This window comes from Chiloscyllium plagiosum, unplaced genomic scaffold (assembly GCF_037043375.1).
Source record: "Chiloscyllium plagiosum isolate Xiang-an unplaced genomic scaffold, Cpla_swu_hap1 HiC_scaffold_44, whole genome shotgun sequence".
Taxonomy (NCBI): domain Eukaryota; kingdom Metazoa; phylum Chordata; class Chondrichthyes; order Orectolobiformes; family Hemiscylliidae; genus Chiloscyllium; species Chiloscyllium plagiosum.
The window spans coordinates 19,700,705-19,844,883 of record NW_028270182.1 but is presented as its reverse complement, the minus strand read 5'-3'; the positions used below and the strand labels follow the sequence as shown (position 1 = coordinate 19,844,883).

Genomic DNA, 144,179 nt, shown 5'->3' with positions numbered 1-144,179 from the left:
CCTACACCCGCTCCCTATCTCTGTAACCCCCTGCAGCCCTTACACCCCCCTACCTATCTCTGTAACTTCCTCCAGCCCCTACACCCCCTCCCTATCTCTGTAACCCCCTGCAGCCCTTACACCCCCCTCCCTCCCTGCAGCCCCATAAACCCCTCCTTATCCCTGTAACCTCCTCCATCCCCATAAACCCCTCCCTATCTCTGTAACCCCCTCCAGCCCCTACATCCGCTCCCTATCTCTGTAATCCCCTTCAGCCCCTACACCCCCTCCCTATCTCTGTAACCCCCTCCAGCCCCTACACCCCTCCCCAGCTCTGTAACTCCCTCCAGGCCCTAAACACCTCCCTATCTCTGTTACCCCTCCCTATCTCTGTAACCCCCTCCCTATCTCTGTAACCTTCTCCAGCCCCTACACCCCTCCCTATCTCTGTAACCTCCTCCAGCCCCTACATCCCTCCCTATCTGTGTAACCCCCTCCAACCCCTACACCCCCTCCCTATTTCTGTAACCTCCTCCAGCCCCTACACCCCTCCCTATCTCTGTAACACCCTGCAGCCCCTACACCCCCTCCATATCTCTGTAACTCCCTCCAGGCCCTAAACACCTCCCTATCTCTGTTACCCCTCCCTATCTCTGTAACCCCCTCCCTATCTCTGTAACCTTCTCCAGCCCCTACACCCCTCCCTATCTCTGTAACCTCCTCCAGCCCCTACATTCCTCCCTATCTGTGTAACCCCCTCCAACCCCTACACCCCTCCCTATCTCTGTAACACCCTGCAGCCCCTACACCGTCTCCCTATCTCTGTAACCTCCTCCATCCCCAACACCCCTCCACTGTCAGAGTGTCAGTGCTGAGGAAGTGGACACTGTCGGAGGGTCAGTGCTGAGGGAGTGCCGCACTGTTGGAGGGTCAGTGCTGAGTGAGTGCCGCACTGTCAGAGGGCCAGTGCTGAGGGAGTGCCGCACTGTCGGAGGGTCAGTGCTGAGGGAGTGCCGCACTGTCAGAGGGTCAGTGCTGCGGGAGTGCCGCACTGTCAGAGGGTCATTGCTGAGGTAGTGGGCACTGTCGGAGGGTCAGTGCTGAGGGAGTGGGCACTGTCAGAGGGTCAGTGCTGAGGGAGTGGGCACTGTCAGAGGGTCAGTGCTGAGGGAGTACCGCACTGTCAGAGGGTCAGTGCTGAGGGAGTGCCGCACTGTCAGAGGGTCAGTGCTGAGGGAGTGCCGCACTGTCAGAGGGTCAGTGCTGAGGGAGTGCCGCACTGTCAGAGGGTCAGTGCTGAGGGAGTGCCGCACTGTCGGAGGGTCAGCGCTGAGGGAGTGCCGCACTGTCAGAGAGTCAGTGCTGAGGGAGTGGGCACTGTCAGAGGGTCAGTGCTGAGAGAGTGGGCACTGTCAGAGGGTCAGTGCTGAGGGAGTGGGCACTGTCAGAGGGTCAGTGCTGAGGGAGTGGGCACTGTCGGAGGGTCAGTGCTGAGGGAGTGGGCACTGTCAGAGGGTCAGTGCTGAGGGAGTGGGCACTCTCGGAGGGTCAGTGCTGAGGGAGCGGGCACTGTCAGAGGGTCAGTGCTGAGGGAGTGGGCACTGTCAGAGGGTCAGTGCTGAGGGAGTGGGCACTCTCGGAGGGTCAGCGCTGGGGTGAGGGGAGAGAAACGTAAACGTGAACCTGCAATTGCTGTGAACCTTCTCTCGAGCAGTGAGTGGCCCAGAGTGTGCCGTGATGGGCAGAGTGGCTGAGATGATCTCTGGCTTTGTTGAACCTTGGCACGGATGGAAATGTTTGGGAATTGGTGACATCGTGGGTGAGGAATCCCAAGCTGAGATCCCACAAACTGTGTGTGCCAGGTTCGGACAACCACTCAGGGAGATGTGGTGTTTTGTGTTTCAGTTTGTTGCAGGGCATGGCTGGAAGTGTTCACACTGCAAGGTAATCTGGACTGGGGTAACACTGCACTGGGAGGGGCAGCCTGCTCTGGGGAGGGGGGAGGGGGGCAGGCCATACTGGAGGCAGTCGACGTTGGGACAGACTGCACTCACGTAGAATGCACTGGTTTTTTAGGGTGCAGCGACCCCACCTGGTCATCAGGGCCAATGACGCCACATAACCCAAGGAACAGAGAATCCTTCACGACAGTGTGGAAACAGACCCTTCGGCCCAACAAGCCCATACTGACCCCTTCCAAAGGGTAACCCACCCAGACCCATTCCCCGACCCGATTATCCTATATTTACCCTTGACCTACGCATCCCTGAGCACTATGGGGTAAATTAGCACAGCCTATCCACCCTAACCTGCACATCCCTGAACACTATGGGGTAATTTAGCATGGCCAATCAACCCTAACCCACACATCCCGGAACACTATGGGGTAATTTAGCACGGCCAATCCACCCTAACCTACACATCCCTGAACACTATGGGTAATTTAGCACGGCCAATCCACCCTAACCTACACATCCCTGAACACTATGGGTAATTTAGCACGGCCAATCCACCCTAACCTACACATCCCTGAACACTATGGAGTAATTTAGCATGGCCAATCCACCCTAACCTACACATCCGTGAACACTATGGGGTAATTTAGCATGGCCAATCCACCCTAACCTACACATCCCTGAACACTATGGGTAATTTAGCATGGCCAATCCACCCTAACCTGCACATCCCTGAACACTATGGGTAATTTAGCATGGCCAATCCACCCTAACCTACACATCCCTGAACACTATGGGTAATTTAGCATGGCCAATCCACCCTAACCTGCACATCCCTGAACACTATGGGGTAATTTAGCATGGCCAATCCACCCTAACCCACACATCTGTGAACACTATGGGGTAATTTAGCATGGCCAATCCACCCTAACCTACACATCCCTGAACACCAAGGGGTAATTTAGCATGGCCAATCCACCCTAACCTACACATCCCTGAACACCAAGGGGTAATTTAGCACGGCCAATCCACCCTAACCTACACATCCCTGAACACTATGGGGTAATTTAGCATGGCCAATCCACCCTAACCCACACATCCGTGAACACTATGGGGTAATTTAGCATGGCCAATCCACCCTAACCTACACATCCCTGAACACCAAGGGGTAATTTAGCATGGCCAATCCACCCTAACCTACACATCCCTGAACACCAAGGGGTAATTTAGCACGGCCAATCCACCCTAACCTACACATCCCTGGACACTATGCGTAATTTAGCATGGCCAATCCACCCTAACCTGCACATCCCTGAACACTATGGGGTAATTTAGCATGGCCAATCCACCCTAACCCACACATCCGTGAACACTATGGGGTAATTTAGCATGGCCAATCCACCCTAACCTACACATCCCTGAACACCAAGGGGTAATTTAGCACGGCCAATCCACCCTAACCTACACATCCCTGAACACTATGGGTAATTTAGCATGGCCAATCCACCCTAACCTACACATCCCTGAACACTATGGGTAATTTAGCATGGCCAATCCACCCTAACCTACACATCCCTGAACACTATGGGGCAATTTAGCATTGCCAATCCACCCTAACCTACACATCCCTGAGCACTATGGGGCAATTTAGCATTGCCAATCCACCCTAACCTACACATCCCTGAACACTATGGGGCAATTTAGCATTGCCAATCCACCCTAACCTACACATCCCTGAGCACTATGGGGCAATTTAGCATTGCCAATCCACCCTAACCTACACATCCTTGAACACTGTGGGACAATTTATCATGGCCAACCCACCCTAACCTACACATCCTCAGGAGGAAACCGGAGCACCCGGAGGAAACTCACGCAAACACGGGGAGAATGTGCAAACTCCAGACAGACAGTTGCCCGAGGCTGGAATCGAACCCGGGTACCTGACGCTGTGAGGCAGCAGTGCTAACCACTGAGCCACCGTGCCCTTGAATGCCCCTCAGGGCTGCTGTGTTTCTGCAGTGGATGTGCTGTGGGAGTAACTGTGAGCCAGGTCCATTGGAGGGAGGCCATTCAGTCGGTCAAGATACAGTGTTCAGTTAGATGAACACTGTTTATAGCATTCAAACACTCCCAGGACAGGGACAGCACGGGGTTAGATACAGAGTAAAGCTCCCTCTACACTGTCCCCATCAAACACTCCAAGGACAGGGACAGCACAGGGTTAGATACAGAGTAAAGCTCCCTCTACACTGTCCCCAACAAACACACCCAGGACAGGGACAGCACGGGGTTCGATACAGAGTAAAGCTCCCTCTACACTGTCCCCATCAAACACTCCAAGGACAGGGACAGCACAGGGTTAGATACAGAGTAAAGCTCCCTCTACACTGTCCCCATCAAACACTCCCAGGGCAGGGACAGCACAGGGTTAAATACAGAGTAAAGCTCTCTCTACACTGTCCCCATCAAACACTCCCAGGACAGGGACAGCACGGGGTTCGATACAGGGTCAAGCTCCCTCTACACTGTCCGCATCAAACACTCCCAGGACAGGGACAGCACGGGGTTCGATACAGGGTAAAGCTCCCTCTACACTGTCCGCATCAAACACTCCCAGGACAGGGACAGCACAGGGTTAAATACAGAGTAAAGCTCCCTCTACACTGTCCCCATCAAACACTCCCAGGACAGGGACAGCACGGGGTTCGATACAGGGTAAAGCTTCCTCTACACTGTCCGCATCAAACACTCCCAGGACAGGGACAGCACAGGGTTAGATACAGGGTAAAGCTCCCTCTACACTGTCCGCATCAAACACTCCCAGGACATGGACAGCAGGGGGCTAGATACAGAGTAAAGCTCCCTCTACACTGTCCCCATCAGGAAGTGTCCCCCAGCCTTTCGGCCCCCTGACAGCAAATAACAACCGAACCACTGTACCTCACCTTTCCACAGAGAGGATTACACTGGGCTGCGAAGCCCCTCCAGGTCGAATATCTCGCAGGCAGCTCCAGCAGCAAGTGCGGGAAGCTGTCCCGCTGACTTGCCAGTTAGGTTGGATTAGATTTCCTACAGTGTGGAAACTGGCCCTTCGGCCCAACAAATCCACACCGACCCTGCAAAGAGTGACCCATCCAGACCCATTCCCCTACTGTTGATGTATATTTTGTTCCTCAAATCTGGACGACACATGTTTCAGTCCAATGGCAGATGCATTATTATCGGATAGCCCGTGAGAGATTCTCAATGTCCCCAAAGTGGCCGTGTGACTCTTGTGTCATAGAGTCAGAGAGATGTACAGCACGGAAACAGACCCTTCGGTCCAACCCATCCATGCCGACCAGATATCCCAACCCAATCTAACCCCACCTGCCAGCACTTGGCCCATATCCCTCCAAACCCTTCCTATTCATATACCCATCCAAATGCCTCTTAAATGTTGCAATTGTACCAGCCTCCACCACTTCCTCTGGCAACTCATTCCATACACGTCCCACCCTCTGTGTGAAAAAGTTGCCCCTCAGGTCCCTTTTAAATCTTTCCCCTCTCACTCTAAACCTACGCCCTCTAGTTCTGGATTCCCCGACCCCAGGGAAAAGACTTTGCCGATTTACCCTATTCATGCCCCTCATGATTTTATAAATCTCTATAAGGTCACCCCTCAGCCTCCGATGCTGCAGGGTCTGTTTCCACACTGTAGGGAATCTAATCCAACCTAACTGGCAAGTCAGCGGGACAGCTTCCCGCACTTGCTGCTGGAGCTGCCGGCGAGATATTCGACCTGGAGGGGCTTCGCAGCCCAGTGTAATCCTCTCTATGGAAAGGTGAGGTACAGTGGTTCGGTTGTTATTTGCTCAGCCTCTCCCTATAGCTCAAACCCTCCAACCTTGGCAACATCCTTGTAAATCTTTTCTGAACCCTTTCAAGTTTCACAACATCTTCCCGATAGGAAGGAGACCAGAATTGCACGCAATGTGCCAACAGTGGCCTAACCAATGTCCTGTACAGCCGCAACATGACCTCCCAACTCCTGTACTCAATACTCTGACCAATAAAGGAACACCAGCAGGTTACATGAGAACCAGCCTCCAGTTGTAAATCAGCAGAAAACAGAAATACGGGATTCGGGAGAGGATCAGGGTCGAGATGAGAGTGAATTGGGATTCAACCCGACAGCTGGCAGTTGGCAGTGAGCACCTGCAATCTATCCTGGGAATTTCCGTCCGGAATTGGTGCCCTATTGCTCACGGGTTTTGAAGAGAAAGATGAGTTTCAGGTCACAAATCTGAGGAGTTAAAGACTGAAGAATATCGCTGAATGAAGCTTCGTAGGTTGGTGAGGAGAATGTGAGTTTGATGCAGGTAGTTGTGATCGGGAAACAGGGGAATGATGGAAACATTTGAAGGGACTAATTAGTAAGGCACTGAGCAATTACAGCAATTCAATGGGATGGCAGCTACACAGGTCTCCATCTGGACAGAATCATTCCTTGACAGAGGACTAAGGTTTAAATTTATAACGTTTAGCTACTGAAGACAGAGACAGCACAATCTCGACTCTCTGCATCCCAGTTCCAAACACATTCTCATCTAAAAATATTCATACCCGTCCTCATGGTGACCCAGAACAGAGCAGTTCATTAAAGTGCAGTTTGGCGTTATCACATATTGGTCTGTCACTCGCTGTCCCCATCAAACACTCCCAGGACAGGGACAGCACAGGGTTAGATACAGAGTAAAGCTCCCTCTACACTGTCCCCATCAAACACTCCCAGGACAGGGACAGCATGGGGTTAGATACAGAGTAAAGCTCCCTCTACACTGTCCCCATCAAACACTCCCAGGGCAGGGACAGCACGGGGTTAGATACAGAGTAAAGCTTCCTCTACACTGTCCCCATCAAACACTCCCAGGACAGGGACAGCACGGGGTTAGATACAGAGTAAAGCTCCCTCTACGCTGTCCCCATCAAACACTCCCAGGACAGGGACAGCACGGGGTTAGATACAGAGTAAAGCTCCCTCTACACTGTCCCATCAAACACTCCCAGGACAGGGACAGCACGGGGTTAGATACAGAGTAAAGCTCCCTGTGCACTGACTGTCTCTCGCAGGGCCTTGGGCTGTACCGTATTTCGTGGCTACATGTGCAGTTGGATCACGGCCTTCATCCCACACCCCCGTTTCATGGGAAGCCTTCAGGATGTCTGCATTGTTCGCACTCTGGCCTTGCCAGGACATCCCCGATTGCAATTCCGCCATCAGCAGTAGTCAGGCCTGGAGTGGGCCTCTCGGGCAATCTCTCCATCACTACAACATTCCTGAAACCATGCCTCACTGGTACATCCCCTCAGCCACTTCTTGTCCGTCTGTCCTGAAGGCGATCAGTTTTCCATTTCTGCGTCCCGGTAATTTCTCCTGGGAAGTGTTCCTGCTATTTTACAAACGAATGTCATTACATCAGTTAATATGAACAGCCAGGGGTGAAGGTAAAAAGGAGAGCCCGAAGGCTAATCAGTTCCAGGTCACTACATGAGCCAGGAGCTAATTTACAAAGAGTCACCCAGAATAAAAAGGTAAATTAAAGATTACTGTGGGAGAAACAGGCCTGAATTCAGAGGACATAGGCAGCATGGTGGATCAGTGGGTAGCACTGCTGCCTCACAACACCAGGGAACACCATCCCAATGGACCCGAACCCCTTCCCATTCATTCCCATTGTACACCATCCCAATGGACCCAAACCCCTTCCCATTCACTCCCATTGTACACCATCCCAATGGACACAAACCCCTTCCCATTCATTCCCATTGTACACCATCCCAATGGACCCAAACCCCTTCCCATTCACTCCCATTGTACACCATCCCAATGGACACAAACCCCTTCCCATTCATTCCCATTGTACACCATCCCAATGGACACAAACCCCTTCCCATTCATTCCCATTGTACACCATTCCAATGGACCCAGATTCCTTCCCACTCATTCCCATTGTACACCATCCCAATGGACCCAGATCCCTTCCCACTCATTCCCATTATACACCATCCCAATAGACGAAAACCCATTCCCATTCACTCCCACTGTACACCATCGCAATGGACCCAAACCCCTTCCCATTCACTCCCATTGGACACCATCCCAATGGACCTAAACCCCTTCCCATTCACTCCCATTATACACCATCCCAATGGACCCAAACCCCTTCCCATTCACTCCCATTGTACATCATCCAAATGGACCCAAACCCCTTCCCATTCACTCCCATTGTACACCATCCCAATGGACCCAGATCCCTTCCCACTCATTCCCATTGTACACCATCCCAATAGACCCAAACCCCTTCTCAATCACTCCCATTGTACATCATCCCAATGGAACCAAATCCGTTTGCATTCACTCCCATTGTACTCCATCTCAATGGACGAAAACCCCTTCCCATTCACTCCCATTGTACACCATCCCAATGGACCCAAACCCCTTCCCATTCACTCCCATGGTACACCATTGGGTGGCACGGTGGCTCAGTGGCTAGCACTGCTGTCTCACAGCACCAGCGACCCGGGTTCGATTCTCATCTTGGTGACTGTATGGAGTTTGCACATCCTCCCATCTCTGTGTGGGTTCCCTTCGGGCTCCAGTTTCCTCCCACAACCCAAAGATGTGCAGCTTAGGGTGGATTGGCTGTGCTAAATTGCCCCAGTGTTTGGTGCATCAGTCAGGGGTAAATATAGGGTGGGGGAATGGGTTTGGGTGAGTTACTCTTCGGAGGGTCGGTGTGGACTGGCTGGGCCGAAGGACCTGTTTCCACACTGCAGAGAATCTTATCTAATCTAACCATGATATTGGCACCAGGCAATGGGGAAAGTGGGAGCTGTTCTGACGGACAATGTAACTAGAGGTGAGAACTGGGTTTTGAACTGAGGAGCGGAGGTGTGGGTTCGGCTGCAGGGAAAAATATGGAAAAACTTGAAGGGGGTGGCCATTTCTTTGGGGAGGGGTGCTCACCGGATCATAGTAAAGTTTCCAGAACAAGGACAGAGAACATGGAAAGGCTCAGGAATCTAACTTCCGGCACTGCAGATAGAACATAGAACAATACAGCACAGAACAGGCCCTTCGGCCCTCGATGTTGTGCTGACCTGTGAACTATTCTCAGCTCGTCCCCCTACACTATCCCAAAATCATCTATGTGCTTATCTAAGGATTGTTTAAATCTCCATAATGTGGCTGAGTTGACTACATTAGCAGGCAGGGCGTTCCACACCCTTACCACTCTCTGAGTAAAGAACTTACCTCTGACATCTGTCTTAAATCTATCACCCCTCAGTTTTATAGTTATGCCCCCTCGTACAAGCTAACGTCATCATCCAAGGAAAAAGACTTTCACTGTCTACCCTCTCTAATCCTCTGATCATCTTGTATGTCTCTATCAAATCCCCCCTTAGACTCTTCTTTCCAATGAGAACAGACCCAAGTCCCTCAGCCTTTCCTCATAAGACCTTCCCTCCAGACCAGGCAACATCCTGGCAAATCTCCTCTGCACCTTTTCCAATGCTTCCACATCCTTCCCGAAATATGGGGACAGGAACTGTACACAATATTCCCAAGTGCGGCCGCACCAGCGATTTGTATAGTTGCAGCATGATATTGCCCAACATTTCAACTCCCCCTCCCACTCTGCCGAGGACATGGAGGTCCTGGGCCTCCTTCACCGCCGCTCCCTCACCACCAGGGGCCTGGAGGAAGAATGCCTCATCTTCCGCCTCGGAACACTTCAACCCCAGGGCATCAATGTGGACTTCAACAGTTTCCTCATTTCCCCTTCCCCCACCTCACCCTAGTTCCAAACTTCCAGCTCAGCACTGTCCCCATGACCTGCCCGACCTGTCAATCTTCCTTCCCACCTATCCACTCCACCCTTTTCTCTAACCTATCACCTTCATCCCCTCCCCCACTCACCTATTGTATTCTTTGCTACTTTCTCCCCACCACCACCCTCCTCTCATTTATCTCTCCACCCTTCAGTCTCTCTGCCTGTATTCCTGATAAAGGACTTTTGCCGAAAACGTCGTAAAAGATTTTACTGTTCATCGGATGCTGCCTGAACTGCTGTGCTCTTCCAGCAACACTAATCCAGAATCTGGTTTCCAGCATCTGCAATCAGTTTTAACCATGCTAAATTACCCCATAGTGTTCAGGGATATATAGGTTAGGGTGGATTGGCCATGCTAAATTACGCCATAGTGTTCAGGGATGTGTAGGTTAGGGTGGATTGGCCGTGGTAAATTACTCCAAAGTGTTCAGGGATGTGTAGGTTAGGGTGGATTGGCCATGCTAAATTACCCCATTGTGTTCAGGGATGTGTAGGTTAGGGTGAATTGGCCATGCTAAATTGCCCCATAGTGTTCAGGGATGTGGAGGTTAGGGTGGATTGGCCATGCTGAATTACCCATAGTGTTCAGGGATGTGTAGGTTAGGGTGGATTGGCCATGCTAAATTGCCCCATAGTGTTCAGGGAGGTGCAGGTTAGGGTGGATTGGCCATGCTAAATTATCCCATAGTGTTCAGGGATGTGTAGGTTAGGGTGGATTGGCCATGCTAAATTACCCCATAGTGTTCAGGGATGTGTAGGTTAGGGTGGATTGGCCATGCTAAATTGCCCCATAGTGTTCAGGGATGTGTAGGTTAGGGTAGATTGGCCAAGCTAAATTACCATAGTGTTCAGAGATGTGTAGGTTATGGTGGATTGGCCATGCTAAATTACCCCATAGTGTTCAGGGATGTGTAGGTTATGGTGGATTGGCCATGCTAAATTACCCCATAGTGTTCAGGGATGTGTAGGTTAGGGTGGATTGGCCATTCTAAATTGCCCCATAGTGTTCAGGGATGTATAGGTAGGGTGGATTGGTCATGCTAAATTACCCATAGTGTCCAGGGATGTATAGGTTAGGGTGGATTGGCCATGCTAAATTGTCCCATAGTGTTCAGGGATGTGTTGGTTAGGGTGGATTGGCCATGCTAAATTGCCCCATAGTCTTCAGAGACGTGTAGGTTAGGGCGGATTGGCCATGCTAAATTGCCCCATAGTCTTCAGAGACGTGTAGGTTAGGGTGGATTGGCCATGCTAAATTGCCCCATAGTGTTCAGAGACGTGTAGGTTAGGGTGGATTGGCCATGCTAAATTGCCCCATAGTCTTCAGAGACGTGTAGGTTAGGGTGGATTGGCCATGCTAAATTGCCCCATAGTCTTCAGAGACGTGTAGGTTAGGGCGGATTGGCCATGCTAAATTACCCCATAGTGTTCAGGGATGTGTAGGTTAGGATGGATTGGCTGTGCGAAAATGTCCCATAGTGTTCAGGGATGTGTTGGTTAGGGTGGATTGGCCATGCTAAATTACCCCATAGTGCTCTGGGATGTGTAGGTTAGGGTGAATTGGCCATGCTAAATAGCCCCATAGTCTTCAGAGACGTGTAGGTTAGGGTGGATTGGCCATGCTAAGTTACCATAGTGTTCAGGGATGTGTAGGTTAGGGTGGATTGGCCATGCTAAATTGCCCCATAGTGTTCAGGGATGTGTAGGTAAGGGTGGATTGGCCATGCTAAATTGCCCCATAGTGTTCAGGGATGTGTAGGTTAGGGTAGATTGGCCATGCTAAATTACCATAGTGTTCAGAGATGTGTAGGTTAGGGTGGATTGGCCATGCGAAATTACCCCATAGTGTTCAGGGATGTGTAGGTTAGGGTGGATTGGCCATGCTAAATTACCATAGTGTTCAGAGATGTGTAGGTTAGGGTGGATTGGCCATGCGAAATTGCCCCATAGTGTTCACGGATGTGTAGGTTAGGATGGATTGGCTGTGCTATATTGTCCCATAGACTTCAGGGATGTGTAGGTTAGGGTGAATTGGCCATGATAAATTGCCCCATAATGTTCAGGGATGTGTAGGTTATGTTGGATTGGCCATGCTAAATTGCCCCATAGTGTTCAGGGATGTGTAGGTTAGGGTGGATTGGCCATGCTAAATTACCCATAGTGTTCAGGGATGTGTAGGTTAGGGTGGATTAGCCATGCTAAAATACCCCATAGTGTTCAGGGATTTGTCGATTAGGGTGGATTGGCCATGCTAAATTACCCATAGTGTCCAGAGATGTGTAGGTTAGGGTGAATTGGCCATGGTAAATTGTCCCATAGTGTTCAGGGATGTGTAGTTTAGGGTGGATTGGCCATGCTAAATTACCCATAGTGTACAGGGATGTGCAGGTTAGGGTGGATTGGCCATGTTAAATTACCCATAGTGCTCAGGGATGTGTAGGTTATGGTGGATTGGCCATGCTAAATTGCCCCATAATGTTCAGGGATGTGTAGGTTAGGGTGGATTGGCCATGCTAAATTGCCCCATAGTGTTCAGGGATGTGTAGGTTCGGGTGGATTGACCGTGCTAAATTGCCCCATAATGTTCAGGGATGTGTAGGTTAGGGTGGATTGGCCATGCTAAATTGCCCCATAGTGTTCAGGGATGTGTAGGTTAGGGTGGATTGGCCATTCTAAATTGTCCCATCATATTCAGGGATGTGTATGTTAGGGTGGATTGGCCATGCTAAATTACCCATAGTGTTCAGGGATGTGTAGGTTAGGGTGGATTGGTTATGCTAAATTGCCCCATAGTGTTCAGGGATGTGTAGGTTAGGGTGGATTGGCCATGCTAAATTACCCCATAGTGTTCAGGGATGTGTAGGTTAGGGTGGATTGGCCATGCTAAATTACCCCACAGTGTTCAGGGATTTGTCGGTTAGGGTGGGTTGGCCATGCTAAATTGACCCATAGTGTTCAGGGATGTGCAGGTTAGGGTGGATTGGCCGTGCTAAATTGCCCCATAATGTTCAGGGATGTGTAGGTTAGGGTGGATTGGCCATGCTAAATTACCCCACAGTGTTCAGGGATGTGTAGGTTAGGGTGGATTGGCCATGCTAAATTGTCCCATCATATTCAGGGATGTGTATGTTAGGGTGGATTGGCCGTGCTAAATTGTCCCATAGTCTTCAGGGATGTGTAGGTTAGGTTGGACTGGCCATGCTAAATTGCCCCATAGTTCTCAGGGATGTGTAGGTTCGGAAGGATTGGCTGTGCTAAATTGTCCCATAGTCTTCAGGGATGTGTAGGTTAGGGTGAATTGGCCATGATAAATTGCCCCATAGTGTTCAGGGATGTGTAGGTTATGGTGGATTGGCCATGCTAAATTGCCCCATAATGTTCAGGGATGTGTAGGTTAGGGTGGATTGGCCATGCTAAATTGCCCCATAGTGTTCAGGGATGTGTAGGTTAGGGTAGATTAGCCGTGCTAAATTACCCCATAGTGTTCAGGGATTTGTCGATTAGGGTGGATTGGCCATGCTAAATTACCCATAGTGTACAGGGATGTGTAGGTTAGTGTGGATTGGCCATGCTAAATTACCCATAGTGTCCAGAGATGTGTAGGTTAGGGTGAATTGGCCATGCTAAATTGCCCCATCGTGTTCAGAGACGTGTAGGTTAGGGTGAATTGGCCATGGTAAATTGTCCCATAGTGTTCAGCGATGTGCAGGTTAGGATGGATTGGCTGTGCTAAATTGTCCCATAGTCTTCAGGGATGTGTAGGTTTGGGTGAATTGGCCATGATAAATTGCCCCATAATGTTCAGGGATGTGTAGGTTAGGGAGGATTGGCCATGCTAAATTGCCCCATAGTGTTCAGGGATGTGTAGGTTAGGGTGGTTTGGCCGTGCAAAATTGCCCCATAATGTTCAGGGATGTGTAGGTTAGGGTGGATTGGCCATGCTAAATTGCCCCATAGTGTTCAGGGATGTGTAGGTTAAGGTGGATTGGCCATGCTAAATTGTCCCATCGTCTTCAGGGATGTGTATGTTAGCGTGGATTGGCCATGCTAAATTACCCCATTGTGTTCAGGGATGTGTAGGTTAGGGTGGATTGGCCATGCTAAATTGCTCCATAGTGTTCAGGGATGTCCAGGTTAGGGTGGATTGGCCATGCTAAATTACCCATAGTGTTCAGGGATGTGTAGGTTAGGGTGGATTGGTCATGCTAAATTGCCCCATAGCGTTCAGGGATGTGCAGGTTAGGGTGGATTGGCCATGCTAAATTGCCCCATAGTGTTCAGGGATGTGTAGGTTAGGGTGGATTGGCCATGCTAAATTGTCCCATCATATTCAGGGATGTGTATGTTAGGGTGGATTGGCCATGCTAAATTACCCATAGTGTTCAGGGATGTGTAGGTTAGGGTGGATTGGTTATGCTAAATTGCCCCATAGTGTTCAGGGATGTGTAGGTTAGGGTGGATTGGCCATGCTAAATTACCCCATAGTGTTCAGGGATGTGTAGGTTAGGGTGGATTGGCCATGCTAAATTGCCCCATAGTGTCCAGGGATGTGTAGGTTAGGGTGGATTAGCCATGCTAAATTACCCCACAGTGTTCAGGGATTTGTCGGTTAGGGTGGGTTGGCCATGCTAAATTGACCCATAGTGTTCAGGGATGTGCAGGTTAGGGTGGATTGGCCGTGCTAAACTGCCCCATAATGTTCAGGGATGTGTAGGTTAGGGTGGATTGGCCATGCTAAATTACCCATAGTGTTCAGGGATGTGTAGGTTAGGGTGGATTGGCCATGCTAAATTACCCCACAGTGTTCAGGGATTTGTCGGTTAGGGTGGGTTGGCCATGCTAAATTGACCCATAGTGTTCAGGGATGTGTAGGTTAGGGTGGATTAGCCATGCTAAATTACCCCACAGTGTTCAGGGATTTGTCGGTTAGGGTGGATTGGCCATGCTAAATTGCCCCATAGTGTCCAGGGATGTGTAGGTTAGGGTGGATTAGCCATGCTAAATTACCCCACAGTGTTCAGGGATTTGTCGGTTAGGGTGGGTTGGCCATGCTAAATTGTCCCATCATATTCAGGGATGTGTATGTTAGGGTGGATTGGCCGTGCTAAATTGTCCCATAGTCTTCAGGGATGTGTAGGTTAGGTTGGATTGGCCATGCTAAATTGCCCCATAGTTCTCAGGGATGTGTAGGTTAGGAAGGATTGGCTGTGCTAAATTGTCCCATAGTCTTCAGGGATGTGTAGGTTAGGGTGAATTGGCCATGATAAATTGCCCCATAGTGTTCAGGGATGTGTAGGTTAAAGTGGATTGGCCATGCTAAATTGCCCCATAATGTTCAGGGATGTGTAGGTTAGGGTGGATTGGCCATGCTAAATTGCCCCATAGTGTTCAGGGATGTGTAGGTTAGGGTAGATTAGCCGTGCTAAATTACCCCATAGTGTTCAGGGATTTGTCGATTAGGGTGGATTGGCCATGCTAAATTACCCATAGTGTACAGGGATGTGTAGGTTAGTGTGGATTGGCCATGCTAAATTACCCATAGTGTCCAGAGATGTGTAGGTTAGGGTGAATTGGCCATGCTAAATTGCCCCATAGTGTTCAGAGACGTGTAGGTTAGGGTGAATTGGCCATGGTAAATTGTCCCATAGTGTTCAGCGATGTGCAGGTTAGGATGGATTGGCTGTGCTAAATTGTCCCATAGTCTTCAGGGATGTGTAGGTTTGGGTGAATTGGCCATGATAAATTGCCCCATAATGTTCAGGGATGTGTAGGTTAGGGAGGATTGGCCATGCTAAATTGCCCCATAGTGTTCAGGGATGTGTAGGTTAGGGTGGTTTGGCCGTGCAAAATTGCCCCATAATGTTCAGGGATGTGTAGGTTAGGGTGGATTGGCCATGCTAAATTGCCCCATAGTGTTCAGGGATGTGTAGGTTAAGGTGGATTGGCCATGCTAAATTGTCCCATCGTCTTCAGGGATGTGTATGTTAGGGTGGATTGGCCATGCTAAATTACCCCATTGTGTTCAGGGATGTGTAGGTTAGGGTGGATTGGCCATGCTAAATTGCTCCATAGTGTTCAGGGATGTGTAGTTTAGGGTGGATTGGCCATGCTAAATTACCCATAGTGTTCAGGGATGTGTAGGTTAGGGTGGATTGGTCATGCTAAATTGCCCCATAGCGTTCAGGGATGTGCAGGTTAGGGTGGATTGGCCATGTTAAATTACCCATAGTGCTCCGGGATGTGTAGGTTAGGGTGGATTGCCATGCTAAATTGCTCCATAGTGTTCAGGGATGAGTAGTTTAGGGTGGATTGGCCATGTTAAATTACCCATAGTGTTCAGGGATGTGTAGGTTAGGGTGGATTGGTCATGCTAAATTGCCCCATAGTGTTCAGGGATGTGCAGGTTAGGGTGGATTGGCTATGTTAAATTACCCATTGTGCTCAGGGATGTGTAGGTTAGGGTGGATTGGCCATGCTAAATTACACATAGTGTCCAGGGATGTGTAGGTTATGGTGGATTAGCCATTCTAAATTACCCCATAGTGTTCAGGGATTTGTCGGTTAGGGTGGATTGGTCATGCTAAATTGCCACATAGTGTTCAGGGATGTCCAGGTTAGGGTGGATTGGCCATGTTAAATTACCCATAGTGTTCAGGGATGTGTAGTTTAGGGTGGATTGGCCATGCTAAATTACCCATAGTGTTCAGGGATGTGTAGGTTAGGGTGGATTGGTCATGCTAAATTGCCCCATAGCGTTCAGGGATGTGCAGGTTAGGGTGGATTGGCCATGTTAAATTACCCGTAGTGTTCAGGGATGTGTAGGTTAGGTTGGATTGGTCATGCTAAATTGCCCCATAGTGTTCAGTGATGTGCAGGTTAGGGTGGATTGGCTATGTTAAATTACCCATTGTGCTCAGGGATGTGTAGGTTAGGGTGGATTGGCCATGCTAAATTACACATAGTGTCCAGGGATGTGTAGGTTATGGTGGATTAGCCATGCTAAATTGCCCCATAGTGTTCAGGGATTTGTCGGTTAGGGTGGATTGGTCATGCTAAATTGACACATAGTGTTCAGGGATGTCCAGGTTAGGGTGGATTGGCCATGTTAAATTACCCATAGTGCTCAGGGATGTGTAGGTTAGGGTGGATTGGCCATGCTAGATTACCCATCGTGTCCAGGGATGTGTAGGTTAGGTTGGATTGGCCATGCTAAATTGCCCCATAGTGCTCAGGGATGTGTAGGTTAGGATGGATTGGCTGTGCTAAATTGTCCCATAGTCTTCAGGGATGTGTAGGTTAGGGTCAATTGGCCATGATAAATTGCCCCATAGTGTTCAGGGATGTGTAGGTTAGGGTGGATTGGCCATGCTAAATTGTCCCATAGTGTTCAGGGATGTGGAGGTTAGGGTGGATTGGCCATGCTAAATTGCCCCATAGTGTTCAGGGATATGTAGGTTAGGGTGGATTGGCCATGCTAAATTGTCCCATAGTGTTCAGGGATGTGGAGGTTAGGGTGGATTGGCCATGCTAAATTACCCCATAGTGTTCAGGGATGTGTAGGTTAGGGTAGATTGGCTGTGCTAAATTACCCCGTAGTGCTCAGGGATGTATAGGTTAGTGTGGATTGGCCGTGCTAAATTGCCCCATTGTGTTCAGGGATGTGTAGGTTAGGGTGGATTGGCCATGCTAAATTACCCATTGTGCTCAGGGATGTGTAGGTTAGGGTGGATTGGCCATGTTAAATTACCCATAGTGTTCAGGGATGTGTAGGTTAGGGTGGATTGGCCATGCAAAATTGCCCCATAGTGTTCAGGGATGTGTAGGTTAGGGTGGATTGGCCATGCTAAATTGTCCCATAGTGTTCAGGGATGTGGAGTTTAGAGTGGATTGGCCATGCTAAATTACCCCATAGTGTTCAGGGATGTGTAGGTTAGGGTGGATTGGTCATGCTAAATTGCCCCATAGTGTTCAGGGATGTGTAGGTTCGGGTAGATTGGCCATGCTAAATTACCCATAATGCTCAAGGATGTGTAGGTTAGGGTGGATTGGCCATGTTAAATTACCCATAGTGCTGAGGGATGTTTAGGGTAGGGTGGATTGTCCATGCTAAATTACCTTTGAGGAGCCAGGAGGACCAGTTCCACCATAGAACACACCAGATGGCCTCCTTCTTTAGAGACCGCAATTTCCCTTTCGACGTGGTTAAAGATCCCCTCCAACGTATCTCGTCCATATCCCGCACCTCCGCCCTCAGACCCCACCCCTCCAACCGTAACAAGGACAGAACGCCCCTGTTGCTCACCTTCCCCCCTACCAACCTTTGCATAAACCAAATCATCAGCCAACATTTCCACCACCTGCAAACGGACCCCACCACCAGGGATATATTTCCCTCCCCACCCTTTTCCGCCTTATGCAAAGACCGTTCCCTCCGTGACTACCTGGTCAGGTCCACACCCCCCCCCCCCACAACCCACCCTCCCATCCTGGCACTTTCCCCTGCCACCGCAGGAACTGTAAAACCTATGCCCACACCTCCTCCCTCACCTCCATCCAAGGCCCTAAAGGAGCCTTCCACATCCATCAAAGTTTTACCTGCACATCCACTAATATCATCTATTGTATCCGTTGCTCCCGATGCGGTCTCCTCTACATCAGGGAGACTGGGCGCCTCCTAGCAGAGCGCTTTAGGGAACATCTCCGGGACACCCGCACCAATCAACCACACCGCCCTGTGGCCCAACATTTCAACTCCCCCTCCCAGTCTGCCGAGGACATGGAGGTCCTGGGCCTCCTTCACCGCCGCTCCCTCACCACCAGACGCCTGGAGGAAGAACGCCTCATTTCCGCCTCGGAACACTTCAACCCCAGGGCATCAATGTGGACTTCACCAGTTTCCTTATTTCCCCTTCCCCCACCTCACCCCAGTTCCAAACTTCCAGCTCAGCACTGTCCCCATGACCTGTCCGGACTTGTCCTACCTGCCTATCTCCTTTTCCACCTATCCACTCCACCCTCTCCTCCCTGACCTATCACCTTCATCCCCTCCCCCACTCACCTATTGTAGTCAATATTACTTTCTCCCCACCCCCACCCTCCTCTCATTTATCTCTCCACGCTTCAGGCTCACTGCCTTTATTCCTGATGAAGGGCTTTTGCCCGAAATGTCGATTTTCCTCCTCCTCGGATGCTGCCTGACCTGCTGTGCTTTTCCAGCACCACTCTACTCCATGCTCATAAGGAAAGGGTAATGTCGGCTTCTTCCATGATGCAGGCAGCTTGTGGTTTGCTAATATTCTCCTCACAGGGAGGTGAACCGTCTTGGAGGTGTTATTTCCCCCTCAACCATCAACCTTTCAACTGGCCATTCTAACGTGTCTGGTTCAAGCAATGGGATGGGGGAAATGCTCTGGTTTCCTGGAAGTCCAGATCAGGGGTGGGTGGAGGGGTCACGCGAGAGGAGATTGCCTGTTCGACCGCGCACACTATTGTCAAGTGACCAGGCCGAGGAAGGTTCCCCATTACATCAAGTGACTCACCGGTTCCAGTGTTGGAGACATCTGTGACGGGCCTAGATAAAAGGTTGATAGTAAAATGACCAAAAATCCAATAAAGAACAAAGAAAATTTCGGCCCTCCAAGCCTGAGCCGATCCAAATCCACTGTCTAAACCTGTCGCCCAATTCCTAAGCATCTGTATCCCTCTGCTCCCCACCTACTCATGCATCTGTCCAGACATATCTTAAATAAATCTACTGTGCCTGCCTCTACCACCTCTGCTGGCACAGACACCTACCACCCTTTGTGTGAAGCACTTGCCACGTATATCCCTCTTAAACTTTTCACCTCTCACCTTGAACACGTGACCTCTTGTTATTGAATCCTTCACCCTGGGAAAAAGCTTGTCTCTATCCCCCCTGTCTATACCCTTCATGATTTTGTAAACCTCTATCAGGTCCCCCCTCAATCTCCTTTTTTCTAATGAAAACAAATCTAACCTACTCAACCTCTCTTCATAGCCAGCACCTTCCATACCAGGCAACAGCTGAACTTCAAGATAGTCAAGGGGTAGAGGGTGAGTGCAGTAAGGAGGTGGTGCTGGGGGGAAAGTTGAATGATCTGAAGGTAGGTAAGTGACTCAGACCAGACAGACTACCCCCCAGAGGGGGGTAACTGAGGTGATCGTAGAGACATCGATGGTGATCTTTCAGGAATCCATGGAGTCAAGAGGGTCCCAGAAGCACTGGAAAATAGTTATCGGAACATCCCTGTTTTAGAAGTGAAGGAGGCAGAAGACAGGAAATGATGGGTTGGTTAGCCTGAACTTGGCCATTGGTGGGATTTTAGAATCCATTATTAAAGATGGAACTGCGGAGGACTCAGACATGTAGGGCTGAGTCAGCACGACGTCATCAAGAGGACGATGACGTCTTGCCTGACAAATCCGTTAGAATTCTTTGAGGCGATAACGAGCAAATTAGACAAAGGAGATCCAGTGGATGTGATCTATTGGATTTCCAGAAGGCCTTTGACAAGGTGCCACATGGGAGGCTGCTAAAGAAGATAAGAGCCCATGGTGTTAGGGGCAAGGTACTGGCAAGGGTAGAGGATTGGCCGACTTAGGGAAGGCAGAGAGTGAAAGGGGTCTTTTTCAGGATGGCAGCTATTGACGAATGGAGTCCCGCAGGGGTCAGTGTTGGGACCAACATCTTCCTGTTATACATTAACAATCTTTACAAAGGGTCTGAGGGCACTGTTTGGTGGAGGGGCAAGTAACAACGAGGCTGCAGAATGAGCTGTTCAGGCTACAAAAGTGGGCAAAGAAGTGGAACACAATATGGGAAAGTGTAAACCTTGGCGGGAAAAAGAGAATTGGGCTATTTTCTAATCGGGGGAAAGACTTGGGAAATCTGAAGCACAAAGGGACTTGCGAGTCCTAGTTCAGGATTCTCTGAAGATTAACATGCAGGTTCAGTTGGCAGTTAGGAAGGCAATTTTAGCTTTCATTTCAAGAGGGCTAGAGTACAAGAGCTAAGATGTAGTACTGAGGCTGTGGTCAGACAGCATTGGAATATCGCAAGGCTTTGGGCCCTACTTATATAAGAAAGGATCTGCTGGTGTTGGAACATGTCCAGAGGAATTTAGCAGGAATACTTCCAGGGATTAGATCCCCTACAGTATGGAAACAGGCCCTTCGGCCCAACAAGTCCACAACGACTCGCCGAAGAGTAACCCACCCAGACCCAGACTTTTACATTTAACCCTGACTAAGCCACCTAAAACAATGGGCAATTTAGCACAGCCAATTCACCCTGACCTGCACATCTTTGGACTGTGGGAGGAAACCCACGCAGACACAGGGGAGAATGTGCAAACTCCACACAGTCAGTCACCCAAGGCAGGAATCGAACTTGGATCCCTGGCGTGATGAGGCAGCAGCGCTAACCACTGAACCACCGTGCCACTCATAATGAAGGGCTGTCATATGAGGAGTGGTTGAGGACTCTGGGTCTGTATTCAAAGGAGGTTAGAGGATTAAGGGGGATCTCATTGAAATTTATAGAATAACAAAAGACCAGAATAGTGTAGATATAGCGGTGTTTTCACTCGTAGGAGACCTGAGGGCACAGCCTCAGAACAGGAAATGACATCACCACAGGAAATGACACCACCACAGGAAATGACATCATCAACCCAAGGAAACTTAAACACGCGAATAGAAAGCAGGTCACTAACACCAGTGCTTCGCCGGAGTCTCACTGAAGATGTTACCTAGTACGGTGACGAAACGTCTGAAAATGAACCTTCCAGCTCAGCGAGCAAATCTACATCCAGTATCTCAACCTGAGCTACAAATCTTCTCAAAACTCTCTAACAACCTCTGACTGAAGGGACTGAGATGAGGAGGAAGAGGGTGGTGAATCTGTGGGACTCATTGTGCAGAAGGATGCAGAGGCCAAGTCACTGAGTGTATTTAAGTGTATAAAGACAAAGATAGATAAGGTCTTGATGAGTAAGGGGATCAAGGGTTGCAGGGAGAAGGCAAGAGAATGGTGTTGTGAAACATATCTGTGGAGTGGACTCGATGGGCTGAATGGCCCAAATCAGCTCCTATATCTTAAGGTTTTATAAATGTGAGTTGTTGCCGAGATCGGTAATCCTTTGCCTGTGGGCCATTCCTTCATGTCTGTTGGGGGTGGGTCAGGTATGAACGTCAGCTGAGATTGCAGAGTTTGAAAGGTCATCTTTTGGTCTCTTAAGCCCCCAATCCTGGCCTTGTTCTCCCTAAAACTAGTCCAGGACTCAGGTTGACATCTCCCATGTTTGATTTTGTCAAAATAGTGGCTCAGAACCCGCTGTTGCCAAGGTGAAGCCCATAATTGGAAACCTTGCCATCCTTCTCTGACCACTACCCCACTCTCCCTCGGCCCCTACCCTCCCCAGCCTGAAACTGGTCTCGTACAGGCGGCAAAAACAGCAAACGACAAAGGAGTAGGGGGAAACGATTTGCGAAAACACCGACCTCACGCGCACAGGATGTGGAGATGGCTGGGGCTTGTGTGAACGTGTGTTCAGGCCTATCATCCAGGCACAGGCAGCCACAGTCTCAAATACCCACCTGCGGTCACGTATATTCTTGGAGCTTCCATCATGGGATTGTCAATTCCTGGAAACAAAGAGCAGGAGTAGGCCATTCGGCCTATCAAGGCCTGCTCCACCATTCAATGGATCATGGCCCATCCTCTATCTCACGCCATGTTCCAGCCTTCTCTGTGCATCCCTCGCTGCCTTCAAAATCTAAGCTTTCTTGAATGTTGCATAGAATTCCTAGAGTGTGGAAGCAGGCCATTCAGCCCATTGAAGAACATCCCAACCCCCCCCCTACTTTTACATTTCCCATGGCTAACTCACCTAGCCTACACATCCCTGGACAATCCAACCTAACCCTCACATCTTTGGACTGCGGGGAGAAACCGGAGGAAACCCACGCAGACAAGAATGTGCAAATGCCATGCAGTCGGTTGAGGGCGGAATCGAACCTAGGTCCTTGATGCTGTGAGGCAGCAATGCTAACCACTGAGCCACCCCAGTGATTTGGCCTTTAAAGGTACAGAAATGTACAGCTTGACCACCATCTGCCTGAAGAAATGTTTCCTCACCTCAAACTTAAATGGTTTACCCTATATCAGGAGACTGGTTCTAGACCCTCCACCCAGGGGAAGCATCTGTCTCTCTAACCATGTAAGAATTTTATATGTTTCAATCAGATCCCCTCTCATCCTTCTAAACGCTAATGACTACAGGCCGGATCAAACCAATCTCTCTGTACAGGGCTCTCCTACCATACCCCATATTAGCTTTGACTCATTCGCCCTGTCATTGATCAACCAGCCCCAACATTCCCCTGCCAATGAAAGCCAACTTGCCTCTTCCTGACATGTCTAGCCAAACCTCTTGTCTCCCTCCAATACTTCCCAAACATTGCACCCCTACTCATGGCTGACTGATATATAAAAAAATCCCATGAGCTGGTCCAAACCCAGTCATCTCAATTTCCCGCACCCTTTACCTTTGCACTCCTCCCCCTCCCCCCTACATATGGAATAACTCTCCCTGAGCTAGATTTCTCAGGCTACGTTAGATTAGATTCCTCCACAGTGTGGAAACAGGGCCATCGGCCCAACAAGTCCACACCGACCCTCTGAAGAATAACCCACCCAGACCCATTTCCCTTTGGCTAATGCACCGAACGCTACGGGCAATTTAGCATGGCCAATGCACATCTTTGGATTGTGGGAGGAAACTGAAGCAAACCAACGCAGACATGGGGAGAATGTGCAAACTCCACATAGACTCCACTCCAGTCACCTGAGGCTGGAACTTTAAGTACATTTAAGTCGTCATTGGACAAGCATATGGACATACGTGGAATAGTGTAGGTTAGATGGGCTTCAGATTGGTATGACTGGTCGGCGCAACATCGATGGCCGAAGGGCCTGTACAGCGCTGTAATGTTCTATGTACCTGGGATCCTGGTGCTGTGAGGCAGCAGTGCTGACCACTGAGCTACCGTGCCGCCCAATAATACCGCTCGGCCATCACTTTGCCTGCTCTTTGTATCCATCGTTCTTTGTATTCATTGCATTATGGAGTGGGGAATACAGGAAGTGCGACAATCCCTTATTTGTCAAATGGCAGGCTTCAAAGGGCCATGATGAGAGCAGTCCTTCCTCAACGGGGTCAGGACAGACCAGGGTATTTGCACAGCCTACCCCCACAACTGGGACCTCACTATAAACCCCTAATACATTTCACAGAATTGCTATGGTGCAACTGGAGGTCATTCGGTGCATTGTACCCGCACTGGCGGTTCAAGCGAGCAGTATTACCTCGTGGAGAGAGAAAGTGAGGACTGGAGGTCAGAGTCAAAAAGTTATGGTGCTGGAAAAGCGCAGCAGGTCAGGCAGCATCCGAGGAGCAGGAGAGTCGACGTTTCGGGCTGGAGCCCTTCATCAGGAATGTCTCCAGTGCTTTCCCCATATCCCTGCACACCAACTAATCCTCCGATGCCCTCTTGAATGCCTCAGTTGAACCAGCCTCCATCACATTTCCAGGCACTACTCGGTGCACGAGAAGAGATTTTCCTCACCTCATTTGCACATCACTTTAAATCTACGCCTCTCTAATTCTTTTACAAACGAGAACAGCTTCTCCCAATCTCCATTATCCAGCCCACTCGTGACCCTCTCAGCCTTCTTCTTGCCAAGAACAGCCCCAACCTCTTCACTGAAGTTTCTTATTCCTGTGAATCGCTTCTCCATTCTCTCCAATGCATTCACACCCTTCCTCTAAGGTGGCACATGTAACTGTACAAAACATTCCAGCTGGGGTGTCACATGTTTCTTCAACAGCACCTCCTTGCTCTTGTACTATATATGCTCCTATTAATAAAGCTGAGGATACTATACGCTTTATTAACTCCACCCTCCATCGACCATCTCACCACCTTTCATGATTTGAGCACATATACACCCAGGTCCCTCTGTTCCTACACCCGTTTAGAATTGCAACTCCTATTTTATATTTTCTTTTAATGTTCCTCAGCCCTTGCTGCATTGAATGTCATCGACCACCTATCCACCCACTCCATCAACTTGCCCTTCCTTGTGAAGTTTTATATTGTGACCCTCACAGATTACAATTCTTCCAAACTTAGTGTCATCTGCAAACTTGGAAATGCACACCAAGATCCAGATCATTCATATATATCAGGACAAGCACGGATTCCAATACTGAACCGCAGGGAACTCCACTACAAAGCATCCACCCCTTGCAGTGAGACACAAACTACGCTGCACATTACCAAGGAGTACTCGCCACCTCTCACCCGCGACCAGAAACGTGTCAAATGCGGAGGTGATCACTTGGCTCCCGGAATTTCACATCCACAAAATAATGGTAACTTTTTTTAAAACACGAAAAATGAATTTTAAAATGTACTCCAGCCAGTTTAATTGCTGTTCTTAAGATCAACTATTTGATTCCTGGAGCCTCCAGTCCAATTTGTATGACAACCCCTTTTTGAAAAGTGTGAGGTGATTCACTTTGGAAGGAGGAACAGGAATGCAGAGTACTGGGCCAATGGTAAGATTCTTGGTAGTGTGGATGAGCAGGGAGATCTCGGTATCCATGTACATAGATCCCTGAAAGTTGCCACCCAGGTTGACAGGGTTGTTAAGGAGGCATACGGTGTGTTCGCTTTTATTGGGAGAGGGATTAAGTTTCGGAATCATGAGATTCATGCTGCAGCTGTACAAAACTCTGGTGCGGCCGCACTTGGAGTATTGCATGCAGTTCTGGTCACCACATTATAGGAAGGATGTGGAAGCTTTGGAAAGGGTTCAGAGGAGATTTACTAGGATGTTGCCTGGTATGGAGGAAAGGCTGAGGGACTTGAAGCAGTTTTCGTTAGAGAGAAGAAGGTTGAGAGGTGACTCAATAGAGACATATAAGATAATCAGAGGGTTAGATAGGGTGGACAGTGAGAGCCCTTTTCCTTGGATGGTGATGGCTAGCATGAGGGGACATAGCTTTAAATTGAGGGGTGATAGATATAGCACAGATGTCAGAGGTAGTCTCTTTACTCAGTAATAGGGGCATGGAAAACACTGCCTGCAACAGTAGGAGACTCCCCAATTTTAAAGAGACACAGGCTAGGGACATGAACAAGAATGGAATAGTATATGTTAGATGGCTTCGGACTGGTTACACAGGGCTGAATGGCCTGTACTGCGCTGAAATGTTCTATAAAAGGGGTCTGTAATGACCCTAATGTCACAGGGATTCTCTCTTTTTGTTCGTAGGATGCAGCATCACTACCAAGGGCTGGTGTTTTTACTGCCTGTCCCTTACTGCCCTTCAACTGAGGGGCTTGCTCAGCAGTTAAGAGTCAACCACATTGTTGTGGGTCTGGAGTCACATGTAGGCCCTGACCACGTAAGGATGACATTTCCTCCCTTGAAGGTCATTAGTGAACCAGATGGAGTTTTTTAAAAAAATAGCAATTGACAGCAGCTTCATAAGTTAGCGTTAGAATATATTTTTTAAATTCCAGAATGTATTAAATTCACATTGCAGTAGTGGGTTTTAAACCAATGTTCCCTGTACATTGGTCTGGCCTCTGGGCACACTTTCAGTACAAGGACTCTCTATGAGGTCTGAATGGAAAGGAGAGCAATTTATTGAATTTACTTAAGGTGGGGTCTGACTGACTCTCGATCGATGAGGGAACAGCAAGGAAGTGGAATTGAGGCCATAACCAGACTAGTTAGTTAGTAAGACAAACTGGGACAGGACTTACACAGATAAAGGTAGGGCTGTGGAACAGAGAGACCTAGGAGTGCAGACATATAGTTCCTTGAAAGTGGTATCACAAGTAGAAAGTTTGGTGGAAATGGTATTTGGCACAGTTGCCTTCACTGGTCAGAGCTTCAGGATCAGGAGTTCATAGAGATGACGATCCAACCTGTCCATGCCGACCAGATATCCCAACCCCTTAGTTAGTACTTAACGTCACAGCTCTACAAGACATTGGTAAGGCCACATTTGGAGCACTGCATACAATTCTGGTCACCCTGCTGTAGGAAGGGTGTTACTAAAATGGAAAGGATATAAAGAAAAATTACAAGGATATTACTAGGACTAGAGGGTTTGCGTTATAAGAAGCTGGAAACCCTTTTTCACGGGAGCATAGAAGGCTGATGGGTGACCTTAGAGGTTTATAAATCAAGAGGGGCATAAATAAGGTGAATAACCAAGGTTCTTTTCAGTAGTGGAAAGGGAGATTTCAAAACTTAAAGGTTAAAAGTGCAAGATTTAAAAGGGACCCAAGGAGCCACATTTTCAGTGTATATGCGGAACATGCCGCCAGAGCAAGTAGTAGAGTAAGATTACAACATTTATGACATTTGGGAAGATATTCTGAAATGAGTGAAAAGGAGGGGACACAAAGAGTAGGGAAGAAATGTTTTATGGAGTGACTTGCACAGCTTGAGGCCCAGGCAGTTGATAAGAGGCCGGAATTGGAAGAGCACAGACACCCTCAGAGGGCTGAGATAGGGAAAGGTGTAGGGGTTGAAGATGGTTACAAAGAGGTGAGTGTTGGGGTTGAATGTGGCTAGATTTGGGATGGTCATATCAACTACGTATGTGTGTGGGGAGGGGGGAAATTACTGAGATACAGGATTGCAAGTACTGGGGGAGGGCACAGAGATAAAGAATCATGGAGTGTGACAAGACTTTTAGAGATAATGAGGTTGTAGATGCTACGGGAGGTTACACAGAGTTGTAGAGAATTAGAATTGAATTGGAATCCCTACAGTGTGGAAACAGGCCCTTCGGCCCAACAAGTCCACACTGACTTTCCAAAGAGTATCCCAACCAAACCCATTCCTCATTACTCTATATTTACCCCACTTAATGCACCTAACCTACACATCGTTTGGATGGTGGGAAGAAACTGGAGCACCCAGAGGAAACCCACATGATGTGACTGGCTTCTCCAGCAGGTGAGACCCTACCCACGGCTGGATCAAGCCTCGATACGGAAACTGAATACTAATTTAAAGCGCCAAAAGCAGAACATTCCTGCCTTGGATTTAGTCAGGGCAGAGGTTGGCAAGGCATTAAAATGCACCTTGCAGCTAAGGCAGCAATCTCTTGTTTGCTTCAGGAAAGTCTGATCCACATCATCTTCAGTGATAATGGTTAACAAATAATCTGCAACTGGGGCTTATTGTGCATGGTCTATTGAAGAGTGAAAATATAATTGGTTCCTGACAAGGCTTTAGAGATGCAAGGTTGTAGATGCTAGAGGAAGTTACAGAGGAGAGTTGTAGAGGCTGGACATTACTGACATAGGAAGGGGTACAGTGTTCTGAGCTTCCCAGATTTTGAAAGTTAAACCGGTTAGGTAGAACTGATGACATCTAAGAACCATGCAGCTTTGACATTAGTCACCACGACAGCTTGCAATAGCAGTTCAAAGGAGGACTTAATCCCCAACAAGACAAACAACAGTTGTACTTGGAAGTACTGAGTGTGTTCATGTTGAGGCCCTAATTTGAGGTATACGAAGACTAGATGTCCCATTCACAAATGCTACCGTTACTTCTTTCTGGTTGTCAAGCCTCCCAGCAGGAATTCCACTGCTTCCTCATTGACCAAATCAAACAGTAAGATGAGCTTTAATCTGCTGTTTTAATATTTGGTGCAAAATTGACTGAAAGTCTCACTTTGCCTCCAGAGAGGAGGTTGGATCTCTGGCTTGCAAAGTGGGATGTGATTTGGGCTTAATGTTTAAAACCTTTTGTAAGATGCATGTTTCCTATCCTCAAGTGCATTCTTAAGTTTTGTTTGGATTGTGGCTTTGAGTCAACACTTCCCATCTGAATGCATCATGCTGCTAAGTCTTGAATGCAGGACTTGTGTAGTTTGGACCCAGGCAGGTGTTGATCTCTAGTCCTCCCTTGTTGAATAATCCCTCCCAACCACTCCCCATTACCGTGGCTTCCCCTCTGATTAGACATTGTAACTGATAAAATCAGGCCCATGACATACTGAAGGCCAGGAAACACACATACAAGCACAAACTACACAGGCTTAATGAAGGAATCAATGAACCTTGCTCCATTTATATGAGAATAAATTAAAAATAAATAATTGGAATGACTGTATAAGTTTGTCACATACAATTTTCGTTTTGCAACCACAATCATTAAAACTCTACTCAAAAGTTCATCGGCTACATGATTTTTTCTTGTTGAGGTTTTGTGATACAGCTTGACAGATTTTTAAAAATTCTTGCAATTTAGTTCAGATAGGGTTGCTTAGCAACAGAACCAAGACCAAACCTGTTGGCCAACTAAAGTATTTTTCTCTGGGTGAACAATGTAAAAGATCTATTCACAGGCTGGAGAAGGCCAAGGCGAGGGGTGCTCCAGGTACAGGGATCTTACTTTCTTCCCACTTGACACCAGATTTGTAGCCCCCTCCCCCCACCAGATGGAGATGAAAGGTAATGATATACTTCAGATAAAATGCATCCATTCCCCTTCGGTCACATTTATTCATCTGTCGTGATTGAGTAGATCTAGATGACTACCACTGTATTTGCACCCCACTGGGTTTTCTCATTCTCTTTGCCCTCAATCTCAACCACCCCCAATTAGTTTCCTATTTTTTCCCCATGAATCCCAAGTATTAGCCAACTGCTTGTGGCAGGGAAATACGAACAGCTAGAGTTGATAAATACCACAATTCATAATCCATAGATTTACCAACTAGACCCAATGGGGAACACAATTAATGATTCCTGATGACTTCCAAACACAGGATTCAAGTTTGGATTATTAAAAAGTGAAGGGGTGGTGGCAGGAGAACTCCAACCCTTGATGAGGAAAGAGTTGATGTGGACGTAAAGTGATCAGAAGAATGCTCTGTTTGTTGCCAGAGACCCTGGCTCTCGATAAGTATTCACATGTAAATACATTTTGTATATACAGATATATATATATATATTTAAATAATGCAATTGTCTTTGGTTGGTGCAGGCGTGAGATATTGGAAAATTGGAACCTGTTATAAAAGAGATCTCAACCTCTCCCTATTACCTAATACTAGCGAGTTACCCATCATTTTTTTATCACATCTCACTGATTATAGTCTCCCCCAGGCCAGGGTTCTCATTGACATTTCAAATACTGATAATTAACCTTCATAACTAGACCTGAAGATTGTGTCATCCTGGTCTGAGAGAGAAACAGAGAGAAGGGGAGGGAGGAGACACTTAAGAAGTCTCAGGAATTTTAGAGGGACAGGAGAGCTGTGAAACGTAAGGCTTGAACCCTGAAAGGCCTCGGTCAGGACCAAGCTCAATTGGGGCTTAAAGAACCAGCTTGGCAACAGTGTAGAGTTAGAGCTGAAAATGTGTTGCTGGAAAAGCGCAGCAGGTCAGGCAGCATCAAAGGAGCAGGAGAATCGACGTTTTGGGCATAAGTCCTTCTTCAGGAATGAGGAAGGTCAGCAGGAGAAGGGCTTATGCCCGAAACGTCGATTCTCCTGCTCCTTGGATGCTGCCCGACCTGCTGCGCTTTTCCAGCAACACATTTTCAGCTCTGATCTCCAGCATCTGCAATCCTCACTTTCTCCAACAATGTAGAGTTAGCCAATACCTTCAATGCTGCAGAATACAGGCATCACTGATAAAGGCCAACACTTCATGTCCTAAATCCTATACACAATTGAGAAGGTTCCCTAATTGAATGGCACTTTAGATGTTAAGTGTCAGTCAAATTGTTATGGGGCTGGAGTCCCACTTCAGTTAGACTAGGTAAAGGCAGATTTCCCTGCAGGTGAAGGAGATTAACAGACATTCAGATTTTTTTGGACAATCTGGTAGTTTCATGGTCACTGAGCCTTAGCTATTTATGCTGGATATTTATTTAATTAATCAAATTTAAATCAGCCCCATCTAGTAGCCATGTCAGTATTAGAACATCTGTCTGCCAAACATTTGTACCTATTATAACCGCTCTGCTAGTTTTCACTATCCCACCAGGAATTAACCTGTGGGGTTACAGTTGGCCTGCAAGGGGAGATAACCAGTTTAGAGACCAACCATTGGAAATGAATGCACTGCTCATTCTGGATCTCAAGATGGAGGTATACAAGGCAAGTGTGGACCAGCACCAGCAAATGAGAGAGATTTAGGATTAGGGCTGTAGCAGAATAAGCCTGTGGGTTTGTTGTTGCTAATGAATGCAAAGCATAGATGACCAGATGGGACTAGTTGCACCATCTCATGTAGAATAGCTGGCATAGATAAAGACGGGTTGAATAAGTGCACCAGTTCAGGGCAGCAAGTAATGATGGGAAGCACTAAGGTAGGACCTACAGAAAGGGGGAGCTCAAAAATTCACTGTAATTTAATAAAATGTCCAGTCAAATGTCAGATGGAATTCATCAACCAGGGCTTGGGGTAAACACAGCAGTAAATTACTGGGCAATGAATAGGTTGGTTGATTCTGTTTTATTTGAAAAGTCACAGATCAGCAGCGTAGTGATGTCCTAATGTACTAGAGGCGATGAAGCGAGGGCAAAGTTCACTCAGCCTGGGACCAGCCCAGTTCATGTCTCATATCATGAGACACGCCCAAGATAGGTGGGCTTTTTATCTGGGGTCATGCTTCTCCAGCACGTTGATGCACATGTATTCATCATCTGATAATACAATGTGTAACTAATGTCCTAACTCCTTGATGGGATGTGGATGTTGCTGGGCACTGCCAGCATTCGTTGCCCTTCCCTAACTGCCTTGCTCAGCCAGTTCAGAGGGCATCGAGAGCCAACCTCATTGCGGTGGAGTTACATATAGGCCTGACCAGGTAAGGACAGCAGATTTCCCACTCTAAAGAGCAGTTAGTGAACCAAATGGATTTTAGAGCAGTTGGCAATCACTGTTATGGTCACTAATTAAATGGAGAGAAGCATGCAGGTACATAATTGGACAGACTGAAAAAGACACACAGATACAAAGAGTGATGGGCAGAGATAGACAGGTGCACATAGACGACCAGAGTCAAACAAACTCATAGATGTATGCTTCATACAGTCAGACATCAACAACCACATATTGACACAGACAGCTGCATACATAGGGGAAAAAAAAGGAGATTCTAATGGTAAGACAGATAAACACGTGGCAGATTAGACAAACCCTTGACAGGCCTACAGCAAGAAACAAAACCTGACATTTACACCAAAGAAGCTTTGACCAATCCCTGAAGATTGGGCTACGAGGTAGGATGGATTCCCAAATGTCCTGGCCACAGTGCAGTGTCAATCTTGCCTTGGCTAAAGCAGCTCTCACACACAACAGTGGAGCAAGTGATCAGGGTTCACAGGATAGTATAACAGACTGGACACCCAGGTGGATTTTATTCATTATTGCCTTGATTACCAAGGCCAACTGTTTCACAACTCTGTCCCCCATGACAGCAAAAGCTGCCTTGCTGACTGAGGACAAGAACACATGCTTCCTCACAGAATTTGTGAATACTCCCATCAAACACTCCCAAGACATGAATAGCACAGAGTTAGTTAAAGATTCCTTTTTTTTTTTGAAAGCTTCTTTGATAGTATCCTCAAACATTCCCAGGACAAGTACAGCATGGGTTAAATAGAATAAAATTTCCTCTATGCTTAAACTAAAACTCCCTCTACACCGTCCCACTCCCAGGACATTGTCTACTGTGGCATTATTTCTCCACTTCATCTTCCAAAACCTTTTATTTCCCTGAGGGAGGTGAATTTTGGATAGAACATTCTCTATCAGTGACTGTTTCCCATGATCACCAGTACAACACTGGCTGAAGCGGTTATTGATTGGAGGGAGTCACTCTTCTTTCTTTCTCTCTCTCATTCCCTGACTAGGTGGTGGCACCCCATGTCCTCCTCCTGTTGGCACCCTAAAATCTGATCTTACCCCCTTGTATACACTGCTCTCACTCTATTACTTGATGCCCAGTTCTCATGCACACCTCACATTTGATACCACTTCAGCTGCCAACTTGCCCAAGTCAGTGACAGGCCTGAGTCACGACAGACACTGGGGTAATATGGGATGCAGGGGTAAGGGTTTAGACCATTCTGGATTTTCAATTGGCAGGGTGGTTGTGGGGTGGGGGAGGAAGGAGATAGGGATGGCGAGATCATTGGAGTGTTTTTTCCTGTGTGGGTTGGGCCAGAGTCAGCGACATGTTGTCCCTAACAGAGGAGCTGGCCTTGCTATCTTCTGTAGCTCTCCAGTTCTTCGGTCATCAATGAACAACCAAGGCTCTTGCGCTTATTGTTTGACTCAGTAGCAAAACGTGTCAAACACTGAGCACCAGCGAAGGCCGATCTTCATCCTCTATGGGTGACCATGAACTGGCTGGTCAATGGACATGCTTTCCACCATTTGCTTGCACTGTTTTGTCCATCATTGATTGGTTAGTTCAGCGTGACATGATGCAGAGATCATTTGTCAGGCCTCTGTTAGCCTGGGCTTTATACTTGCTGACTGATGAATGTTTTCTGAAGGCTTATTCTGTTTCAGAGTATAGGAAACAATGAAGGGCTCAATGGAGGGAACAGGGGCAAGGAAGTTAGAATTGATGAAGCAAGGGGTGGGAGTGATTGAATTTTGGGGGTGGGTTTGTCGTCAGGGGGTTTCCCCAAGTGTTTTACAATCAAGGCTACTTCAGGTCCCGTGCAGAGACCTGATGTCCTACAAGCCCAAAGATTGAGTCTCTGGAGTTCAAAGGTCACAAGCGAACAGGCTTGTCCTTTGCTCCTGGGTTTGGGGTGGGGGTAAGGGCAGAAGGAAGAAACGGGCACTGTCAAATCGCTGTGTCCCAGAGGACAGTGTGTTGTCGTTGGCACGGAGGAGTCCCAGTTTTCCGAGAATCTGAGCCTTTCTTCCAGCTTGGGAGGATAGGCATACTGTCCTGTTTGCATAGACTCCTTTCCGGTCTTCGTCGTGCTTTGATCTCCTTGCACAGGCACCGTTTATGCTCGATTACCTCCAGGAGCTTCCCATCCTTCTCGCGTAGTGCCTGCTGCTGAAGACCCTGTCAAAGTAGAAAGGAACATGTCAAAGCTTTTCATTATAACTCTGTTCAAAACTCAACTGACAGAACAAAACATTTAAAACAAAAAGTTGTATTAAGCACCAATTAGCCTCTCTGGAACACTGCTTCCTTAAAACTTTCTGGAACGAACTGCCCTGTGTAACTCTCAGGCCACGCACAAACATCTCCGTTACTAAGCTGCATAGCCATCTTAAAGGGCCAGCACACTGCACTTAAACAGCATCATTACAGTAAGGAAATATTGTTCAGTTTAGCTTGGGGGTCTACTTCTCAGGGGGAGGTATCGGCCTTTGAGAGGGAACAGTGCAGATTCACCAGAATGATGTGGGAATTCAAAGAATTAAATTGAGAGGTTAGGTTGCACAGATTCTGCTTGTATTACCAGTTTAGATTATTAAGGAATGATTGTGAAGGGTTGGAGATGATTTAAAAATTTTTTTAAAAGGCTTGAAGAAGGGAAACTATTTCTTCAAGTTGGGTGTCAGCAGAACCTCAAAGCCTCAGTTGAGGCTGTTGAAGTGGGAGTCAGTTGTAGATTGATCTATTGCTTTTAGGCACAAGGGATTCAGGATTCTGGGATCAAGGCAGGGAGTCAATTCCAAACGAGAAAGCACAAGCTTCTTCAGACAATTAGCAAGAATGAAAGACTTGCGTTTATTTTACAATCACAAGACATCTCAAAACCCAATGCACTCCTTTCATTGAAATGCAGTCATAGTTGTAATGTAGGAAAAAGGGACAACCAATGTAGGTACAGCGAGAACCAAACCAACTTGAGCATGATCAGCAGATAAATACCTTCCTTAATTTTAACCACTTGAACTGGTATTTATTTCCAACATCACATGTCCCTCAGGAGCTTTCACAAACCGCTACAACTCTTGGGGCATTCGGCCAGCCAAAATAGTTGGTATGGGGGAGTTCCAGGATCTCGACAGAAGGAATGGTGATATATTTCCAAGTCAGGATGGTGTGAGGCTTGGACAGAAACTTGCAGGTGATGGTGGCTCCATGTATTGCCACCCTTGTCCTTCGCGATAGTAGAGGTCGTGGGTCGGGAAGTGTCTGTTGAAGGAGCCTTGGTGAGTTCTTGCTTGTAGATGGTACATAATGCAGCTGAGCACTGGTGGTGAAGGGAGTGGATATTTGTGGATCTGTTGCCAATCACGTGGGCTGCTTTGTCCAGGATGGTGTCAAGCTTCCCAAGTATTGTTGCAGCTGCACTCATCCAGGCTAGCAGAGAGTACTGGACATAGGTTTGCTCACTGAGATGGAAGGTTCATTTTCAGACGTTTTGTCACCATACTAGTTAACATCTTCAGTGAGCCTCCGGACAAAGCACTGATGTTTCCTGCTTTCTATTTATATGTTTGCATTTCTTTGTTGTGGTGATGGCATTTCCTGTTCTTTTTCTCAGGGGGTGGTAAATGGGATCCAAGTCAATGTGTTTGTTGATAAGAGTTCCAGTTGGAATGCCATGCTTCTAGGAATTCTTGTGCGTGTCTTTGTTTGGCTTGTCCTAGGATGGGTGTGTGGTCCCAGTTGAAGTGGTGTCCTTCCTTATCTGTATGTAAGGATATTAGTGAGAGGGAGTCATGTCGTTTTGTAGCTAGTTGATGTTCATGTATCCTGTTGGCTATCCTGGTGGCTAGTTTTCTGCCTGTTTGCCCAATGTAGTGTTTGTTATAGTCCTTGCTATGTATTTTGTAAATGACATTAGTTTTGCTTGTTGTCAATATGGGGTCTTTCAAGTTCATTAGCTGCTGTTTTGGCGTGTTGGGTTTGTGGGCTACCATGATGCCAAGTGGTCGGAGTATTCTAGCAGTCATTTCAGTTGTCTTTGATGTAGGGGAGAGTATCTAGGGTTTCTGGACACGTTTTGTTTGCTTGTTTGGGTTTGTTGCTGAGAAAAATCGGCAGACTAATGTTCATTGGGTACCCATTGTTTTTGAAGACACTATGGGTGATTTTTCTCTGCTCTGCGCAATTCCTCTGTGCTGCAGTTTGTGGTGGTTGCTCGTTGAAATTGTGTTCATATGCAGCTTTGTTTGTGGATGTTGGGATGATTGCTTCTCGCTAGCAGAGTAGTCCAATGTACTGACTTGGACCTTATGGATGATGAACAGGCTATCAGGAGGCAAGTTACTCGCTGATTCCCAGCCTCTGACCTTTGGCAGCCATTTTATTCATATGGCTGATCCAATTCAGTTTCTGGCCCATGGTAACTCCCAGTATGTTGACAGTGGGATGATTCAATGATGGCAATGCCAAAGAACCTAACCAACATTCATTCTTGTTGGGGTAGTCATTGACAGGCATTTGTGCAGAGTGGATATTACTTGCCTCCCCAAAGAGAAGGCCTAACAATGCAGTCTGCCTTCAGTTATACATGAGGCTTATCAGCCTGGACGTCGTATTTCAATCTATTGGATAGGACTTTATACAGAATAAATCACTTTTAGGACGGGTATTCTTCAGTTCCTGAAGGCGGTTGGAGAAGGTCACAAGGTCACATATTTGGGCAGTTGCTTTACCTGAAACAGTACATGGATAGTGTCTCCCACCAATCATCCTTCTCTAACCAAAAAAAGGTTCTGTAGATCAGTTGGGAAGATGACAATCATTCGAGAGGCGGAGGGGATTATAGAGAGGCAGTTACTCCACAGCCACATGAAGAAGGTAGATGGGTTATAGTGAGGGGTAGGAAAGGCAATGCAAGGATCTCCTGTGGTGGTTCCCCTCAACAAGTACACCATTTTGGATACTGTTGGGGGGACAAGCAATGGGCTACAGGTCACTGGGGCAGAGTCTGTCCCTGTTTCTCAAAGGGGAAGGGGGAAGAGGAGCAGAGCTCTAGTCATTGGGGATTCCATAGCTAGGGGGACAGATAGGAGGTTCTGTGGGAATGAGCGAGACTCATGGTTGGTGTGATGCCTCCCAGGTGCCAGGATTTGTGATGTCTCTGATTAGGGATAGTCAACACGGTTTTGTGAAGGATAGATCATGTCTCACTAACCTTAGTGAGTTCTTTGAGAAGGTGACAAAGCAGGTGGATGTAGGTAAAGCGGTTGATGCGTATATTGATATCAGTAAGGTTCCACACCGTAGGCTACTGCGCAATATACAAAGTTTTGGAGGTGAAGGTGACTTCATGGTTTAGATCAGAAATTGGCTCGCTGAAAGAAGACGGAGGGTGGTGGTTGACAGGATACGTCCATCGTGGAACTCAGTTACCAGTGGTGTGCCGCAAGGATCCATTTTTGGGCCACTGCTGTTTGTCATTTTTATAAATGATCTGGATGTGGGCATACAAGTTTGGGCTAGCAAATTTGCAGATGACACTAAGGTAGGCAGAGTTGTGGATAGTGGCGAAGGATGTTGTAGCTCACAGAGGGACATAGATAGGATGCAGAGCTGGGCTGAGAAGTGGCAAATGGAGTTTAATGCAGAAACATGAGAGGTAGTTCACTTCTGAAGTAATAACAGGAATGCAGAGTACTGGGTTAATGGTAAAATTCTTGGCAGTGTTAATGAACAGAGAGATCTAGGTATCAATGTGCATGAATTCCTGAAAGTTACCACCCAGGTTGATAGGATTGTTAAGGCAGTATATGGTGTATTGGTGTTCATTTGTAGGGGGTTTGAGGTTTTGAGCCACAAGGTCATGCTTCAGCTGTACATTGCACTGGTAAGGCTGCACCTGGAATATTGCGTACAGTTCTGGTCACTGCAACATAGCAGGGATGTGGAACCTTTGCAAAGGGTTCAGAGGAGATTTACCAGGATGTTGCCTGGGATGGAAGGAAGGACTTAGGAGGAAAGGCTGAGGGAACGGAGGCTATTTCCATTAGAAAAGAAGACGACTTAATTGTGATGTAGAAGAGAGTTAGATAGGGTGGACAGTGAGAGTCAGAGATGTGCAGAATGGAAACAGACCCTTCGGTCCAACCCGTCCATGCCGACCAGATATCCCAACCCAATCTAGTCCCACCTGCCAGCACCCGGCCCATATCCCTCCAAACCCTTCCTATTCATATACCCATCCAAATGCCTCTTAAATGTTGCAATTGTACCAGTCTCCACCACATCCTCTGGCAGTTCATTCCAGACACATACCACCCAATGCGTGAAAAAGTTGCCCCTTAGGTCTCTCATATCTTTCACCCTCACCCTAAACCTATGCCCTCTAGTTCTGGACTCCCCAACCCCAGAGAAAAGACTTTGCCTATTTATCCTGTCCATATCCCTCATAATTTTGTAAACCTCTATAAGGTCACCCCTCAGCCTCCGATGCTCCAGGGAAAACAACCCCAGCCTGTTCAGCCTCTCCCTGTCGCTCAAATCCTCCAATCTTGGCAACATCCTTGTACATCTTTTCTGAACCCTTTCAAGTTTCACAACATCTTTCCGATAGGAAGGAGACCAGAATTGCACGCAATGTGCCAACAGTGGGCTAACCAATGTCCTGTACAGATGCAACATGACCTCCCAACTCCTGTACTCAATAACTCTGACCAATAAAGGAAAGCATACCAAATGCCTTCTTCACTATCCTATCGACCTGCGACTCCATTTTGAAGGAACTAAGAACCTGCACTCCAAGCTCTCTTTGTTCAGCAACACTCTCTAGGACCTCACCATTAAGTGTATAAGTCCTGCTAAGATTTGTTTTCCCCAAAATGCAGCACCTCACATTTATCTGAATTAAACTCCATCTGTCACTTCTCAGCCCATTGGCCCATCTGGTCCAGATCCTGTTGTAATCTGAGGTAACCCTCTTCGCTGTCCACGACACCTCCAATTTTGGTGTCATCAGCAAACTTACTGACTGTACCTCTTATGCTCGCATCCAAATCATTTATGTAAATGACAAAAAGTAAATGGGCCCAGCACCGATCCTTGTGGCACTCCACTGGTCACAGGCCTCCAGTCTGACAAACAACCCTCCACCACCCACCCTCTGTGTTCTATCTTTGAGCCAGTTCTGTATCCAAATGGCTAGTTCTCCCTGTATTCCATGAGCTCTAACCTTGCTAATCAGTCTCCCATGGGGAACCTTGTCGAACACCTTACTGAAGTCCATAAAGAGCCTTTTACTTCAGATGGTGAAGGCTAACACAAGGCTTTAAATTGAGGGTCGATAGATTTAGGACAGATCTCGGGGTTAGTTTCTTTACTCAGTAGTAGGGGCGTGGAATGCACTGCCTGCAACAGTAGTAGACTCGCCGATGTTAAGGGCATTTAAATGGGCATTGGACATACGTATGGATAATAATGGAATGGTGTAGGTTAGATCGGCATCAGATTAATTTCACAGGTCGGCGCAATACGGAGGGGTGAAGGGCCTGTACTGCGCTGTAATGTTCTATGTTCTGACCATCTGGTGAAACCCTAACTTCTCATTCATTTCATGTGCTGTTTGTCATTCTGCCTCACCACAGCGACTATTCTTCAGAAACAGTACTTCGACCTTTCAGAGTCATCTCTCCCTCTGATAACTATTATCTTTCTCTTACTTGTCCCAAAAGGCTAGATTGATTGTTCGCCCTTTAATTTATCTCTGAATCTCTATCTCAAATTCTTTCTTACCTCTTTTTTGTTCACACTCCCTGTCTCACATGTGCTTCATGCTCTCTCTCATGTGCATCTGTTTCACCTAATTTTCATGCACTGCATTTTTTTCCCCTCTCTCCACCCCTCTGTCTCGCTCACTTCACGTTTGTCTCTACTTCTCTCTCTTGCTGGTCAGTCCCACTGTTACTGCTGGGGAGTCAATCATCATTCCTACCTGGCTTGGGGAGTCTCGGGATTGACTGCACTGTCGCTGCAGATGAGCAAGAGGGTAACGTACACCTGAGGTGGAGGCTGAACGACCAAGGCGATGGCTGAGTGCGGAGTCTAGAAAGGAAGAAAGAGGGAGAGAGGGTCAAGCAGAGATTTGAAAAAGGAGCATCGTGGAAAACTCAACACTTCATCAGTAACTTGCATGAATTAGACAAACTCCACCTGACCAAAGGGAATATGGAGCCCATATCCTGATTAAATCATTGTGATATATTTTCAGATGTGACCATGACTGACAAGATCATAGTTTATTGTTCATACAATACACAGTAGATGGATGTAGGCTTGCTCGCTGAGCTGGAAGGTTTCAGATGTTTTGTCACCATTCCAAGGAAACCCAAACATATAAGTAGAAAGCAGGAAACATCAGCAGTGCCTCGTCCAGAGGCTCACTGAAGAGGTTACCTAGTATGGTGATGAAATGTCTGAAAGTGAACCTTCCAGCTCTGCGAACAAACCTACATCCAGAACCTCAACCTGAGCTACAAATCTTCTCAAAACGTGCTGACACAGTAGCTGTCCTACTGTGATGATCTAACAGCTTACATTGCCTGGCAGCTCTGAGAGAGTAAATGAGACATTACGAAGCAAAATTTGACAATAGGCCACAAGAGATATTAAGGACAGATGACCAGAGTGAAAGGAAGAGCATGTGTTTTGATGTTTTTTGGGGGGGGGGGGGGGGGGAGAAAAAAAAGAGGTGAGGAAAGAAGATAGTGCATGGTGGTGGTGGGGGGTAGTGGAGAAAATAAGGCAGAGTGCAAGCTAGAGGGACTGGAGAGGTGAGGGTGTGCACAGGGAGTGTGGACAGGTGAGGACAGAAGAATGTATATGGGGGAGGAGAAGAGGGCAGGAGGGAACAGCACTTGATGGGGGTGGGGGGAGTGTAGTAGACAAGAGCATTTGTGAGTAGGAAAAAAGAGGAAGGGGAAAACAGGAAGGATGCACATAGTAGGCGAGGGGAGGACACATACGAGACAGCAAATGGAACAAGATATAACCTCATGGAGAAATACTGCAGAATACCAATGATTCCATTCAGCAATGGAGGTGCTGAATGGCCACTTGTCTAAAAAAATGCACTTTGATTTATCATCTTAATTAAGTGTTACTTTAGGCATTACAGTGCTGGTTGGAGACTAATTTCAGGGTGACATGTTTCCATAGAACTTTATAATAGGGAAACAAATGGAGACATAGGAGTGATTGAAAAAAGATGGGAGGTTGTACAGACAGAATGGGCATTCAAGTTTTACCCATCCTTCACAGAGGGTAGACTATAATGTCCCACACGTTACACAGTGAGACTGTCTGGGTATATGTATGGCAGATTAATAACTAAATGTATCTTCCAGGAGGGATAAAGACCAACAAAGCATGGGTGGGAATGGATGGAAATGGTGATTGTCAGTCAGGCCATTCTTTATAAAAGGTTGGCCAAGCACTAGCCAATCACGTTGAGCCAGCCAACCTACCTACACTCCGTTGGCAAGTCATCGGGCAGGGTTGGGGCAGCCCTGATCGTGAGGGCCCCTTGATTGTACAGCCCTCTGCGCCCTGAGTTTTCAGTGGTATTGCCGAAGCAATTTCCTCCTTGTCCATGGATTCGTTGGTTCCACTCCTGCCAGGGGCACCTCCTAGTGGCGAAATGGAGGCACGGTCAGCTCGTTCAACAAGCAACAGGTGCGACAAACCTAACTTGCAGTTATGAAATGCCTTTGACATAATTATGGGGAAAAAGGAGAGTGGGGCTAATTGGTCTCTTTGCATGCTGTCACATTCTAGCTGGGCTAATAGAGACTCACTCTGGCTGTGGGAAGATTGGCTACGTACTGGCAGAGGGAGGGGCTTGGGAGGGAAGATCTCAAACCCACTCTGGGGTGAGCCTTTGAAGAAAGCACCATCCCACAGGAGATTTCCTGGTAAATAGCTCTGGCTCCAATACTGCAATGCCAGAGTAACACCTATATCCCAAGATCAGTCTGGCTGCCTGCCAATACTCTGGGAAGGGTTAGACTGGGATATGCCATTTGCAAGACAGGAACAAGTTTTGCAATGTTGAATTTAACTGAAAACCAGTCAGTCAATCAATATTGTGGTTTTGTCTAGGGAGCTCAAAGTCAGTATCCAATTGAAGCATAGCCATAGGGGTGGGGCTGAGAGATTGCTCAACAATCTGATGCTACCCCAGTCTTTTACCTGATCACACTAATACATGGAGGAATATGCGTGCAGATAGACAGAAAAACCTGAAGAATAACCACCGAAAGGAGGACCCTGTCCAAATGATCCCTTTACCCGCAGATTATAGGGCCCTATTGTGATTGTCAACCCATGACCTCCTCCCAGCAACTAACGAAGTCGTATCACGACATCGGCCAAATTGTGGCCACTCGATCAGTCAATGACTGATTCCTAGTTATCCCTTAGAATCAAATCAGAAGACACTGACTCAACCTGTCCCCAGAGGGCTAAGATAAGGAGGGGTGGACATACAGTTGTGTGTCAACTTAGACTTGAATTCTACTTAGATAGTATTCCGTCTGCACATCAGAACAAACGCAATAACGCCAAATTATGGCAACAATTTGGGTAGAAAAATGCGTCGCTGGAAAAGCGCAGCAGGTCAGACAGCATGCAAGGAGCAGGAGAATCGACGTTTCAGGCATAACCCCTTCTTCAGGAATCGGTGGGAGGATTGGAAAGAGAAGTTGTTCAGAGTGAGGACCAGTTCAGTCAGTCGAAGGAGGGTGTCAGTGGAAGGGTACTGGTTGGCTCGGCTGGAAAGGAAGCAGAGGGCTTTGAGGCCTTTGTGATGGGGGATGGAGGTGATTAGGGATTGGATGCCTATGGTGAAGATAAGGCGTTGGGGCCAGGGAAACGAAAATCATGGAGGAGGTGGAGGGCGTGGGTGGTGTCCTGAACATAGGTGCGGAGTTCTTGGATTAAGGGGGACAGGAGCAGGCTGAGGTATGCAGAGATGCGTTCGGTGGGGCAGGAGCAGGCTGAGACAATGGGTCAGCCGAGGCAGTCAGGTTTGTGGATTTTGGGCGGTGTGGGGTTGTGGGACTATGAGGTTGGAGGCAGTGGATGGGAGATCCCCTGAGGAAGTGAAGTTATGGATGGTCTGGGAGATGATGGTTTGGTGGTGGGAGGTGGGGTCAAGGGGGCAGTAGGAGTTGGTGTCCGCGAGCTGGCGTTTAGCCTCAGCGGTTAAAGGTCGGTGCTCCAAACTACCACCGCGCCTCCCTTGTCTGCCGGTTTGATAGTGAAGTTGGGGTTGGAACGGAGGTAGTGGAGGGCTGCACGTTCAGAGGGTGAGAGGTTGGAATGGGTGAGAGGGGTGGACAGGTTGAGACAGTTAATGTCGCGGCGGCAGTTGGCTATGAAGAGATCGAGGGCGGGTAAGAGGCCAGCACGGGGTGTCCAGGTGGATGGGGTGTGTTGGAGGCGGGAGAAGAGGTAGTCAGAGGTTGGGCGAGAATCCTGGTTGAAGTAATAGGTGCGGAGGCGAAGGCAGCGGAAGAATTGTTCGATGTCTTGCCGCGTGTTGAACTCGTTAATTCGGGAGCGTAGGGGGATGAAGGTGAGGCCTCTGCTGAGGACTGATCTTTCATCCTCAGAGAGGGGGAGGTCTGGAGGGATGGTGAAAATATGGCCGGGCTGGGAGCTAGGACCTGGTGTGGGGCTGGTGCTCGGTGCGGGGGTGGGGACGCATGCGGCGTGGTTGTTGTGCAGGTGAGTGACATCATTAGGGGCGGAGGTAGATGTGGCGATGGCAGAAACGGTGTTGTTCCTGGTGGCTGTGGACCCTGCGGAGGCTGCAAATCTCTCAGCAATGGCCTTCCTGGCGATCGTGGAGGCGGTTGTCTGGGCGGCGATTGTGGAGGCTGCATGGTCGGTGGGGGCGGAAGTGACGTCACGATTCGCGGCGGCAGTTGCTGCAGTGGCCGCGTGGGTCATGGCGCCCGAGCGGTTCCGGAGGCCAATGGAAGATACTGGAACGGTCGAGGAATCCAGAGTGTGGGGGTAAGTACATGAAAGGTTTTGGTACGTACTGTCTTTAATTTCCGATATGGCTAGGAAGAACTATTTGTTTGGTGTATGGATTCTTCTGAGGATGAAGAGTAGTAGAGGTCCTTTACAAGTCTGTGAGAGCTGGGGTAGTGCTGACTGCAGGGAATGTAGGTAGCGGCACATGGCTGCAAGCGTGGAGCGGAGGATCCGGAGGGAGGTCTGTTGCTGGAGGCTACGGATTTGTTGTAGGTACTGGTTGTCCTGGTTGGGTCCAAATTTTATTGGTCGGAACATAGTCCGGAGTCCGTGCGGGATCAGTCGGTTCCGTAGGCAGGTGCTGAGGAAGGAGATGTGGCTGCGGTAGCGAGTCTGTTTGATAACGTGACTGAAGAGCTTCTGGGCAGAGGAGATGACCTTGGGGTGCAGTGAGAAAAGGGACTCACTGAAATCCTTGTAGAGGGAGGAAGAGAGCTTCTTCAAGGAAGACATTCTGGCAAGAGGATTCACAGTAGGTTAAAATCAACTAGGAGCAAGTGAGGACTGCAGATGCTGGAGATCAGAGCTGAAAAATGTGTTGCTGGAAAAGCGCAGCAGGTCAGGCAGCATCCAAGGAGCAGGAGAATCGATGTTTCGGGCATAAGCCCTTCTTCAGGTAGCCTGGTGGCTTGGGGGTTAGCACTGCTGCCTCTCAGCACCAGGGACTAAGGTTTGGGTTGGTGGATCTTGCACATTGTTTCCAGTTTCCTCCAGTCCAAAGATGTGCAGGTTAGGTGGATTGGCCATGCTAAATTGCCCATGATGTGCAAAGTTACAGGGATAGGGTAGGGGGATGGGATGCTGCTGAATGACCTGTTTCCACACTGTTGGAATTCTAGGATCTCAATTTGAGAGACAAGGCAAAAAAGATAAGACCATAACATACAGAAGGTAAAAACAGGGACTGCAGATGCTGGAAACCAGAGTCTAGATTAGTGTGGTGCTGGAAAAGCACAGATCAGGCAGCATGCGAGGAGCAGGAAAATCGACGTTTCGGGCAAAAGCCCTTCATCAGGAATAGAGGTAGGGTGGCTGCAGAGTAGAGAGATAAATGAGAGGGGGGTGGGGGTGGGGAGAAAGTAGCATAGAGTAAATGACCTGGGGGTTGCAGCTAGAGAGCGACTCAGATTCTTGTAGAGAGGAGGAAAACGTCTTCAAGATAAGCATTTGATTTTAACCCGACTGCGAATCCTCTTGCAAGGATGCCTGCCTTGAAGACATTTTCCTCCTCTCTACAAGAATCTGAGTGAGTCTCTCTCTCACTGCAACTCCCAGGTCATCTACTTGATGCTACTTTCTCCCCACCCCCCTCTCATTTATCTCTCCATTCTGCAGGCACCCTGCCTCTAGTCCTGATGAAGGGCTTTTGCCTGAAACATCGATTTTCCTGCTCCTCGGATGCTCCAGTCTGCTTCGCCATTTGATAAGGGTTGACATGTTTCTCAACCTCATTTGCTTGCATTCTCACCGTAACCTTTGATCTTCTTGCTGATCAGAAAGTCAATTTTAAGAACAATCAATGACTTGGCCTCCATGGCCTTCTGCAGCAAAGAGTTCCACAGATTAGCCATCTTTTGATGTAGGAATGCCTCACCTCAGTTCAAAAGGTCACCCCTGCACCCTGAGGCCATGCCCCAAATTCTAGTCTCTCTTACTATTGGAAAGATCTTCTCTCAGTATTCCGTAACTTTCAATCATTTCACCACTCATCCTAAATTCCATATTTTCATTGGTGCTCCATGCCGCTCCGACTAACTACTCAAAATACCCAGTAAATTAACTGAGTTACAGCAGAAGGATGAAAACTTAAAACAATTATATCAAAAGGCACGCACAGAAAAAGAATCTGAATGTATCCCTGAATGTTACTATCTTAAAAATGACGCCTTAATGAGGAAATGGAGAGCATCACATATTCAGGCAGATGAGAAATGGGCAGAAGTTCATCAAATCTTATTGCCAGTAGGGTATAGAAAGGAGGTGTTGTGAGTGGTGCATGAGCTACCATTTGGGGGTCATTTAGGAGTGAGGAAAACACAGGCTAGAATACAAAGCCATTTGTATTGGCCTGGTTTGCACAAGGACGTAGGTGAATTTTGCCAGACATGTCATACATGACAGGTAATTGGAAAACCACAGACTGTAATAAAACCCACACCTTTATTACCTGGGCGGCACGGTGGCTCAGTGGTTAGCACTGCTGCCTCACAGCACCAGGGACCCAGGTTCAGTTCCAGCCTCAGGCAACTGACTGTGTGGAGTTTGCACATTTTCCCCGTGTTTGTGTGGGTTTCCTCTGGGTGCTCCGGTTTCCTTCCTCAGTGCAAAGATGTGCAGGTTAGGTGAATTGACCATAGTGTTAGGTGGAATAGTCAGGGATAAATATAGGGGAGTGAGTCGGGTGGGTTACTCTTCGGAGGGTCGGTGTGGACTTGGGCCGAAGGGCCTGTTTCCACACTGTAGTGAATCTAATCTATAGAGTGCAAACCCAGTGTCCTCAATTGCTCCTCATATGACATGCCCTTTATTCCTGACATCATTCCTGTAAACCTCCTCTGGACACCCTCCAAGGCCAGCGCATCATTCCTTAGATATGGGGACCAAAACTGCTCCCAATATTTCAAATGCTGTCTGACCAGAGCATTGTATTGCTGGGGCTACATATCAGCTCTTGTATCGTAGTCTTCTTGAAATGAATGCCAACTTTGCATTTGTCTTTGTAACTACCAACTGAACCTACATGTTAACCTTCAGGGAGTCCTTGTTCAGGATTCTCAAGCCCCTTTGTGCTTCAAATTTCCAAAGGCTTTCACTGTTTAGAAAACAACCCTCACCTCTACTCTCCCTATCAAAACGTATAATCTCAGACTTGCCACACTGCATTCCATCTACCACTTCTTTGTCCCTCCACTTATCTAAGTCTTCTGCAAACTTTGCGAAATGCCTTCAGTCCCTTCATAAAAGATTGCTAATGTAGAACATGAATACTTGTTGTCCTAACACTGATGTCTGCAGAACTCCACTAGTCACTGGCTGCTATTTTGAAAACAAAACAGATTATACACACTCTCTCCCTTCTGCCAGTCAGCCAATCCTCTATCCAGGGACTGTTTCATAACCAAGACAAACTGCGCAATGCCAAGTATATTAGCCAGATAACCCAGTGACTAGCTGATCAAATCTGACCCACATATCATACTGTTGCCCAGCAGCTCCCACATACTACAGCTGCAACACATTAAATGGAATAGAGCTGACTGGATAGGCAATGATTTAATTTGGGTATTAAATTGGCAAGTATAATGTCTAACTGTAATAATGTCTCCTGATTTAAGCCAATTGGCTCAACAAAAGAAGTGGATGAAATATCCACCAATCGGGCGTTTTTTGTCATGTCATATTAGTTCCCATCAGAAGGAACAAGTTGAAAGACCACTCTTTGCCATCGTTCTATGGCTCACTGTTACTGCCCTTCCCACAGGTCTACTCTTCTCTTTATGAAACAGTTAATTCTGCTCTATTTCCTGCTCCTTACAAAACTCCTCTCATCCACTCCTTATGAAGCTATTCTCTCCACACACTTGTACCGCTTTAAAAGCGCAGATTCCTCTTTTCTGTTGCTCATTGTTTTGAGTGATGCTGACTTGCTGCACACACTTCACAGTCTGTCAGAGTCCAGACTCTACTCAACCAGCCCAGGGTGGCAAATCCCGAAACAAAATTCTACATTTGGACAGCATTTGCTGAACAATCCCAAGCACGCTTGCAACAGCATTAACCACCAATTTAAGAGAAACAGTTGAGCTCTCTCAGCCACACATTTACACTCACTAGGGGTGATGCACACTCAGATGCCAGGCCCCATTCTCTATAATGGAAAGAATAGATGAGAGCCCTATGCCTCTTTAGAATTAACTATGAATTTTGGGAACAGTTTCTTCATGGCAATGCTTCAACCAATAAATCAAGTTGCCAAATAACCCCCTTTTTCTCCAGTCAACTAAATTCTAAAGAAATATTTCTGTACTCAAAACATTAGCTTTTCCTTCACAGATGCTTCCAAACCTGTTAAGTTTCTTGAACAAGTTGTTTTTTGTTTCAGATTTCCAGCCTTTGCAGTTTTTTTATTTCAGTATAAACAGCTGTGATTGTTTGAAATTTGGCATTCTTGTGTTCGCCCTGATAAGTGCAAGATAGAAAACTTTGACAACATGTCTCTCTCTTCAGCAGTGTAAAGGAAAAGTATTCCAGAATGTCCCAGATCATTGGAATCATAGTTGATTGACATAGTGGGGAAAGAATTCAGACTCAAAATCCTCCATTGTACATTACCTTAATGCATTCAATGGCCACTTTAAACAGAAGGGCAGTAAAACTATATCACTTGTCCCATCAGGCTTGGATGCAACACTACATCCTCAGTCACCAGTGCAGATGTTAGATTGGCCTTCTTAAGGGTGAATTATTAAAAATAACTGGCCTGGATGGAGGCCCCAGTCGCGCATTCAAATCCTGTGCAGACGAGCTGGAAAAAGCACTCTCAGACATCTGCAACCCTCCCGTACTACGATCTAAAGTCCCCACCTGCTTCAAGACGACCACAATCCAGTAGTGCAAAAGAAAAAACATGCAGCATCGTCCAGTGGCTCTGACATCCATAATTATGAAGATTGGTCACAGCTCACATCAACTCCAGCCTCCCAGACTACCTTGACCCCTTGCAATTTGCCTGCCACGTGACAGGTCCTCGACAGACCCCCACCTCCCTGACCCTTTACCCATCTCTGCAATATCTGGACATGGATACCTAATTATTTACCAAATCTCTGCAATCAACACCATAGTTCCAAATAAACTCATCTCCCAAGTCTGGGATGTAGGCCTCCGCCTACACAGACCAGTGCATCACTCCTCCTGTCCAATGACTTAATCTTTACATCCAGTTGCATCAGGAAAGCGACCAACACAATCAAAGACCCCTCCTAACCCAGTTATACTATCTTCCACCTGCTTCCATCTAACAGAACAAACGTACAAACAGATTCAAGAATAGCTTCTTCCCTGCGGTTAGCAGACTTTTGAACGGACCTCTTTAATGTTAATTCCGTTCTGCACCTCCTTGGCAACATCGTATCCTATACTGTGTTCTGTTACCCTGATGCACTTGCATAGAACAATCTGCCTGTAAAGCACATAAACACTTTTCACTGTACCCTCAGCACTCGTGACATTAATATATCTAATCAAATCAATCCAATCAACCTTTGGAGCATGCCACTCAACCCCCAGAGATCTGTCTGCACACCTTTCCCAGGTCAGCTTACCTTCTGGGTCCTGTGCCTTCCTGCTGCAAGGCAGATTTCGCTGCCAACCGTGCCCGGAACTAGCCTTCCCAGGGGGGCTCCGTGCCTCTGGGTTGGTGACTGAACGTGGACAACAGATGTTGGTGAAGGCTGGTGCTCTGTCTTGTCCTTGGGTCTTCACCGTTGCATGGTAGACAGCGGGGCAGACCCTCTGGGCTGAGCCAGGTTTGAGACTGTCATAGGCCGGAGGGCGTTTGCAAGCCAGTGGGAGGTAAGGCCACACTAGGGAGCCTGGGCCAGGCAGGCTAGGGTGCTCCAGTAGCCCATGCGCCACTGGCATCTTGTAGAGGCTGGACAGAGGCCGGGAAGGGGTGCTGGCTTTACTAATGGAGCAGAACACACTTTGTACACTTGAGAGTTCTTTGTCCACCTTCTGGTCACCAGAGGCCTGGGTGACCAGTGAGTGGGTGGTGACTTTCACAGAGGAGCAGATGACACTGAGTGATGGGGGCTTGTCCCTCTCAGCCTTCTGATAAACATGGGTCTGACGGCCTGCTAACGCTGACTGGGCCAAAGCCTTCATGGTATGGGATGTGGGCAGTTCCTTCTCAGGACGGTGCTGACCAGATGTCTGTGGGGGAAGGGGCGTTGAGTGGCTTCTCGCCCTCCCTGAGGGCACCATGACACCCTGATGCAGCCCATCCTCCTTCTGCACTCTGGGAATCGGCTGCCCAGCAGACTGGGCATCTCCTGGGGTGGGGGCTGAGTCGCCATGTTGCAGGACAGGGAGCTTGGAGCCAGGCTGGCTGGCGACAGTGAGGGCAAGGGGAGTCTTGTAGGCCTTCTGGGAGGCGGACTGAGGGAAGGCCAAGAGAGGCGGACGATGCAGGAGAAGGTTTGGAAAAGGGGGAGGAATGTCATGGGGTGAGCCTCTGGAGTCAGCCTGGTAAGGAGCCTTGGGACCCGCTTGGCTCAAACCTCTGCTTGTACTGGATTTCGGGAAGACAAACTTGCTCCACTTTGCTTCCCGTGTGGCATCTTCGGGTAGAGGGTACTTCATTTCCTCGTAGATGGCCTCACTGTGGTCTGAATCTTCATCAGCTGCACTCTGCTCTTTGAAAACATCTCCGACCATCTCAATGTAGACTGGCTCCTCCTCCTCGCCTGCCACCTCTTCCTCCGAGCCGCAGGGAGGCTCAGCGGGTGGAGTGTACCTGGGCCCAGATGTCACAGGGAGGGAGGCCCTGCCAGCAGAGGCTTCGTCGAAGGACACGGAGAGCTGGGTGTTGGGGCTCCGCTTCGGCTTCAGGGGTGGGATCCTCCGCCCGCTGTCTCCTGCCTCGAGGCCTGGCCTCTGCATTACTGGAAGGAGAAGAGAGAAACAGGTGATTGCTGCTTCCTGGGCACAGACCATGGCTGCCATGTTGAGGAGACCTAGAGGAAACACTTACCAATCTCTAGTGCCTCTCTCCACCCTTTATCCTCCCCTGAGCACCTTTCAACCAAAATTAGTCATTCCGAAGTGTCGCTGGGAAACATGACAAAATCCCACAAACTTCAATGGCAAGGACATCTTGGTTTTTAATATGGCGGCAGCTGAGGAATGAACATTACCCACAGAGCACTGGTGTGAACTCCACTCTCATACTCTTCCTACAACAGTGGGCATGGGATCTGCAGTTATCAATTGTGCTGTGTCTGATTAGCTGAGTCTGTTTACTATTGCTGCTCACTGTATTTGATTAGTTAAGCCTAGCGTGGACCCAGAGAACAGTAAACAATGCTGTAAGGAGGGCTGGAAGCTAGAAGCATGAAGACTCCGTTTGAAAGCAGTGTGAACAAAGTTCTGACACACCTGGCTGGTACATGACCCAATATTGCTCACCTTTCTCGCCCTTTGATCCGAGTCCTTCATCCCCGCTGCTGCTCCTGCCCTCAGGGCACAGGCTGAGTTTGGTGCTGGGATGACGCCTGGGCTTGCTTGGAGGTTTTCTGGTACAGGAGTGTTCGCCGTTCTCCACACTGCCCACTGAGTGAAGTGACAGAGAGCGGGTGGTCATTCCACTGGCACATGGGTGTGGCCCATGCTCCTGGGAGGCTGGCATGGTCATGAAACCCATTCGGAAGTGCTTGCGGAAGGAGGCGAGATCCCGCACCCTTCCCAGTCCCCCATCCTTGCAGACACTTGGTCGGGAAGAGGAGAAAACGAAGAGGGGGTGGGGGATGGGGCAAAGCAAAGAGAGACACAGACAGACCAGGAGGGGGGTGTGGAGGTAGCAAGGAAAGAGGGACATGGAGAGAAAGGGAAGAGATGGAAAGAATGACGGAGGAGAAAGAGAGAGGAAAGAGAGTAGGGAGGAGGTTAGGAGCAAGAAAATAGAGAAATGAAAGGAGAGAAAGACAGGGAAGGAAGCGGAAAGAGGGAGAGGGGAAAGACATTGAGAGAATCATAAGTAGGTTAAACAAAGGAAAGCAAAGCTTTTTCCTGAACTGTTTACAGAACAGGAGTCAGTGAAGATCATCAAGCACAGGGGCTGAGGTACATGGTAGTATGAAGGTTACTGTTCTGCATGAGTTGAAGTTTGCAAAGCAGTAAAGCCAGGAGAATGCTGGATTAATGCAAGCCAGATAGCACAAACAACAACATGCTTATGACTCTGCTTTGGTAAGTGCAGTTTGTTGAGGAATGAATATTGACTAAGCTATAAAGGAGATTGTGGGCCTTTTGTTCAACCAGGAGACCTGATTGGACGCAACATTACACTCTAAAAAATGATGCCTTTGACAGTGCAGTAACTCCTCAGTCCTGATTCTGGAGTGTTAGCCTATATAGGTCTCAAAACCTCAAAAAGGAGTGCTCTAAATTGCACACCCACAACTCAAGGTTGGAATTGTATATGTCAATGAACAGTGGCCTGAGGCTAATCTCACTGTGCTAGTGCAATGTTCAAGACCTGAGTTTTTGACTGGTTGGAGGTCATCTGAAGTGGAGTTCTTTGGAGAGGTGAAATGTCCTTCGGAATCGTAAAGAAACAGACATGAGTTTGTTCAAAATGCATATAAACCTATTGGAACTATCAAGGCAGTTGTTAACAGAACTGCTAGGAAACTGTCAAATTAAAGGCATTTGAATTTCTTACCATTTAGAAATTTGCAAATATTGTCTGCAATGTTTAAATAAAATACTCAGCACTATTTCGTTCTACCTGCTAACATAAGCCTGATGGATACCACTACTCAATCAGTGCCGCATGACTGATTTTACAAGCTTTTGTGATTACAATGTAGTATCCATAAGTTCACCCTTCATTGGAAACTCCAGGCTACCACCTCTTTGAGGTGAAGAGGGTGATTGAGGAGTACTGCAATGGATGAATTTATATGGATTTTACCAAAGCTTTCAACAAGGTCCCTCATGGTAGGTTCACCCGGAAGATTAAGATGTATGGGATCCACAGTCACTTGGCCATTTCAGATCAGCTTTGGCTTGTTCACAGAAGTGTGCGCGTAGTGGGGGAAAAGGGTGTTCTTCTGGCTGAAGGGCTGTGACTAGTAGTGTTCTGCTCCATACTGGGACCTCTTGTCTGTGATCTACACAAATCACTTGGATGAAAATGTAGATGGACGGGTTAGTAAGTTTGCCGATAGCACAAACATCAGGGGAGCTGTGGATAGCGTAGAAGGTTCTCAAAGGATACAGTAGGATATAGATCAGTTTCAGACATGGGAGGAGAAATGACAGATGGAGTTTAATTTTGGCAAATGTAAGGTGTTGCACTTTGGGAGATCAAATGTTAAAGGAAAATATACAGTTGATGGCAGGATGCTGAACTTCATTGACATAGAGGGATCTTGAGATCCTAGTCCACTGTCCCTGAAAGTAGGTAGGGTGGTAAAGAAATCGTATGACATGCTTTCTTTGTTGGTCACGGCATGCAGTACACAAGTGAGGAAAGTGATGATGCAACTTTATAAAACTTTGGTTAGGCCACACTTGAGTACTGTGCTCAAATCTGGTTGCCAGGAAGGATGTGGAGGCTTTGCTGAGGATACAGAAGAGGTTTACCAGGATGCTGCCTGGATTAGACAGTATGAGCCATAAGGAGAGGCTAGACAAACTAGAGTTGTTTTCTCTGGAGGAGACCTCATAGAAGTTTATAAAACTATGGGATGTGTAGATAGGACGAACAATCAGAATCTCTCCCTATGAGGTTAGATTAGATTAGATTACAGTGTGGAAACAGGCCCTTCAGCCCAACAAGTCCACATCGACCCGCCGAAGCGCGACCCACCCATACCCCTACATTTACCCCTATACCTAACACTACGGGCAATTTAGCATGGCCAATTCACCTGACCTGCACATCTTTGGACTGTGGGAGGAAACCGGAGCACCCGGAGGAAACCCACGCAGACACGGGGAGAATGTGCAAACTCCACACAATCAATCAGTCGCCTGAGGCGGGAATTGAACCCGGGTCTCTGGCGCTGTGAGGCAACAGTGCTAACCACTGTGCCACCATGCCGCCCAAACTGTATAATAATAGAAGGTATGCATGCAAGGCAAGAGGGGAAGTTCAAAGGAGTTGTAAGGAACAAGTTTTGATTGCCCAAAGTGCAACAGCTTACACTTACCAGAATTAAACTCCATCTGCCATTTCTCCTCCCATGTCTGCATTGGGTTAATTAATGATCTTTTGGATAGGCACATGAAAAAGCAAGGAATAGAGGGATATGGACCATGGGCTCACAGAAGAGATTAACAATTTGGCATCACATTCAGAACAGAATCGTGGGCCAAAGGCCTGTTCCTGTACTGTACTGTTCTATGTTCTAAGTGCTTGTTCTTTGGGAGTTTTTTTAAAAAAAAAAATCGAAGGTAGACTTTCTTTTGTATTGCCAAGTTCATCAATAGACTTTGAATTAAATTCTTAATCTCAATGTGTCCTGTGGTCTGCCTACATGGGTTCTGAGTTGATAAGGATGACAGAAGTGAAAAACATGATGATTGGGGACAAGGGTTAGCATAACTTAGCACTCAATAAAACACCATTAATTGGTATAATATAGTCCATGTCTTCCCAAGTTAGCCCTCAGATCATAAAACATAATTCCTGTTGACTCAGATGTCTTGAAGTCTTTAACAACATAACTAGCCAGACTGCTGTAAGACCCTGACTTGCAGAGTCTGAATTCTGTGCTTAAGCCTATATGGAGTAAATATACAGTAACAGCAAACAGACTACTATTACCACCCCACTAAAGGGAAGTGGGTATCATTTTACCAGAACATCTCGTTGTAATGGCCCTTAACCATCTTAAAGGTAGCATAGCATATAGTTATAGCATGGAACCAGACCCTTTAGTCCAACTCCTCCATGCCAACCAAGCTTCCAAACTACACTAGCCCCACTTGCCTGCGTTTGCCCCATATCCTTCTAAACATTTCCTATTCATATACCTCTCCAAATGTATTTAAAAAGGGGTAACTGTGCCTGTATCTATGCTTTCCTCAGTTCATTTCACATATGAATCACCTTCTGCGAGTAAACGTTGCCCCTCCTCTTTTTAAATCTCTCCTCTTATCTTAAAGATATGCCCTTGAATTCACTTATTCTGGGGAAAAGGCTTGGTTATTCACCTTATTTATGCCTCTTATGATTTTATAAACTTTTATAAAAGTCAGCCTCAACCTCCTATGCTCTAGTGAAGAAAATTCAAGCCTTTCCTTTTAACTCAAACCTTCCAGTCTTAGTAACATAATTGTAAATCTTTTCTGCACCCTTCCAATTTGACAATATCGTTCATATCACAGAGCGGCCGGAATTGTACAAAGCACTCCAAAAGTGTCCTCACCAACATCCTGTAAAATCGCAACATGACACCTGAACTCCTATGCTGAACGGTCTGAACAATGAAGGAAAGTATACCAAACACCTTATTTACCACCTCTGTCTGGGATCAATGTAATAATAAAACAGGCAAAGGGGCATGGGTAGCAGAAAAAGGGGCATGGTGGGCAAAGGTTGACATGGACAGTAATGAGGGGGAAATGCACTGTGGATAGAGCAGTTTTTGGTATTATCATAGCTTTGACCAAGTATTGGCACAACAAGACTATGGTCTTTTGCCCAGCAACCCTCTACATATCAGACAGCCATCCTCATGTCTACGGATGGTGGCCATGACTCCCATGTTTACTGATCCAGGCATGAAATTCAAGCCACAATATCTGCTCCTTTCCACTTCTTTTTTTAAAAAGCTAAGACAAAAGTACAATTCGAGCAAAATCAACATTCCACCCCACCCCTCTAAGTTTTCATTCTACCATTACCCAGCCTATATGGCCTCAGCCACTCCTGAAGCCTGATGCAGGAGCGGTGGCTAGGATGGAAACAGTGAGATGAGGCGATGAGATAAATGAGTATAAACAACTTAACTTTCAAAGATTTGTGGTAGTCAAAGTATGGCCCAAGACCTAGCAATCGTGCCTGACGATCTAAGTTTCTGGGAATGGAAAGGGCAAGTTTTTTTGGGGGTAAAGAGAAGGAGGACCAGATGGTAGAAGGTGGGTGAGGAAGAGGACAAACAAACATACAAAGCCAGGGCAAGGGACAGATGTATATGAAAAAAATGGGTGAGGAAGGAAAAATAGAATGGCAGAAGGAAGACGAGCATTGGTCAATGGAATACCTTTTGAAGTGTGGGCATGGCTGCCATGCCAGTGAACCTTGGTACAGCAAGATCCCACAAACTGCAATGACAGAGTAAGATCAGGTGATTAACCTGACGATATGCTCAAAGGTAGGAGAACTTAAACAGGTGGTGACAAGAGTTGGAGATTGCGCTCGAAGAATCTCAGCTATTGAGTAGAAAGACAGCAAGACAGAAACGGTTAAGTGACTGATAGAGAGACAAAGGTAGAGAACTAGAAAGTAGGAGAGAGCTAGAGACAGTGATATACAGAGAGATTGAGGTCAAAAGATGGACAGAATGATAGAAAGGGTCACAAAAGAAATCAGAGGCACAGAGAGAGACGCAGACAGATTAAGATTTGTGAACATGGAAGAATGAGTGAAAATATGGTCCCTGTCTGAAACACACCAACTGCTGTCCAGAGGCAGTGAAATCACAATAAGTGGTTACAAAGCCCAAAACATGCATGACATCCTTCTGAGGTCAATACTAGCCCCTGTGGAGCATAGCTCGGGAATGAACAGTTACTCCAAGCTGGCAATGGAGCCAGACTACAGTTTATATACAACCTCTTTTGGATGACTTACTTTTTCTTTGATTCATCTTCACGATGTTTCCATTCCATCTTGGTTTTCCGGTACAGGAGATTCATCTCGTCTCGGAGACACCTTGGCACCTTGCCTGTGTCACAGCTTTGTTTTGTCAGTGATGTATATACTTTGAACCCCTTGTCTTCAATGAACTGGAGGAAGCTGGTGATGGCTGCATCCTGCAGGCCACTTGACATCTTCTAGAGCTGAACCAATGGGAGGAAAGCAGTCTGCAGCAGGCCCTGCCAGTCAGGAAGTATTTTAGAATTAGTACAAAGTAAAACTTTGTCTACACTGTTCCCAAATACCCCCAGGACAGAAACAGAGCAAAGCAAAACACTCACTACACTTTCAAAGTCGAAAGTCAACTTCTGTTGAGAATCAGAGTTGCTACAGTGTGGAAGCAGGCCATTTGGCCCATTTCGTGCACACCTCCCTTCTGAAGAGTGCTGCAGTGAGACCCCCCCCCCACCCAACCTCCACCTTGGCCCAGCCTATTGCGGTGACCCCACATTTTCAATAGCCAATCCACCTAGCCTACACAGTTTTGGACTGTGGGAGGAAAATCAGAGCACCCGGAGGAAACCCGGAGACACAGAGTGTGCAAACTTCACAGAGAGGTTGGAATCAAACCACGGTCCCTGGGCAGTGTCAGGCAGCAATGCGAACCACTGAGCCACACCCCTACTCTCTTTAACAAAAAGAGGCGGCCCTCTACTCTCAAACTGACAAAGCACCATAGACACTCTCCTTACTAAGCATTTGTAGGACAGGGACAACACAAGCTTAGATAGAGTAAAACTCCCCTACACTTTCCCCAAACACTCCATGGATAATGGGGACAATATGGGGTTACATAAAAGGTGAAGCTTCCTCTATTTCAAACAATGCTCCATGTACTTTTTTAAACTGAAAGCAAAGCTGCCTCTATCTTTTAAACTGAAAGTAATGCTCCTTTACACTGCTCCCATTAAACAGACCAGAGATAAGTGTAGTATGAGGTTACGTACAGAGTAAAAGCTCTTGCTATTTTAAATTGAAAGCAAAGTTCCCTCAATAACGTACCCATCCAAAGATCGAGACAGGAGATGGTGCATAAAATCTCCCTCTACTCTTCCGAACTGAAATCAAACCCTCTATGCTCTTTAAAACAAGAACTAAAAGATCCTTTAACACGGATGCCATCACAGGGTTAGATACAGAATAAAACTTTCTCAACTCTTTTCTACCTTTACACTTTTGTTGCTTAAACACACACATCCACATCCTGATTCACATGCTACTGCAACTTAGTTGAGCTACACACAGAATCAGCGCTGTGACACTCAATACCAGTAGATACACACACACACACACACACTCAACCCTGGCACACTCATTCCTCCTGGACACGTACTCACACACATAGCATTGGTGCTGGGACATGAAGTCCTACTAGACACAGAAACACACACAGAGTCACAGAGATGTACAGCACGGAAACAGACCCTTCGGTCCAACCTGTCCATGCTGACCAAATTTTCCAAACCAATCTAGTCCCACCTGCCAGCACCCGGCCCTCCAAACCCTTCCTATTCATATAGGTATCCAAATACCTCTTAAATGTTGCAATTGTACCAGCCTCCACCACTTCCTTTGGCAGCTCATTCCATACACGTATCACCCTGTGTAAAAAACATTGCCCCGTAGGTCTCGTTGACCAGACCAAACTTCCTCAAATATATTATGATAGCATAGACTCCAACTTTTACTTGTTTTAAGGCATTCCAGATGCAATTCGATTGTTTGAACTACCGTCCTTGAAGTAAAACGCACTTTAATCTTACAGTTCAAACAAAAATAAAGAAAAATTAGAATAGCTTAACTCTATTGGAAAACTTAGAAGAATAATAATTATTTAAACACTAAATATCAACTGCTCCAACTTACAAGATGGCAGCGCCTGCAAGATAGGCAGTGTTCAGCCTCCTCTGCCTGTCCAGTCCAGGCGGCCACTTCCTCCCTTCTTTCTTCACCCTTTTTGGCTTTTACCTCCATCTTCCTCCTGTTGGCAGAAGGAAAGGTGGCCAACACAGGACTTTTGGTGAGGTGGAATTCTCAGCAAAGCCAAGGACTCTTGGTTGTGGCGAGCCCGGAGCAGGGGCTCCAGGAATTGGTGAGGTTATGGTGGCAGTAGAGCCAGAGTCTCCTGCTTGCGGTGGGCCTGAAGTAGCGACTCCTGGTTATCAGTGTGGCGATGGCAACACGGAGCATGCATTATGCCGATAGCTGGCGAGGCAGCTGCAGTGCAGCCATAGGACCTGGTATCGGCAGGCCTTCAGAGGGCTGGGCCCAGCAATGAAGAGGTGGTGCCTGAAGAGTGATGACTTTAACACTGGTGGGTCCTGCACGGGTATCGTTAATTGACCGGCTCAGATTTGGGGACTCATGGCGGAGGAACAAAGCCTTATTTCTTTAATCTTGAAGTATTTGAATGGCACTGGATTGTGGTGTCAGTTGAAACTATTCACTGTATTTTACCATGCAGCTCATTATACAGTATAAGTGACAATAAATCATTCCTACAGTAAAATTGCAAAAACACCCATGGAAAAGGCAAATTCAGTAAAACTTCCGGTCACACATGTAATTCTCCAGTCCAGGAGGTACAAATATCAAGAGATGGACACAGAGAGGCAGTGAACAAAGACTCACGCGTTTTGCTGTAGCAGGGACAAATGTCCTACGATTCCAACTAAAACACCCCCAAGATCTTAGAAGCTATTTACTTTATTGTCTTGGAACAGCCCGTTTATCATCTCTACCTAAACCTCTCTTCATAAAAAATCCATGATAAAATACACTACTTAAAGCCATATATCAACACACACAGACACAGTGTCAGCCCTGGGACACTCAGCCCTGTTATACAGACATACAGATACCCAATGCTGTGTCATTCAGTTCTGTAACACATGAACAGTTATGCTGGGTCACTCATCCCGGTCATGTTAAATGCACACACACACAAAACCCCCTTCCCACTGAGTCAGCACCAGGAGACAGTCCCCTATCAAGTGTATACTGATTCAACTGCATCCGGTCAGAGAGTCCTGTTTCAGACAGCACCACTACTGAGTCATTCAGTCCTATGAGAGAGAAACATACACATACAGAGCACTATGATACTCTCAGAACAAAGCAGTACAGCACTGTAACCTTGCCAATTCCTGGATTCTCTGCTCCGGGCCCACCCCAACCAAGAACTGTATATTGGCCTACCATGTCCGCACCAACCATGATACTATTTTAAATTAATTCCCTCTGCCTGCACACAACCCAAATTCCAGTATTCTCAGCCCGTTCACTTGCCTGTCCAAATGCATCTTAAACTTTGCTACTATAGCCGCTTCAACATCCTGACCTGCAGCACATTCCAAGCACCTGCTATCGTCGCACATCTCCTTTAAACATTTCCCCTCTCTCATTAAACCTCTGCCCTCTAGTAATTCCATCCTGGGAAAAGAGACCCTGACTGCCATAATTTAATATACATCTATCAGGACCCCACTTAGCCTCCACCACTTTAGCCAAAATAATCTAAGTGTGTTCAATCTCTCCTTAAAGCCTATGCACTCCAAAACTGGGCATCCTGGTAAACCTCTTCTTTACCCAGTGAGTCCAGATTGATACAGTGACAGACAGACACACCCAGTCAGTGCTGAGAGCCTCAGTCTTCTGTTGCTTGCACACAGACTCAGTGCAGGCACTCTAGTTCATTGTTGCTCACACATGCACACAGTCACAGCTGGATGACTCAGTCCTGTTACACACACGCACAGCGCATTGAGACGAGGGACTGTTACACACCTGCACATTGTCCCTGCAGCGAGTCTCTGAGGGGAAACTCAGCCCTATTATCCTACAGTCACTGATCTCACAGCATCCACACCCAGGGGATCATTAGCTGCCATCTCTACCACCTTCAGATGGATGCCACCAGACACCTATTATTCTCCCCTTCCTGGTTAGCCTTCCGCAAGGACCTTTCCCTCTGGGATACCCCGGTCTACTCCTCCTTCACTCCTAACATGACTCTCCGCAGCCCCATGGCACTTTCCCCTGCAACCGCAGGTGTAACATCAGCCTGTTTATTATCTCCTTCTTCAATATCCAAGGGCCCAAATGAACATTGCAGGTGAGACAAACACACAGACAAACACACAGACAAACACACAGACAAACACACAGACAAACACACAGACAAACACACAGACAAACACACAGACAAACACACAGACAAACACACAGACAAACACACAGACAAACACACAGACAAACACACAGACAAACACACAGACAAACACACAGACAAACACACAGACAAACACACAGACAAACACACAGACAAACACACAGACAAACACACAGACAAACACACAGACAAACACACAGACAAACACACAGACAAACACACAGACAAACACACAGACAAACACACAGACAAACACACAGACAAACACACAGACAAACACACAGACAAACACACAGACAAACACACAGACAAACACACAGACAAACACACAGACAAACACACAGACAAACACACAGACAAACACACAGACAAACACACAGACAAACACACAGACAAACACACAGACAAACACACAGACAAACACACAGACAAACACACAGACAAACACACAGACAAACACACAGACAAACACACAGACAAACACACAGACAAACACACAGACTTTGTGGGGTGAGTTTGTACTTGCAGGGTTACATTGTACTCTGCTCAAAAACTGCATGAATTCATGTAAAACTCCGTTATCTCACTTTTTAGATTAGAATCAATCTAAACATCATGGCATAGACAGAGAACACAGGAGGCTAACACCTTCAACATATTGTCTAGCTATCACCATTGTTAACAACTAACCTGAGAATGCAACTTTTTTAAAAAAAGGTTTTGTGATTTACACATGAAAGAAGTGAAACTGTCATGGTATTCTAAAAGATGAAAGGCTTAACAGACAATCAATTTTTCAATGTATAATTTCAGTTACATTGCACTGTAAATTTTTGCTATAAATTCTGTTAGGATTGAGCCCTCCACTACCACCTGATGAAGGAGCGACGCTCCGAAAGCTAGTGTGCTTCCAATTAAACCTGTTGGACTATAACCTGGTGTTGTGTGATTTTTAACTTTGTACACTCCAGTCCAACACCAGCATCTCCAAACCAGAGGACCCCAGTTGCTTCAAACAGATCACCATCATTCCAATACCAAAGAAAGCACATGCAACGTGCCTTAATGACTTCCACCCAGGGGCTCTAACCTCCATCAACATGAAGTGCTTCGAGAGGCTGGTCATGGCCCACATCAATTCTAGCCTCCCAGCCTGCCTTGATCACTTGCATTTTTGCCTGCTAACACAACAGGTCCACAGTAGATCCCATTTCCCCAGCCCTGCACTCACCCCAGAACATATGGATGACGAGGACATCTACTTCAGACTCAGACTCATCGACTACAGCTCTGTCATCAACAACGTAATCTCCTCCAGACTAATCTCAAAACTTCAAGACACAGGTTTCAACTCCGCCCTCTGAATCTGGATCATCAGCTTCCTGACCCACAGGCCACAATCAGTGAAGATAGGCAACTGCACCTTGTAGATGCAACAGTCAAGACGGCATAACAATGCCTCTTCTTCCTCAGACAGCTTAGGAAATTCAGCCTGTACAGAAGGACTCTCCACAACATTTACAGATGCACCATACAAACCATACTATCCTGCTGCATAATGGCTTGATATGGCAACTGCTCTCCCCATTACCAAAAGAAACTACCAGTACTTCTGTACACAATCAGGACCATCACAGAAGCCAAACACACATTCATTGCCTCAATTTACACTTCTTGCTGCTGGGGAAAGATTGCCAACATTATCAAAGACCTTAACACAACAATCTTGGCAACAGATGCAAACTCTACTTGTAGAATTTTAATTTAAGAATAAATATGGAAAATAATGATATGTATAAGTAACGATTACTATCGGTAAAGTTAATCTTAAATCACTGTGCCAAGTACCAGAGAAAGTGCGGAAACCTTGAAGTTGAGTTTTAAAAAACTGTGAGAAGTTGATATTCAGTTGAACATTAATTGACGGGGGCGCGCGCCAAAGGGGGGTGGGGGTGGGGGGGAACGCGCGCCAAAGGGGGGTTGGGGGGGGGGGGGGAGCGCACGCCAAAGGGGGGTGGGGGGGGGGGGGGCACGCGCCAAAGGGGGGGGGGGCGGGGCACGCGCCAAAGGGGCTGGGGGGGGGGGCACGCGCCAAAGGGGCTGGGGGGGGGGGCACGCGCCAAAGGGGCTGGGGGGGACGGGGAGGAGAGCGCGAAAGGGGGGGGACGGGGAGGAGAGCGCGAAAGGGGGGGGACGGGGAGGAGAGCGCGAAAGGGGGGGGACGGGGAGGAGAGCGCGAAAGGGGGGGGACGGGGAGGAGAGCGCGAAAGGGGGGGGACGGGGAGGAGAGCGCGAAAGGGGGGGGACGGGGAGGAGAGCGCGAAAGGGGGGGGACGGGGAGGAGAGCGCGAAAGGGGGGGGACGGGGAGGAGAGCGCGAAAGGGGGGGGACGGGGAGGAGAGCGCGAAAGGGGGGGGACGGGGAGGAGAGCGCGAAAGGGGGGGGACGGGGAGGAGAGCGCGAAAGGGGGGGGACGGGGAGGAGAGCGCGAAAGGGGGGGGACGGGGAGGAGAGCGCGAAAGGGGGGGGACGGGGAGGAGAGCGCGAAAGGGGGGGGGACGGGGAGGAGAGCGCGAAAGGGGGGGGACGGGGAGGAGAGCGCGAAAGGGGGGGACGGGGAGGAGAGCGCGAAAGGGGGGGGACGGGGAGGAGAGCGCGAAAGGGGGGGGACGGGGAGGAGAGCGCGAAAGGGGGGGGACGGGGAGGAGAGCGCGAAAGGGGGGGGACGGGGAGGAGAGCGCGAAAGGGGGGGGACGGGGAGGAGAGCGCGAAAGGGGGGGGACGGGGAGGAGAGCGCGAAAGGGGGGGGACGGGGAGGAGAGCGCGAAAGGGGGGGGACGGGGAGGAGAGCGCGAAAGGGGGGGGACGGGGAGGAGAGCGCGAAAGGGGGGGGACGGGGAGGAGAGCGCGAAAGGGGGGGGACGGGGAGGAGAGCGCGAAAGGGGGGGGACGGGGAGGAGAGCGCGAAAGGGGGGGGACGGGGAGGAGAGCGCGAAAGGGGGGGGACGGGGAGGAGAGCGCGAAAGGGGGGGGACGGGGAGGAGAGCGCGAAAGGGGGGGGACGGGGAGGAGAGCGCGAAAGGGGGGGGACGGGGAGGAGAGCGCGAAAGGGGGGGGACGGGGAGGAGAGCGCGAAAGGGGGGGGGACGGGGAGGAGAGCGCGAAAGGGGGGGGACGGGGAGGAGAGCGCGAAAGGGGGGGGACGGGGAGGAGAGCGCGAAAGGGGGGGGACGGGGAGGAGAGCGCGAAAGGGGGGGGACGGGGAGGAGAGCGCGAAAGGGGGGGGACGGGGAGGAGAGCGCGAAAGGGGGGGGACGGGGAGGAGAGCGCGAAAGGGGGGGGACGGGGAGGAGAGCGCGAAAGGGGGGGGACGGGGAGGAGAGCGCGAAAGGGGGGGGACGGGGAGGAGAGCGCGAAAGGGGGGGGACGGGGAGGAGAGCGCGAAAGGGGGGGGACGGGGAGGAGAGCGCGAAAGGGGGGGGACGGGGAGGAGAGCGCGAAAGGGGGGGGACGGGGAGGAGAGCGCGAAAGGGGGGGGACGGGGAGGAGAGCGCGAAAGGGGGGGGACGGGGAGGAGAGCGCGAAAGGGGGGGGACGGGGAGGAGAGCGCGAAAGGGGGGGGACGGGGAGGAGAGCGCGAAAGGGGGGGGACGGGGAGGAGAGCGCGAAAGGGGGGGGACGGGGAGGAGAGCGCGAAAGGGGGGGGACGGGGAGGAGAGCGCGAAAGGGGGGGGACGGGGAGGAGAGCGCGAAAGGGGGGGGACGGGGAGGAGAGCGCGAAAGGGGGGGGACGGGGAGGAGAGCGCGAAAGGGGGGGGACGGGGAGGAGAGCGCGAAAGGGGGGGGACGGGGAGGAGAGCGCGAAAGGGGGGGGACGGGGAGGAGAGCGCGAAAGGGGGGGGACGGGGAGGAGAGCGCGAAAGGGGGGGGGACGGGGAGGAGAGCGCGAAAGGGGGGGGACGGGGAGGAGAGCGCGAAAGGGGGGGGACGGGGAGGAGAGCGCGAAAGGGGGGGGACGGGGAGGAGAGCGCGAAAGGGGGGGGACGGGGAGGAGAGCGCGAAAGGGGGGGGACGGGGAGGAGAGCGCGAAAGGGGGGGGACGGGGAGGAGAGCGCGAAAGGGGGGGGACGGGGAGGAGAGCGCGAAAGGGGGGGGACGGGGAGGAGAGCGCGAAAGGGGGGGGACGGGGAGGAGAGCGCGAAAGGGGGGGGACGGGGAGGAGAGCGCGAAAGGGGGGGGACGGGGAGGAGAGCGCGAAAGGGGGGGGACGGGGAGGAGAGCGCGAAAGGGGGGGGACGGGGAGGAGAGCGCGAAAGGGGGGGGACGGGGAGGAGAGCGCGAAAGGGGGGGGACGGGGAGGAGAGCGCGAAAGGGGGGGGACGGGGAGGAGAGCGCGAAAGGGGGGGGACGGGGAGGAGAGCGCGAAAGGGGGGGGACGGGGAGGAGAGCGCGAAAGGGGGGGGACGGGGAGGAGAGCGCGAAAGGGGGGGGACGGGGAGGAGAGCGCGAAAGGGGGGGGACGGGGAGGAGAGCGCGAAAGGGGGGGGACGGGGAGGAGAGCGCGAAAGGGGGGGGGCGGGGAGGAGAGCGCGAAAGGGGGGGGACGGGGAGGAGAGCGCGAAAGGGGGGGGACGGGGAGGAGAGCGCGAAAGGGGGGGGACGGGGAGGAGAGCGCGAAAGGGGGGGGACGGGGAGGAGAGCGCGAAAGGGGGGGGACGGGGAGGAGAGCGCGAAAGGGGGGGGACGGGGAGGAGAGCGCGAAAGGGGGGGGACGGGGAGGAGAGCGCGAAAGGGGGGGGACGGGGAGGAGAGCGCGAAAGGGGGGGGACGGGGAGGAGAGCGCGAAAGGGGGGGGACGGGGAGGAGAGCGCGAAAGGGGGGGGACGGGGAGGAGAGCGCGAAAGGGGGGGGACGGGGAGGAGAGCGCGAAAGGGGGGGGACGGGGAGGAGAGCGCGAAAGGGGGGGGACGGGGAGGAAGCGCGAAAGGGGGGGGACGGGGAGGAGAGCGCGAAAGGGGGGGGACGGGGAGGAGAGCGCGAAAGGGGGGGGACGGGGAGGAGAGCGCGAAAGGGGGGGGACGGGGAGGAGAGCGCGAAAGGGGGGGGACGGGGAGGAGAGCGCGAAAGGGGGGGGACGGGGAGGAGAGCGCGAAAGGGGGGGGACGGGGAGGAGAGCGCGAAAGGGGGGGGACGGGGAGGAGAGCGCGAAAGGGGGGGGACGGGGAGGAGAGCGCGAAAGGGGGGGGACGGGGAGGAGAGCGCGAAAGGGGGGGGACGGGGAGGAGAGCGCGAAAGGGGGGGGACGGGGAGGAGAGCGCGAAAGGGGGGGGACGGGGAGGAGAGCGCGAAAGGGGGGGGACGGGGAGGAGAGCGCGAAAGGGGGGGACGGGGAGGAGAGCGCGAAAGGGGGGGGACGGGGAGGAGAGCGCGAAAGGGGGGGGACGGGGAGGAGAGCGCGAAAGGGGGGGGACGGGGAGGAGAGCGCGAAAGGGGGGGGACGGGGAGGAGAGCGCGAAAGGGGGGGGACGGGGAGGAGAGCGCGAAAGGGGGGGGACGGGGAGGAGAGCGCGAAAGGGGGGGGACGGGGAGGAGAGCGCGAAAGGGGGGGGACGGGGAGGAGAGCGCGAAAGGGGGGGGGACGGGGAGGAGAGCGCGAAAGGGGGGGGACGGGGAGGAGAGCGCGAAAGGGGGGGGGACGGGGAGGAGAGCGCGAAAGGGGGGGGACGGGGAGGAGAGCGCGAAAGGGGGGGGACGGGGAGGAGAGCGCGAAAGGGGGGGGACGGGGAGGAGAGCGCGAAAGGGGGGGGACGGGGAGGAGAGCGCGAAAGGGGGGGACGGGGGAGGAGAGCGCGAAAGGGGGGGGACGGGGAGGAGAGCGCGAAAGGGGGGGGACGGGGAGGAGAGCGCGAAAGGGGGGGGACGGGGAGGAGAGCGCGAAAGGGGGGGGGACGGGGAGGAGAGCGCGAAAGGGGGGGGACGGGGAGGAGAGCGCGAAAGGGGGGGGACGGGGAGGAGAGCGCGAAAGGGGGGGGACGGGGAGGAGAGCGCGAAAGGGGGGGGACGGGGAGGAGAGCGCGAAAGGGGGGGGGACGGGGAGGAGAGCGCGAAAGGGGGGGGACGGGGAGGAGAGCGCGAAAGGGGGGGGACGGGGAGGAGAGCGCGAAAGGGGGGGGACGGGGAGGAGAGCGCGAAAGGGGGGGGACGGGGAGGAGAGCGCGAAAGGGGGGGGAAGGGGAGGAGAGCGCGAAAGGGGGGGGACGGGGAGGAGAGCGCGAAAGGGGGGGGGACGGGGAGGAGAGCGCGAAAGGGGGGGGACGGGGAGGAGAGCGCGAAAGGGGGGGGACGGGGAGGAGAGCGCGAAAGGGGGGGGACGGGGAGGAGAGCGCGAAAGGGGGGGGACGGGGAGGAGAGCGCGAAAGGGGGGGGACGGGGAGGAGAGCGCGAAAGGGGGGGGGGACGGGGAGGAGAGCGCGAAAGGGGGGGGGGACGGGGAGGAGAGCGCGAAAGGGGGGGGGGACGGGGAGGAGAGCGCGAAAGGGGGGGGGACGGGGAGGAGAGCGCGAAAGGGGGGGGGACGGGGAGGAGAGCGCGAAAGGGGGGGGGACGGGGAGGAGAGCGCGAAAGGGGGGGGGGGACGGGGAGGAGAGCGTGAAAGCGGGGGGGGGGGGGGGGGAGTATAAGGGGGGGGGGGAAGGGGGGGAGTGAAAGGGGGAACGGTGGGGGGAGTGAAAGGGGGGAACGGGGGGGGAGTGAAAGTGGGGGACGGGGGGGGGACGGGGGAGTGAAAGTGGGGGACGGGGGGGGACGGGGGAGTGAAAGTGGGGGACGGGGGGGGACGGGGGAGTGAAAGTGGGGGACGGGGGGGGGTGAAAGTGGGGGACGGGGGGGGGGTGAAAGTGGGGGACGGGGGGGGTGGAGTGAAAGTGGGGGACGGGGGGGGAGTGAAAGTGGGGGACGGGGGGGAGTGAAAGTGGGGGACGGGGGGGGGAGTGAAAGTGGGGGACGGGGGGGAGTGAAAGTGGGGGACGGGGGGGGAGTGAAAGTGGGGGACGGGGGGGAGTGAAAGTGGGGGACGGGGGGGAGTGAAAGTGGGGGACGGGGGGGAGTGAAAGTGGGGGACGGGGGGGGAGTGAAAGTGGGGGACGGGGGGGGAGTGAAAGTGGGGGACGGGGGGGGAGTGAAAGTGGGGGACGGGGGGGGAGTGAAAGTGGGGGACGGGGGGGGAGTGAAAGTGGGGGACGGGGGGGGAGTGAAAGTGGGGGACGGGGGGGGAGTGAAAGTGGGGGACGGGGGGGGAGTGAAAGTGGGGGACGGGGGGGGAGTGAAAGTGGGGGACGGGGGGGGAGTGAAAGTGGGGGACGGGGGGGGAGTGAAAGTGGGGGACGGGGGGGGAGTGAAAGTGGGGGACGGGGGGGGGAGTGAAAGTGGGGGACGGGGGGGGAGTGAAAGTGGGGGACGGGGGGGGAGTGAAAGTGGGGGACGGGGGGGAGTGAAAGTGGGGGACGGGGGGGAGTGAAAGTGGGGGACGGGGGGGAGTGAAAGTGGGGGACGGGGGGGAGTGAAAGTGGGGGACGGGGGGGAGTGAAAGTGGGGGACGGGGGGGAGTGAAAGTGGGGGACGGGGGGGAGTGAAAGTGGGGGACGGGGGGGAGTGAAAGTGGGGGACGGGGGGGAGTGAAAGTGGGGGACGGGGGGGAGTGAAAGTGGGGGACGGGGGGGAGTGAAAGTGGGGGACGGGGGGGAGTGAAAGTGGGGGACGGGGGGGGAGTGAAAGTGGGGGACGGGGGGGAGTGAAAGTGGGGGACGGGGGGGGGGGGAGTGAAAGTGGGGGACGGGGGGGGGAGTGAAAGTGGGGGACGGGGGGGGGAGTGAAAGTGGGGGACGGGGGGGGGGAGTGAAAGTGGGGGACGGGGGGGGGGGGAGTGAAAGTGGGGGACGGGGGGGGGAGTGAAAGTGGGGGACGGGGGGGGGAATGAAAGTGGGGGACGGGGGGGGGGGAGTGAAAGTGGGGGACGGGGGGGGGGGAGTGAAAGTGGGGGACGGGGGGGGGGGGACGGGGGAGTGAAAGTGGGGGACGGGGGGGGACGGGGGAGTGAAAGTGGGGGACGGGGGGGGACGGGGGAGTGAAAGTGGGGGACGGGGGGGGGGGTGAAAGTGGGGGACGGGGGGGAGTGAAAGTGGGGGACGGGGGGGAGTGAAAGTGGGGGACGGGGGGGAGTGAAAGTGGGGGACGGGGGGGAGTGAAAGTGGGGGACGGGGGGGAGTGAAAGTGGGGGACGGGGGGGAGGGGGAGAGTGAAAGTGGGGGACGGGGGGGAGGGGGAGAGTGAAAGTGGGGGACGGGGGGGGAGGGGGAGAGTGAAAGTGAGAGTGAAAGTGGGGGACGGGGGGGAGGGGGAGAGTGAAAGTGGGGACGGGGGGGGGGGGGGGGGGAGTGAAAGTGGGGGACGGGGGGGGGGGGGGGGGGGGGGAGGAGTGAAAGTGGGGGACGGGGGGGACGGGGGGGAGTGAAAGTGGGGGACGGGGCACGGGGGGGGGGGGGGGGGGGAGTGAAAGTGGGGGACGGGGGGGGGGGGAGTGAAAGTGGGGGACGGGGGGGGGAGTGAAAGTGGGGACGGGGGGGGGGAGTGAAAGTGGGGACGGGGGGGGGGGGGAGTGAAAGTGGGGGACGGGGGGGGAGTGAAAGTGGGGGACGGGGGGGAGGGTGAATGAAAGTGGGGGACGGGGGGGGGGGGGGGAGTGAAAGTGGGGGACGGGGGGGGGAGTGAAAGTGGGGGACTGGGGACGGGGGGGGAGTGAAAGTGGGGACGGGGGGTGAGTGAAAGTGGGGGACGGGGGGGAGTGAAAGTGGGGGACGGGGGGAGTGAAAGTGGGGGACGGGGGGGGAGTGAAAGTGGGGGACGGGGGGGAGTGAAAGTGGGGGACGGGGGGGAGTGAAAGTGGGGGACGGGGGGAGTGAAAGTGGGGGACGGGGGGGAGGGGGAGAGTGAAAGTGGGGGACGGGGGGGGGGAGTGAAAGTGGGGGACGGGGGGGGGGGAGTGAAAGTGGGGGACGGGGCACGGGGGGGGGGGGGGGGGAGTGAAAGTGGGGGACGGGGGGGGGGGGGGGAGTGAAAGTGGGGGACGGGGGGGGGAGTGAAAGTGGGGGACGGGGGGGGAGGGGGAGTGAAAGTGGGGGACGGGGGGGGGGGGGGGGAGAGTGAAAGTGGGGACGGGGGGGGGAATGAAAGTGGGGGACGGGGGGGGAGTGAAAGTGGGGGACGGGGGGGGGAGTGAAAGTGGGGGACGGGGACGGGGGGGGGGGGGGAGTGAAAGTGGGGGACGGGGGGGAGTGAAAGTGGGGGACGGGGGGGAGTGAAAGTGGGGGACGGGGGGGAGTGAAAGTGGGGGACGGGGGGGGTGGTGGAGTGAAAGTGGGGACGGGGGGGGGGGGGGGGGGGGGAGTGAAAGTGGGGGACGGGGGGGGGGGGGGGGGGGGAGTGAAAGTGGGGGACGGGGGGGGAGTGAAAGTGGGGGACGGGGGGGGAGTGAAAGTGGGGGACGGGGGGGGAGTGAAAGTGGGGGACGGGGGGGGAGTGAAAGTGGGGGACGGGGGGGGGGGGGGGAGTGAAAGTGGGGGACGGGGGGGGAGTGAAAGTGGGGGACGGGGGGGGAGTGAAAGTGGGGGACGGGGGGGGAGTGAAAGTGGGGGACGGGGGGGGAGTGAAAGTGGGGGACGGGGGGGGGAGTGAAAGTGGGGGACGGGGGGGGAGTGAAAGTGGGGGACGGGGGGGGAGTGAAAGTGGGGGACGGGGGAGCAAAAGGGGGGGGGACGGGGGAGCAAAAGGGGGGGGGACGGGGGAGCAAAAGGGGGGGGGACGGGGGAGCAAAAGGGGGGGGGACGGGGGAGCAAAAGGGGGGGGGACGGGGGAGCAAAAGGGGGGGGGACGGGGGAGCAAAAGGGGGGGGGACGGGGGAGCAAAAGGGGGGGGGAGCAAAAGGGGGGGGGGAGCAAAAGGGGGGGGGGAGCGAAGGGGGGGGGAGCGAAGGGGGGGGAGCGAAGGGGGGGGAGCGAAGGGGGGGGAGCGAAGGGGGGGGAGCGAAGGGGGGGGAGCGAAGGGGGGGGAGCGAAGGGGGGGGAGCGAAGGGGGGGGAGCGAAGGGGGGGGAGCGAAGGGGGGGGAGCGAAGGGGGGGGAGTGAAGGGGGGGGGGAGTGAAGGGGGGGGGGAGTGAAGGGGGGGGGGGAGTGAAGGGGGGGGGGAGTGAAGGGGGGGGGGGAGTGAAGGGGGGGGGGAGTGAAGGGGGGGGGGAGTGAAGGGGGGGGGGAGTGAAGGGGGGGGGAGTGAAGGGGGGGGGAGTGAAGGGGGGGGAGTAAAGGGGGGGGAGTAAAGGGGGGGGGAGTGAAGGGGGGGGGAATGAAGGGGGGGGGGAGTGAAGGGGGGGGAGTGAAGGGGGGGGGGAGTGAAGGGGGGGGAGTGAAGGGGGGGGGAGTGAAGGGGGGGGGGGGGGAGTGAAGGGGGGGGAGTGAAGGGGGGAGTGAAGGGGGGGGAGTGAAGGGGGGGAGTGAAGGGGGGGAGTGAAGGGGGGGGAGTGAAGGGGGGGGAGTGAAGGGGGGGGGGAGTGAAGGGGGGGGGGAGTGAAGGGGGGGGGGAGTGAAGGGGGGGGGAGTGAAGGGGGGGGAGTAAAGGGGGGGGAGTAAAGGGGGGGGGAGTGAAGGGGGGGGGAGTGAAGGGGGGGGGAGTGAAGGGGGGGGGAGTGAAGGGGGGGGGAGTGAAGGGGGGGGGGAGTGAAGGGGGGGGGGAGTGAAGGGGGGGGGAGTGAAGGGGGGGGGAGTGAAGGGGGGGGGAGTGAAGGGGGGGGGAGTGAAGGGGGGGGGAGTGAAGGGGGGGGGAGTGAAGGGGGGGGGAGTGAAGGGGGGGGGAGTGAAGGGGGGGGGAAGTGAAGGGGGGGGGAAGTGAAGGGGGGAGTGAAGGGGGGGGGAGTGAAGGGGGGGGGAGTGAGGGGGGGGAGGAGTGAAGGGGGGAGTGAAGGGGGGGGGAGTGAAGGGGGGGGGGGGAGTGAAGGGGGGGGGAGTGAAGGGGGGGGGGGAGTGAAGGGGGGGGAGTTAAGGGGGGGGGAGTGAAGGGGGGGGGAGTGAAGGGGGGGGAGAGTGAAGGGGGGGGGAGTGAAGGGGGGGGGAGTGAAGGGGGGGGGAGTGAAGGGGGGGGGAGTGAAGGGGGGGGGAGTGAAGGGGGGGGAGTGAAGGGGGGGGGGGAGTGAAGGGGGGGGGAGTGAAGGGGGGGGGAGTGAAGGGGGGGGAGTGAAGGGGGGGGAGTGAAGGGGGGGGAGTGAAGGGGGGGGGAGTGAAGGGGGGGGGAGTGAAGGGGGGGGGGAGTGAAGGGGGGGGGGGGAGTGAAGGGGGGGGAAGTGAAGGGGGGGAAGTGAAGGGGGGGGAAGTGAAGGGGGGAGTGAAGGGGGGGGAAGTGAAGGGGGGGAAGTGTGAAGGGGGGGGGGAGTGAAGGGGGGGGGGGGAGTGAAGGGGGGGGGGGAGTGAAGGGGGGGGGGGAGTGAAGGGGGGGGGGGGAGAGTGAAGGGGGGGGGAGAGTGAAGGGGGGGGGGAGTGAAGGGGGGGGGAGTGAAGGGGGGGGAGTGAAGGGGGGGGGGGTGAAGGGGGGGGAGTGAAGGGGGGGGGAGTGAAGGGGGGGGAGTGAAGGGGGGGGGAAGTGAAGGGGGGGGAGTGAAGGGGGGGGAGTGAAGGGGGGGGAGTGAAGGGAGAGGGGGGGGGGAGTGAAGGGAGAGGGGGGGGAGTGAGGAGTGAAGGGGGGGGGGGGGGGGGGGAGTGCGAAAGGGGGGGACCGGGGAGAAAGAGGGCACAGGGAGCCCCCGCGGGAAGCTGATGGAGCGGGAAGGGGAGCGGGGGGTTCCGGCCCCGGCGGTTACCTGATGCTCGGGGCCTGGGCCGGTATCCGCGGCCTCTCCTTGCTCCCGGTCCGCCTCCCTGTGCGGCTCCCTCTCTCCGCGTCTCCCTCTCCCTGTGTCTGTGTCTCCCGGCGGCGTGGGCGGTGGGAGAGGCCTATCCCTGAGGCCTGTTGTCCCGGGCCCCCTCAGCCCGGCGGCTGGGGAGAGGGGCCGCGGGCTGTCACCATCCGCCCTCAGACCATCCCCGGCCCGGCCCCTCGGTGGGTCAGTCCCGCCGCTCGGTAAAAGTCCCGTATGAAGCTCTGTCTCAGCCCCGGCTCCTCACTGGGGGAGGGGGAGGGGCACAGGGAGCGCGGGAAATCGGGCGGGCGGGCGGCCGTTAACGGTTCCTCATGGGAGGGGGAGGGGAGGGGCGGGCTGGTAATGGCTCCTCACTGAGGGAGGGGGAGGGGTAACGCGGGAAGATGTCTCAGCCCCGCCTCCTCACTGGGGGGCGCGGGAAATGGGCGGGCGGCCGTTAACGGCTCCTCACGTGGAGGGGGGGGGGAGCGCGGGAAATGGGCGGGCGGCCGTTAACGGCTCCTCACGTGGGGGGGGGGCGCGGGAAATGGGCGGGCGGCCGTTAACGGCTCATCCCGCTCCTCACTTCACTTTTGTTTTTCCTTTTTTCTGACAACAATCATCCTTCTGCTTTTCACCTTTCTGCTTGACTGACTGCCGTTTCCTGTTCAATAAAGAATTACATTTCTTTATATCGTCTTATCTTTCATTAACCTCCTTCATCACTCGTTTATAACTTTATTTTTGTCTTTTTTTTTGTATTGCTTTGGCACTTTTGGTACTTTCTTGATCAGTTTTTTGCATTTTTCACATTTTGATTTCTCTCTTATTTGTTTCCTTACATTTGCTTTCAATGCGTCTGTTTTGTTCTTTTGTGATTTTTTAAATTTTTATTTTATTTATCCTTTTTTCTCAACTCTTGTTTATTTTCTCCTTTTTGTAATTTATTGTTTTGTTTTCCTTTTCTTTGGTTTTTCTTTCCTTATGTTTTTCTCTCTTTGAAAGAATCCTTTATTTTGTTTTGTCCCATTATATTTTTTCCCTTTTTTTTGTTTTTCTCCTTGTCAGTTTTACCTGTCTGTGAAGGAGGCTGCTGTTAGTTCCCCCCTCCTAGGTGGCTGTTTTATTCTTTCTCCTTTAATCACAGTTAAATAAATATGAAAATATATTTGGCTGAGGGAGAAGGTTGGGTGGGTTGGCTTCAGTGGATGATCAGAGTCAAGAATGTCGTGATGGAAAAGCCCAGCCGATCAGGCACCATCCGAGAAGCTTTCCCGGAGAGTTGACGTTTCGGGCAAGAGCCCTTCATCATTCATGAATTGCCCAAAATGTCGACTCTTCTGGTCCTCGGATGCTGGCTGACCGGCTGTGCTTTCCCATCACCACACTCTCAACTCTGATCTCCAGCATCTGCAGTCCTCACTTTCAGCCAGTGGATGATGTCCAGGTGCTGTTTTTCCTTTGGGATGCAGACTGTTGACACTCTGTTGGTAGCCTCCACGCTCTCCTCAGATCCCTTTCATGGCCTTCACTCATTTTGCCAGGGTGGAGGTCCCTAACCTCTTTGAACAACTATTCCTCCACTGCTACCCTCCACAGAGGAGATGGGAGGGATCCTGCATACCCCCATGTAGATGGTGGTAGGGTGCAATGGGTGGCATGAGAAAGGATACGATCTGAGGAGGTATAAGGGCCTATGGTGGGGAGGGGGTGGCATGGGAAAGAATCCCTGCAGTGTGGAAGCTGGTCATTTGGCCCAGTGAGTCCATACCAACAAGGACTGATTAGGGATAGTCAACATGGCTTTGTGCATGGGAAATCATGTCTCACAAACTTCATTGAGTTTTTTGAAGAAGTAACAAAGAGCATTGATGAGGGCAAAGCAGTAGATGTGATCTATGTGGACTTCAGTAAGGCGTTCGACAAGGTTCCCCATGTGAGACTGATTAGCAAGGTTAGATCTTATGGAATACAGGGGGAACTAGCCATTTGGATACAGAACTGGATCAAAGGTGGAAGACAGAGAGTGGTGGTGGAAGGTTGTTTTTCAGACTGGAGGCCTGTGACCAGTGGAGTGCCACAAGGATCGGTGCTGGGCCCTCTACCTTTTGTCATTTACATAAATGATTTGGATGTGAGCATAAGAGGTACAGTTAGTAAGTTTGCAGATGACACCAAAATTGGAGGTGTAGTGGACAGTGAAGAGGGTTACTCAGATTACAAGAGGATCTTGACCAGATGGGCCAATGGGCTGAGAAGTGACAGATGGAGTTTAATTCAGATAAATGCGAAGTGCTGCATTTTAGGAAAGCAAATCTTAGCAGGACTTATACACTTAATAGTAAGGTCCTAGGGAGTGTTGCTGAACAAAGAGACCTTGGAGTGCAGGTTCATAGCTCCTTGAAAGTGGAGTCGCAGGTAGATAGGATAGTGAAGAAGGCGTTTGGTATGCTTTCCTTTATTGGTCAGAGTATTGAGTACAGGAGTTGGGAGGTCATGTTGCGGCTGTACAGGACATTGGTTAGGCCACTGTTGGAATATTGCGTGCAATTCTTGTCTCCTTCTGATTGGAAAGATGTTGCGAAACTTGAAAGGGTTCAGAAAAGATTTACAAGGATGTTGCCAGGGTTGGAGGATTTGAGCTATAGGGAGAGGCTGAATAGGCTGGGGCTGTTTTCCCTGGAGCGTCGGAGGCTGAGGGGTGACCTTATAGAGGTTTACAAAATTATGAGGGGCATGGATAGGATAAATCGGCAAAGTCTTTTCCTTGGGGTCGGGGAGTCCAGAACTAGAGAGCATAGGTTTAGAGTGAGAGGGGAAAGATATAAAAAAGACCTAAGGAGCAACGTTTTCACGCAGAGAGCGGTACGTGTGTGGAATGAGCTGCCAGAGGAAGTGGTGGAGGCTGGTACAATTACAACATTTAAGAGGCATTTGGATGGGTATATGAATAGGAAGGGTTTGGAGGGATATGGGCCAGGTGCTGGCAGGTGGGACTAGATTGGGTTGGGATATCTGGTCGGCATGGACGGGTTGGACCGAAGGGTCTGTTTCCATGCTGTACATCTCTATGACTATGACTCTATAACCTTCTGAAGAGCATCCCACCCAGACTCATCCCTGTATTCCCCATGGCTAACCTACCTAGCCTGCACACAATGGGCAATTTAGCATGGCCAATCCACCCTAACCTGCACATCTTTGGACTGTGGGAGGAAACCGGAACACCTGGAGAAAACCCACGCAGACACGGGGAATGTGCAAACTCCACACAGTCGCCCGAGGGTGGAATCAAACCTGTGAGCCACTGAAAACTGGGGAGGTATGGCGGCCTGGGGTGGAGGTTGGCTTGGGGAGAAGGGGTGGAGGCTCTGGGGTTTGGGTTGAGATGGGAGGATCAGAGCTGGAGTGGGGCTGGTGATGGGGGAGGTGGGGGGCTAGGTCAGTGAGGTTCAGGGCTGGCGGGCGATGGGCAAGGGAAGGGAGAGTGAGGTGACACCTGGGAAGGGAATGGAAGTGGGTATAGGCTTAGTAATGGGGTGTGGAGGGGGGGGGGGGGGGGGGGGGACGTGGTGATGGTGGACGCCATGAAGGCTGTGTTGATTCTGCGGATGTGTCTGCAAGGGAGGAGGGTGGGGGCATGAATGAACAGTGGGAGTGTGTGTGGGAGTTCAGAGATATTGCAGGTTCAGCCTAAGCAAGACTGTGTGTTCCCAGCCCCCTCTCCACAGTATTGACAGGAGCCGCAGCTCAGAGCCCTGCCTTTTGTTAATGGGTTGTGGAGGAGGATGTGGGGAAGGGGTGCTGGGTTGGGGGGTGTGCTAGCCGGTCAGAGGAGAAAGGAGTCGCCATGGAAATTTCGAGTGTAGTGCAGAGTCAGGAGGGTAGAGCTCAAAGCTGAATCCAGTCAGTCATTCCCACACAGATAATGAAAGGCTGATCATGAAAGGCTGATAAAGTAAGACTCCCATTGACGTGAAAGCAGAGGAGGGCGAGGGGATATAAATGTTGCTGTGAAACACTGCCTCCCCTGCCCCCACCTCCCCAGTGAATATTGAAAGCGTCAATTGGCAGGATTAAAAAGGAGGTAGAGGCATTGAGAGATTTAAGCGGGAGTTCTACATGCAGCTCCTGTGCTGAGACTGATGCTGATGCTGCATAAAAACAAGACAAGGGCCTGCCACTCAAAAAGGCAGCAAGCCTGGACTCCCCCCACCACTCCTGCTCTCAGGATGTATACAGTTATCATGATCCAGTCTGGAGGTGCGGGTATCCTTCAGCAACCTTGCCCCTCTTTGTGGCTATTAAACCTTCACATTGCTCAGAGGGTGTGTGTTTGTGAGAGTGTGTGTGAGATTATGTATACGTATGTGTGTTTGTCTGTTCATGTAAGTGAGTGTATGTGCGAGTGTCTGTGTGTTTTTGTATATATGAGAACATTTGTGTGTGAGAGAGGGAATGTGTTTGTGTTTGAGGATGTGTGTGTGTGTCAGGGTGTATGTGTGTGTGCTTCTATATATCTCAGTGTGTCAAAGTGTGTGTGTTTGTGTCTGTAAACCAATCAGCTCTTCTGTTACGGAGGAACAGGAGGAGACCATTCAGCATCTCTCAAGCTTGTTATCGGAGCAGGCCATTCAGCCCCTCAAGTCTGTTACAGAGGAACAACATTGGGTGTAGTATATTGACATGGATAGACAGGAAATGGTGTAGGAATAAATGAGTCTTTTGCCGAGTGACAGGCAATGACTAATGGGGAACTGTAAAGTGCACTCCTCGGATCTGAGCTATTCACAATATATATTAGTTAGACAAGGGAACTAAATGTAATATTTCCAAGTTTGCAGATGACACAGAGCTAGGTGGGAGGGTGAACTGTGAGGAGGATGCAGAGATGCATCAGTGTGATTTGGACAAGTTGAGTGAGTGGGCAAATGCGTGGCAGGCGAAGTATAATGTGGATAAGTATGAGGTCATCCACACTGGTAGCAAAAATAGGAAGGGAAGGCAGGTTATTATCTGAATGGCAATAGATTGGGAAAGGGGGAGACCTGGGTGTCCTTGTACATCAGTCACTGAAAATAAAGGTGCAAATGCAGCAGGCAGTGAAGAAGCAAATGGCTTCGTAAGAAGATTCGAATACAAGAGTGAGATATCTTTCTGCAGTCGTACAGATCCTTGGTGAGAGCACATTTGGGAATATTGGGTGCAGTTTTGGTTTTCTGACCTGAGGAAAGATGTTCCGGTTATGGAAGGAGTGTAATGAAGGCTTAAGATATAATCCTTTGGTGGCAGGACTGATTCATGAAGGCAATGACCCAATGAGGACTATATTCAATTGTGTTGAGAAGAAGGGAATAGAGGGATGCAGATCAAATGTGAGTGAGAGGAATTAGAGAGTTTTGAGAAGATTTGTAGTTCAGGTTGAGGTTCTGGATGTAGGTTTGCTCGCTGAGCTGGAATGTTCATTTTCAGACGTTTCGTCACCATACTAGTAACATCTTCAGTGGGCCTCCGGACGAAAGCTCCATCCGGAGTCTCACTGATGATGTTACCTAGTATGGTGACGAAATATCTGAAAATGAACCTTCCAGCTCAGCGAGCAAACCTACATCCAGGCTGGGATTAATTTAGAATGGCATCAAGTGGGCCAAGGGCAGTCATGGTGGGCCAAGTGGTCTGTTCCTCTGATGTACTGTGTTATGTTCTATATTTAGTGAAGGGGGGGGGGGCATCTCCTTAGAAACCTATAGAATTCTAACAACTGGACAGCGTAAACACAGGAAGAATATGCCTAATGACTAAGAAGGTCAGAACCCAGGGTCACCGTATAAGGATAGGTCATTCAGGTGAGGAGATGAGGAGGGATGTCTTCACCCAGACAGTCGTGAGCCTATCGAAATATCTGTCACAGAAAGTGACTGAGACCGACTCAATCCGTGATTCTGTGAAAATATTGAACATTTTCAAAGAGAATTCGACATATTTCCCTGGGTTCAAGAGATCAAAGGGTATGGGATGAAATGGGAACAAGGTACTGAGCTGGAAGATCAGCCATGAATGGTGGAGCAGTCTTGAAGGGTTGAGTGACTTGCTATTACTATTTTCTGTGTCTATTTCTATGTAACGGTAGGAAACCATTCAATTCTTTTTGAACCTTTTAGAAAAGAACAAGGGGAGGACAATCAGCTCCCCTTGAGCCTGTTCCATGGTTACAGGAAATGGTCATCTAGCCCCAGGAGCCTATTTCAGAAGAACAGGAAGGGACAAATCATATAACTCTTGGGTGTCCTTCACCTATCAATCAGATCGAGACTAACCTGTATCCAGACTCCTTGCAGACCAGAAATCAATCCATCTGAAAACTAAAGAGACTCACTGAGCTTGCTTTGACGGCACTCTCTGTGAGATAGTTCTGTACGTTGATCACTATTTACATTAAGAAGCGATTCTTACTTGGAAGGTGGTGTTCCTTTGACCCCTCCATTAGAAACTCAGTAACATCACGGGAGTGCATTTCATTAGGGACGCAAGAAGACATACTGGAAAACATTGATAAATCCTTGCACCACTCCAGAGGTAAGTGTGCCAGATCATGAAGAGAAGCCATTGTATGCGATTCTCTAGTTCTGATTAGATTGGAAAACTATAGGATCAGGTGAGAGCAGCCCCAGCCAGGAGGAGGATGGTATGGTCACTATATACAGATAGCAGATAGAAACAGTTTCCCTTCATTTACCTTAAAAAACAATTTGTATTAAGTTACTATGTTTGCTGATACCAGCACATACCCGTTGTCGTAGAATCTTAGAGATGTTCAGCACGGAAACAGACCCTTCGGTCCAACCAGTCCATGCCAACCCGATAACCCAATCTAGTCCCACCTGCCAGCACCCGGCCCATATCCCTCCAAACCCTTCCTGTTCATATACCCATCCAAATGCCTCTTAAATGTTGCAATTGTACCAGCCACCACCACTTCCTCTGGCAGCTCATTCCATACACGTACCACCCTCTGTGTGAAAAAGTTGCCCCTTAGGTCTCTTTTATATCTTTCCCCTCTCACCCTAAACCTATGCCCTCTAGTTCTGGACTCCCCCACCCCAGGGAAAAGACTTGTCTATTTATCCTATCCATGCCCTTCATAATTTTATAAACCTCTATAAGGTCACCCCTCAGCCTCCGACGCTCCAGGGAAAACAGCCCCAGCCTGTTCTGCCTCTCCCTGTAGCTCAGATCCTCCAACCCTGGCAACATCCTTGTAAATCTTTTCTGAACCCTTTCAAGTTTCACAAAATCTTTCCGATAGGAAGGAGACCAGAATTGCACGCAATATTCCAACAGTGGCCTAACCAATGTCCTGTACAGCTGCAACATGACCTCCCAACCCCTGTACTCAATACTCTGACCAATAAAAGAAAGCATACCAAACGCCTTCTTCACTATCCTATCTACCTGCGACTCCATTTTGAAGGAACTAAGAACCTGCACTCCAAGGTCTCTTTGTTCAGTAACACCCCCTAGGACCTTACCATTAAGTGTATAAGTCCTGCTAAGATTTGCTTTCCTAAAATGCAGCACCTCACATTTATCTAAATTAAACTCCATCTGCCACTTCTTGGCCCATTGGCCCATCTGACCAAGATCCTGTTGTAATCTGAGGTAACCCTCTTCGCTGTCCATTACACCTCCAATTTTGGTGTCATCGGCAAACTTATTAACTGTACCTCTTATGCCCGCATCCAAATAATTTATGTAAATGACAAAAAGTAGAGGGCCCAGCACCAATCCTTGTGGCACTCCACTGGTCACAGGCCTCCAGTCTGAAAAACCACCCTCTGTCTTCCACCTTTGAGCCAGTTCTGTATCCAAATGGCTAGTTCTCCCAGTATTCCATGAGATCTAACCTTGCTAATCAGTCTCCCATGGGGAACCTTGTCGAACATCTTACTAAAGTCCATATAGGTCACATCTTCTGCTCTGCCCTCATCAATGCTCTTTGTTACTTCTTCAAAAAATTCAATGAAGTTTGTGAGACATGATTTCCCATGCACAAAGCCATGTTGACTATCCCTAATCAGTCCTTGCGTTTCCAAATACATGTACATCCTGTCCCTCAGGACTCCCTCCAACAACTTGCCCACCTCCGAGGTCAGGCTCACTGGTCTATAGTTCCCTGGCTTGTCTTTACCGCCCTTCTTAAACAGTGGCACCACGTTAGCCAACCTCCAGTCTTCCGGCACCTCACCTGTGACTATCGATGATACAAATATCTCAGCAAGAGGCCCAGCAATCACTTCCCTAGCTTCCCACAGAGTTCTTGGGTACACCTGATCAGGTCCTGGGGATTTATCCACTTTTATGCAAATCATGACACCCAGCACTTCCTCCTCTGTAATATGGACATTTTGCAAGATGTCATTATCTATTTCCCTACAGTCTATATCTTCCATATCCTTTTCCACAGTAAATACTGATGCAAAATACTTGTTTAGTATCTGCCCCATCTCCTGCAGCTCCACACAAAGGCCGCCTTGCTGATCTTTGAGGGGCCCTGTTCTCTCCCTAGTTACCCTTTTGTCCTTAATGTATTTGTAAAAACCCTTTGGATTTTCCTTAACTCTATTTGCCAAAGCTATCTCATGTCCCCTTTTTGCCCTCCTGATTTCCCTCTTAAGTATACGCCTAGTTCCTTTATACTCTTCTAAGGATTCACTCGATCTATCCTGTCTATACCTGGCATATGCTTCCTTCTTTTAATTAACCAAACCCTCAATTTCTTTAATCATCCAGCATTCCCTACACCTACCAGCCTTTCCTTTCACCCTGATAGGAATATACTTTGTCTGGACTCATGTTACCTTATTTCTGAAGGCTTCCCATTTTCCAGCCGTCCCTTTACCTGCGAACATCTGCGCCCATTCAGCTTTTGAAAGTTCTTGCCAAATGCCATCAAAATTGGCCTTTCTCCAATTGGTTGTGAACTGCTCAAGTTTCCGAAGGCAAATTTAAATGGTTTTGGAGAAGGCAACAGTGTACCTCTTCATAAGTACTGACCCTTCAACAGTGCAAGGCTCCCTCAGTACTAACCCTTTGACAATATAGCATACCCTCAGTACTGACCCCATGATTGTGAAGGCGTCTCTCAGTACTGACCCTCTGACAGTGCGACATTCCTTCAGTACTAATCCTGTGACACTGCGTTACATTGTCAGTATTGAAACTCTAGTGGTGCAGCACACCCTCAGCACTGAACCTTCCGTAGTGCGGCGCTCCCTCAGCACTGACCCTCTGACAGTGCTGCACTCCCTCAGCACTGTCCCTCTGACAGTGCTGCACACCCTCAGCACTGACCCTCTGACAGTGCTGCACACCCTCAGCACTGACCCTCTGACAGTGCAGCACCCCCTCAGCACTGACCCTCTGACAATGCAGCACTCCCTCAGTACTGACCCTCTGACAGTGCGTCACTCCCTCAGCACTGACCCTCTGACAGTGCGGCGCTCCCTCAGCACTGACCCTCTGACAGTGTGGCGCTCCCTCAGCACTGACCCTCCGACAGTGCGGCACTCCCTCAGCACTGACCCTCCGACAGTGCGGCACTCCATCAGTACTGACTCTCCGACAGAGCGGTACTCCCTCATTACTGACACTCTGACAGAGCGGTACTCCCTCAGCACTGACCCTCTGACAGAGCGGCACTCCCTCAGTACTGACCCTCTGACAGTGCGGTACTCCCTCAGCACTGACCCTCTGACAGTGCGGCACACCCTCAGTACTGACCCTCTGACAGTGCGGCACTCCCTCAGCACTGACCCTCTCACAGTGTGGCACTCCCTCAGTACTGACCCTCTGACAGTGCGGCACTCCCTCAGCACTGACCCTCTCACAGTGTGGCACTCCCTCAGTACTGACCCTCTGACAGTGCGGCACTCCCTCAGCACTGACCCTCTGACAGTGCGGCACTCCCTCAGCACTGACCCTCTGACAGTGTGGCACTCCCTCGGTACTGACCTTCTGACAGTGCGGTACTCCCTCAGTACTGACCCTCTGACAGTGCGGCACTCCCTCAACACTGACCCTCTGACAGTGCGGCACCCCCTCAGTACTGATCCTCTGACAATGCGGCACTCCCTCAGCACTGACCCTCTGACAGTGCGGCACTCCCTCAGCACTGACCCTCTGACAGTGCGGCACTCCCTCAGCACTGACCCTCTGACAGTGCGGTACTCCCTCAGCACTGACCTTCGGACAGTGCAGCACTCCCTCAACACTGACCCTCTGACAGTGCGGTACTCCCTCAGCACTGACCCTCTGACAGAGCGGTACTCCCTCAGCACTGACCCTCTGACAGTGCCGCACTCCCTCGGTACTGACCCTCTGACAGTGCGGTATTCCCTCAGTACTGACCCTCTGACAGTGCGGCACTACCTCAGTACTGACCCTCTGACAGTGCGGCACTCCCTCAGCACTGACCCTCTGACAGTGCGGCACTCCCTCAGTACTGACCCTCTGACAGTGTAGCACTCCCTCGGTACTGACCCTCTGACAGTGCGGCACTCCCTCAGTGCTGACCCTCTGACAGTGCGGCACTCCCTCAGTACTGAACCTCTGACAGTGCAGCATTCCCTCGGTACTGACCCTCTGACAGTGCAGCACTCCCTCAGCACTGACCCTCTGACAGTGCGGCACTCCCTCAGTACTGACCCTCTGGCAGTGCGGCACTCCCTCAGTACTGACCCTCTGACAGTGCAGCACTCCCTCAGTACTGACCCTCTGACAGTGCGGTACTCCCTCAGCACTGACCCTCTGACGGTGCGGCACTCCCTCAGCACTGACCCTCTGACAGTGCGGCACTCCCTCAGTACTGACCCTCTGACAGTGCGGCACTCCCTCAGCACTGACCCTCTGACAGTGCGGCACTCCCTTGGTACTGACCCTCTGACAGTGCGGCACTCCCTCGGTACTGAACCTCTGACAGTGCGGCACTCCCTCGGTACTGACCAGCTGACAATGCGGCACTCCCTCAGCACTGACCCTCTGACAGTGTGGCAGCCCCTCGGTACTGACCCTCTGACAGTGCGGCACTCCCTTGGTACTGACACTCTGAAAGTGCGGCACTCCCTCAGCACTGACACTCTGACAGTGCGGCACTCCCTCAGTACTGACCCTCTGACAGTGCGGCACTCCCTCAGCACTGACCCTCTGACAGTGTGGCACTCCCTCGGTACTGACCCTCTGACAGTGTGGCACTCCCTCGGTACTGACCCTCTGACAGTGCGGCACTCCCTCAGCACTGACACTCTGACAGTGCGGCACTCCCTCAGTACTGACCCTCTGGCAGTGCGGTACTCCCTCAGTACTGACCCTCTGACAGTGTGGCAGCCCCTCGGTACTGACCCTCTGACAGTGCGGCACTCCCTTGGTACTGACACTCTGAAAGTGCGGCACTCCCTCAGCACTGACACTCTGACAGTGCGGCACTCCCTCAGCATTGACCCTCCGACAGTGCGGCACTCCCTCAGCACTGACCCTCTGACGGTGCGGCACTCCCTCAGCATTGACCCTCCGACAGTGCGGCACTCCCTCAGCACTGACCCTCTGACAGTGCGGCACTCCCTCAGTACTGACCCTCTGACAGAGCGGTTTCCCTCATTACTGACCCTCTGACAGAGCGGTACTCCCTCAGCACTGACCCTCTGACAGAGCCGTACTCCCTCAGCACTGACCCTCTGACAGAGCGGCACTCCCTCAGTACTGACCCTCTGACAGTGCGGTACTCCCTCAGTACTGACCCTCTGACAGAGCGGTACTCCCTCAGCACTGACCCTCTGACAGTGCGGCACACCCTCAGTACTGACCCTCTGACAGTGCGGCACTCCCTCAGCACTGACCCTCTGACAGTGCGGTACTCCCTCGGTACTGACCCTCTGACAGTGCGGCACACCCTCAGTACTGACCCTCTGACAGTGCGGCACTCCCTCAGCACTGACCCTCTGACAGTGCAGCACTCCCTCAGCACTGACCCTCTGACAGTGCGGCACTCCCTCAGCACTGACCCTCTGACAGTACGGCACTCCCTCAGCACTGACCCTCTGACAGTGCGGCACTCCCTCAGTACTGACCCTCTGACAGAGCGGTACTCCCTCAGTACTGACCCTCTGACAGAGCGGTACTCCCTCAGTACTGACCCTCTGACAGTGCGGCACTCCCTCAACACTGACCCTCTGACAGTGCGGCACCCCCTCAGTACTGATCCTCTGACAATGCGGCACTCCCTCAGTACTGACCCTCTGACAGTGCGGCACTCCCTCAGCACTGACCCTCTGACAGTGCGGCACTCCCTCAGCGGTGACCCTCTGACAGTGCGGTACTCCCTCAGCACTGACCCTCGGACAGTGCAGCACTCCCTCAACACTGACCCTCTGACAGTGCGGTACTTCCTCAGCACTGACCCTCTGACAGAGCGGTACTCCCTCAGCACTGACCCTCTGACAGTGCCGCACTCCCTCGGTACTGACTCTCTGACAGTGCGGTACTCCCTCAGTACTGACCCTCTGACAGTGCGGTACTACCTCAGTACTGACCCTCTAACAGTGCGGCACTACCTCAGTACTGACCCTCTGACAGTGCGGCACTCCCTCAGCACTGACCCTCTGACAGTGCGGCACTCCCTCGGTACTGATCCTCTGACAGTGCGGCACTCCCTCAGCACTGACCCTCCGACAGTGCCGCACTCCCTCAGCACTGACCCTCTGACAGTGCGGCACTCCCTCGGTACTGACTCTCTGACAGTGCGGCACTCCCTCAGTGCTGACCCTCTGACAGTGCGGCACCCCCTCAGTACTGATCCTCTGACAATGCGGCACTCCCTCAGTACTGACCCTCTGACAGTGCGGCACTCTCTCAGCACTGACCCTCTGACAGTGCGGCACTCCCTCAGCACTGACCCTCTGACAGTGCGGTACTCCCTCAGTACTGACCCTCGGACAGTGCAGCACTCCCTCAACACTGACCCTCTGACAGTGCGGTACTCCCTCAGCACTGACCCTCTGACAGAGCGGTACTCCCTCAGCACTGACCCTCTGACTGTGCCGCACTCCCTCGGTACTGACCCTCTGACAGTGCAGCACTCCCTCAGTACTGACCCTCTGACAGTGCGGTACTCCCTCAGCACTGACCCTCTGACAGTGCGGCACTCCCTCAGCACTGACCCTCTGACAGTGCGGCACTCCTGCAGCACTGACCCTCTGACAGTACGGCACTCCCTCAGCACTGACCCTCTGTCAGTGCGGCACTCCCTTGGTACTGACCCTCTGACAGTGCGGCACTCCCTCGGTACTGACCCTCTGACAGTGCGGCACTCCCTCGGTACTGACCATCTGACAGTGCCGCACTCCCTCAGCACTGACCCTCTGACAGTGCGGCACTCCCTCGGTACTGACCCTCTGACAGTGCGGCACTCCCTCGGTACTGACCATCTGACAGTGCGGCACTCCCTCAGCACTGACCCTCTGACAGTGTGGCAGCCCCTTGGTACTGACCCTCTGACAGTGCGGCACTCCCTTGGTACTGACACTCTGAAAGTGCGGCACTCCCTCAGCACTGACACTCTGACAGTGCGGCACTCCCTCAGTACTGACCCTCTGACAGTGCGGCGCTCCCTCAGTACTGACCCTCTGAAAGTGCGGCACTCCCTCAGCACTGACACTCTGACAGTGCTGCACTCCCTCAGCACTGACCCTCTGACAGTGCGGCACTCCCTCAGCACTGACACTCTGACAGTGCGGCACTCCCTCAGTACTGACCCTCTGGCAGTGCGGCACTCCCTCAGTACTGACCCTCTGACAGTGCGGCACTCCCTCAGCACTGACCCTCTGACAGTCTGGCACTCCCTCGGTACTGACCCTCTGACAGTGCGGCACTCCCTCAGCACTGACACTCTGACAGTGCGGCACTCCCTCAGTACTGACCCTCTGGCAGTGCGGTACTCCCTCAGTACTGACCCTCTGACAGTGTGGCACCCCCTCAGCACTGACCCTCTGACAGGGCAGCACTCCCTCAGCACTGACCCTCAGACAGTGCAGCACTCCCTCGGTACTGATCCTCTGACAGTGCGTCACTCCCTCAGCACTGACACTCTGACAGTGCGGCACTCCCTCAGCACTGACCCTCTGACAGTGCTGCACTCCCTCCGTACTGACCATCTGACAGTGCTGCACTCCCTCAGCACTGACCCTCTGACAGTGTGGCCCTCCCTCAGTACTGACCCTCTAACAGTGCAGCACTTCCTCAGCACTGACCCTCTGGCAGGGCGGCACTCCCTCAGTACTGACCCTCTGACAGTGCGCCACTCCCTCAGTACTGACCCTCTGACGGTGCGGCACTCCCTCAGCATTGACCCTCCGACAGTGCGGCACTCCCTCAGCACTGACCCTCTGACGGTGCGGCACTCCCTCAGCATTGACCCTCCGACAGTGCGGCACTCCCTTAGCACTGACCCTCTGACAGAGCGGCACTCCCTCAGCACTGACCCTCTGACAGTGCAGCACTCCCTCAGCACTGACCCTCCGACAGTGCAGCACTCCCTCAGCACTGACCCTCCGACAGTGCCGCACTCCCTCAGCAGTTACCCTCTGACAGTGCGGCACTCACTCAGTACTGACCCTCTGACAGTGCGGCACTCCCTCAGTGCTGACCCTCTGACAGTGCTGCACTCCCTTGGTACTGAGTGTTAAAGTGATTGTCAACATCATAATTTGTCAGTATCTTCTTTCTTTGACCACACAGAGTGTACTCTGTAAGCATGTCCCTCACACATTATCACATCTCAGCCTGCGTAGCATGATTAGACCTCACAAGCAGTCACAAGGTAGAAGCCTCCACAACCTCTGTTTGTGAGGTGAACCATTGAGGTCCATTAATAATATGGGCCTATTATGCTGTTGGTGAAAAAGGGGGAGAACTATATTCAGTATATGCAAAGCCATGAGTTATGGAACTGATAAAATGGGATATATTATTTACTGGTTCAATTCTTATGTGCCAGTATTTGCCATGCCTTTTTTAAATACAGGATGAAATCTTTGGTCCTGTACCCTGTATTTTTGACACCCAGTTGTTGAACTTGTCCCACATTCCTTTATCTGATTCTCGGACCTGCCTGCAGCTGGCTCATCCTTCTCAGAAGGAATTGGGAACTAGGCGTATGTGGGTTTTTAATGAATGCTGGGGTAAGATGTTTTTGACAGGAACATAGGTAAAAATAGCGGATTTCTAAATATGCGGGGGAGGGCTGACAGAGAGCTGTGCGTGTGTGAGAAAGTGAACAGATCTCCAGTGTGATTTTCAGTGTGACGTCTTAACACGCTCCAATCCTCTGAGCCTGCGTATATGTTTATGAGTTTATGAGAGCATACGCCTGCGTGTAACTACAAGGGGGACTGTGCATAAATATCTGTGCGTGTGTTTCTCTCTAACCCGTGTATGTATATCTGCATGAATGTGTCTTTGCATGTATCTGTGAGTCAACATTCATGTCCTTTATCAAACACTCCCAGGACACGTGCTGCATTGGATTCTACACAGAACAAAGCTATACCCACTATCCCATCAAACGCTCCAGGTCAAGTACAGCATAGGGGCAGATAATGAGCAAATCTCCCAGTACTCTTTTAAACTGAAAATAAACTGACAGTGAAGTTCCAACCACTCTTCTAACTTGAAAATAAAGCTCCCTCTACACTGCTTCCATCAAACACTCCCAGAACAGGGCCAGCATGGGGTTGGATACAGAGTAAAGATTCGTCTACTCTCTTAAACTGAAGCCAAAGCTCTTTCAGCACTGTCTCATTAAACACTCCCAGAACGGTGTTAGATGCAGGGTAGTATTTCCTGCATTCTTTTAAACTGGGAATATAGCTCCCCTCTATTGAACCAAAAGTAAAACATTTCCTAATCTTTTAAACTGAAAATAATGCTGTTTTCACACTCCAACATTGCTAGGACATCAGCAGCATGGAGTTAGATACAAAGTAAAGCCCTCTCTGCTTTCTTAAACATAAAGTAATCTGAAGGTAAAGCTCTCTTGACACTGTCCAATCAAGCAGCCCAGGACAGGTACAGCATAGGAAGGGATGCTTAAGAGCATTACTTTCAGCTTAAAAGATGAGAAAACTTTACTTTTGGATACTAACCCCATTGTTCCATCTACCCATTTCATTTGAAAGTAGAAATGCTTTTAGTCTTTTAAACTGAAATTAAAGTTCCCTTGAAACTGTCCCCAGTAAACACCGACTTTGTGGGGACAGCCCGGGGTTGGATAGAGAGTAAAGCTCTCTCTAAACTATTCTCAGCAACTGGGGCAGGGGCAGCACGGTGTTAAATACTGAATAAAGCTCCCCCTACATGTTATACTGGAAGTAAATGTAAAGCTCCCTCTATAATGTCTCCATCAAACACTTCCAGGACAGAGGCAGCACGGGGTTAGATACAGCATAGAGCTTTGACTCGTCTTTTCAGCGAAATTTGAGCTCTCTCAACACTCTATTTCAAACCGAAAGTAAAACCCCCTCAACACTGTCTCCATCAAACACTCCAACAACAGATATTTCCTCTTGTGATGACGCTGCACTTTTGACAAGGTCATTCTGTCCTTGGTTATATTCGAGAGGGGTCGTAAATGCAGTGGTTCCGATGTGTCTGGTTTGTATGGGTTTTCGGGTCAATTTAATTATAGCTAACAAATACTGCCTCAGGCTTTCAAGTTTTCAAAAAAAAACACTTGCGCAATGAAAGGGGAGTTCTCCCAACTCATCTTTTCTCTTGTTTGATTTGGTTTTGGCAAGCTGTTTTGTTTGCAGACGCTGATCATGTTTTAGCTGGGAACCCAGGCAAGCTGCTGGGCCCAAAGAAACATCTCGATGCAGATCCCCTCTCTCTCTGACATCTCTCCTGTAAGGAACCTGTGTTTGATGTTATCTTTTTTGCCAATGAGGCGTTTATGGGGATGTTGCAAATATTTGGAACAGCATCATTAAGTTTTGATATCGTCAGTTGGGTTTTCAGATAAGTTATGTTGTTCTATATTCTGTTCTTTTCATTCGTGTTAAATTCTATTTTATTTAAAACTGAGTGGTTGGTCCAGCTCTGTCACTCCTAGAATATCTTTGTTACACCTGCTTAGGGTCTGGGCTACCTTCTTCAAATATTTTGAGGTGGTCTGGCCTGGCCCATAACACGCTACTCTTTTAAACCGAGTATAAAGCTCTCTCCACTCTTTTAAACCATGAGTACGCTCTTTCTAATCTTTTAAGTTGAAACTAATGCTCTTTTTACACTGTCTCCATTAAATATATACAGCACTTCGAGACCAGGGAGTTTGGTAAAGAGTAAAGCACTCTCCATTCCATTAAACTAGAAGTAAAGTTCTCTCAATACTGTCCCCATCACATACTGTCAGGCTTTAATTAAAAAGCACTTTATTCTTACAACACAGTTAAAATACAATAAAAAAAGAAGAATTGCCATAACTTTACTCCATTTGTGAGGATGTTTTCACTTTAAAAATATTATTTTGTCCTTGTTTTTTTTTTGAAGAGAGGTTGTAAAGGCAGAGGTGCCAAAGAGTCTAGTTTAACCATGGAAGGGGAATGGCCATTTCTACCAGTTCAGGGTTTTTCTAGTTTGCTTTAGCCGGAGCAGTCACAAGATGTGAGAGCCCAGGGAAGCTGCAAGCTTCAGAGATGGATTCCTATGACTTTTCTCTGAAATCTCTCGCTGGATGCTGCTTCCTCCTGCTTTTAAAAAGCGGTTTGAATTTACCTTCTTGCCAAGAAGTGTTTTATGGGACGTTATTATATAGCTAATTAATAATAGCTACTGTATTGGGTCGGTTAAGTTTTCCAATAGTTATTCTAAATTCCGCTTTCTTTAGTTCATGTTTCAACTGTAGTGTTTAAATCAATTCTGTCTTGCTTGAAACCAAGTGGTTTGACCAGTCGCATCACACCTGGAACACCCACTTCACATCTGCACTTAAAAAAAGTGAGGGTCTAGGCTACCTTCTTCAAATATTTTGAGGGGGTCTGGCCTGGGCCATAACATATTGAGACACTGAACAAGATAATGTGTTATTAACCACTGATCGTGAACTGTTCCAAAATAGGCAGCATCCCATAAACACACACATTGGCAAAATAGTTCTGATTCTCATGTGCTGTCTCTCTCCAGTCCAGAAGAAAGAAACAATCTGTCCCTTTTGACTTTTAAGAACAAGCCTCACTGTGTAAAACTTCCTTCTCACAGCTGACGCTCAAGCTTTTAGCTCAGCAGCCAGCAGAAATTTTCTCGCTAACTGAAAGCCTTCCCAGATCTGTATGAACCCTGACCCTGCTCACTCACGTTTCTATTAGAGTCGTAGACATGTACAGCACGGAAACAGACCCTTCGGTCCAACCCGTCCAAGCCGACCAGATATCCCAACCCAATCTAGTCCCACCTGCCAGCACCAATTCTTAAAAAAAACACCCAGAGAGAACTCAAAAGCTGTTTACTAACTGCCCGTCCAAAGGAGTCATTTTGACAGCACTGTGACAACACAGCACTGCAAGAGAAACAGGACAGAACACATCTCACTGACAAGCACAGTACTGTCACACCTTCCTCCGACCCCCTTTAAAAATGAACAATCAACAATCAGCTTCATTTTCAACGCCTTTAATCTGACGTTATTAGTACTCTACATAATATTTGCATTGTATTAACTCTAAACATACAAACATTCAATAATACAGTCCATTTCTGTCCATTACCAAATGCCTCCATCTTTCCTTCATCATCAAAGTCATGACAAAGAATAGCCAATTACATTCTCTCATCCTGCCACACGTACAGGTTTCAAATTAAATGGTTGCAATGATAAACCCCATTTAAATAGTTTGGTTTTTTTTTAGATTGGATTCCCTACAGTATGGAAACAGGCCCTTCAGCCCAACAAGTCCACACCGACCCTCCAATAAGCAACCCACCCAGACCCACTCCCCCACCCTATATTTACCGCTGACTAACAGTGTGGGCAATTTAGCATGGCCAATTCACCTAACCTGCACATCTTTGAATTGTGGGAGCAAACCCATGCAGACATGGGGAGAACGTGCAAACTCCGCACAGACAGTTGCCCAAGATGGGAATTGAACCTGGGTCCCTGGCACTGTGAGGCAGCAGTGCTAACCACTCAGCCACTGTGCTCCCCTTCAATTTTTATCCTTCAATTTCTCCAAAGTTGGTAAAGGGTTATGATCAGTATACCCGGTCATCTTAGATACATTACTGGCAACATAAAGTCAAGTGATGGAAGGTGCAGCAGCTACTCAGCTCAGTGACTCCCAGGTTGGGTTTCTGCAGGGCCACTTAACTCCTGATCTCATAACAGCTTTGGTTCAAATGTGGACAAAAGAGCGGAATTCCAGAGGGGAGGGGAGAGTGAACGCCCTTGACATCAACGCCACATTCGACTGAGCGTACCATCAAGCAGCCCGAGCAACCTATGGGTATCATACGTGGCACATAGGAAGGTGATCGTGGTTTTTTGGAGGTCAGTCATCTCAGCTCCAGGACATCTCTACAGGAGTTCCTCAGGGTAGTGCCCTAGGTCCAACCATCTTCAGCTGCTTCATCAGTGAGTTTCCCTCCATCATAAGGTCACCAGTGGGGATGTTTGCCAATGAATGTTCAGCACCATTCATAACTCCTCAGATACTGAAGCAGTCCATGTTCAGATGCAACAAGATCTGGACAATATCCAGGCTTGGGCCGACAAGTGGCAAGTGACATTCGCGCCACACAAATGCCAGACAATGACCATCACCAATAAGAGACAATCTAGCCCCTTAACATTCAATTGTGTTACCATCAGTGAATTCCCCACAACATCCTGGGGATTATCATTGACCAGAAACTCAACTGGACTCTCCATATAAACACATTGGCTACAAGAGCAGGTCAGAGGCTGGGAATTCTGCAGCTAGTAACTCACCTCCTGACTCCCCAAAGCCTGTCCACCATCTACAAGGCACAATTCAGGAGTGTGATGGATTACTCCCCACTTGTCCTGGATGAGAGTGGAGGCTACAGTGCTCTATAAGCTTGACACAATCCAGAACAAAGCAGCTCGCATGATTGGCACCACCGATACAAACATCCACTCCACCGCTGACACTCAGTAGTAGCAGTGTGTATTGTCTACAAGATGCACTGCAGAAATTCACTAAAGATCCTCAGACAGCACCTTCCAAACTCATGACCAAGGACAAGAGCAGCAGATACATGGGAACACCACCAGCTTCAAGTTCCCCCCCAAAGCACTCACCATCTTGATTTGGAAAAATATCACTGTTCCTACACTGTCACTGGGTCAGAATCCTGGAATTCATCCCTAATGGCATTGTGAGTCAACCCACAGCAGATGGACTGTAGCAGTTCAAGAATTGAATTGAATTTATTGTCACGTGTACTGAGACACAGTGAAAAGCTTTGCCTTGTGAGCAATACAGGCAGATCACAGAGTTAAGTAGCATAGGTAAGTAAATAATAGGTAAAAACAAAAACACAGGTACAGGTGAACATTAAGAGTTTGTGACTCCATTCCGTTTTGGATGTAGGTTTGCTCGCTGAGCTGGAAGGTTCATTTCCAGACGCTTCGTCACCGTACTAAGTAACATCTTCAGTTGGCCTCAGGCGAAGCACTGCTGCTGATTCCCGCATGAGAATTCCGAGAAGCATGGCATTCCAACCAGAACTCTATCAACCGACACATCGAGTTAGACCCCACCTACCACCCCCTGAGAAAAAGAACAGGAAATGACATCATCACAGGAAATGACATTACCAACCCCCAAAAAACCCAAACATATAAATAGAAAGCAGGAATCAGCAGCAGTGTTTCGCCCGGAGGCCCACTGAAGATGTTACCTAGTACGGTGACGAAACGTCTGGAAATGAACCTTCCAGCTCAGCGAGCAAACCTACATCCAGAACCTCAACCTGAGCTACAAATCTTCTCAAAACCTCCATTCAATATTCTCGCCACCTTCTCAAGGGCACCTAGGGTTGGGCACTAAATTCTAGCCTCACCCACATCCCACAAATGAATTTTTTAAAAAGTTGAGATGTTGCAATGGCAATACCAAACTCAAGGTCTGTTTCTCAATGGTGGAATATTTCTTTTGATAAACATTCAACTTTCTGGAAAAGTATCCAATCAGTCTCTCTATACCTTCGTCACCTTCTTGCAAGAGTACCCACATTGCTCGCATCAATAGCCATTTGAATGACTTTGTGTTATGGGGTTTCCTAACACTGGGGCAGTGGTCAACACAGCCTTCAGGCTGTCAAACACTCCTCAGTCCACTGAAATTTTCTGCCCTTCTTCAACAAGTCAGTCAACCACGCTGCTAAACTTTGGTACGAATTTCTGACTTCAGCCCAGGAATTGCAGTACTTTCTTTTTGATGAAGGTATGGGAAACACCCCAATAACTCTTGTTTTCGCTTTCCATGTGGTCATCTGTCCATGTCCAATTGTATGGCCTAGGAACGTGACTTGGGCTTTTGTGAAATCACCCTTACCCAGGTTGTTTCCCCCCAAGCCTGCCTCTTGATGTTAATTGAACAATTCTGCTAGGTGTTCCAAGTGTTTCATCCTTGTGTGACTAAAAATCACAAGTCCATTTATGTACACCACACAAATGAAATTACTTATTGGTTAATCTTCGTAGTGTAGCTGGCGCATTCTCCACACCAAATGGCATGACTTTAAATTGGTAAAGTCCATTTGCTGTGACAAAAGCTGAAATTTCTTTCATTCTTTCGGATAACGGTTCCTGTCAGTATCCTTTGAGTAAGTCCATCTTAGAAATATAAGTTGCTTGTCCCATCTTCTCAATGCAGTCTTCCAGTTGTGGAATAGGGTACGAATTGGATTTCTATAACTGTTGATATCATCTCATTATGGTACCATCACTCTGGGTGAGCTGTAGTCATTGCAACACACTTTGGTGGAGTCATCACTGAACATGCTTTCAATCTCTTTTTGTGCTAGTTGTAGAGGATAACAGAGAAGATGGTGACCTAGTGCTGTCCTCGCTGGACTATTAATCCAGAGACCCCTGGTAGTGTTCTGAGGACCTGCTTTCTAATCCCACTGCGGCAGATGCTGGAATTCCAATTCAGTAAAAATCTGGAATTAAGAATCTCACGATGACCATGATTCTAATGATGACCATGATTCCATTGTTGATTGTTGGAAAACTCCAATTAGTTCACTAACGGAGGAAATCTGCCATCCTAGTCTGGCCTACATGTGGCTCCAGACTCACAGGAATGTGGTTGACTCAAGCGATATGGTGGCTCTGTGGTTAGCACTGCTGCCTCACAGTGCCAGACACCATCAGGCGACTGTCTGTGTGGAGTTTGCACATTCTCCCCGTGTCTGCGTGGGATTTCCTCCCACAGTCCAACGGTGTGAATTATAGGTGGATTGGCTATTGGAAATTGCCCACAGTCTCCAGGGAAGTATAGGCGAGGTGGATTAGCCACGGTAAATGTAGAGTCACAGGGTTGGGGTAGGAGTGGGATGCTCTTCAGAGGGTTGGTATGGAGCCGAAGGGCTGAATGGACTGCTTAAAACAATAAAAAGACTCTCAACTTCCTTCTGAGTCGAGAGTGTGGTGCTGGAAAAGCACAGCAGGTGAGGCAGCATCTGAGGAGCAGGAGAATCGATGTTTCGGGCATATGTCCTTCATCAGGAATGGTGGGGGTGGGCGGAAAGGGGCTGAGAGATCAATAGGAGGGTGGGGCTGGAGGTAAGGTAGCTGGGCAGGTGATAGGTACTCGCAGGTGGAGTTTGATTGTGATAGGTCGGCGGGGGGGAGGTGGAGTGGATAGGTGGGAAGGAAGATGGAACGGTAGGACAGGTCAAGGGGCTGTGCCGAGTTGGAGGGTTGTATCTGCATTGAGGTGGGGGGAAGGGAGATTTGGAAACTAGTGAAGTCGTTGTTGATGCCATGTGGCTGAGGGTTGAGGGTCCCAAGGCAGAAGATGAGGCGTTCTTCCTCCAGTTGTCGGTGGTTTCGATTTGGCGGTGGAAGAGGCCCAGGGTTCACATGTACTTGATGGAGTGGGATGGAGAGTTGAAATGGTTGGCTGCAGGGCGGTGGGGTTAATTGGTGCGGGTGTCCCAGAGATGCCCTCCCCGAAACGTTCCACGAGTTGGCATCCTGTCTCCCTGATGTAGAGGAGACCACATCAAGAGCAATGAACACAGCAGATGAGGTGTTTGGATGTGCAGGAAGATCTCTGCTGGATGTGAAAGGATCCTTTGGGGCCTTGGATGAAGGTGAGGGGGGAGATGAGGGCACAGGCTAAAACTGCGGCAAGGGAAGATGCCAGATGTGAGGGGTGGGTTGGTGGAGAGTGTGGACTTAATGAAGGAGTTGTGGAGGGAATGGCCTCTGCAGAATACAGACAGGGATAAAGTGGGAAATAAGTGTCTGATGGTGGGGTCTGATTGTAGGTAGCGGAAATGATGCGCTGTATCCGGATATGAGTGGGGTGGAAGGTGAGCACCAGGGGCAGGGCTGAGGGATGGGTTCAGGGCTGAGGTGCGGGAAGTGGAGGAGATGCGTTGGAGGGTATTGTTGATCATGTCGGAGGGGAAATTGCGGTCCTGGAAATAGGAGACCATCTGGGATATCCTGAAGTGAAGATGCTCCTCCTGGGAGCAGGTACAGCAGAAGCAGAGGAATTGGGAGTAAGGGATCATGTTTTTACAGGAGATCTAGTCCAGGTAGCTGTGGAAATGGGTGGGGTTGAAATAGATGTCCATGTTGAGTTGGTTGCCATTTCTGCCACCTCCACCTACAACTGCAGTCCTCACTTTCTCCTCAGCTACCATCAGAACAATTAGGGATGGGGAATAAATGCTGGCCCAGCCAATTTCACCCTTATCCTGGGAATGAATAATTTACAAAATTAAGCCTATGAGGTTGTTGCTTAATTGGAACAGCGTTTCCTATACTTACATCATGTGTGACCAATTTTGTATTTCCCATCTTACTCCCACATATCTCACCATGTTGATTGTAATAACCCTTTCAGGTCACTTTGATTTGCCTCTTGAAGAGAAGCCAATAATTTATTCCAATTCCTGAGAGTTCCCTGATTGTCCAATTTAAGTTGAGGAATGTGTCAAATTCAGAATGATCTGGGTTTAATTCTTCACTTTGCGATTTAACAAGTAACATATCTTCCTTTTGCTTTCCTTCCCTATCAAAATACCATTTGAGTGTATTCAAATGACACACACTGTGAGTTTTCCTTTTATCTGCTATTCTTATCAAATAATTCACCTCACTCAATTTCCTTTTGATTTGATAATGCACACTAAACCTTGCTTTTAAAGGTTTGACTGGCTCTGGTAGTAATAATAACACTTTATCCCCACTAGTGAAACTATGAATTTTGATCTCTTGTTTGCTTCTTGTTTCCTTACATGTTGCGCTAATTTTAAATGTCGTCTAGCCAACTCACCCGCACTATACAATCTCTCCTTGAAATCTGTGACATAGTCCAATAGAGTAGTCTATGAACACTGTCTCACCAAGTTTTCTTTAATGAATTGAAGTAGTCCTCTTGCCACATGTCCAAAAACTAATACAAATGGACTGAGTTTGGTAGATTCATTTGGTGCATCCCTAATTGCAAAAAGTACAAATGGAATTTCTTTATCTCAGTCCTCTGGATGCTCTTGACTATAGGACTTCAACATGGTCTTTAAAATTTGAGGCCACTGTTCTAATGCTCCTACAATTCTGGGTGGTATTCAGTTGATTTAAATTGTCTTACTCCGAAGCTATCTATAATTTTCTTGAAAAACTTCCATGTAAAATTTGATTGTTGATCCGATTGTATCTCTCTGGTTAGTGTTTGTACGTAGTGAAAAATTGATAGATAAGAGTTACATGGAAGCAGTTACTCCTAGGCACGAAGAAAGCTGGGTGACTGTTCAAAAGGGGGAGAAAACAGTCAGTGCAGGGCTCCCCTGCGGTCGTTCCCCTGAAAAACAAGTATAGCATTTTGGATACTGTGGGGTGAAGGTCTCTGGCACAGAGCCTGTCCCTGTTGCACAGAAGGGAAGGGGGAAAGGAGGAGAGTGTTAGTCATTGGGGACTCAATAGTTAGAGGCTCAGATAGAAGGTTTGGTGGGAACGAGTGAGACTCGCGGTTGGTGTGTTGCCTCCCAGGTGCCAGGGTCCGTGATGTCCCAGTTCGTATCTTTGGGGTCCTGAAGGGAGAGGGTGACCAGCCTCAAGTCGTTGTCCATGTAGGTACCAACGATATAGATAGAAAGAAGGATAGGGATGTTACGCACGGTTTCAGGGAGCTCGGGTGGAAGCTGAGAGCTAGGACAAACAGAGTTGTTATCTCTGGTTTGTTACCCGTGCCACGTGATAGCGAGGCAAGGAATAGGGAAAGGTATCAGCTGAACACGTGGCTGCAAGGATGGTGCAGGAGGGAGGGTTTCAGGTACATGGGTAATTGGGGCTCATTCTGGGGAAGGTGGGACCTCTACAAACAGAACGGTCTTCACTCGAACCAGAGGGGTACGAATATCCTGGGTGGGAAATTTGCTGGTGCTATTCGGGTGGGTTTAAACTAGCTCAGCAGGGGGATGGGAACCGGGGGGTGTAGTTGCAGTGCACAGGAGGAGGAGAGTAGGGAGGACAGGGACAGAATTTCAGGGTCACAGGAATGTGCTGGCAGACAGCAAACTGGTTTGAAGTGTGTCTACTTCAACGCCAAAGTGTCCGAAATAAGGTCTGTGAGCTTGCAGCATGGATGGGTACCTGGGACTTCAATGTTGTGCCCATTTCGTAGACATGGATAGAGCAGGGTGAGGAATGGTTGTTGCCGGATCCAGGGTTTAGATCTTTCATTAAGAACAGGCAAGATGGTAAAAGAGGGGGAGGTGAGGCCTTGTTAGTCAAGGATAGTATAACAGTGGCTGAGAGAACTTTTGATGAGGACTCGTCTACTGAGGTAGTGTGGGCTGAGGTTAGAAACAGGAGAGGAGAGGTCACACTGCTTGGAGTTTTTTTATAGGCCTCTGCAGAGTTCCAGGGAGGTGGAAGAGAGGATTAGCAAAGTTATTCTAGGTAGGAGTGAAAGGAACAGGGTGGTCATTATAGGGGACTGTAATTTCCCCAACATTGACTGGAGATGTTATAACTCCAGTACGCCAGATGGGTCAGTTTTTGTCCAATATGTACAGGAGGGTTTCCTGACACAGTATGTCGAAGGGCCGACAAGAGGGGAGGCCACACTGGCTCTGGTGCTTGGTAATGAACCAGGCCAGGTGTTTAATTTAGTTGTAGGTGAGCACTTTGGAGAGAGTGACCATAATTCAGTTACGTTTAGGTTAGCGATGGAAAGGGATAGGTACATGCCACAGGGCAAGAGTTATCGATGGGAGTAGGGCAATTATAATGCGATTAGGCAAGACTTAGGATGCATAGAATGGGGTAGCAAAATGCAGGGGATGCAGACAATGGAAATGTGGAGCTAGTTTAAGGAACAGATATTGTGTGTCCTTGATATGTATGTCCCTGTCAGGCAGGGAGGAAGTGATAAGGTAAGGGAACCGTGGTTTATTACAGAAATTGCATCTCTTGTTAAGTAGAAGGAGGCTTATGTGACGATGAGACAAGATGGTACAGAGAGTTACAGATCAGCTAGGAAGTATTCAAAGAGAGAGTTAAGGAGAGCAAAGAGAGGACACGAGCAGTCTTTAGCAAATAGAATAAAGGAGAACCCTCAAATAGGTATGGGAGGAATAAAAGGATGATTAGGATGGTAGGAATACGGCCAGTCAAAGACAGAAGTGGGAAGTTGTGTGTGGACCCTGTGGAGATCAGAGAGGTGCTAAACAAATATTTCTCATTGGTTTTCACTCAGGAAAAGGAGAGCATTATGGAGGAAAAGAACGAGAAACGAGATATTAGACTAGAAAGGATTAAGATCAGTAAGGAAGAGATGTTTTCAATTCTAGAAGGAGTGATTTATCTGTGTATTCTCTGGGAAGCTAGGGAGGAGATAGCAGAGCCTTTGGCTTTGATCTTTGAGTCGTCATTGTCTACAGGTTTAGTACCAGAGGACTGGAGGATTGCAACTGTTGTGCCCTTGTTCAAGAAGGGCAGCAGAGATGACCCAGGTAATTATAGACCAGTGAGCCTTACGTCTGTTGTAGGAAAGGTTTTGGAAAGGATTATGAGAGATAGGATTTATAATAATCTTGCAAGCAACAATTTGATTTCAGATAGTCAACATAAATTCATCAAGGGCAGGTCGTGTCTCACAAACCTTATTGAGTTTTTTGAGAAGGTGACCAAGCTTGTAGATGAGGGTAGGGCAGTTGAAGTGGTGTACATGGACTTCAGTAAAGCCTTTGATAAGGTTCCACATGGTAGGCTGTTGGAGAAAATGCAGAGACATGGGATTGAGGGTGATTTAGCAGTTTGGGTTAGAAACAGTTTGGCTTTCTGAAAGAAGGCAGCGAGTGGTGGCTGATGGAAAATATTCAGCCTGGAGTCCGGTTACTAGTCGTGTGCCACAAGGATCTGTTTTAGGACCACTGCTGTTTGTCATTTTTATAAATGACTTGGACGCAGGAATAGGTGGATGGGTTAGTAAATTTGCAGATTTGCAGTTGCCTCGGGCGACTGTCTGTGTGGAGTTTGCACATTCTCCCCGTGTCTGCGTGGGTTTCCTCCGGGTGCTCCGGTTTCCTCCCACAGTCCAAAGATGTGCAGGTTAGGTGAATTGGCCATGCTAAATTGCCCGTAGTGTTAGGTAAGGGGTAAATGTAGGGGTATGGGTGGGTTGCGCTTCGGCGGGTCGGTGTGGACTTGTTGGGCCGAAGGGCCTGTTTCCACTCTGTAATTAATCTAATCTAATCTAAAGTCAGTGGAGTAGTGGACAGTTTGGAAGAATGTTACAGGTTGTAGGGGACTTGGATAAACTGCAGAATTGGGCTGAGGGGTGGCAAATGGAATTGAATGCAGCTAAATGTGAGGTGATGCACTTTGGGAAGAATGACAGGAAGGCAAAGTACTGGGTCAATGGAAAGATTCTTGGTAGTGTGGATGTGCAGAGGGATCTTGGTGTCCATGTACATAGATGCCTGAAAGTTGCCACCCAGGTGGATAGTGCTGTTAAGAAGGCATAGAGTGTGTTAGGTTTTATTGGTAGAGGGATTGAGTTCCGGAACCGCAATATCATGCTGCAACTATACAAAACGCTGGTGTGACCGCACTTGGAATATTGTGTACAGTTCTGGTCCCCATATTTCGGGAAGGATGTGGAAGCATTGGAAAAGGTGCAGAGGAGATTTGCCAGGATGTTGCCTGGTCTGGAGGGAAGGTCTTATGAGGAAAGGCTGAGAGACTTGGGTCTGTTCTCATTGGAAAGAAGGCGGCTAAGGGGGGATTTGATGGAGACATACAAGATGATGAGAGGATTAGATAGGGTACACATTGAAAGCCTTTTTCCTAGGATGATGACATCAACTTGTACGAGGGAGCAAATTGAGGGGTGATAGATTTAAGACAGATGTCAGAGGCAGGTTCTTTACTCAGAGAGTGGTAAGGGTGTGGAATGCCCTACCTGCCAATGTAGTCAACTCAGCCACGTTAGGGAGATTTAAACAGTCCTTGGATAAGCACGTGGATGATGATGGGATAGTGTAGGAAGATGGGCTCAGATTAGTTCACAGGTCGGCGCAACATCAAGGACTGAAGGGCCTGTTCTGCACTGTATTGTTCAATGTTCCATGGTCTATGTTGTATGACTCTTATAAACGCTTTCTCAAATGCTGGAATGGATATTAAGGTTGCTAGTTTTCTTGCTGCCTGAGGTTTACCTCTTACCTATGACATGTACGGCAAAATTGAGCCACATCCTTATGCAGTTCAGGCCAGCAAAAATATTCTTGTATTTTGGCTTGAGTTTTCCTTACTCCTAAATGACCTCTATTGGAACCTCATGCGCTCCCTGCAAGCACCACTTTTCTATAACCAAGGGTAGAACAACTTATTTGGTCTCCTTCCGATCGGAAAGATGTTGTGAAACTTGAAAAGGTTCAGAAAAGATTTACAAGGATGTTGCCAGGGTTGGAGGATCTGAGCTACAGGGAGAGGCAGAACAGGCTGGGGCTGTTTTCCCTGGAGCGTCGGAGGCTGAGGGGTGACCTTATAGAGGTTTACAAAATTATAAAAGATATAAAAGGGACCTAAGGGGCAACGTTTTCACACAGAGGGTGGTACGTGTATGCAATGAGATGCCAGAGGATGTGGTGGAGGCTGGTACAATTGCAACACTTAAGAGGATGGGTATATGAATAGGAAGTGTTTGGAGGGATATGGGCCGGGTGCTGGCAGGTGGGACTAGATTGGGTTGGGATATCTGGTCGGCATGGACGGGTTGGACCGAAGGGTCTGTTTCCGTGCTGTACATCTCTATGACTCTATTGAACTTCTACCCATTTTTCATCCACCTCAATACGTGATGGTCTCCATGTCTCATCAAGGCTTCATCTTAAAGATAGTGACACCTTGAGATACAATCAGATTCATCTTCTGCGAATGTGTTTTGATAAAACTCCTTTACCTCTCCACCTTTTTGTTGTAATATTCACTTGTTCCCTTCTCATCTATTTCATCAAAAATAGTTTCTGATAATTGAAGTTCACTTTCCTCACTTTTACTTTTTTGATTTCCCCTCCTGTGTCGACCTGTGACTTTGTCGCCAGCCAGTCAGCAAAAATCCCAGGATACACTTGCTGTAATACCTGAGTTGTCTGGATTTTCCACTGGCTTTTTACTCACAGTCAGCATCACCCCCACCTCTGATCCAGCTACATCATGACCGAGGATTTTTCTGGAACAGAAAACGTTTCATTCACTCCTACGACCACTTCACCACTTTTCTAACCTCACTTTAGAAAATAGAACACTACTGTTCTCACCATGAATTCGACATATTATCTCTTTTTTGGCAATACCCTTTCTGAATTACAAATCTTCTCATCAAAGATTGATTTGTTACCATATCTCTTAAAATCTTAATTTATGTATCTACTCCTCATGACACGCATGAGTAACCTTTACTCACACAAATAAATTCTTTAAAGAGATCTGGTACTTTCTTAATAACCAACCCCTGACCAAGCTGTACCTTTTTTTGGCAAAACTTTTGTTTCAACTGTGTTTTCTTTTATCAATTTAACAAACCTCACTAGCTTATCCTGCTTTACCACATATTTCTTCCCAGTGCTTTTTTTAAACCACCAACATTGTGACTTTGTATGTCCAACTTTATTACAGTGAAGATATCTGAGCTGTTTTACATCCCACAGCCACTCCCAATAGATTGTCTTTTTAATCCGTGTGATAGGCTATCTTTACTACCTTCAATGAAACCTTCTTTTCCCTTCACGCCTGAGGATTTCTCTTTACCTCAGTTTCTACCCCTCACACATTTAAATTGATGTCAGAAGCCACAATTTTAATTTATGAACTAACTCATAAGTCATCTGCCACTTCTGCCGCTAACCTTACAATTTTAACTCTTTACTCTTCCACATGGGTTTGAGCCACTTTCTCAAATGAAACGAAAAAGGTTTCTAAATCGTTCTCGTTGACCCTTAGCAATGCTTGGATGTGTTTAAACAGAACCCCGCCAGCCCTTTGGCTGTGATGAGTTTGCTCTTCACCACCATCCTCGACCCGAATCCCAACTTTTACCCGTACCTCAAGTTCAAAATCTCCCTCTTTCTCCCTTTCTTCTGCTTTTAATCAGTATCCCTCCATTCCCTTCCTATCCAATGGATTCATCCAGGTATTTCTTGAACACTGCTATTGTATCTTCTTCCACCGCCTCCTTTGGCAATGTATTCCAGGCACTCACCACCCCTGTGTGTGAAAACCCTCCTTGCACGTCTCTTTTAAACATCCCATCCTGCACTGTGTCCCTTAACCATAAGTCAAACTGTTTCATTTCCATTTCATATTCAAACTGTTTTCAGTCTTTTCCTGTTTGTTCCACTGCAATGATTTCTTTCCTTTGCATTTGTCTCTCTTAGTTTTTATTTTGCCTCTAATTCAAGCTTCTTCATTTTCGGTCTAGTTTTGGCCATTGCATTTCTGGCAATTTTAAAGGCCAATTTCTTGCTGCTACAGCCACCCCATTCCTCACAGACACAGGCTATCCCAGCTTCAACTTGTCCGCCAATTCCAAAATCTCTGCCTTCCTCGTGTTCTGTAAACCACCCCAGGCGATGACTTCGAGACTCTTCGTGTCTGGCAGAGTCATTATAACACAAGACGCTCCCTGTGTAAGTCAACGCCTGAAAACGGAAAACTGACACTCTCTCTGTTTGAGTCTAGTAATCCGAAACCCAACCTGAGATTAGAAATTTTGATCCTGGAAGAGACCCCAATTTGTTCTGGACCTCACCAGATATGCTCCAAACCCTCCGCAACGTTTTTTTTTTGTAGAATCCCTACAATTGTCGAAACAGGCCATTCAGCCCAACAAGTCCAGACTGACCCTCCAAAGAGTAATCCCACCCAGACTCATTCCCTACCCTATTACTCTACATTTACCCCTGACTAATGCACCTAGGCTACACATCCCCCACCACAATGGCCTGTTCACCTTAACCTGCACATCTTTGGACTGTGGGAGGAAACCCACGCAGACACGGGGAGAATGTGCAAACTCCACACAGACAGTCGCCCGAGGCTGGAATCGAACCCAGGTCCCTGGCGCTATGAGGCAGCTAACCACTGAGCCACCTCCAACAAATTTATTGTAAGGAGGTAACCTAGACCCTAAGTTTTATGTTTATTTAAAGGCAAATTTGAACTGCTGCATTCCAGATGTGATTCGATTGGCCCACAGCTAGGCTTTCACCAAAAACAGAAGTTATTCTCATAACGCAGTTATAATGCAAAATTAGCACAACTTTATTCTATTGAATTTTGCTGGAGCACTACAGCAAGCCTGAAACAGAGATGTTGGCCAGGGAACGAGATGGTGTATTGAAATGGCAGGCAACTGTGGTGGTTCAATGGTTAGCACTGCTGCCTCATGGCACCAGGGTCCCAGGTTCATTTCCCACCTCAGGCGACTGTCTGCATGACGTTTGCACATTCTCCCCATGTCTGCGTGGGTTTGCTCCGGTTTCCTCCCACAATCCAAAGATGTGCAGGTCAGGGTGAACTGGCCACGCTAAATTGCCCGTAGTGTTAGGTGCATTAGTCAGGGGTAAATATGGGGAATGGGTCTGGGTGGGTCACTCTTCGGAGGGTCGGCGTGGACTTGCTGGGCCGAGGGGCCTGCTTCCATACTGTAGGGAATCTAATCTTAAAAAAAGAAGCATTGTGCGGAGAGAATGTAGGTGTTCTGAAAGGTGGTCTCCCAGTCTCCATTTGGTTTCCCCATGTAGAGGAGTTCACATTGTGAGCTGTGAATGCAGTAGGCAGATTGAAGAGTAGGTAAAGTGCTTCTCCAATCTCCTTACTCCAACCCATCACATCAGGCCTCATTATCCCATAGTGTTATCGTACACTCCATTGTTAGCCACCAATAGTCCCCATTACAAGCCACTCATTTCCCTGGGCTGACCGATGTCCACTCCTGTATCTGTCCAACTGTCCTTCCATCTGTTTGGGCCCTATCTCCACCTAATGTTTACTCTTCACCCCCTTCCCCCACTCTGCCTTCTGCATAAACGTCTCCTAGTTACCATCAGCCCTGAAGAATGATCACGGGACCCGAAATATGAACTCTTGATATCTCGGCACCAGTGCTGTTGGACCTGCTGAGATTTCCCAGCAGTTTCTGTTTTTGTCCCTGTTGATCCCTTTTCCCCGAAGGACTACTTTCTGAAATCGTTCGATAACTTGACCTCAACCATTCTCTGTGGCAGTGAATTCCACAGACTCACAACTTTCTGGGTGACACAACCCCTGCTCGTCTCAGTACCAAACGGTCTACCCCCGTGTCCTTAGATTCCGAACCACGGTTCTGATCTCCCCAGTCATCGGGAACATCCTTCCTGTGTTTATCCAAATTTCGTTCTATTAGAGTTTCATAGGCTTCTATGTGACCGCCCCTAATTTTTCTAAACTCAAGTGAATATCGTCATAATTGATCCAATCTCTTCTCACACTTAAGTCCTACCATCCAAGGAATCTGGTGAACCTTCATTGTTCTCCCTCCATAACCAGACCATCATTTTCCAGATATGGAGACCAAAACTGCACACAATACTCCAGGTGAGGTCTCACTAAGCTCCTGCACAGTTGCAGAAAGACATCCCTGCACCTGTACTCAAGTGCTCAGACCATGAAAGCCAACATACCATTTGCCTGCCGTATGTGCATGTACCTACTTCTATTGGCTGGTGGACACACCGATGAACAGTACAGCTCTTTAGCCCTCCAAGCCTGCATTAAAATACTTTGCCCCCCCCCCCCCCCCCGAATAGTGAAACTGTCTTCACTTAGAGGATCTGTATCCCTCCATTCCCTTCCTATCCATGGATTCATCCAGCTATTTCTTGAGTGCTGCTATTGTATCTTCTTCCACTGCCTCCTCTGACAGTGTGTTCCAGGCACTCACCACCCCTGTGTGTGAAAAACCTCCTTACACCTCCTTTTTGTTAAAAAAGCATATGGTGTTTTGGCTTTCATTAACACGGGGATTGAGTTTAAGAGCCGTGAGATCTTGTTGCAGCTCTGTAAAACTTTGGTTAGACCGCACTTGGAATACTGTGTCCAGTTCTGGCCGTCCTATTATAGGAAAGATGTGGATGCATTGGGGAGGGTTCAGAGGAGGTTTACCAGGATGCTGCCTGGACTGGAGGGCTTATCTTATGAAGAGAGGTTGACTGAGCTCGGACTTTTTTCATTGGAGAAAAGGAGGAGGAGAGGGGACCTAATTGAGGTATACAAGATAATGAGAGGCATAGATAGAGTCGATAGCCAGAGACTATTTTCCAGGGCAGAAAGGGCTAACACGAGGGGTCATAGTTTTAAGCTGGTTGGAGGAAAGTATAGAGGGGATGTCAGAGGCGGGTTCTTTACACAGAGAGTTGGGAGAGCATGGAATGCGTTACCAGCAGCAGTTGTGGAAGCAAGGTCATTGGGGACATTTAAGAGACTGCTGGACATGCGTATGGTCACAGAAATTTGAGGGTGCATACATGAGGATCAGTGGTTGGCACAACATCGTGAGCTGAAGGGCCTGTTCTGTGCTGTACTGTTCTATGTTCTATGTTCACATCTTTTTCAAACATCCCATCCTGTACTGTGACCCTCTGACAGGGGAAAAGCCTCATACTGTCCACTCTACCTATGCCATTCACAATCTTCTAACTTTCCATCAGGTGACCCCTTAACCTCCTGCGTTCCAGTGAAAACAAACCCGGCCTATCCCACCTTCCTTCATTGCTAAAATCCCCCATACCAGGCAACATCCCGGTAAACCCATTCTCTACCCTCTCCAAAGCATCCACATCCCTCTGGAAGTGTGGTGACCAGAACTATACGCAGTATTCCAAGTGTGGCCGAACTAAAGTTCTGTAAATCTGCAGCATAACTTGCCTCTCCTTGTCCTCACTGCCCCTTCCAAAGAAGGCAAGCATGCTATAGGCCTTTTTTACTCCCTTATCTACCTGCGCTGTCACCTTCAGTGAACTGTGGACCTGCACATTCAGATCCCTCTGCATTTCAATACACTGAAGGGTTCTGCCATTCACTGTATAATTTCCACCTCAGCTTGACCTTCCAAGGTCCGGATTAAACTCCATCTGCCATTTTGCTGCCCGCGCCTCCAACTGATCTGTATTCCACTATACCCTCTGACAATCCCCTCACTATCCACAACTCCACCAATTTCTGTATCATTCACAAACTTACTAATTAGACCAGCCCCATTTTCCTCCAAATCATTTACACAGACCATGAACAACAGGTCCCAGCACTGATCCCTGTGGAACACCACTCGTCACAACCCTCCGTTCCCAAAAGCATCCTCCCACCTCTACCCTCTGCCTCCTGTGACTAAGCCAGTTCTGTATCCACCTTGCCAGCTCACCCCGATACCATGTGACTTCACCTTCTGTCCCAGTCTGCCATGAGGGACCTTGTCAGGAGGTTTTACTGAAATCCATGTAAACAACATCATCTGCTTTTCCCTCATCAAACATCGGCTTCCAAGAGATCAACTATGTTAGGGGATTCTGTATTCCGAGGTACAGACAGACGTTTCTGTGGCCAGCAGAGAAAAAAGCAGAATGATGTGTTGTTTCCCTGGTGCCAGGATCAAGGATGTCTCAGAGAGGGTGCTGAATGTTCTCACAGGGGGAGAGGGGCCAGCAGGAGGTCATTGTCCACATTGGAACCAACGACATAGGAAGGGAAAAGGTGGAGACTCTGACGGGAGATTACAGAGTTAGGCAGAAATTTAAAAAGGAGGTCCTCAAGGGTAGTAATATCTGGATTACTCCTGGTGCTACAAGCTAGTGAGGGCAGGAATAGGAGGATAGAGCAGATGAATGCATGGCTGAGGAGCTGGTGTATGGGAGAAGGATTCACATTTTTGGATCATTGGAATCTCTTTTGGGGTAGAAGTGACCTGTACAAGGAGGACGGATTGCACCTAAATTGGAAGGGGACTAATATACTGGCAGGGAAATTTGTTAGAACTGCTTGGGAGGATTTAAACTAGTAAGGTGGGGGGGGGACCCAGGGAGATAGTGAGGAAAGAGATCAATCTGAGACTGGTACAGTTGACAACAGAAGTGAGTCAAACAGTCAGGGCAGGCAGGGACAAGGTAGGACTAATAAATTAAACTGCATTTATTTCAATGCAAGGGGCCTAACAGGGAAGGCAGATGAACTCAGGGCACGATTAGGAACATGGGACTGGGATATCATAGCAATTACAGAAACATGGCTCAGGGATGGGCAGGACTGGCAGCTTAATGTTCCAGGATACAACAGCTACAGGAAGGATAGAAAGGGAGACAAGCGAGGAGGGGGAGTGGCATTTTTGATAAGGGATAGCATTACAGCTGTGCTGAGGGAGGATATTCCCGGAAATACATCCAGGGAAGTTATTTGGGTGGAACTGAGAAATAAGAAAGGGATGGTAACCTTATTAGGATTGTATTATAGACCCCCTAATAGTCAGAGGGAAATTGAGAAACAAACTTGTAAGGAGATATCAGCTATCTGTAAGAATAATAGGGTTGTTATAGTAGGGGTCTTAACTTTCCACTTTTCGACTGGGACTGCCATAGTGTTAAAGGTTTAGATGGAGAGGAATTTCTTAAGTGTGTACAAGACAATTTTCTGATGCAGTATGTGGATGTACCTACTGGAGAAGGTGCAAAACTTGACCTACTTTTGGGAAATAAGGCAGGGCAGGTGACTGAGGTGTCAGTGGGGGAGCACTTTGGGGCCAGAGACCATAATTCTATTCGATTTAAAATAGTGATGGAAAAGGATAGACCAGATTTAAAAGTTAAAGTTCTAAATTGGAGAAAGGCCAATTTTGACGGTATTAGGCAAGAACTTTCGAATGCTGATTGGAGGCTGGAAAATGGGAAGCCTTCAGAAATGAGATAACAAGAATCCAGAGAAAGTATATTCCTGTCAGGGTGAAAGGGAAGGCTGGAAGGTGTAGGGAATGCTGGATGACTAAAGAAATTGAGGGTTTGGTTAAGAAAAAGAAGGAAGCCATATGTCAGGTTTAGACAGGATAGATCGAGTGAATCCTGAGAAGAGTATAAAGGCAGTAGGAGTATACTTAAGAGGGAAATCAGGAGGGCAAAAAGGGGACATGAGATAGCTTTGTTGTGGTTCTGTTCGCCGACCTGGGAATTTGTGTTGCAGACGATTCGTCCCCTGTCTAGGTGACATCCTCAGTGCTTGGGACCCTCCTGTGAAGCGCTTCTGTGATCTTTCCTCCGGCATTTATAGTGGTTTGAATCTGCTGCTTCCGGTTGTCAGTTCCAGCTGTGCATTGCAGTGGCTGGTATATTGGGTCCAGGTCGATGTGCTTACTGATTGAATCTGTGGATGAGTGCCATGCCTCTAGGAATTCCCTGGCTGTTCTCTGTTTGGCTTGTCCTATAATAGTAGTGTTGTCCCAGTCGAATTCATGTTGCTTGTCATCTGCGTGTGTGGCTACTAAGGATAGCTGGTTGTGTCGTTTCGTGGCTAGTTGGTGTTCATGGATGAGGATAATTAGCTGTCTTCCTGTTTGTCCTATGGAGTGTTTTGTGCAGTCCTTGCATGGGATTTTGTACACTACATTGGTTTTGCTCATGCTGGGTATCGGGTCCTTCATCCTGGTGAGTTGATGTCTGAGAGTGGCTGTTGGTTTGTGTGCTATTATGAGTCCTAGTGGTCGCAGTAGTCTGGCTGTCAGTTCGGAAATGTTCTTGATGTATGGTAGTGTGGCTAGTCCTTTGGATTGTGGCATGTCCTCGTTCCATTGTCTTTCCCTTAGGCATCTGTTGATGAAATTGCGCGGATATCCGTTTTTGGCGAATACCTTGTACAGGTGTTCCTCTTCCTCTTTTTGCAGTTCTGGTGTGCTGCAGTGTGTTGTGGCCCTTTTGAATAGTGTCTTGATGCAACTTCGTTTGTGTGTGTTGGGGTGGTTGCTTTCGTAGTTCAGGACTTGGTCTGTGTGTGTGGCTTTCCTGTGTACCTTAGTGGTGAATTCTCCGTTTGGTGTTCTCTGTACCCTCACGTCTAGGAATGGGAGTTGGTTGTCCTTTTCTTCCTCTCTCGTGAATCGGATTCCTGTGAGTGTGGAGTTGATGATCCGGTGTGTGTTCTCTATTTCTGTGTTTTTAATGATTACAAAGGTGTCATCCACGTATCTGACCCAGAGTTTGGGTTGAATTTGCGGTAAGGCTGTTTGCTCTAACCTTTGCATTACAGCTTCTGCTATGAGTCCAGAGATGGGTGAGCCCATGGGTGTGCTGTTGATTTGTTCATATATTTGGTTGTTGAATGTGAAGTGTGTTGTGAGGCACAGGTCCAGTAGTTTGAGTATGCCGTCTTTGTTGATAGGTTCACTGTCTTGTTGTCTGTTCTGTATGTCCGGCAGGTTGGCTATTATTTCTCTGGATAGGGTTTTGTCGATAGAGGTGAACACTGCCGTTACATCGAATGAGACCATAGTTTCTTTCTTGTCTATGTAGTGTAGTGTAGAGTACAATGTAGTGTACAAAATCCCATGCAAGGACTGCACAAAACACTACATAGGACAAACAGGAAGACAGCTAACGATCTGCATCCATGAACACCAACTAGCCACGAAACGACACAACCAGCTATCCTTAGTAGCCACACACGCAGATGACAAGCAACATGAATTCGATTGGGACAACACTACTATTATAGGACAAGCCAAACAGAGAACAGCCAGGGAATTCCTAGAGGCATGGCACTCATCCACAGATTCAATCAATAAGCGCATTGACCTGGACCCAATATACCGGCCACTGCAGCGGACAGCTGGAACTGACAACCGGAAGCGGCAGATTCAAACCACTACAAATGCCGGAGGAAAGATCACAGAAGCGCTTCACAGGAGGCTCCCAAGCACTGAGGATGTCACCTAGACAGGGGGCGAAATGTCTGCAGCACAAATTCCCAGCTCGGCAAACAGAACCACAACAACGAGCACCCGAGCTACAAATCTTCTCACAGGCTTTGTGATAGCTTTGGCAAATAGAGTTAAGGAGAATCCAAAGGGTTTTTGCAAATATATTAAGGACAAAAGGGTAACGAGGGAGAGAATAGGGCCCCTCAAAGATCAGCAAGGCGGCCTTTGTGTGGAGCCACAGAAAATGGGGGAGATACTAAATTAATATTTTGCATCAGTATTTACTGTGGAAAAAGATATGGAAGATACAGACTGTAGGGAAATAGATGGTGACATCTTGCAAAATGTCCAGATTACAGAGGAGGAAGTGCTGGATGTCTTGAAACGGTTAAAGGTGAGTAAATCCCCAGGACCTGGTCAGGTGTACCCGAAAACTCTGTGGGAAGCTAGAGAAGTGATTGCTGGGCCTTTTGTTGAGATATTTGTATCATCGATAGTCACAGGTGAGGTGCCGGAAGACTGGAGGTTGGCAAACGTGGTGCCACTGTTTAAGAAGGGCGGTAAAGACAAGCCAGGGAACTATAGACCGGTGAGCCTGACCTCAGTGGTGGGCAAGTTGTTGGAGGGAATCCTGAGGGACAGGATGTACATGTATTTGGAAAGGCAAGGACTGATAAGGGATAGTCAACATGGCTTTGTGCGTGGGAAATCATGTCTCACAAACTTGATTGAGTTTTTTGAAGAAGTAACAAAGAAGATTGATGAGGGCAGAGCAATAGATGTGATCTATATGGACTTCAGTAAGGCGTTCGACAAGGTTCCCCATGGGAGACTGATTAGCAAGGTTAGATCTCATGGAATACTGGGAGAACTAGCCATTTGGATACAGAACTGGCTCAAAGGTGGAAGACAGAGGTGAAGGGTTGTTTTTCAGACTGGAGGCATGTGACCAGTGGAGTGCCACAAGGATCGGTGCTGGGCCCTCTATTTTTTGTCTTTTACATAAATGATTTGGATGTGAGCATAAGAGGTACAGTTAGTAAGTTTGCAGATGACACCAAAATTGGAGGTGTAGTGGACAGCGAAGAGGGTTACCTCAGATTACAACAGGATCTGGACCAGATGGGCCAATGGGCTGAGAAGTGACAGATGGAGTTTAATTCAGATAAATGCGAGGTGCTGCATTTTGGGAAAGCAAATCTTAGCAAGACTTATACACTTAATGGTGAGGTCCTCGGGAGTGTTGCTGAACAAAGAGACCTTGGAGTGCAGGTTCATAGCTCCTTGAAAGTGGAGTTGCAGGTAGATAGGATAGTGAAGAAGGCGTTTGGTATGCTTTCCTTTATTGGTCAGGGTATTGAGTACAGGAGTTGGGAGGTCATGTTGCGGCTGTACAGGACATTGGTTAGGCCACTGTTGGAATATTATGTGCAATTCTGGTCTCCTTCCTATCGGAAAGATGTTATGAAAGGGTTCAGAAAAGATTTACAAGGATGTTGCCAGGGTTGGGGTTTCTGAGCTACAGGGAGAGGCTGTACAGGCTGGGGCTGTTTTCCCTGGAGCGTCGGAGGCTGAGGGGTGACCTTATAGAGGTTTACAAAATTATGAGGTGCATGGATAGGATAAATAGACAAAGTCTTTTCCCTGGGGTCGGGGAGTCCAGAACTAGAGGGCATAGGTTTAGGGTGAGAGGGAAAGATATAAAAGAGACCTAAGGGGCAACTTTATCATGCAGAGAGTGGTACTGTATGGAATGAGCTGCCAGAGGATGTGGTGGAGGCTGGTACAATTACAACACTTAAGAGGCATTTGGATGGGTATATGAATAGGAAGGGTTTGGAGGGATATGGGTTGGGTGCTGGCAGGTGGGACTAGATTGGGTTGGAATATCTGGTCAGCATATACGGGTTGGACCAAAGGGTCTGTTTCCATGCTGTACATCTCTATGACTCTAATCATCTTCATCACCTCCTCAAAAACCCAGAGCAATTTAGACAGGCACGAGTCCCTCTGCATAAAACCATGCTGTCTATCATTAATCAGTCCGTTTATTTCGAAACGCGGATAGATCCCGTCCCTGAGAATCTTTTCCAATAATTTCCCGACCACCGACGTGAGGCCTACAGGCCTGTAATTCCCTGGCTAATCCCTGCTACCCTTCTTAAACAATGGAACATTGGCTATTCTCCTGTCCTCTGGGACCTCTCCTGTGGCCAAAGAGGATCCAAAGATCCAACAAAAATCCAGGCAACGCTCCAGCAATTTGTTCTCTTGCCTCCCAGAATATTCTAGAATCGACCCCATCAGAAGCCAAGGACTTATCCACCTTAATACTCTTTAAGACGCACATCATCTCTCCCTTTCTTTTAGGAATATTTTTATTAGAGGCCTTTTAAAATCTTTTACAAAACATCTATATACAAAAAAAGAATAACACCAATAATCAGAAAAGTAGAGGCAGTACAACAAAGTCATTACACGATACTATTAGGAATGAACTACCTACTATTCTTCCAGAACAAACATATCTACTTAACTCGAACTAAACTACAAACAAATTAAATAAAAATTAAATGAAACTGAATTCAAATTAACTTAAATTAAATTATATCTCACTACTTTATTCTATTTCACTCATCACACCTCCACTGAGGCTCCCATCCCTGGGAGCACCAGTTATTGTACCCATGTTCTTTTCGGAGGAGAAAGTGGAGATCAGAGCTGAAAATGTGTTGCTGGAAAAGCGCAGCAGGTCAGGCAGCATCCAGGGAGCAGGAGAATCGACGTTTCGGGCATGAGCCCTTCTTAAGGAATGAGCCCTGAAGAAGGGCTCATACCCGAAACGTCGATTCTCCTGTTCCTTGGATGCTGCCTGACCTGCTGCGCTTTTCCAGCAACACATTTTCAGCCCATATTCTTTTCCCCTAGCCTCCCCCTCCCAGGGCCCCATGGGCGTCCAGACTGATTCCCGCGGCTATAGCACGGCCCTAGTTAATATGGCTGATAAGTCGGCGTCAATATAACTTAGAAAGGGCCGCCACATCGTGTAAAACTGTTCCGTTTTGTGGTGCACCGTATTTGTGAGGTAGTGTTAGGGGAGATGCTCCATCACCCGCCTATGCCACCCCATAAGACCTGGGGATTTTTCCAACGTCCAATTTATTAAAGTGTTCTTCCTCGCACAGTAGGTAAGAATGTTGCACAGTCTGTACCCGTGTTCCCCCAGAGAGAGGGCAAACTTGGCAACCCTAGAAGAAGAAATACCGGATCCATGTTAACTTCAATCCCCAGGATGTCCTTCAACTCCCTTACTAGAGCACTCCAATATCTCTGGATCTTACAACAAGACCAGTAGCAGTGTGTGAGAGGACCTATACTAATCTTCCATTTGGGTCATCCTGGAGAAACTCCTCTCTTGAACTTAGCTCGCCTCTCTGGTGCCATATGAGCCCTGTGTACGATCTTCAATTGCATGGCCTGTGCTCTGCTACGTACTGAAATTTTCCTTACATTTTCCCATATATCTTCCCATACCTCTGATGAGATATCCTCTCCGAGTTCTTGATTCCAAGTCCTACAGAGTCCTTCCACATCCTTTCTGTAAATGACACAAAACACTGACTGAAAGAGCGCCCATACACTGGAGCACTCTTTTCTCTACATCTGACTTGTAACACTGAGCCAGGAGCGTGGTCTTCCTCTGTATATAGTCCCTTATCTGAAAGTACCAGAAAAGGTCCCTATTAGACAATCCATATTTCTGACTTAGCTGGCTAAATGACATCAAGACCACCCCCTCGAATAAATCGCCCAGACGTGTCTTCTTCCCTTATTCTCCCATGTCTTAAAGCCAGAGTCATTGCCCCAGGTTTAAATCCTTGGGCTCCCGCCAATGGGGTAAATGGTGAGGTCTGAAGCCAATTGCCCTCATCTTGCCTCATTATCCTCCAGGCTCTCACTGTATTTAAAATGATTGGGCTCTTACACTGCTCGGTCATGGATTTCATCTTATCCATAAATAATAAATTAACTCGAGGGCATCTCGACTGCTGGGCTTCAACGTCAAGCCAAATCGACTCCAAATTGCCCCGCACCCGGTCACTAACGCATGCTGACAAAGCGCTTATTTGATATTTCTTCACGTTGGGAAGGTCCACCCCTCCCTCACCCTGCGAGAGCTGCAGTTTGGTAAATTTAATTAGGGGGCCCCTGTGGCACCAAGTTAAGGCCCTTAGCCAACCATTGAGCCTCTATAATACTTGTCTGGGTAGCAACAATGGGCGCATTCTCATGGGGTGTGGTAGGTGAGGACGAACATTCATTTTAATCAGAGCTATTCGGTCTAACCATGATAACGGTAATCCCTCCCACCACTGCAAATCCTGCTTTATCCTCTCTAGTGGTTGTACATAATTAGCTTTACACAGCTGGTGGAAGGAAGGGCTAATAAAAATTCCCAAATACAAAACACCTCTTGACAACCATCTAAACGGGAACTGCTCCCCCCACCGGCATGGCTTCCCATTTTATAAAGTTGATCCTGTTGCTCGAGAAACCGCCAAATAAATTAATTGTTTGAATCAATCGAGGAACATTCTCCTTTGGATTGGCCAAGAACTAAAGGATACCGTCAGCATATAGGGTGGTCTTATGCTCCGCTATTCCCATCCCGACGCCACTATTTCAGGATTTCTCCTGATAGCCTCAGCTAATGGCTCAATTGCCAAGGTAAATAGCAGCGGTGAGAGAGGACACCACTGTCGACTACCTCTCCCAGTGTTAAAGTTATCCGACTTTGTGCCGTTTGTGCTGACTGCTGCCTTAGGATCATTATACAACACTGTCACCCATCTGGGCTCCCCCCTCTGACCCCAAACAGGGACGGCCATTCTATCCGGTCAAGCACCCTTTTCTGCGTCTAGGGAGACCCACCAAACCCAGGATCAATCTTCACTGGCATACCTGCCCTATGTTCAGTACCGTCCTGATGTTGTTCGAGGAGCTACGGACCTTAACAAAACCCGTCCGGTCTTCTTTTATAATATGGGGCAGGACCTTCTCCAACCTCAGAGCCAGCATCTTGGATAGAATGTTAAAATTTGCATTCAACAGTGAAATGGGTCTGTGTGAAATATAATCTTCGGGGTCTTTCCCCTTCTTTAAAATGAGGGAGATATTAGCCTCCCTCAGAGAGGGCGGCAGACCATCCTGTGTGTGTGAATAGCTATACATCCCCAGGAGGGGCTCCACCAACACATTTATGGATTCCTAAAAGAATTCACTTGGGAATCCATCTGTCCCTGGTGCTTTGCCACCCTGGAGATGCTTTATTGCTTCCTGCACATCCTGTACCAGCATAGGACCATTCAACAGGGAAGCCTGTTCCGTGTTTATACTGAGGTCCGGGTTCTCGAAAAAGAACTACATTCTCACTGCACCGTGTTCACCTCCTTCTGACCGATATAACTCTGCAAAGTATTCCCCAAATCTAACATTGATCTGCATCATCTCACGGGTAACTGTGCCAGCATCATCTCACGGGTAACTGTGCCAGCCTTCTCTCTAACAGATGTAATAGATTGGGAAGCATTTTTCCTCATATGCCAGACAGCTACCTGGCTTATCTCCAAATTCTAACAGTCTTTGTTTAGCAAAGGAGACCTCTTTTTTTTAGCCCCCTGTGAGTGCAATAAGTCGAGAGTCGCCCAGAGGCCCGGGACCCGCTGCCTCTTGACCAAAGAGGGCCTATTATAATATACTCCCTCAGCTGTCTGCAGCCGGGTCTCCAGCATCCATTGCTGCTCCTCCCTCTGCCTCCTTCTGGTCAATGAATACAAAATGATCAGGCCTCATAAGTATGCCTTAGTGGCCTCCCACAGTACTGCTGGATAACTGGCTGTACCTGAGTTGATATCCCAGAAGGCCCTGAACTCTCCTGTAATGTACTCAACAAATGTACTATCCCTTAACAGGAACGGGTCCACGTGCCAGTGACATGTATCCATTCCACCACGCTTGATTTTAACATCTAACGACACTGGCGCACGGTCCGAGACAGCTACAGTCCCAATTTTGCACACCAATGTTCTGTCCAAACAATGTGATGGCATAAAAAAACGTGTCAGTTCACGTATGGCACTTGTGTGGGTTGGAATAGGAAGTAAATATCTGCCATTAGGGTGGAGACGCCTCCACACATCCACTAGTCCCAACTCCTCACACATGGCCACCAACTGCTTAGACTGTGCGGGCGTGCCTGCCGGGCCCCTTGGCACCCTGTCTACCTTGGGATCTATTAGGTGATTAAAATCCCCTCCTATCATCCTGTGGCGCACACCAAAGTTCATTAATTTACCAACTGCATCAATTAGAAAACTTAAGAGGGTGAGCCGAGGGATAATGCACATTCAGGATACCATACTCTCCTCCATGTATTAGGGCGTTAAGAATGATGAACTGTCCACGTTCGTCCTTAAGTTGCCCCATTACTGGGAAAGGGAGGTTCCTTCTTACCAGTATAGCCACTCGTCTACTCTTGGAGCTGAGGGAGGAGAAGAACACCCTATCAGAACCCCCCCCCCCCCCCCCGCTGCAGTTTCAGATGCTCCTTATCCATCTCCTGCAGCAGGGCGATGTCCACCCTTTCCTTCCTAAGGCTTGACAGCATCTTCTTTCTTTTACCAGGGGAATGGCTCCCTTTTACATTCCAGGTGCACCACCTGATCAAATCACTAGCCATGGTCATCCAGGCCAGCCCGCGGTTTCCCAAGAGGAGGAAGTTTATCTGAGGTGTGGGGAGCGACACAGACAGTAACTCTATGAAGTCTGAAAACTACTCCTATAAAAACTACTACAACTAAAAAAACCCAAACATTTAACTGAAACAAACATCCAAAATAACCCCCAATTCACTAGAGACCTTCCCCCTTGTCCAAAGGGGGCAATCCTCCCAATCCTTAACTCCCCCTAGCTGAGGCCCTGCCCGAGCCCCAGGCGATTCACAAACGAGGAAAACCTGTTATTTACATTCTGGAAGTTAACAATGGATGCCCATTCCTCCCCCCACCCCCACCCCACCCCACAACTCATCTTAACCACAGACATAGCCACCCCCCAATCCAAAAACGAAAGGACAGCAGTTAAAAAAAAGGCCTCAGAAAATTCCCAACCATCCGATATATCAAATAATTCCGGTTTTACATCAAGGCGAGTACATATAAAGTCAATCACCTTAAGGAACGAGAGAGAGAAGAGAGAAAAATAGGGCAATAAAGACATTTAAAAAACCCCATACCTTGTCCGTAATGATGCACCTCCCCTCCCACCCTGACCCGAGTCCTTTAATTCAGAGAATTCACAAAGTCCTTTGACTTATCTGCAGAGTCAAAGTTATATACCGTCCCCCCCGGGGGTGAAACTCCACACGGCTGGGTGCCTCACGGAATATTGAATGTTCAGGTCCCTTAATTCTTTCTTAACTGCACCAAATGCCCTTCTTTTCTTAATTAGGGTTCCTGAGAAATCCTGAAAAAACATTATTCTTGAGCCTTTGTGCATTAAAGCCAGTCTTCTGGCTGTTTCAATCACTAACTGCTTTTCCTCATAAGGCAGGAGTCTGACTGGAACCGGGCGGGGGGCCGTGGGCCCGACTGGGACCACGCTCATCAGGCCCAACTCCAACTCCAGGCCCAGCCACTAGGAACTTCGGGGGCCACTTCTCCAGGAAGCCAGTGAGGGCCTCGTCTTCCAGAAGCCGTAAGTCTTTTCTCTTATTTTTATTCTCCAGGTCGTCCACTTGCGCCTGAAGGATCCGAACCTGGCCTTCCAGCGTTTGGATCCTTCCTCCTGAGACCTCCGCCACAGTCTCTGATGCCGCGGTTCCCTCCTCCACTGCCTCCATTCGTCCTGCTCCTGCTTTTTCAGCCCCATGGCAGGTAGTGGCTGCTTGGATCCACTCTCGGAGTTTGGCAAATTCCCAGAATAAATGCTGCTGCCCCATTAGATCCAAAGGGGCTTCCCCGGGAGTTTGAGCACTGACTGCAGGCACCCCACCCCCCCGATACAATGGGGGAGTGCCCTGCCTGCTGTACTCCTTTAAGCCCCTTTTCCTTTATTCCATTTCATTCTGGCCTTAAAGCTGTCACAACACCATCTTAAGGATAAAAGCAACTTACTGCGGATGCTGGAATCTGAAACCAAAAGAGAAAACGCTGGAAAATCTCAGCAGGTCTGGCAGCATCTGTAAGGAGAGAAGAGAGCTGACGTTTCGAGTCTAACTCACCCTTGCCCGGGGATCTGGCACAGAGCCCAGCAAAGCGGTTCACTCAGACTGCCGCCATCTTGGATTCCCATCTCTTCCTTTTTAATAGTAACTTGGCTTAGAAATTCCACACTTCCTTCCCTGAGATCATCCTCCAGCAATATTGAGTACAGGAGTTCGGAGGTCATGTTGCAGCTGTACAGGACATTGGTTAGGCCACTGTTGGAATATTGCGTGCAATTCTGGTCTCCTTCCTATGGGAAAGATGTTGCGAAACTTGAAAGGGTTCAGAAAAGATTTTCAAGGATGTTGCCAGGGTTGGAGGATTTGAGCTACAGGGAGAGGCTGAATAGGCTGGTGCTGTTTTCCCTGGAGTGTCGGAGGCTGAGGGGTGACCTTATAGAGGTTTACAAAAGTATGAGGGGCATGGATAGAATAAAATGACAAAGTCTTTTCCATGGGGTAGAGGGCATACATTTAGGGTGAGAGAGGAAAGATATAAAAGAGACCTAAGGGGCAACTTTTTCACGCAGAGGGTGGTACGTGTATGGAATGAGCTACCAGAGGAAGTGGTGGAGGCTGGTACAATTGCAACATTTAAGAGGCATTTGGATGGGTGTATGAATAGGAAGGGTTTGGAGGGATATGGGCCGGGTGCTGGCAGGTGGGACTAGATTGGGTTGGGATATCTGGTCAGCATGGACGGGTTGGACCGAAGGGTCTGTTTCCGTGCTGTACATCTCTGTGACTCTAAATCCTTCTCTTTGGTGAATACCAACACAAAGTATTCATTTCAGACTTCACCAACTCTTCTGTCTCCATGCATAGATTTTGTGTTTGAGTGGGCCTATCCTTTCCCTGGCTACCCTCTTGCTTTTTGTATGTAAAAATGTGTTGGGACCCTCCTTAATCCTGATCCTTCAGAAGTACATATTGGTATTGGATCAGGAATTGATCATGGAAGGAGCATTGCTAGTGCTTCCAAATAAACCTGTTGGACTATAACCTGGTGTGTGATTGTTAACATAAATTGGGATAGTCATAGTGTTGGGTTTAGAGGGGCTGGATTTCTTGAAATATATCCAGGGGTGTTTTTTGTGTTAATGCATAGAACATCTAACAAAGGATGGAGCAGTTCTGAATCTGGTTCTGGGGATAGAAGCCAGACAAGTGTTTGATGTGGAAGTGGGGGAACATTCAGGCAATGGCAACCACAACACGGTATGATCCAGATTCGTCCTGGACAACGGAAAAAAAAAATGGCCTGAAAAAGGTGGCTTTGGATGGGGGAAGACAGATTTTATTAAAGCAAAGCAGGATCTGGTCATTGAACAGCCCCTTGCGGGTAGCTGAGAAATGGTGGGAGGGGCGTTCAAAAAGAAGCTGGGAAGATTACAGGCCCAACATGTACCTGTTAGAGGGAAATGTAGGAACGAGAAGTTCTCTGAACTGGATAAAAAAACAGAGTAGAGCTTTTAGCAAGTCCGAAGGAACCTACAGTTTCAGGTTTTGAGGAACACAGGAAGTGCAGGAGGGAACTTAAGAAAGCAATTAGAAGATCAAAACAGGTGGCCACAAGAAAGGATTTGTGAATAGGGCAGCACGGTGGCTCAGTGGTTAGCACCGCTGCCTGACAGCTCCTGGAACCTAGGTTCGATACCAGCCTCAGGCGACTGTCTGTGTGGAGTTTACACATTCTCCCCGTGTCTGTGTGGGTGTGCTCCGGTTTCCTCCCACAATCTAAAGATGTGCAGGTCGGGGCGAATTGTCCATAGTGTTAAGGGCATTAGTCAGAGGGGAATGGGTCTGGGTGGGTTACTCTTCGGTGGGTCGGTTGGGCCGAATGGCTTGTTTCCACACTGTAGGGAATCTAATCTAACAGGATTAGGGAGAATCCTAAGATATTTTATAGATACGTTAAAGATGAGAAGTTAACTAGGGAAAGAAATATGTGTGTGAAGCCCATGGGATGTTAGAAAGGAGTTGAATGAATACTTCTCTTTTGTCTTCACTCTGGAAAAGGAGAACATGGGTATAGAATTCAGCAAAAGGGATTGTGAGGAACTTGCTCAACTTGCCATGGGAAATGGAGAGGCTCTGTCAGGTATAAAAATGGGGAGGCTCCGTCAGGCCCAGATGAATTGCATCCCCAGCTGCTGTGGGAGGTGAGGCAGGAAATTGTAGGGGGCCCTGACTCACATTTTTAATCCCCCTTTGGCCACAGAGAAAGTGCCAAAGGTCAGGAGGATGGCTAATGCGGTTCTACCTTTGAAAAAGGGGTGCCAGAGTTGAAACAAGAAAATAACAGACCAATGAGACTCACGTCAGTGGTAGGAAGACTATTGGAGAAAATTCTGAAGGAGAGAATTAATACCCACTTGGAAAGGCTTGGGTCAATAATTTGCCACACCTATCCTTCACCCTCACAGGAATGTACCGCTCCTGAACTCTTATCAGGTGCTGTTATAGAAATGTTCCAACATGTCCAAAATGGATTTACCTCGAATAGCTGCCTCCAACCAAAATTCTCCAGCTCCTGCCTAATATTGCTATAGTCCACCTTCCCCTAATTTAACACCATCACCCAAGGGCTGCTGTTATCCTTGCTGAAAATGTGTTGCTGGAAAAGCGCAGCAGGTCAGGCAGCATCCAAGGAGCAGGAGATTCGACGTTTCGGGCATAAGCCGGCTTATGCCCGAAACGTCGAATCTCCTGTTCCTTGGATGCTGCCTGACCTGCTGCGCTTTTCCAGCAACACATTTTTCAGCTCTGATCTCCAGCATCTGCAGCCCTCACTTTCTCCTGCTGTTATCCTTATCCATGAGCATCTTAAATCTGACAGAATTATGGTCACTGCTGCTGAAGTGTTCTCTCACTGAAACTTCACTCACCTGGCTGGGCTCATTTCCCAAAACCAGCTCCATATAACCCCTTCCCTGATGGACTATTTACTATACTTTGGAAATGTGTTGCTGGAAAAGCGCAGCAGGTCAGGCAGCATCTAGGGAACAGGAGAATCGACGTTTCGGGCATTAGCCCTTCTTCAGGAATATTTACTATACTGTGTCAACACACCCTCCTGAATGGTCCTTACAAATGCTGCCCCATCCAAGTCCCTCGCTTGATGTGAGTCCCGGTCAGTGTAGGGGAGATTAATGCCGCCCACCGCAACAACTCTGCTGGTATCACACCTTTCGAAACCAGAGGGTATCTAACCCCACATCTGTGGGTTACAGGAGGGAGCTTGGTCAGAAGGGCAGACCAGTGGCAAATGGTATTTAACTCTAATAGTCAGCATGGCTCTGTCAGAGGGAGGATTAGAGTGGTGCTGGAAAAGCACAGCAGGTCAGTCAGCATCCGAGGAGCAGGAGAATCGACGTTTCGGGCTGGAACCCTTCATCAGGAATGAAGGCTTCAGTCCTGATGGAGGGCTTTTGCCCAAAACATCAATTTTCCTGCTCTTCGGATGCTGCCTGACTTGCTGTGCTTTTCCAGCGCCACTCTAATCCGGAGTTTAGCATCTGCAGTCCTCGCTTTCGCCTCTGTCAGAGGGAAGTTCCATGCAAGGACTGCCACAAACACTGCGTAGGACAAACAGGAAGAAAGCTAGCCACCAGGATACACGAACACCAGCTCGCCACAAAAAGACACGACCCTCTCTCCCTCGTAGCCCTACACACGGAGGAAAAAAACCACCATTTCGACTGGGACAACACATCTATCCTGGGACAGGCTAAGCAAAGACATGTCAGAGAATTCCTAGAGGCCTGGCACTCCAACCACAACGCCATAAACAAACACATAGATCTAGATGCCATCTATCAACCCCTCAGAAAACGAACAGGAAATGACATCACCACAATCCCCAGGAACCACATCCAGGAGAAAGATATAAATAGAAAGCAGGAGACAACAGCTTCGCTTCACTTGAAGGTCGCCACTGATGATGTTACCTAGCCAGGTAATGAAACGTCTGGATATCAAACCTACAGCTCAGCGAGCAAAGCTACACCCTAAATCTGTCAGAGGGAGATCATGCTGAACAAATTTGTCAGAATTTTGTTAATATGTGATCAAGCGTGTGCATGAGGGAAGTTCAGTTGATGTAGTTTATATGGATTTTAGTGAAGCTTTTGACAAGATCCCACATGGGAGACTGACTGAGAAGGTGATAGCACACATGCAATCGAGGGAAAACTTGGCGCGATGGATCAGAAACTGGCTTAGTAATAGAACACAAAGAGTAGTGGTAGAAGGCTGTGCGAGTGACTGGAGGCCAGTGTCCTGTGATTTACCACAAGAGACCTTTATTGTTAGTTACATACGTAAATGATACAGATGAAAACATGGGGAGCGTTAAGCAAACTTGCAGATGACATCAAGATTGGGAGGGTGCTTACCAGCGAAGAGCATGGGGGTGTGGGTTACAGAAGGGAGGTTGGTCAGAGGGCTAGACCAATGGCTGATGGGGCGGTGCTGGAAAAGCACAGCAGGTCAGGCAGCATCCAAGGAGCATGAAAATCGATGTCTCGGGCCTCTGGAATGAGGCTGGGAGCCTCTGGGGGTGGAGAGATAAATGGGAGAGGGGGTGGGGCTGGGGGGAGAAGGTAGCTGAGAGTGTGATAGGTGGGCAGGGGTGGGGGTAAAGGTGATAGGTCGGAGGGGAGGGTGGAGCGGGTAGGTGGGAAGGGAGATTGACAGGTCAAGAGGGCAGTGCTGTGCTGTGCTGGAAGGTTGGATCTGGGAGGAGGTGGTGGGAGGAGGGGAGATGAGGAAAGTGGTGCAGTCGATGTTGATGCCCTGCGGTTGGAGGGTCTCGAGGCGGGAGATGAGGCGTTCTTCCTCCAGGGCGTCGGGTGGCGAGGGAGCGGCGGTGGAGGAGGCCCAGGGCCTGCATGTCCTCGGCAGAGTGTGGGAGGGGGAGTTGAACTGTTGGGCCACGGGGCGGTGGGGCTGGTTGGTGCGGGTCTCCACCCCCCCCCCCCCCCCCCCCCCCACCCCCCGGAAGGCTCCCAGCCTCATTCCTGATGAAGGGCTCTGGCCTGAAACGTCGACTTCCCTGCTCCTCGAATGTTGCCTGACCTGCTGGGCTTTTCCAGCACCACCCCCTCGACTCTGATCTCCAGCGTCTGCAGGGCTCACTTTCTCTCAGTGGCAGATGGTATTTAACCCTGATAGGTGCGAGGTGATAAACGTTGGTGGAAGATACAAGACGAGGGAATATTTGATGAATGGCTGGCACTGGGTAGCTCAGAGAACAGAAGGATCGAAGGGTAATTCCTCACAGATCCCTGACGTCAGCAGAGCACATCAATAGGATTGTTAAGAAAGTGTACGAGTGACTTACTTTCATCGAATGACACAGAGTATAAGAGCAAGGAGGTGATGTTGGAGTGGTAAGGTTGGAGTGTGCTGTTCTGGTCACCTCACTACAGAAAGGACGTGATAGTACTCAAGGGGACACAGAGGAGGTTCACCAGGATGTTAGGAGATCGTGGGGACTGCAGATGCTGGAGATCAGAGTCGAGAGAGTGGTGCTGGAAAAGCGCAGCAGGTCAGGCAGCATCCGAGGAGCAGGAGAGTCGACGTTTCGGGCCGGAGCCCTTCGTCAGGAATGAGGCTTGTGAGCCAGTGGGGCTGAGAGATCAAGGGGAGGGGAGGGCGGGTGAGGCTGGAGGGAAGGTAGCTCTGGATGCGATAGGTGGATGCTCGGATGAGAAGAGGGTGGAGTGGATAGGTGGGAAGGAAGATGGACAGGTAGGACAGTTCGAGAAAGTGGTGCTGAGTTGGAAGGTTGGACCTGGATTAGGGTGGGGGTGGGGAGGGGAAGTGGGGAAATTGGTGAAATCCACATTGATGCCGTGTGGATGGAGGGTCGCAAGATGGAAGATGAGGTGTTCTTCCTCCAGGTGTCGGGTGGTTAGGGTTTGGCGATGGAAGAGGCCCAGGATCTGCATGTCCTTGGTGGAGTGGGAGAAGGAGTTAAAGTGTTCAGCCACGGGGCAGTGGGGTTAGTTGGTGCAGGTGTCCCAGAGATGTTCCCTGAAACTATCCGCAAGTTGGCGTCCTATTTCCCTGATGGAGGGGAGACCACATCGGGTGCACCGGATATAGTCGATGATGTGTGTGGAAGTGCAGGTGTGGAATGATCCTTTGAATCCTAGGACGGGAGGTGATGGGGGAGGTGTGGGCATGGGGTTTGCACTTCCTGTGATGGCAGGGGGAGATGCTGGAAGGGGAGGGTGGGTTGGTGAGGGGGCGTGGACCTGACAAGGGAGTCAGGGAGGGAATGGTCTCTCCGAAATGCAGCTACGTGTGGGGAGGGAAATATATCCCTGGTGGTGGGGTCTGTTTGTAGGTGGCGGAAATGGCGGAGGATGATGCGATGTATCCAGAGGTTGGTGGGGTGGAAGGTGAGGACCAGGGAGAGGGTGGGAGTTCTGTCCTTGAAGCGATGAGGCCGTTGGTGAGGCCGCACTTGGAGTACTGTGTTCAGGTTTGGTCACCTTGCTATTGGAAGGATGTTATTAAACTGGACAGTGTGCAGGGGAGGTTTACAAGGATGTTGCCAGGTCTGAAGGGACTGAGTCACAGGGAGAGGTTGGACAAATGAGGACTTTTTTCTTTAGAGAGCGTAGGAGACTGAGGAGGGGATGTTATAGAGGTGTATAAGATCATGAGAGGCATGGATAGGGTGAACGCACTCAGTCTCTTTCCCAGGGTTGGGGAATCGAGGACGAGAGGGCATCAGGTTAAGGTGAGAGGGGAAAGAATAAAAGGGAGCCTGAGGGGGCAACGTTTTTACCCAGAGGGTGGTACGCAGATGGAATGAGCTGCAAAGGGGAAGTGGTTGGGGCGGGTACATTAACAACATTTAAAAGGCATTTGGACAAACACATGGATAGGAAAGGATTAGGAGGATATGGGCCACGTGCAGGGAAATGGGGTTAGCGTGGACGGCCATTTTGGTCGGCATGGACCAGTCGGGCCCAAGGCCGTGTCTCCGTGCTGTAGGACACTATGACTCTGTGACTCCAAGACTGAGGGGAGGGGGAACATAATTGAGGTGTATAAGATTATGAGGACACGGTGAGTAGGGAGCAGCTGTTCTCTTTGGTTCAGGGATCAATCACGGAAGCGCATAGTTTGAAGTTATGTGGCAGGAGATTCAGAGAAAATATGGGAAAAAGTTTTTCACTTTACGGGTGGTGGGAATCTGGAATACTCTGCTTGGGAAGGTAGTGAAGGCTGGAAACTTTTACACTCACCACTTTTTAGATTAGATTAGATTACTTACAGCGTGGAAACAGGCCCTTCGGCCCAACAAGTCCACACCGACCCGCCGAAGAGCAACCCCCACCCACATCCATTCCCCTACATTTACCTCTTCACCTAACACTATGGGTAATTTAGCATGGTCAACCCACTCTAACCTGCAAATCTTTTGGATTTTCAAATATTTTCAAAAATATTTGTTAGAGTACTTTATATATCATGGTTAAAAATCACCCAACATCAGGTTACAGTCCAACAGGTTTATTTGGAAGCACTAGCTTTCGGAGCGCTTCATCCTTCATCAGGTGTTTGTGGATGAAGGAGCGTCGCTCCGAAAGCTAGTGTGCTTCCAATTAAACCTGTTGGACTATAACCTGGTGTTGTGTGATTTTTAACATTGTCCACCCCAGTCCAACACCGGCATCTCCAAATCATTTATATATCATACCATTTGAGGATATAGGACAAGTGCAGGATATTGGGATTTGCACTTTCAGTGGCAGTAGTGGTAGGTGCAGTCTCGATGGGCCGAATAGCCGTTGCTGCGCTGTATGAATTTAGTTCTTGAAGGAGATTCCAGAAATCGGTAAGGTTTTACGGAATTAAGTTTCTTTTTCTGTACTTCTGATTTTGTACTAAAAGGGAAGACAGAGTGTTTAAAACCAATGATTAGATTAGATTAAATTCCCTACAGTGTGGATACGGGACCTTTGGCCCAACCAGTCCACACCGACCCTCTGACGAGTAACCCACCCAGACCCATTCCCCACATTTATCCCTGAATAACACTAATGCTTAACCACCCTGACCTGCACATCTTTGGACTGTGGGAGGAAACCGGAGCACCTGGAGGAAACCCACACAGACACGGGGAGAATGTGCAAACTCCACATAGGCAGTTGCCCAAGGCAGGAATCGAACCCGGGTCCCTGGCGCTGTGAGGCAGCAGTGCTAACCACTGAGCCCGTCATCTTTGGATTGTAGAAGATTTTGCTGTGATTGTAAAAACAAGTGACTGAAACTCTTTGTGAGCTGTAGCTCATGTAGCTGATTGGTTTGTTTAATTGTAACCAGTCATGGATGCCAAACATCATCAGCCCAGTGATAACTTTTGATTCGTTTCTGAGTAACTGAACAGTTTGTGCATGTGAAGAATGCAGGAGGAAAATTAAAATAGGTTGGTGTGTCTCTCTTTCTCTGCAGTAAAAATACATGAAGCCTGATACATATTTTGTACACCCTTTAACAGTAACTAAGTTGCAGTTGGTGTACCAATCACCTTATATCTCCTGCGATGAAGTTAGACATTCTTGAGAAAAGGAGATTGAAGAGGTGAACATCTGAACAGGACCAGAAACAACATCTCCATGTGTTACACTCTCTTTCCTCTCCTCCACCCATAACACCAATGCTTTCTGTTAATCTGATTCTAACCATCCGGGTAAATCGAGATCTTTGCACCCTTTGATTAAACGTTACTTTTTTGGTAACCCCAGTGACGTGGGGCTTGAGAATCAGTGAATTTTTCTCAAGGCCAGATCATCTTGAAACAGAAACAAAGAGGATTTGTGTGCGGTACAGTGTGTGACACTAGAAATCGTGAAGGATTTCCTGCAGGAGGCAAAGTTATCCCTGACAGTCTTGAGTGAACTTCCAAAACCAGGTTAAGAGACTTGGCAATTACTTTGGGGATGGATTTGGCTGTTAACGCGAAGAAAGCAGAGGTAATTAGAATACTAGCAAGGCATCCATATTTAGTAGAGGGAGACCGTGTTCAAGGGGATCATGAAACATGAGAATCAAGTAATATTAATTACAGTTTAAGCAACTTCAATTAAACAAAACTGGAAATGAAATTCAATAAGCAAAGATCAGATGAGGAAAGGGAGACAGATTTGGAAAGACAGGAAATGGAAATTATAAAATTAGAAATTAGCATTGAGTACAGGAGTTGGGAGGTCATGTTGCATCTGTACAGGACATTGGTTAGGCCACTGTTGGAATATTCTGGTCTCCTTCCTATCGGAAAGATGTTCTGAAACTTGAAAGGGTTGAGAAAAGATTTACAAGGATGTTGCCAGGGTTGGAGGGTTTGAGCTATAGGGAGAGGCTGAACAGGCTGGGGCTGTTTTCCCTGGAGGGTCACAGGCTGAGGGATGACCTTATAGAGGTTTACAAAATTATGAGGGGCATGGATAGAATAAATAGACAAAGATTTTATGAGTTTTGAGAAGATTTGTAGCTCAGGTTGAGGTTCTGGATGTAGGTTTGCTCGCTGAGCTGGAAGGTTCATTTCCAGATGTTTCGTCACCGTACTAGTAACGTCTTCACCCCCTCTCACTAGTGTCCTTACATATGGATGAGGAAGGACACCACTTCGACTGGGACAACACATCCATCCTAGGACAAGCCAAACAGAGACATGCACGAGAATTCCTAGAAGCATGGCATTCCAACCGGAACTCTATCAACAAACACATCAAGTTAGACCCCATCTACCAACCTCTGAGAAATGGAACAGGAAATGACATCACTACAGGAAATTATGTCACCATGGGACATGACATCACCAACCCAAAGAAACCCAAACATATAAATAGAAAGCAGAAATTATCAACAGTGTCTTGCCCAGAGGCCCACTCAAGATGTTACCTAGTACGGTGACGAAATGTCTGGAAATTAACCTTCCAGCTCAGCGAGCAAACCTACATCCAAATAGACAAAGTCTTTTCCCTGGGGTGGGGGAGTCCAGAACTAGAGGGTATAGGTTTAGGGTGAGAGGGGAAAGATATAAAAGGGACCTAACGTTTTCAAGCAGTGGGTGGTACGTGTATGAAATGAGGAAGTGGTGGAGGCTGGTACAACAGTTAAAAGGCATCTGGATGGGTATACGAGTAGGAAGGGTTTAGAGGGATGTGGGACATGTGCTGGCAGGTGGGTCCAGGTTAGGTTGGGTTATCTGGTCGGCATGGACGGGTTGGACCGAAGGGTCTGTTTCTGTGCTGTACATCTCTATGACTCTAACTGCAGAGGGAACGAGGAAGGAGATGAGAGAGAGAGAGAGAGAAAGAACGAGAGAGAGAGAGTTTAAAAGAGAGCACTTACAAAATTGCGACATCAGACGCTGATGCAGACTTTGATGAAGAGAATCATACCCAGAACCTATGAATAATGAAATGTACAGGCCGTGCCAAAATTTGAAGAAACTTTTTTATATCCATCGAGAAAATAACGACAAGTTAAAGGAAATCTGCTCCCACAGAGCAAGTTGGCAGGTAAAACACACAAAATGGAGACTTCACTGTCAGAGGAGGTTTGTAGGGATTATTACACTGTAAAGAGTTAGTTTGCCTGCTTATAGGTTTGTCCTTGACGCACGCAGGCAAAGGCTTCAAACTATCAGGAAACAGCTTCTGCAAACTGACATTGAATTTGAAATACTTAAGCAAATGAATATTGACGGGTGGGGATGAGCAAGGAGCTGAAACCACCAAATGATCTTTGAGAAACCATTCTCATCACAGAATTTGCGAATCACTACCTGCACAGTCAGAACGCATGTTGAGAACCAAAGGTTTGTAACTGCTTAGCTGGCAGCGTTAACGGCTGGTCATTATAACCTGGTCTATCAAATGAACCCATTTTTAGATTCCCTACAGTGTGGAAACAGACCCTTCGGCCCAACAAGTCCACACTGACCCTCCGGAGAGTAAGCCACCCAGAACCATTCCCCTCTGACTGAGGTACCTGAACACTATGGGGTAATTACCACGGTCAATCCACCCTAACCTACACATCCCTGAACACTATGGGGTAATTACCACGGTCAATCCACCCTAACCTACACATCCCTGAACACTATGGGGTAATTACCACGGTCAATCCACCCTAACCTACACATCCCTGAACACTATGGGGTAATTACCACGGTCAATCCACACTAACCCACACATCCCTGAACACTATGGGGTAATTACCACGGCCAATCCACCCTAACCTACACATCCCTGAACACTATGGGGTAATTACCACGGTCAATCCACACTAACCCACACATCCCTGAACACTATGGGGTAATTACCACGGTCAATCCACCCTAACCTACACATCCCTGAACACTAAGGGGCAATTTAGCATGGCCAATCCACCCTAACCTACACATCCCTGAACACTATGGGACAATTTAGCATGGCCAATCCACCCTAACCTACACATCCCTGAACACTATGGGGTAATTACCACGGTCAATCCACCCTAACCTACACATCTCTGAACACTATGGGGTAATTACCACGGTCAATCCACCCTAACCTACACATCCCTGAACACTATGGGACAATTTAGCATGGCCAATCCACCCTAACCTACACATCCCTGAACACTATGGGGTAATTTAGCATGGCCAATCCACCCTAACCTGCACATCTTTGGACTGTGTGAGGAAACCGGAGCACCCAGAGGAAACTCACGCAGACACGGGGAGAATGTGTAGACTCCAGGCAGACAGTCGCTCGAGGCTGGAATCGAACCCAGGACCCTGCTTTTGTGAGGCGGCAGTGCTAACCACTGAGCCACCATGTCACCCATCACCTTCATGAATTAAAATTGGGATAGATGGGAATAAGGCAAGTGGTGGCTGAGGAAGTCCCCAAGGGGACCCCCTTCAGATCAGGAAGTACCAAAGGCAGAGGGGAGAATCAAAAGTCAATGTATTTCCATTGTAACAAGGTGGGACACATTCGTTCAGAACGCTGGAAGTTGCAAGGGATATCCATGGAACTTACTGGAGTTCACTTGGATGAGTTCTGAAAAATAAACTCTGAAGGAAAATTCCATGGATTAAATTGTAGCTGGAATTACAACTGAGACTGGAGCTCAAAACACTCCTGGGAGTTCAGAAGATGTACTTAGGGTAGATGAGAAATATAAAGACTTTTTATACAAGTGGGCCAATGGGCTGAGAAGTGGCAGATGGAGTTTAACTTGGATAGGTGTGAGGTGCTGCATTTTGGGAAAGCAAATCTTAGCAGGAGTTATACACTTAATGGTAAGGTCCTAGGGAGTGTTGCTGAACAAAGAGACCTTGGAGTGCAGGTTCATAGCTCCTTGAAAGTGGAGTCGCAGGTAGATAGGATAGTGAAGAAGGTGTTTGGTATGCTTTCCTTTATTGGTCAGAATATTGAGGACAGGAGTTGGGAGGTCATGTTGTGGCTGTACAGGACATTAGTTAGGCTACTGTTGGAATATTGTGTGCAATTCTGGTCTCCTTCCGATCGGAAAGATGTTATGAAACTTGAAAGGGTTCAGAAAAGATTGACAAGGATGTTGCCAGGGTTGGAGGATCTGAGCTACAGGGAGAGGCTGAACAGGCTGGGGCTGTTTTCCCTGGAGCGTCGGAGGCTGAGGGGTGACCTTATAGAGGTTTACAAAATTATGAGGGGGGTGGATAGGGTAAATAGACAAAGTCTTTTCCCTGGGGTGGGGGAGTCCAGAACTAGAGGGCGTAGGTTTAGGGTGAGAGGGGAAAGATATAAAAAAGACCTTAGGGGCAACTTTTTCACACAGAGAGTGGTACGTGTATGTTCCTTCATCAGGTGGTTGTGGAGAATAAGATCGTAGGACTCAGAATTTATAGCAAATGTTTACAGTGTGATGTAACTGAAATGATATATTTAAAAAGACCTGGATTGTTTGTTAAGTCTCTCATCTTTTAGAATGATCATGTTGGTTTCAGTTCTTTCATATGTAAATCCCAGAACATTTTTTCAAAAGTTATATTCTCAAGTGAACTTTAACATTAGGTGCCATGTCATCTCAGATAATGCATTGAAGATGTGAGATGCTCTGTGTGAGGCTGTCTGTGCCCCAATGTTCAGACTGATTCTATTTCTAAGAAAGGGATTTACAGAATCTCACATGGGTACATGCGGTTTTTGAGCAAGATAAAATGTAATTCTTTAAGTACAAATTCACCCCACAAACATGTGTGTGTGTGTGTGTGTGTTGTGTGTGTGGGTGTGTGTGTTGTGTGTGTGGGTGAGGGGTGTGTGTGTGTGTGAGGGTGTGTGTGTGAGGGTGTGTGTGTGTGCGTGGGTGTGTGTGTTGTGTGTGTGGGTGTGTGTGTGTGAGGGTGTGTGTGTGTGCGTGTGTGTGTGTGTGTTGTGTGTGTGGGTGAGGGGTGTGTGTGTGTGTGAGGGTGTGTGTGTGAGGGTGTGTGTGTGTGCGTGGGTGTGTGTGGGTGTGTGTGTTGTGTGTGTGGGTGTGTGTGTGTGAGGGTGTGTGTGTGTGCGTGTGTGTGTGTGTGTTGTGTGTGTGGGTGTGTGTGTTGTGTGTGTGGGTGAGGGGTGTGTGTGTGTGTGAGGGTGTGTGTGTGAGGGTGTGTGTGTGTGCGTGGGTGTGTGTGTGTGTGTGTTGTGTGTGTGGGTGTGTGTGTTGTGTGTGTGGGTGTGTTTGGGTGAGGGGTGTGTGTGTGAGGGTGTGTGTGTGAGGGTGTGTGTGTGAGGGTGTGTGTGTGTGAGGGTGTGTGAGGGTGTGTGGATGAGTGTGTGTGTGTGAGGGTGTGTGTGTGTCTGTGTGTGCGTGTGTGTGAGGGTGTGTGTGTGTGAGGGTGTGTGCGCGCATGTGTGTGATGGAACTGGCAATCTTGCGAATCGTATAACTTTGAGGGGGAGATGTTCAGTTGTATGTGCAATTATGGATAAAATTAAAGGGGGGGAGGATCAGCAGAGGTTATTAAAGACCATAAGACATAGGCGTTGAAGTAAGGCCATTCGACCCATCGAGTCCACTCTGCCATTTAATCATGGCTGATGGGCATTTCAAACGCCACTTACCCGCATTCTCCCCGTAGCCCTTAATTCCTTGCAAGATCAAGAATTTATCAATCTCTGCCTTGAAGACATTTAGTGTCCCGGCCTCCACTGCGCTCTGCGGCAATGAATTCCACAGGCCCACCACTCTCTGGCTGAAGAAATGGCTCCTCATTTCTGTTCTAAATTGACCCCCTCTAATTCTAAGGCTGTACCCATGGGCCCTAGTCTCTCTGTTTAACAGAAACAAATTCCCAGCATCCACCCTTTCTAAGCCATGCATTATCTTGTAAGTTTCTATTAGATCTCCCCTCAACCTTCTAAACTCTAATGAATACAATCCCAGGATCCTCAGCCGTTCCTCGTATGTTAGACCTACCATTCCAGGGATCATCCGTGTGAATCTCCGCTGGACACGCTCCAGTGCCAGTATGTCCCTCCTGAGGTGTGGGGACCAAAACTGGACACAGTATTCTAAATAGGGCTTAACCAGAGCTTTATAAAGTTTCCAAAGCACATCGCTACTTTTATATTCCAACCCTCTTGATGTAAATGACAATATTACATTTGTACAACATTTATATGAAAGTTTCCAGGACAGAGAGTATGAAATCTAACTTCGGGGGGGTGGGCACAGCAGACAAGAGGACAATTATCAGATGGGGGCACATTCAATGCAGAAAGTGTTGTGCTTAAACTCACAAAATATACAAAACTAGGTAAATGAGCTTGTAGTGTGACTGAAATTGGCAGGTTCAATGTTGTGGGTATTACAGAGAAACAGTTGCAAGGGCTAGATACGCAATATCCAAGGGTGTCCAATCAGAAGAATCATAAAATCTCTACAATGTGGAAGCAGGTCGTTTGGCCCATTGCCCTCCCAGACCCAACCCCACACCCGATCCCTGTAACCCCACACTCCCACATGGCTAATCTGCCTAGCCTGTGTACCTTTGGAATATGGGTGGAAACTGGACGAAATCCACGCCGACCCTAGGAGATTGTGCAAACTCCACACAGACATATCCAGGTCGAAACGGGAATCGAAACCGAGACGCATCTGACTGGCAGGCGAGGCTGAGGAGGCAGTGTTGCAAGAAACAGAATTAAATTGATAGCGAGAAGTGACGATGGGGTCAGAAGGCGAAGAATCTGTGTGGGTGCAGCTGAGGAACCGCAAAGTAAAAAAGACCCTGATGGGAGTAGTGCACAGGCCACCTACGGTAGTCAGGATGTGGGGTTGAAAATAAATTAGGAGATGGAAAAGGCGTGGAAGGTACATAAACATCGTGGGGGGACTTCAATGTGCAATGGACTGGGGAAATCAGTTTGGGAGCAGATCTCAAGAAACGGAATGTGTGGAATGTCTATGAGATGGTTTATTTGGAGTAGCTTTTGGCAGCAGCTGTGAGGAAGGGTGGCTCAGTGGTTGGCACTGCTGCCTCACAGCACCAGGGACCTGGGTTCAATTCCAGCCTTGGTCGACTGACTGTGTGGAGTTTGCACCTTCTCCCTGTGTCTGCGTGCGTTTCGTCCCCTGCTCTAACAATGTGCAGGTTAGACAATAAGTACAGGAGTAGGTCCTTTGGGCTAGCACCACCGTTCATTATGATCATGGCTGATCATCCACAATCAGTATCCTGTTCCTGCCTTATCCCCATAACCCTTGATTCCACTATCCTTAAGAGCTCTATCCGTCTCCTTCTTGACAGTATCCAGAGACTTGGCCTTGACTGCCTTCTGGGGCAGAGCATTCCACACACCCACCACTCTCTGGGTGAAGAGGTTTCTCCTCAACTCTGTTCTAAATGGCCTACCCCTTATTTTTAAACTGTGTGGTGGCTTGGCTGTGCTAAATTACCTATAGTATCCAGGGATGTGTGGGTTAGCCAAGGGGGATGTAAGGTTATAAATGCTAGGTAGGGGGGGTGAGTCGGTCGGATGCTTTTTGGAGGGTCAGTGTTGGGCCGAATGGCCTGATTCCACATTTTACCCAGTCTGGCCTACACATGAGTGCAGACCGATTCTTTTTTAATTCGGAAATATTGTTATTTTTATTTTCAATTATGGATCAGTTGAAAGAACTGTATAAAAGCAGGAGTTATCAAGGGTCCAGGACATGATCAGGGTGTGTATTACTGTGAAATCGGTATAATATCCTCCAATCATTTAAATGGATGATAAATATTGAGTTTATAAAATAGATTAGATTAGATTAGATTACTCACAGTGTGGAAACAGGCCCTTCGGCCCAACAAGTCCACACCGACCCGCCGAAGCGCAACCCACCCATACCCCTACATTTACCCCTTACCTAACACTATGGGGCAATTTAGCATGGCCAATCCACCCTAACCTACACATCCCTGAACACTATGGGGTAATTTCCCATGGCCAATTCACCCTAACCTACACATCCCTGAACACTATGGGGTAATTTCCCATGGCCAATTCACCCTAACCTGCACATTTTTGGACTGTGGGAGGAAACCGGAGCACCCGGAGGAAACCCATGCAGACACGGGGAGAATGTGCAAACTCCACACAGTCAGTCGCCTGAGGCGGGAATTGAACCCGGGTCTCTGGCGCTGTGAGGCAACAGTGCTAACCTGTAAAAAAGACAGGTTACTGACAGCCACGTAACATTTATTAACTTTGCTCACTGGTGGCAATTTAGTTAAATCACTCATCTGTATTATTTGTGTTTACTTATAGGCATCTGTCCAAAGCATTTCTGGCACTGACTGACCCTCAGCTCGAAATATAGATTTCTTTTAACATGGAAATTTCAACATGGATAATTACAAAACAAAACAAATTCGGCCTGGGGACATTTCACACAAAACAAAAACCCCACCTCCATTTTTAAAAATGCTCAAAAGATTTACTGTCGGGATTTGGTGATGCTGTAGAAAGGCCGACTTGATGAGGGATTATAAGATGCACAAACCCATAGAGAGCACTGACCACCGTATGATAGAATCACCCAGATTAGAGTGGTGCTGGAAAAGCACAGCAGGTCAGGCAGCATCCGAGGAGCAGGGAAATTTAAAACATTTCCACCACATTGTATGTTTCTCTTGTGTTTTTATGTGTGTTCTGACTTCGCAAGTCAGCCATAATTTGGAGGTGCCGGTGTTGGACTGGGGTGTACAAAGCTACAACAGGTTTAATTGGAAGCACTAGCTTTCGGAGCGCTGCTCCTTCATCATCACAACCACCTGATGAAGGAGCATCACATCTGATTCCAGGTTCTCCCTCTCAAACTATCAGGAAGACGGGCAAAAGTCCTTCCGCATGAATGCTCCTCGGATGCTGCCTGACCTGCTGTGCTTTTCCAGCACCACTCTAATCTTGACTCTAATCTCCAACATCTGCAGTACCCATCTTCCTGATAGAAGTCACCCTCTCGTTTGAGAGGGAGAACCTGGAATCAGATGTAATAGGCCAGCACTTATTGCCCATCACTAATTGCCCCAGAGGGCAACTGCTGTCGGTCTGCACTCATGTGTAGGCCAGACTGGGTAAAAGTGGCAGGTTTCTATCCTAAACGACATGAGTGGGCGAGATGGGGTTTTTCCAACAATCGACAACAGCCAAGATTAGAGTTGTTTAATTACATTCAAATTCCACTTGCTGCTGTGAAGGGATTTGAACGCGGGTCCCCAGATCATGGCCTGGCACTCTGGATTAACAGTCCATCAGCTCCCTGATTAATGGGAAGTCTGAGAGAACAGCAAACGCTAACTAAAATAGGAGTAAGTGGGGAAAGAAAAATGAACTCTGATAGTCAGCTAACAAGGAATGTGGAACAACATTGCAAGAGTTTGTTGAGATGTCTAAAGGGTAAGAAAGAGAGAGGTGAGTGGCCATTGACTGTGGGAAAATGAATCTGGAGAAGTAGTCATAGTCATAGAGATGTACAGCATGGAAACAGACTCCTCTCACTTATCTCTCCACGCTTCAGGCTCTCTGCCTGTATTCCTGATGAAGGGCTTTTGCCCGAAATGTCGATTTTACTGCTCCTCGGAAGCTGCCTGAACTGCTGTGCTTTTCCAGCACCACTCTAATCTAGACTTTGTCTATTTATCCTATCCATGCCCCTCATAATTTTGTAAACCTCTATAAGGTCACACCTCAGCCTCCGATGCTCCAGGGAAAACAGCCCCAGCCTGTTCAGCCTCTCCCTGTAGCTCAAATCCTCCAACTCTGGCAACATCCTTGTAAATCTTTTCTGAACCCTTTCAAGTTTCACAACATCTTTCCGATAGGAAGGAAACAAGAATTGCACGCAATATTCCAACAGTGGCCTAACCAATGTCCTGGACAGCCGCAACATGCCCTCCCAACTCCTGTACTCAATACTCTGACCAATAAAGGAAAGCATACCAAACGCCCTCTTCACTCTCCTATCTACCTGCGACTCCACTTTCAAGGAGCTATGAACCTGCACTCCAAGGTCTCTTTGTTCAGTAACACTCCCTAGGACCTTACCATTAAATGTATAGGTTCTGCTAAGATTTGCTTTCCTAAAATGCAGCACCTCACATTTATCTGAATTAAACTCCATCAGCCACTTCTCAGCCCACTGGCCCATCTGGTCCAGATCCTGTTGTAATCTGAGGTAACCCTCTTCGCTGTCCACTACACCTCCAATTTTGGTGTCATCGGCAAACTTACTAACTGTACCTCTTATGCTCGCATCCAAATCATTTATGTGAATGACAAAAAGTAGAGGATCCAGCACCGATCCTTGTGGCACTCCACAGGTCACAGGCCTCCAGTCTGAAAAACAACCTTCCACCACCACCCTCTGTCTTCCACCTTTGAGCCAGTTCTGTATCCAACAAAGAAATGATGGGGGGAATAAATAGATACTTTGCATCAGTTTTCAATCCTTAACACCATTAAAACTTATTGAGCAGCTTCCTGTCTGCCAAAGGCCTTCTGCAAATCCATATAGATCACATCCACTAGATCTCCTTTGTTTAACTTGCTTGTTACATCCTCAAAGAATTAGAACATAGAAAAGTACAGCACAGCACAGGCCCTTCAGCCCTCAATGTTGTACCGGCCTTCTATCCTACTCTAAGATTAGACTAACCTACATACCCTTCATTGTCCTATCATCCATGTGCCTATCCAAGAGTCGCTTAAATGTCCCTCATGTCTCTGACTCTACTCCCACCGCTGGCAATGCATTCCATACACCCACCAATCCCTGAGTAAAGAACCTACCTCTGACCTCTTCCCTAAACCTGTCTCCAATCACATTAAAATTATACCTCCTCGTGATAGACATCTCCGCCCTGGGAAAAATTCAAACAGATTTGTCAGACATGTCCTGCCCTTTGGAATGCCATGCTGACTGAGCCCGATTTGACCATCCATCAGTCTTCAGTGCCCTTGCTCGATGTTGCAGGTCATTTCATTAATTGAGAACGTGGGCGTTTTGGCGATGGTGGGATAATGGGTGATTTGGCGATGTTGGGATAATGAGTGATTTGGCGACGGTGGGATAATGGGTGATTTGGCGATGGTGGGATATTGGGTGATTTGGCGACGGTGGGATAATGGGTGATTTGGCGATGGTGGGAGAATGGGTGATTTGGCGACGGTGGGATAATGGGTGTTTTGGCGATGGTGGAATAATGGGTGATTTGGCGATGGTGGGAGAATGGGCATTTTGGCGATGGTGGGATAATGGGTGTTTTGGCAGTGGTAGGAGAATGGGTGTTTTGTCGATGGTGAATAATGGGTGTTTTGGCGATAGTGGGACAATGGGTGTTTTGGCGATAGTGGGTGTTTTGGCGATGGCGAATAATAGGTATTTTGGCGATGGTGGGATAATGGGTGTTTTGGCAATGGTGAATAATGGGTGTTTTGGTGATGGTGGGATAATTGGTGTTTTGTTGATGGTGGGATAATTGGTGTTTTGGCGATGGTGGGATAATGAGTGTTTTGGCGATGGTAGGATAATTGGTGTTTTGGTGATGGTGAATAATGGGTGTTTTGGCGATGGTGGGATAATGGATGTTTTGGCGATGGTGAATAATGGGCGTTTTGGCGATGGTGGGATAATGGGTGTTTTGGCGATGGTGGGATAATTGGTGTTTTGGTGATGGTGGGATAATGGGCGTTTTGGCGATGGTGGGTGAATGGATGACTTGGCGATGGTAGGATAATTGGTGTTTTGGTGATGGTTAATAATGGGTGTTTTGGCGATGGTGGGTGAATGGATGACTTGGCGATGGTAGGATAATTGGTGTTTTGGTGATGGTTAATAATGGGTGTTTTGGCGATGGTGGGATAATGGGTGTTTTGACAATGGCGAATAATGGTTTTTTTGGGGGATGGTGAATAATGGGTGTTTTGGCGATGGTGAATAATTGGTTGTTTTGGTGATGGTGGGATAATGGGTGTTTTGGCGATGGCAAATAATGGGCGTTTTGGCGATGGTGGGATAATGGGTGTTTTGGCGATGGTGAATAATGGGTGTTTTGGCGATGGTGGGATAATGGGTGTTTTGGTGATGGTGGGATAATGGGTGTTTTGGTGATGGTGGGATAATGGGTGTTTTGGCGATGGTGGGATAATGGGTGTTTTGGCGATGGTGGGATAATGGGTGTTTTGGCGATGGTGGGATAATGGGTGTTTTGGCGATGGTGGGATAATGGGTGTTTTGGCGATGGTGAATAATGGGTGTTTTGGCGATGGTGGGATAATTGGTGCTTTGGGGATGGTGGGTTAATGGATGACTTGGCGATGCGAGAAAAGCTAGCCTGGGTAGTGGTATGACATACCATCTCTGGAACATAGGAACAGCATGAGGCCATTCAGTCCCTCAAGCCTGTTCCACCATTCAATGAGATCATGGATGATCCATATAAGATTAGATTAGATTCCCTACAGTATGGAAACAGGCCCTTCGGCCCAACAAATCCACATGAAACCTCCAAAGTGTTACCCACCCAGACCCAATCCCTACCCTACATTTACCCCTGACTGATGCACCTAACACTATGGGCAATTTAGCACGGCCAATTCACCCGTCTGGGGTGAATGGACAGTGTGGAAACTGGCCCTTCGGCCCAACAAGTCCACACAGATCCATTCCCTTAAATTTACTGCTGACTAGTGCAACTAACCTACGCATTCCTGAACACTATGGCCAATTCACCCTGACCTGCACATCTTTGGACTGTGGGAGGAAACTGGAGCACCCGGAGGAAACCCACACAGACACGGGGAGAATGTGCAAACTCCACACAGACAGTCACCCGAGGGTGGAATCGAACCCAGGTCCCTGGCACTGTGAGGCAGCAGTGCTAACCACTGAGCCAGTGGGCCGCCCCCTTATATAAGACTATAAGGCCGTGAGATATAGGAGCAGAATTAGGCTTTTCAGTCCATTGATATAATTTGCCATTCGATCACGGCTGAGATGTTTCCCAAACCCCATTCTCCTGCCTTCTCCCCTTAACATTTGATTCCCTTACAAGGACACCTCTATCTCTGTCTTAGATACACTCAATGATCTATCTTTTGCAGCAAAAAGCTTCCGTAGATTAACCACCCTCTGGCTGAAGAAATCCCTCCTCATCTCACCCAGATGTTGTGAAACTTGAAAGGGTTCAGAAAAGATTTACAAGGATGTTGCCAGGGTTGGAGGGTTTGAGCTACAGGGAGAGGCTGAACAGGCTGAGGCTGTTTTCCCTGGAGCTTCGGAGGCTGAGGGGTGACCTTATAGAGGTTTATAACATCACGAGGGGCATGGATAGGGTAAACAGACAAAGTCTTTTCCTGGGGTGGGGGAGTCCAGAACTAGAGGGCATAGGTTTAGGGTGAGAGGGGAAAGATATAAAAGAGACCTAAGGGGCAACTGTTTCACACAGAGGGTGGTACGTGTATGGAATGAGCTGCCAGAGGATGTGGTGGAGGCTGGTACAATTACAGCATTTAAGAGGCATTTGGATGGGTATATGAATAGGAAGGGTTTGGAGGGATATGGGCCGGGTGCTGGCAGGTGGGACTAGATTGGGTTGGGATAGCTGGTCGGCATGGACGGGTTGGACCGAAGGGTCTGTTTCCGTGCAGTACATCTCTATGACTCTATGAGTAGATTGGACATATTGGAATATTGAAGGTTGGTATATAGAATCAGCCCCTATTGAAACATAGAAGATTCTGGACAGGATAGGTGTGGGATGGTTCTTACCCTGGTGGAGGAGTCCAGCACCAGGGGGCATAATCACAGAATAAGTGATCGCAAACCTAAAACAGAGCTGAGGAGGAATCTATGGATTTCTTTACCGTAGAGTGCTTTTGTGTCGAGGTCATTTGGTGTATTCAAGGCTGAGATAGTCAAGGTCATGGGGAAAATGCTGGAAAGTGGAGTTGAGAATTCTCAAATCAGTATTGACAACATCAGATGTCTTGAATAGAGTCCACAATGTATTGAAAACAGTCTACATTACAGAAGGGAAGGTGCTGGAAATCTTAAAATGCATCAATCCCTCCACAATAATGAAGTCTGTGCCAGGGCATTGTGGGAAGAACTTGCGGCGCCCCTCGTGGGGATACTTGCATCATTAACAGCCACGGGTGAGGTGCCAAAAACTAGAAGGTGGCTAATGGTGGGCCATTATTTCAGAAAGGCTGCAGGTAATGTCAGGGAACAACATATCGGTGAGCTCAATATCAGCGATCAGAGATTCCCGACAGTGCAGAAAGAATCCCATAGAATCCCGACAGTCCACACTAACCCTCCAAACAAAATCTGACACACACCCAGCACCCCTCCCAAACTCTGTAACCCCACACTTCCTAAACCACCTACCCTCAATATCCCTGGTCACTATGGGGCAATTAGCATGGCCAATCCACCCTAACCTACACATCCCTGAACACTATGGGATAATTTAGCACGGCCAATCCACCCTAACCTACACATCCCTGAACACTATGGAGTAATTTAGCATGTCCAACCCACCCTAACCTACACATCCCTGAACACTATGGGGTAATTTAGCATGTCCAACCCACCCTAACCTACACATCCCTGAACACTATGGAGTAATTTAGCATGTCCAACCCACCCTAACCTGCACATCCCTGAACACTATGGGGCAATTTAGCATGTCCAACCCACCCTAACCTACACATCCCTGAACACTATGGGGTAATTTAGCATGTCCAACCCACCCTAACCTACACATCCCTGAACACTATGGAGTAATTTAGCATGTCCAATCCACCCTAACCTACACATCCCTGAACACTATGGGGCAATTTAGCATGGCCAATCCACCCTAACCCACACATCCCTGAACACTATGGAGTAATTTAGCATGTCCAACCCACCCTAACCTACACATCCCTGAACACTATGGGGTAATTTAGCACGGCCAATCCACCCTAACCCACACATCCCTGAACACTATGGGGTAATTTAGCATGGCCAATCCACCCTAACCTACACATCCCTGAACACTATGGGATAATTTAGCACGGCCAATCCACCCTAACCTACACATCCCTGAACACTATGGGGCGATTTAGCATGGCCAATCCACCCTAACCTTTACATCTTTGGACTGTGGGAGGAAGCCGGAACATCTGGAGGAAACCCACGCAGACACGGGGGGGAATGTGCAAACTCCACACGGATCCCTGGCACTGCGAGGCAGTAGTGCTAACCAATGCCCATGGTGGATAAGGTAATGGAGGGGATTCTGAACGATAGCATCTACATGCATTTGGAAAGGGTTAGATTCGGGTCTGATTAGGGATAGTCAGCATGGCTTTGTGTGTGGGAATTTGTGGTGTACCGCAAGGATCTGTTTTGGGGCCACTGCTGTTTGTCATTTTTAGAAATGACCTAGATGAGGGTGTAGAAGGATGGGTTTGTAAATGTGTGGATGACATTCAGATTGGTGGAGTTGTGGATAGTCCCGAAGGATGTTGCAGGTTACAGAGGAACATAGATATGCTGCTGAGCTGGGCTGAGAGGTGACAAATGGAGTTTAATGCAGAAAAGTGTGAGGTGATTCACTTTGGAAGGAGAAATAGGAATGCAGACTACTGGGCTAATGGTAAGATTCTTGGTGGTGAAGATGAGCAGAGAGATCTCGGTGTGCAGGTACATAGATCCCTGAAAGTTGTCACCCAGATTGACAGGGTTGTTAAGAAGGCATGCAGTGTTTTAGCTTTTATTGGTAGAGGGATTGAGTTTCAGAGCCATCAGGTCATGCTGCAGCTGTACAAAATTCTAGACTTGGAGTATTGCGTACAGTTCTGGTCACTGCATTATAGGAAGGATGTGGAAGCTTTGGAAAGGATTCAGAGGTGATTTACTAGGATGTTGCCTGGTATGGAGGGAAGGTCTTATGAGGAAAGGCTGAAGGACTTGAGGCTGTTTCCGTTAGAGAGA

The 144,179-nt window shown here is 49.2% G+C and overlaps 1 protein-coding gene and 1 pseudogene across 4 annotated transcripts; both read right to left on the bottom strand.

Moving 5' to 3' along the window:
- Positions 1 to 30,432: 30,432 nt before the first annotated feature.
- On the bottom strand, positions 30,433 to 72,999 carry LOC122548357 (neuronal tyrosine-phosphorylated phosphoinositide-3-kinase adapter 1). Of its 4 annotated transcripts, XM_087982927.1 has the most exons (8): positions 72,621 to 72,998; positions 58,420 to 58,534; positions 56,488 to 56,732; positions 51,090 to 51,388; positions 49,226 to 50,566; positions 41,324 to 41,485; positions 39,793 to 39,902; positions 30,434 to 33,983 (listed from the first exon to the last, which is right to left on the bottom strand). In XM_087982927.1, exons 3-8 carry the CDS (start codon positions 56,685 to 56,687, stop codon positions 33,753 to 33,755), a joined length of 2,343 nt encoding a protein of 780 aa, XP_087839053.1. In that variant the 5' UTR covers positions 56,688 to 56,732; positions 58,420 to 58,534; positions 72,621 to 72,998; the 3' UTR covers positions 30,434 to 33,752. The 4 variants fall into 4 exon arrangements, with proteins under 4 accessions (XP_087839054.1, XP_087839053.1, XP_087839052.1 ...); XM_087982926.1 differs by lacking the exon at positions 58,420 to 58,534; XM_087982928.1 differs by lacking the exons at positions 41,324 to 41,485; positions 58,420 to 58,534 and having other exon boundaries at positions 30,433 to 33,983; positions 72,621 to 72,999.
- LOC148137356 (uncharacterized) lies at positions 43,085 to 44,862 on the bottom strand (annotated as a pseudogene).
- Positions 73,000 to 144,179: the final 71,180 nt, after the last annotated feature.

What these genes read in the sequence shown, in the direction of transcription:
- LOC122548357 (XM_087982927.1), bottom strand. Translation starts at nt 56,687, where the DNA reads ATGTCAAGTGGCCTGCAGGATGCAGCCATCACCAGCTTCCTCCAGTTC. An exon ending in GAAGATGAATCAAAGAAAAA is followed by an intron (nt 51,389 to 56,487) that starts GTAAGTCATCCA and finishes TTCCCGACCAAG; the next exon opens with TGTCTGCAAGGATGGGGGAC. An exon ending in GAAGGCACAGGACCCAGAAG is followed by an intron (nt 41,486 to 49,225) that starts GTAAGCTGACCT and finishes TTTCGCCACTAG; the next exon opens with GAGGTGCCCCTGGCAGGAGT.